Source organism: Electrophorus electricus, chromosome 7 (assembly GCF_013358815.1).
Source record: "Electrophorus electricus isolate fEleEle1 chromosome 7, fEleEle1.pri, whole genome shotgun sequence".
Lineage (NCBI taxonomy): Eukaryota > Metazoa > Chordata > Actinopteri > Gymnotiformes > Gymnotidae > Electrophorus > Electrophorus electricus.
This window is the reverse complement of record NC_049541.1, coordinates 24,231,574-24,365,469: the sequence shown is the minus strand read 5'-3', so window position 1 is coordinate 24,365,469 and position 133,896 is coordinate 24,231,574. Positions and strand designations below refer to the sequence as shown.

Here is a 133,896-nt window from a genome sequence, read left to right as displayed (position 1 = left end):
AATGTTGTCATATGCTTAATGTTGTGTTGCATTATGGGGAAATAACTCTCTAGGATGATATAACTTATGAAGCTCGATATTCGTGTGCGCAAATTAATATTTTATAGGCTATGTGTTTTGCGTAAAATATCGTAATTTACATTCCTTTTGCATAAAAGAAAAGTAATTTCTCCAAGAGTCTGAACAAACTGGAGCTTGCTGGTATATATAACATGCTTTTCCGTTTTTGTTTTTAAATGAATTTACGAATAGTTGTCATGAACGCGTCTTTCGAGGTGGCCATCGGCCAACGCCATTATAAGGCTGGAGACGCCCCCGCCTTACCCCTGAAGTACTCCATTCTTCTAATTGTCTCCTGAAAAGGCGAGTGTCCACTCCGTGGATGCGAACGTGTGGCCGGGCATCGTAAAACGTATGATTGATGAGCTCCCTCTTTCTTCGCGCTCCGTGTTGCTTAAATGACAGTTCCTTTCACTGACATCACTCTTCCACAAATGTTTGTGCTGTATTGTGTGGCCCGCGTGCACGACCGTGGCAGGATGTCTTGATAATGAAGTGCTCGGTGGAAGGGCCTCCGGCGCACGCGAATGGGTGAGCCCTTGAATGGAAGACGTAGGCTACCTGTTTTAAGAGGAGCCCCAAGGTGATGAGGTCAACGTGTCTGCCTGACCTTTAGTATGTGTTAGAACCGTGTTCGTTTTGCGCATTGTTCGTCAGCGACGACGCGAAAAGCGCACCGGACAAGGGGCAACTCCACTTCGTTTGCTAATAAGACTGAAAGAGCACAAGTCTTTCATTTAACGTTACACTGCTTGCTTGTTTGGAACGAGTGTATGTATAATCAGTTGTTATTAAGGTTCTAATATTTCTATGATGAATCATTAGCTAATTAATTATTTAAATAAATAATGTACATCCAAAATAGTAGTAATGTTTGTGATTTAGTTCTAAGCGATTTATTGCCGACCCTTACGGCCCTTTAAAACTATTGTCTGCAACCTATTGAATTTAATGAGTCTTATGTCAAGAGGCAATCAAATAACGTATATAACAAATAACAATTGCATTATGTATGAAGTCAACCGGAGACAAAATCTGTTCCAAGACGTAAAATCATAGACATCAAATTGTCAGACAAACACTAAGGTAACAAGACACAGATGAATGCACGTAGTTTTAATCTGTATCGCCTACTATTTGGGATTTTAAGAAAGACTTTGATGGAATGATTTCATTTGATTTTTTTCTTATTTAATGTTTAATCCAGTCTGTCAAGAGTATTATTTAAAACGCTTCGGCTCACTGGCCCGGTGGGCGTGTACAGGGGGCGGGGCTAGAGGACGCTTATCCTTAGGTGTGCTGCCTCTTCCACGGGCGTTGGTGTTGCTTATCGCTGATTGGTTGGCGCGGTCGGTTAATGGCACGCGACTATGGATGTAGTTATAAGAGTCTTCGCGTGCCGGCTTTCATACTGAACTAACTTGAGTATTACGAGGAAAGATCGAGGAGTGGGTAGTAATTTTTTTTTTTTTTAAGGCACCACGCCATCTCAGCGGTAGAAATGGAGACCGTGTTGGATTCATTCACAGGGCTGGATTCCTTCTCATCCTCTTATTTCGACGACGATGATTTTTTCACTGACCAGTCCTCCAGAGACCGCTTGGACGCAGACGACCTATTGGATGAGGACGTTGACTTTCTTACGAGTCAAATCCAAGAATACTACAAGGACAGTCGGATAGCGCACGACGGAGACTACTGTGATGTTGGCAACTTCTCCTTTTCTTCCTCGTCGTCGACGTTCTCGTACGGATGCGCGGACAGCACGTCGGAGCTGTCCCCCCGCAGAGACGACGGCCCGCTACTAAAGAGGCGTAGGCGCATGAGAAACGAAACGGAGATGCAACAGTTGCGGCAAGCTGCCAATGTCAGGGAGCGCCGGAGAATGCAGTCCATTAACGATGCTTTCGAGGGGCTGAGATCTCACATCCCCACGCTGCCGTACGAAAAGAGACTATCTAAAGTTGACACTTTACGTCTTGCTATTGGCTATATTAATTTCCTTGCGGAGCTTGTGCAGTCTGACATGCCAATTCGGAACCCAAATAACGACGCTCTGAACCAACCCAAAAAAGTAATAATTTGTCACAGAGGAACAAGTAAGTTTGTTCGCCTACATAATTAGGCTCCAATTAATACAACTCATGCGCAATAATAAGATTCTTGTTTATTATTGTTGTTGATAATCTCTGACTTTATGCTTTGTCAGGATCACCGTCTCCAAGTGATCCAGACTACGGTCTACCACCGCTTGCTGGTCACTCTCTCTCATGGACCGATGAGAAACAGCTTAAACAGCAGAATATCATCCGGACAGCGAAGGTGTGGACACCAGAAGACCCCCGAAAGTTGCACTTGAAATCATCCCTCAACAACATTGAAAATGAACCACCCTTTAACTTTATTTCGTAAGGCACTGTCCTTATTACTGTATACACGTCGTATATAAATTAATTGTGTGGGAATTTCCACGTTGTCCGTGTTCCGTTATGTTACTATGTAAATATTTATTATTATTTCAGCTGTGGAGTCTGAAATGAACATAGAGCCACTGGCAATCATGTGTAGCAACACGTATTTAATTGTTTTAATTACTTGATAATATATTTTTCTAATTTAATTTTGATTTTATGTCAAACAAAACAAACATATTTTTTTATAAAAATGAAACATACTGTGCATCAAATTGTTTATATTTATACTGTTTCAATAAATTCGCATATTGATTAATACGTCTGGGATCTATGCTCACATTCTTCCCTTTGAAAGGGCAATTATTTATGCATTATTTATTTATGCATAAATATATATGCATATATATATATATATATATATATATGCATTTTTTTTACAATGGTCACTGCCACTAGTGCTAACAGTGTAAAAATGGTTAATGGTTATCATCGCTCCTTTATTTTGAGAAAATACCGCACAATCCTGTTTACGTGAATGAAATAATACAGCACGGTAGAAATAATGATAAATGCACTAGTCCGTTATGTTTATTGTGTGAGGTATAAGCCAGTTCTTATACGTGCTCTCTTGGTTGAGGTCCCCTTCAGATAAATCCCCCGAATTTTATATTCACTCATTAAAATGCAACCGCTGAAACATGTCACAGTTCGTCATTATTGAAAGCTGAAGGGTCCCGCTGGTAACCGCGTCAGTTTGGATGTAGAGAAATCAGCCGAGTTGGGCTGTGCTTTAAAAAAAAAAAAATCAAGTGGGTGTAAATTGTTAAAAGAGCCATGACGTTTCCTTGCGCCTAGGGCTGTTGGCCCCGGGTACTATGCAGGTGCTTCGAAGCATAATTTTCCCGTGGTATCCGCGTCTGTCCATTAGGGTTTGTCGTCTCAACGTCAGCTCGCACCGTTATTAAGAGGTAGCCCAAACACATGACCATGTCCACATGTGCGACATAAACCCGTGAAGAGAGGTTGGAGGATATCACCGCAGTAGGAACGGGATTAAAAGGTATTTATGCAATTTCGATATGCATTGATCTCCAGTAGTTTATTTTCTTATTTCACTTACTCTGTCTGAATGATGAAATGAATGAGACTATGATAAAATGAATATTTTAATTACTGTAAAATCGCATGTTATGGCATAATTTCAAGCATGACCCGATTGTTTCAAGTACAACAACAACAACAATTATTATTATTATTATTATTATTATTATTATTATTATTAGCCGACTGCATAACTGTAGGCTGATTATTTTTTATTATAATCAGTCTTCTAAACCAACTTAACGCAGTTTTAAGAACTAATATTATGATCGACATCATCCAAACTTTCGATGTATTAGCGCCTCATTAACCGCACAGATTTCTGCGATCAACGCACGCTACTAAAACCATGTAATCTCATTATCCTCATTAGAAAGTCAAATGCTACCGAGTCGGACTAAACTGGGATAAAAGACCCCAAACAGCTTGAAGTGACTTCGCTTGTTTGCCCATGGGAACATTTCAATTTGATTATGGGGTCGCACTGACAGCAAAACAATAAGAATACGCAAGAATAAAAATACTTATTGTATGTAGAAAATCTCTCTCTGTTAGTCTAGAATGAAGAAGTTCGAGTTCGTTTCAGGACTATCCACGCCTCCTAACCGGATGATTCAGCACTCTATATTCTCTCTGCTCTCGAGCAGTAGGCCTGCTTCATGTCGTAGGAGAAGGTTTCCCTTGTGTCTGTAGCACTCTAGATTTGTAGGTTCATCTCCAGCTGCTCCCAACCAGCTCCATTCCTTATCACCCGTGTGACTTTCTCACACACGCACACTCTGCTTTCCCCTCCGTGCATTACTTCCCCTTTTCCTCTCTCTCTCTCACACAAACACACACACAGACACACACACACTCACACACACACACACACACACACACACACACACCTCACCCCTACAAATACCTTCCCTCTGAAGCTAATAAACTAGAGCTTCTCTGACTTGTCTGGACGCAACTGACTCTGGTCTCTTGATTAAGGGCCACTCTCTGAGCTCGTAGAGAGAACAGACTGGACAGAAAGCCGGACTGCTGCACTTAAAGTGAATAACAAACTAAAGAACCTTACAGTTCTAGGGTCTCATCTGGGATCGTCAGATACAGGTGAGTAAAATTCTATTTTGCTATATATTGTTCTAGACCTCCCGACTGGCACTCCATTAGTTTTCGTTGGTTTTCGTAATTGTTCAGGTAGTTTCGTGGTGGAAGTAATTTGTCCATTTAAGCACCGCAGGGTTGGACATCTTTCTTTCGAATTGTTTTCGAAGGGAAGAATTCGTTTTGTGCACCGTAGGGTGTGAGATCTTCTGGCGGAAATATTTAGTTTTACCTACGAGCTACGAATGGAAAGTGCCAGACATTCGCAAGTTGCGTTCTCGCACGATCCCGCTTGAATTCTTTGTTCTGTCAAACTGGGGGAAGAACTGTAAAACCTAATACCAACACACACACCTGCGGTTGGTCATGGCGTGTGTCCTGGATGGACAAGGAGATCCCGAGTGGAATTATGAGCATATGCAATCTGCATTGGCAATTTGGACTCACATGGAAATATGATGGGGTAAGTTCACAAAACCAAAGAAAATAAATGAACAGAAAAAAATCCACACCGTATAAAACAGACACATCTAAGTCGGACGCAAAAAAATAATGACAATAAACTCTTTATCAGCGCCTTATTAGATAGCATGATCCCTGAACATGCACCTATTGTTAAATTTCATTTCAACACACTATGTGACGGCTCGTTGAAAGACGATCTTACTCGTATTCGTGACTTGAAGGTATTCGACCCCTTCCCTGGAAGAAAAGGGTAGAACAGCCGCGCCCGCAATGGCCAGTCCCATTAGAAAAAAAACAAACTCTAAGGGGCACTCATGTGATGGGAGCGAATGTCATTACGGCATGAGAAATGGAAATTGGATGAAAGAGTGTAGCATGCGTATACGGCACGAACAAGAAAGACAGTGTTCCGCTGGACCCATCACACATGCTGAATAAACCCGTAGTGTGGTCCAAACCTGTACATGGCTGCCTACAGAACATACCCAATTTTTCTTCAATGCTCTCGGAAAGCATAAGCCATGCTAGAGCTATGTGTAGACAAAGTTAATTATACATTTATTTGGTTGACGTTGCGGCCACCTTTTCTTCCCTTATGCCGAGTTCACAATACACTTTTTTTTAGCTCCGATTTTCCGCTCGCACGACAGGTTCTGGAAGACGTCGAGTAAAACTCCAGGTCAAAGCCATATCGTCTCGGCTCTTACTATGTATCCGTTGTTCAAAGACACGATCGCTCGCAGAGTTCCGAAAAATATCCAAGGTGATTAATCTGGACATGTACTATACCGGACTATACCTATTTCTCCATCAATTAATCGAGTAATCGGATAAGAAATACTTTGGTCCTCTCTCTCTCTCTCTCTCTCTCTCTCTCTCTCTATCTATCTATCTATCTATCTATCTATCTATCTATCTATCTATCTATCTATAATTTCTCACTCATTTTCTTGACAAAACGTTGTTGAGAGACCAAATACAGTAGTCAGATAATGAAGCATCTTGTAGTGTGTGATCCCCTGTAGCTGATAAGTCACGTAGTTTGCAAGCGACAATGACTTCAGGATTTCCAATTACAAGGTAGCAAATTGTGTAGTTGAACAGTACGCTGATGTGCCACCTGTGAAAGTTGTGTAGTGTTCTGTGGCATTAGTGGAACACAGTATGAGGGCTCTGTTTCTGGAGCATCAGGTAGTTCTGTGGGAGGTAGTGGGATGCCTCTTTTGTGCCCTAAAACTTTCACTCTGCCTGTCACTTGCATCAGCATTTTCAACATTTCATCATTAATTTGTGATCAATCCTAACTCACCATTTATTCTTAGGTTGTGACATCATGTTTATATTAGGCATGACTATTGTCTATTTTCAAGGCAGAAAAATTACTGTGGCAAATGCAAATTTTTCACTGGCCATTGAATCATTGAATCATAACTTCTCTTCTGATCTCTTTGTGGGCGGAGCGCAAGAATCAAATGGGTCTGGTCTCATCTGAAACACACAGGGTCTAGCTGTGGTCTTCCACCCCCATGTCATGTAGGCTATATCTGCTCTCACTTGAGAAGGAGGCTGGTGCCAACATCATTGATTCTGTATTGTCACAAGGGGCTTTGACACAAGGGGTTTGTCTCCCTATAAAACCTCAATCAATCCGGTTCACAAACCAGGCAGAGGGGTGGCCATTCCCACAAGATCTGAGGAAATTCATTGTCTTAGTTGTTCTTCTCTCTCCTGCTCTGCCAGATTATGCTAGGGTTCGCTGGCTCTGATGTCACACCTAGCCTTGTGTGGTTTGTCCTCGGTGGACAAGCTCCCATACTGCTGAACTAAGATGACATGCCTAAGTTTCATCCTCACAGAAGGCACACGCATGGCGACTTATTGCAGAGCTTTGGGTTTCTGAGTGCTCTTAGTATGATAAGACCCCAGACTCTCTATGCCAAAATGACGGACCACCAAGATGATACCATCTTTCTCTGCCCTGAATTCGTCTCTCTGCTCTGCATCTACATTAGGCTTACCCAATTATGGCCTACCTTTTCACCTATACACCTGTGAGCATGACGGGGCCTTGGCAGGGGTGTTGGTAGAGGAGCACGGTGGAGGATAAAGACCTGTGGCATACTTACCAACAACCTTAGATTATGTGGCACGAGGCCTTGCTGCGTGCTTGTGCGCTGTGGCTGCTGAAGCTGTTTTGGTGCAGGTTGATGAGAAAACGGTGCTTTCGCATTAGTCGACCCTGCATACCAGTTGTCAGGTCACCACGGTGTTAAATACTTCAGGCAGACAGCACGTGGCAGCTCAGAGGCATAGCAGCTATGACGTTTTGACATGCTCTAGTGTTCTGACCATCTCTCCCAAATTCATCACCAACACTGGAGGAACTCGACATGACGTCCCTTGCACAATCATGCTGTAGGCATGATTTAGCATCCACTTACTTGGGGAATAAGTCACATGTCTCTGTTGATGGCTTGTGCGCCAAATCGAGTGATGGCTTATATCTATGTGGCTATGCTGTGTGTGCAATGCCAAATGTAATTCAAGTCAAATCAAGTTTATTTGTCATTTGCATAAACATACAGGACATTTATGCTTTTAATTGCTTGTGGTTAGGCATGGGTAATCACTTTACAGCAACAGGTTAGCATTAATATACATCACTAATAACAGTAGATAACAAAAACAAACACACAAAATGTACAAACAGCAATAAACAGCGTATACTAAGAATACACAACATATAGGAGCAAGAGAGTCCTAAAGGAGGAACTTTCTGCTATTCAAATATATTAGACCAGGATAATCTAAGAGAAAACTGTATACTGTACTTTGATAGTGACTAGGTGAAAATGTTTATGAAATGGTGCAATATTGAATACTAATAAAGTGCCACAGTGAACTGGTATTGGGGTCCATTCCCAGCCTTATTCCACAACTCAGACAGCCGAGCTGGTTGCTCTGATTCAGGAATGTACTCTGTTCCACGACAAGCCTGACACTATTTACACAGTTAGTCGATATACTTTATGCATTGCCCATGACTTGATGAATCTAGATGAATCTAGTCACAAAGAAGGTTTCAGGTAAGCCAATATCACATTCCACTCTTATTGTAGACTTATTCCAGTCATTTAGCAGTTGCTGAGATAAAGGAACATGATACCCCAACTGTGAGTGATGAAGCAGCAAGTAACTGTCTAGCAAATTCTGCAGTGACTTATGCTGTCAAACAGGGCTCAGTCTCAGTCTGAGAATAGCTGCACATACTCACTGCGTTCACATGAGCTTATGAGACTTTCACTGACCACTGATCATCTGTGTCAGCCGATTATAAGGCATCCTGAGACTTAGGAAATTATAACAAGGGCACAGGCGAGTTGATCAGATGCCCACAAGGCTGGCTTGCCCTGCCTAAATCCTTGTCTTGTGTACCATTTTTATGTGGTGTCTCATGTTGCACGAGGGAGGAGTGGGGTTATACAAAACACTGAAAAGCATTTTTGCCATTATGGATGTACTAAAAGATCTGATCCTATATTTGTGTTTAATTTGTCCAAAAAAAATCAGAAATAAAAAACACCAACCAAACCCTGCCTTCACATCAAAGGTAACTCAGCAGTTATGCACATACCTGAGTATTGAATGGAAGTTCCACATACCTTATCACCCTCAGTCCTCAAGTATTGTAGAGCATGCTAATCTCATATTTGCCAGCAGACCAGCAAAGGCAGCCCAAGAAACAGGACAGAAAATAGGTCAACTTGTTGCCGACTGTCCTTTGCGAAACGTTCATTACTCCCAGTACAACTGCAAAAGTGTCCCCATTTGATATTCTGATGACACAGTGTGGGAAACTGGCCAACTGGGTCCAATGCTAGCTGGCGATTTAGACACAGTCATCTCTGATTATACTGTAGCGCTCATTGGAAAACTCACCGGTGCTCAAGTTGAAGCTGCTTCTTGTCTCCCTTTACCAACAGGTCAACCAACTCACCAGTTTAAACCTGGAGACAAGGTGTTAATCAATCATTCCTGGACCCCCTATCACCATTGTTGCAATAACACAAACAGCTATGCTAACTGATGCTCAGCCTTATCGGATCTATGCTACGAGATTAAAGGGGTCCTGACTTTAGGAAGTGTTGTTCGGATGGGTTTTGTTTTTGTTTTCTTCTCTCGCTCCCTCTCCACCACTCTATTCTGACTTTAGGTTAACCAGACGCTGCCCAAGATCCAGTGGTTCAGACCATCACCACTAACCGCAATGAAATCTCTAATGGCCGGGACCATCAACTCCATGACGATCTCAGAATATCTACGGCAATCCCAGTGTAAACATGTCTTTTCTGTTCATTTAAGACCTATTTATAGTAATAAACATGTGTCCTTGTTTGTTTTATCTATCCACTAGTCTGGAGAGAAAACTTTGTTGCACCTAAAGTGGGAAGGTCAGGAATTTTTCCCACAAGACTCGGGTTTTTGCCTGGCCCTGGAGTAATTTTATTCTCTATAGTTATTCTGTTAGAATAAAAGAGAGCAATGTAAGAATACATTTCTTATAGTTATTATAAAATCCCTCTGTTAGTCTAGAATGAAGAAGCTTGTGTTCGTTTCAGGTATGGACTGCCCATGTCCCCTTAATCTGATGATTCAACATGCAGCGAATGGTCTCTCTGCAGAACTAACTGCTCTCTCAGATCTCGAGTTGTAGCACTACTTCATGTCATAGAAGAAGATTTCCCTTGTATCTGTAGAACTAACGATAACCAGTGGCAGTTAGCTAATCTCCAACTGCTCACAACCAGCTCCATTACTCACACACACTCTGCTTTCCCCTCATGCATTGCCTCCCTTTTCCTCACACACACACACACACCTCACCTCCACAAACACCTTCCCTCTGCTGCTAATAAACTAGAGCTTCTCTGACTAAAACTGACTCTGGTCTCTTAATTTGCTACTCTCCGAGCTTGTAGAGAGAACAGGCTGGACATCAAACTGGACGGCAAACTAAAGAACCTTACAAATCTAGAACCTTAAAGAATCTTTTCATGCCACAAGATCTTTTAAGAGTCCTTTCATGCAGAAGAACAAGGCATCCCCTGCGCAGTGGATACCACCGGTCCCTATCTTGTTAAGGCCTGAACTTGGCAAAGCTTTTAAGACCAGCATAATTGACTGTTAGCGTTTTTACACATTGTTATATGTGTCCTAGAGAAATCAGGCATTGAAAGACACAGAGGAGAGTTGCCATAATGCTTGAACCATCTGTTTCACATGGCATTAATGCTTTATAAGGGCAATGGATTTATGTTTAGATAGTTCTGTACATCTCATGCTTTTCTGCATCCTCAATGAAATGATTGTGAATATGTAAAATGCAGAAAACAAAACAAGTTATGCGTCAGGTGCCGTTCATCATAATGTAAAGTGATTTGTAGATGGCAATAATAATAATAATAATAATAATAATAATAATAATAATAACAACAACAACACCCTCATTATGACCGTCATTATTTTCTTCTTTGTCTATCCATGTTAAACACTAATTCGGATTGTGATAGCAGTTGCGTGTCAGGACATTCCAGCATAAATCCTATACTCCAGCCTCCTGGGGCATCTCCTTGGCGCACTGAGAACAGAGATTAATGAGATTCTCATAAAATTTAAATCTGATGATATTCGGATTATTGCGCCCTAAAATATGGAGGGTGACAGCGCAAATCCCGAGCCTGCGGCGCTTTCATTTGTGTGTCGCAACAGTAACATCGAGGTACCGGCTGCCGGCACGAATAAACACCAGCGGAGTCTATTGCAACGATCAAATCCCTCTTTTACCAAGACCTTTAAGCCGGCAAAATCCCTTCTTCACACCGTCTCCAGTTGAGCAGGGAGCCTAATACTCTGTGATTACTCAAATTATATTATTTGACAGGAATTATTGACACGACTGGATATGAAGGAAACTGACCAACAGGTGTTTCATTTCGGTTCAAACAAGGACGCTGGAGAAAGGGGGATCCTCATCGCCAAAGTACAGTTCGCTCGGGCGCCCCTCGTTTTACACGGTGCGGAGACCTCAAACAATTGCACGGATATCTTTATTGCTAGAGCTATGTCCGAGGCGTAACGTATCTGTCCTTGTCTAGCTTCTCTCCGATGCACCTGGTATTTCAAACTTCTTTTTTGTGCGTCTGGGCCCTGGATAGCAGCTGCTTAAAACAAGCAAAGAGAGGCCCTTACAACGTCTCCAAGACGTGTTGGCATGGTTTTCTTGCCTTTAATGTACCATTAACCATTGTCTTTACACAATATGGGAACTGTAAAGCAAGACGTGTGGACATGTGCCATAATAAAGCACATTTTCAATGATGCACCCGGATGGAGGACTGCGAGGCGAGTCAGCAAACAGTTTTGTTTCAGTCCGCATGCAATTAGACGCGAGTCCACTGTTGTGTCCTGATCAGGCAATTAAATTTATGTCCGCCGATTTTTCACGTTGGGGAGAAAAGGAGGAAAGAGCTGGCTTCTGAGCCCACGGATTTTCCTTCCATCACCTGGCGTTCAGACCACAGTTCAATTTACAGAGAAGAGCAGTGCCTAGCGTTTCGAAAAGTGACTCTGTTAACATAAGGCCCTCACTATCCCGCGCCATTGTTTTGCCCTGTTAATAACTCATTACCGGGATTTAACCAATCCTCCATTGCATATGTTTGGTGTCTCCATATTTTGATCCGTACGATTAAGCAGATGTTACGATTGAAAACTGAAAAGTCTCAGGCTACTCTAGTCTGAAAGGAAGAGAGGGGTCGACGCGCGGGTGTAACAAAGAGCCTTGGGAGATCCTCAGAAAAAAACATTTACGACCAATAAACAGACTTCAACCTGCTCTATTTCAGCCATTGTGCGGTTTTTGAATAATTAAGGTTAATAAGAATAGGTTTGTATACTTTGAATGCCAGGGCCACAGGTGCGGGGTGACAGGATGAATGATGTGCCTGATTTTTGCCAAGCTCGAGAGCCCTTCTCTTGGACCTTCAAGCTGATAGAAAATATTGTTACTTCTTTAATTCACAGCATTACTTTCACTCGAAACAAAGCCGGGTGATGAAAAGCTTATGTTGTAATGAAACACGCTACGTGGTGACTACTATGTCCTCGAAAAGAAAGAGCGAGTCAATACCCAAGCGCGCTTTGGTTTGTGCGCAAGTAGTCTACTCCATCTAAATCAAATAAAAGGAACCTTTCCAACTTTTAAAAGACCTCGTTTTACCTTTATAAAGCCTCTACGGCTGTTTCCATTAAGCATATGGGGCGAAGGCAGAAGCTTTTGTACAGAACAAGCCCTCGAGACAGCAACCGGTGTCTATTGCGAATCATTTAACTTCTTAGCCAAACGGGATCCAGGATACAAGCGCACAAAGGCGCGCACGCATTCGAAAAAAATAAAAATAAAAGGAAAAAAAAAGTCAGTTGAACATATGCGCGACAGAAACTTCCAAAAACATTATCACACTTTTGTAACATCGCTGTTACTTTCACAAAACGCCGTTTACCTTTCAGTCAGAATAAAAATCACAAGGCAAACGGGGGTGTTTTGCGCACGGGAATGGTCGGGTAGCGAGGGCATCACGTAGAGCTGATAGTGCTTGCACGTTGATACGGGCATTAATCCTTGATTTTCTCCCAGAAGTGACACTCAGTTTAAGAAATATCATTTTTCTTTGTAATAATTTATAAAGATGTTATTTTTACGCGGGCACAACGTGCGGTGCGTGTTTTCAACATTAACTGTTGGTGTGGACTCTCTTAACCGTGTCTCACACTGTGTAGCCTATTGATGTGAACGGCGCCCTATTGTTTTTTTTTTTGTGGGCAAACACTTATTAAAGCTGAACAAAGCTTTTTTTTTCGTGTGCGACTAGGAAAATCATGAACAGCCGATCTGGTAATCTAGACACATCATCGTAGATCTTGAAATTAACCTGTTTTGGCGATCCTGGGTCATATGAAAACAAACGCGCTCTTCGTCTCTATGACTGTCATAAGACTTTATTTCTCACAGTGGAACATTCCATACCTGTTACCGTTATATAACTTTAGTTCCCATTCTGAGCGTTTTCACCAGTATTCTGTCAGTATGGAACTATACTACAAGCACTGTTTAGTAACGCGCCGTGTTGGAACTACGAGTTTAATGAAATCCTGGTAAGTAAATCGCACCTGACTTCCAAAACGCGCGTCCCCGTCTGCTAGTATGCCAGAAACACAAATGGACTTGTGTGCAGTCTGGCTTGACGACTATAACAGCTAAAACATTAACAAAACACTATTTAAGACGACCCCATTGTGCACGTTTCCAATGCGATATAATAACCGAACGACTGGGCCAAACGACACATTAGAGACAGCTGGCTTTACTTGGCCATGGACCTCTCTACCACCCTTGGAGGACCATACACAGCGACGCTGACCTTACCGCGGGGGAATCGCAAACGGGTCTTTGACTGAATTAGTAATAAAGACGTCGTACTATGATCTTTGTTCGCCAGAGAATGGGGTCGAATATTGTGCTTAATATGAGAGGCATTGTGTCCAGCTTTTGCGTGCCTCGTATGAATTATTACTTCTCTTTTATAGCACGCTCCCGTATTTCAAGTCTGGGATGCAGTTACCGTATGCGGTTTTGTGTCCGTGTTAAGTTATCCAGACCCTGCCTGCCACTTGATTCTAACGCTTATTAATGATTTTATTTTGTGCTGTCATTTTGCCATCAGGAGAATGCACGCAAGGGACACTCCACAGCCGAATCCCTAGTGGGAATCGAACACAGAGTTGATTAAAGTTCACCAGCGAACAAATGCCCTCAGGCCCTAATCTTATCCGGAACCAACGGAAGACTTTGTACAATAAATAAACATAAACATAAACACAACAGACAAAAGCTAACAAATGTACTTTGTACAAAATAAATAGACTCATGCAAAGAAAATGTGCTATCAAAAACGTATTTTGAATAAAAATGAAATATTTGATGTATGCAGAAATTAAACATCAGTTTGCGCATCATATTTCGAGTTTCCTTTATTATTGTCACTAAATAATAAAACGTAGGCTAATCCATTTCGCATGTTTCGAAAAGTCTTCAAGAATAAAGGGAAAACTACAATTTCATCACTAATTAGAAAATGTTCGAAACATTTCATGTGAGCATCATAGCTTTCACGTAAACCGATTCCCTCGTATTCAGGGCACTTTTTTACCTTGTGCACAGAAAGAAAAAAAAAGCCGAACAAAAATGTGATAAATTACAAATATGCAAATTTCTTTCAGCGCTGTTGTAAGTGTGTCTAGCTGGAAGTGAATAAGGTCTTGCAGTCAGTCTGTGCGCACTCAGGGAGCCGAGACCCCGGGGCGCCGATCAAAGCGCCCTTTCTCTCCCATCCCCGGTGTTCCCCTACAAACGATTTCGATACAATATGTTTCCGTGATGCACGTCATGTGCTTGGGACACAGAACTCGTTGCATCTTAGCTCAATGTGTCGACCGTCTTTTGTTCAGTAGAATAGAGTTTCAGAAGGTTTTTTTTTCTTTTCGCAGTTGCCAGGATTCTACAGTTTAAAAGCATGCGTCATTTTTCACCAAGTCTCGTTTTAATATTCACAAAAGAAGAATCTATGAAACAGACCGTTCACTTGTTCATTGACATGAACTTCACTGCTGTCCAACTGATCTCTTTTCCTATTCCAAGCGTTTCCCAGCGGGGATGTATTTGCAAAACAAATGCAGCTGTAAGTCCAGCCGTAGAGAGAAAATACTTCATTTCAATTAAAGTTTAAAAAATCAGCTTTTATGTCATTAATAACAAAATAAAGCTTTTGTTACACATAACCTCTTGACAGTAGTTGAATATAAGATGGCGTTACATTTACCAAAACCTCTAACACGAAACAGGCAATATGGTTAAAAAATAATGTAACGTTTGAAGAACAACAGTACATACACAACAGTATTTAAATTAAAAAACATTTCCAATTAAGTTCATTATGTATTTTCCTTTTTTTATATAATTTAAATACTGTTGTTATATATGCTATTGGTGTTTAAAAGTTACATTATTTTTAAACCGAAGTTCATTATATATTTTCTGTACCCACGGTAACCTAGTGAGTGCCTAAAGAATATTCATTATACGACCACTGTGAATGAATTCATAGCCAAGGCAAGAGAACAGCGCAGCGCGACTTGACCGTAAGTTTGGCGTGATTGGCTCTAATGGCCTAGAGCCAGGGCTGGGAAAGCTTCCAGGCTTGACTCCCATTAACCCTCCATGGCGAAACTCTGCTGGAATCCAACACACCAGCTACCGCCATTTATCCCCTAACTAATGAAACTAATTAATTTCTGGAGTTTAACAAAAAAATTCCCGTTTTTCGCGTTGTTTTACAAACGGTGGAGGAAACGCGCGGTGTCGTTAAAGAGGTAGTGAGTGTGTTCAGAGGCGTCCCCCCTCCTGAGACCGTCCAAGGTACCAGTATAAATCAGACACCTGACCGCAGTTCTCACGGGCAAAAGGCTCACAAGAGACGCAAACCCACAGTGGCAGTCTTTAACAGGGCAGAATTGAATAGTGATGTAATGACTTTGACGCTGGGGCACTTAATAGAAGATTACAAGGAATTAAAGCATAATCACATAATGCCAGAGAGTAAGGGCCATGGCTCAGGGATCGGAGCTCGCCATAACCCAATAACCAACCACTCGAAATGACACTCTGTTAAAGGAGAAATTGGTAATTGATTCTAAGCTTGTCTCTAAAAGATCAGGGAGGTGTGATGGAAGCAGGGTTTGGAGTACAGCACTGCAGGGGTTTGCTAGCACACACAAGCTGGAGCGCACGCACACGTGCGCGCACACGCATGCAAACTGGAGTGTCGCACATCTAAATTACCATTGTTCAAACTTACATCCAGTGTTGAACTAGCTATATAGAACATAGCTATATAGTTATCCCAGGCTCAAATATACAGTCATAATTTTATATTTATATTTAGATTTATATATATATATATCTATATATATATCTATATATATATATATATATATATATATATATATATATATATATATATATATATATATAAACACACACACACACACACACATATATAAAATATACTATTGGATTATGGGCCTTAATTTATAAAGTAATCTGAACAACCCTAATAAAGAGGGAGTTAATTAATCTGAACTAAACACATAGGAGTCAACAACTCCTGTTTGTTGGTGCCCCTGTGATGGTGATAACTAATGTAATGCCTCCATTCCATTGCACATATTATCCTACAAGCCACAGCAGAGCCGAGGAAAATACAAGAGAGGAAGACAGGAAGCCGGAGCGGATCGGCGTATATTGTTCCAGCCATTCAGACCCTGTCCAAGGCGTGGTATTCCGCTGGGCTTTGTGCCATGCGGAGCATGCTGAAAGCTACGGTGCATTCTTGGATGGCTCCACACGCTGGCTGCAGAACGCAACACGGTTCCTCCCCGTCTTGGGTGCTTGCAACAGGCATTCGGGCTTCGGGGGCGTGGCGGATTATGGCCATTCAGGGCCGGAGTCAATTAAAGCCAGTTAAAAGTCCCCACAGGCTTTGTTTACGCATTATGGGAACTCTGTGAAGTGGGAGGAGAGGGTAAAAAAAAATCTGATGAATACCTTTGGAAGGATTGTTTAAGGATTCTGTGTCTGCACGGGTTTCAAGCACGCCCGGGTGCAAACACTGCAGCAGTATGCTGGAAACCAGGGAGACTCTAAGACAAAATGAACCTTGCTTTAAACAATGATAAAGTGCTGGTGGTTGTAAAAAAGTCATGCACGTTTAAAGCATGCCTAAATTTGGAAGCAAATTCAGATATGTAATGTGGCAGATACATAATTGTATTGGTCATCTGAAGGGATAAAGAGATATTTAGTATATCTTAGATGGACTATTATTCACATGTTCTGCAAGTTATTTTCAATCTGACAGTAATTTTAAATATACATTTAGTTTCATTCTTAAAACATCAATGACCTATGACCAATGCCTGTGCAATGGGGACTTTATTTCTGATGTGAAAATGAAGTGAGAAAATGAAGTGAGACAAGAGTTTTATACTTGAAGTGCTGTGTAAACCGCTGTCTGCTGGTCTGAAGGGGGAGGGAGAGAGAGAATCCTAGCCAATTCATCATCATCTTCATCTTCACTCAACCCCTGGGATTCTGGAATTAAAATTGAAATTAACAATAAGAAACTTTAGTTTTGAAACGGAGTGCACTCCATAGGAATCTATAGTATTTACATTTACAATAAGTCATAGCCCATAAAATGGCTTAAACTAGGAAATAAAATGTCACATTAATGTTGGAAAGATGGGACCTATAAATTGCGATGCAGGAAGAGCGCTTTTTAACCATCCCAAGTCATTTTTTTGTACCAATCAAATGAATGTGAGCACTGCCCATGGGAGGGGCAACATGACATTTCCCCGGCGGAGAGTAAACAGGTCACAGACCCTCCATGCACACCAAGGCGGTGGGAGGGAGAGCCTAACCACACCGTGTAACCGAATCAAAACCAGTGGTTGCCCCTTTTCAGCCTGGTGGAATAGCCATAACAATGCCATTCACAGCAGAGCAGCAAAGACATGCTCCTTTCAGGCCGAGCGAGGGAAAGGCTTTCATCTACTGGAAGGGCCTTCCAGCCTTTGAAGGACAGAAAGAGAGGTCTTTATGATAATCAGAAAGTTGCTGCTCGTCTCTGCACCTTTCCCACTGTTTCTGGGGTTCGGTGCGGGTCCGGAAGGAGTCCGGAGGGAGTCCGGCCGGAGTGCCTGGGTGGACGATGGAGTCGGTGAGGAGGAGAGCAGAGGGAACGGTAGGCTCGGCACTGCCCCGGTGCTGACCTAGGCCTTTCAGGGTGCTTGAACACATCAGAATTGCCTTTGTTGAGGTTGATTAATTGAGTCTGATAAGTTACCATGAATGAAGTTTGTTATAGAGTTTAATGTGGTGGGCCTGGGTTTGTAAATGCCCCTTTCACATTGCTCTGTGGCCAAGCATATGGACCAGACGTATTCATGCAAAAAAAGGAACAAAATTTATGGCTGGGTGTCCTAGCAGTTTTTTCCCTGTCTTTTGATCATTTGCAGAATGACTTTTTTAGCTTTCACCACTAGTCTAACAAAAGCAAAATCTCTAGTTAAAGTGTCAGTTAAATAGCAGTAAACAATATACTTCAAATGCTTTACTGGCTTTGACACATTTTCTGCAATATGGTTAAAATGGTTTAATGCTTCACAAACACTGGAATGTTTTTGTGAATAAAACATTTATTGCATGATGCTTCACTGCATGATTTATCATGCTGTTATAAAGAGATCATATTGTTCAATAAAAGCAAACAAGAAAACCAGCTATTTCCAGTGTACGGCTCCCAAAACTGTCAATAGTGGCACCACTGATGTGAGATGCCGCATGTTCAACGAAAACAGCGAGAGATGCAGACAAGGTCTGTTGGGTGTGGGCGAGGGCTACGGAGCAGAAACTGCTCCAGCCACCTCAGATTAGTGTGGGCTACTCAATAAACACATCCATTCCGTGACAGCAGCGATTTCCGAGCCTGCCCGAGTGTCAGGACCTGCACTGGCTGGTCTCTTATACCCAGCATCTCAATGACTGGATGTCAGCAGTGATGCATAGCATACCTCTCCCATGGCTGAGTTCAGGGCCAGGCGGGGTGGTGCATGGGTCCGTGTCCAGGACCCCCTGGCTGATGACCAGAGGCTATTCAAACCCCATCCCTCAACCTTGTCCTCAGGCATGCTGCCTGTCAGTCGCCTACTCTGTCCGCTCATGTTAGAGGCCCAACAACGGAGCCAACTCTGATCAGTTTAGTGTTATGATTAGGAGTCCTTGCAACTAGTGTGCCACAAGACAACAGGTGCTTGTAAATAGCAGCACTGCTACAAAGACCTCACCCATGTGAATACAACTGTTTCATGTATTTGTTAGCAAATCTGTGTTCTTCTGGGAACATTTCCTAATTTGGAGTTCAGTACATAAAAAAATAGACTAGGTTATAGAGATTATTAGCTAACAAAATAGGTCAAGAGATACTTTGCACGACATATTTATATGGTGTTTTAAACTGATTGAACATTAAGCGTGGCTACATCAGCAGGGTATTTTTTGTCTGATTAAAAAACACAAGACAATTCCTGTAATCTCTACACACTTACAGCAGACAAACAGCCTAGACAGCAAACCCTAAAGATAACCAGAGGAGCCAAGAGCACAGCTCCAGGAGAGAACACTCGTCTGGTGTCTCTGATTATTGGCTGGTTCAACTCCATGGCCAGGACAGCGGTGTAATCTGGCAGACTAATTTGTTAGCTTCAGTGCATCATCTATTCCTGTCTGAGAGCTTCTGTATTGACAGAGGGAATTAAGCCATGCAGTTATCTCGCCCAGCGCTGCCTGCCAAGCTCATTAGCCCAGATCCCAATTATCAAAAAGTCAATAACGGGCAAAGGAGAGATTAAAAGGAGGCACTGCAGGCCGGCCCTCTGTTATATCAGGACCCTAATCTTAAGAACATATAATGTTAATGCCTATGTTAATATACTAAGCCTTATGAGAAATCTGCTCAGCGTGACTGTGCCATGTGGATTTATGATGCTAAATGTCAACTTTGCTAACTTCAAGTACACCTTTTACCAGAACGTAACAACCAAAAAAGCTATGAGTTTAAATGAGTGAAAGCTAACAGAGGTTTAGTAAGCATTATGCAAATGAGATTATGCCCAATACTTCTCACTAGTTGTTAATGTTTGTTCACCACCCACTGTGGCAGGATTAATACTTGAAAGATGGATAAAAAGACCAAAGTGAAATTGCTAATCCTCCTCTGGGCGGTTGTGAGTGGTGGAGCCTGTACTAGCTTGTGAAAATGCGATGGTCAGTACCTCGTCCTCTCAGCTGACGTATGTGCCCAGCCTCGTCTGTATAGCTTACTGGCTGCGGAGCCCCTGTACCTATAGAGGGCTGTAGCAAGAGAACAGCATCACCTTCAGCGATATAGTTAAAGTCCCAGTACAGCTCCAGTACATGCTGGCTCTGATCAGTGGTATCTGAGCAGCATCTTACCAGAGGAGACCTAGTGGGAAAGCAACCCCTTTTACAATGAGTTCCTTCTGGACTCGGGCCCTGGCAAAAGACAGGAACATCCATCTACAAAAGAGACAAATCTGAGACCTTTCTGAAGACACACACACACAAGCGCGCGCACGCACACACACACACACACGCATGCGCATTTACCGGTTCTGCATTTGTGTATCCAGTGCCATGGGGCAACACTAGTGCGTAGAGGGAATGAGGTGATGCAGGACGCATTCTCTGCAGCCGGCACTCAATGCAGTGTGGAGAGCAGGGCACCACAAAAACAAGCCAAGCACAAACCTATGCATATTCATCAGCCAGCAAATGAGGCCCAGCTCGAGAGGGCTAATAACCTTGCACCTGTTAAAGTCTGATCTGGGTTAACCTCGGGTGTGTGTGTGTGTGTGTGTGTGTGTGTGTGTCTGAGTGGGCATGTGTGTGTGTGGGTGTGAGTAAACGTGTTTGCATGTGACTAGCTACAGGTGCAGACTTCATTTGCAGTGACATGACGGTAACCCTGGCCTCTTGGTGTGTGAGGCTCATACTGAACGGAGGAGTTTTAGGCTCTGTGCTATTTATAGATTTTATGTTCTGAAGAAAGTTTTAACAAAAGAAAAAGAAACAAACCTGAGCTGTTCAACATTCATTTGCAAAAGTGTCAGTTCCAAAGTGACATGTGGGCACACGCCCAAGGCCCAGGCCTTATCTGATCCAGGCCCAGCTCAGAGGCCCAGACGGACTCACGGCGTAGGTGACTGGCGCCTGGTGCAGTGGTGTCGCCTGTCGCTGCAGGCTCTGGCGCAGGAACATCTCGTCCTTGATGGCGTGGAAGCTGAGACACATGGAGTTATTATATAAACAAACAAATAAATTTAAAAAAGTACTTTTAAAAATGCATTCAATAAAGACAAGGGATTCATTTTAATTTTCAGATGAATGGCATGTATCAGAATGAACACTTTCGACCAAATAAATAAATAGTTGAATGAATGAATGAATGAATGAATGAATGAATGAAAGCACCTCCCCTTGAGAATCTCAAACTTCTTCTCCCATGCTCGGTTTCTCCTATCCATCTGCTTCTGCAGATTGGTACAGAAAGAGGGGCAAGGCGTCCATGTCACTTCTCTGCGCCAGCGGAGCGATGAAACACACACCCAGGGTGGACCGCATGGATCGTGGCGACTGTGCGAACCTGTCAATTTGCTGCTTCTGCATCACTTCTGCTTTCCTCAGTCTCTGCAGTTCTTGTGTCAGCTCCTCATGTGTAAATTGCTTCAAAAAAGGCAACCCAATAAATGCTGATTATCAAGAATCAAACATCTGTCAATTACAGATTGGTATATTGATTTAAATTATACTGATCAATAAAAATCAATTTATATTGATTTATACTGATCAATTTATATTTCGTTTACTGCCAGATTCGTTGAACAGATATGACTGTATGCTGAAGAGAAATGTTGCCCCAAAAATGTTTACACTGCTTTTAAACAGTTAAACCTAGAGGCCTGCTCATGGTCTCATTTGCATACCAGTAAGCAGCCCTCCAAATATGCTTAATGATGTCAGCTTTAGGTGTTCTCTGAGGCTGTGTACCTGCACTGGGACGGCTGCAGGCCAGGCCCTGAGCTCAGTGTCCCGGGCCAGTGCCTGTGGGTCTCTCTGCTTGACCAGTCTGTCCTCCTCCCACTTTTGCTCCGCAGCTAGTCTCTGCGCCACAATAAACACGCATGAGAGACGTTGACTGGACCCGTGTCCAGAGAGCGCGGGGCGTCCGGGACAACCGGCAAGATCGGAGGAGGTGCAAGCCGCAACGGTGCCTGTGTTCCAGCGGTTGCCGAACACGATTTCAATGAAGGGCAGCATTCTCTGTGTCGTTATGCCACTGGACACAGCACAAAGCCCGCGCGTCCACTTTGCGCGGCATGTCCAATTGGGGCGAGTCTGAGCTTTGAGCCGTGTCAGGTCGCCCTGATTGAGTGCGTGTGCCCGGACGGGTGTGAAGGTCAGGTCATCCTGGGTCAGCTCGGACATCCCCGTGCGCCGCCCAAGAAAAGGCGGCAAGGGTAAGCGGGAGGGAGAGTGAGACCTGAATGTGTTGTTAGTCTAACCCAACACAGAAAGGGTGTCAGCCAGGGCCTTTTTTGGTGGTGGTGGTGGGGGGGGTGAGTTTTGTTTTGTTTCTTGCAAACTGAAAAAGGGCAAAAAAAAAAAAAAAAAAACTGAAAGGGAGAGTGTTTAAAGGCCCATTGTGTGCTGAAGGGAGTAGGCGTTGATGTTTGCTTGTGGTAATAAAACAGTGGGCAGTGTGAGGCAGTCTGATGGACCGGGCTTTGAACGCGGACACTAATGACCACGTGGAGACTTCAGCCTTTTTCCTCCCAAACCAACCCATGCAGAGTGGAAACACTCATCGCCTTTATTGACCAGCAGCTGTCTGTTTACTCGATTGATCACAAGTATCAGTATTGTGCAGTTAATTTCCTCGCCAGGTACCGAATTATGGGTTGATTAAATTAAAGAATGACAGTGTCGTGTTTTACATAGATTCCACATTGGGTTCATGCTTACATAGATTTCACATTAGGATTGCAGTAGTCTAGGATTGTGATAATCTAGGACTAGGATTGGAAACTAAGAGGAAAGAAGTAAGATGAGACTAGTGTTTCCAGTCATGGCCCTGGAGATCCTCTGAGCTCTGACCCCGTGAACTTTACTCCAGGCTGGGCCTGGGTGGGCCCAAACCTGGAGACCAAACCTGGGCACCGCGACATGAAGAAAGGAACGGTGCAAAACAGATAATAGTGCCGCACGCCCCTCTGTAATGGCCACTACAGTGCGGAAGCTGCTTTATGAAGTGGACTTAAACAGAGGCTATTGTCCAGTCCCCTATTCAGCAGGGCCCCTCACCCACTCCAGCCTGTCGGTGTGTTGGGTCAGCTGCCTGCCGCATTCCATCCTCTCCCAGTGCTACGGAGAGGGTTGGAGTAGCTGCCTTCACCGCTGGCTCTGTGCGCTGACCATACAGACAGAGCCATCCTCCTACTAACCACCCCCATCCTGCCTGTCCTTTAGATGCCCAGCACTGTGACAAGGCATGAATGGCAGAGGGAGAGAGAGAGAGAAGGGGGACACCATGAATGCTTAATGACTGAGCTGTTCTGATAGTGCAGACGGAACAAACCTCATAGATAACGCCATATTTTGTCAGGGGCTTAATTTGATAAGAAAAGGAAAAGGCAACAGAGATAGCCTTCTGTCTGAGATATCTTAGTAGAAATAATGGTAAATTTGTGGGATGAATCATTTACACTGCGGACATACAGGAGGGTTGCACTATTGTGTCTCAGATCATAGGTGGATCAGAGGTGTGTGTGGGGGGGATGGGGGTGTGTGTTTCTTATGCAGTTGTTGATGGATGAGGTCCTGCGTAGCTGCAGGTTGTATTTTAACTGGCCTCGTAGCTCTGATCAATATGTCGAGGCTTCGGAGTGTGGACATTACCCCCCCCCGGGTGTCGCACCCCTAGCCTGAGAGGTCGAGCCCTGCAAGCAGAGATCGTGCAAGGCCGTGACGCTCACCTCCTCCTGGTGGGAGTTCTTGATGGACTCAAACTCTTTCTTCAGGTCCTGCCTCACTTTGGCCATCTGTAGAGGAGACAAGACCAAAATGATGCCGCGGAAGAATAAGGTGACGCCATGACGTGCGTGGTGCGCAAATTCAGAAGGACTAGTGCGTATAACTGTCTGCTGCACAGACTGAAGCGGGTATTTGGATATGTGTGACTGTCTGTGTGTGGAGCATTGCGACCCCCAGGGACCCAGTGGGTGGACAGGATAAGGGAGCAGGGGCCCGTGGGTGTGACCATATGTCAGAGTGCTGTGACAGGCTTTACTCACGTCGGTGTTCTGTGACAGGCTGTGCTGTGCTGCCAATATACAGCCTTAACTAAACTGACCTAAAATAACTACCGATTCTATAACTGCCTTCAGACAAATATAGCAAGCTCTATATCTTCTCTGGCAAACAAAACTTTGTGTCTGACTCACTGAATATCTATAGCCTAGAGCAGTGCTTCCTAACCAGCATTTCATGTTGTGGTTGTGATATGGCAAGAGCGCGCACACACACATCTGATCTAATTTAAAAGGCAAAGAAGGTGTTTTTTAACCAGGCTACTATAGCAGCATGTCGTGGTGAGTGCAGTGGAGAAAGATGCATTACGGGCAGAAGGAGAAGACGCTTGCACTGTGTCAGTTGGCTTTACCTATATAGAAACGTTTCTACATTATTAGCAAATATTATACTGTTTAGTTTGCTTTTTGCTTTTAAACAAATCCCTTGCTTTATATATTTGATATATAACTTCCTCTCTTCCAGCCAGTATCAGGGTGCTCTATTCTTGTGACTTAGTTCCATCCAGATCCAGTTGTTAGAACAATATTGACCCCCCCACCCACCAATACATGGACTGTACGCATGCACGCACGCACACACACACACACACACACACACACACACACACACACACACACACACACGCACACACGCACACACGTGCGCGGACACACACACATACACACATACACACATTTGTCTAAAGCAGAAGTGCTTTTAAGACAGACAGCACAGTGGTCAGCCGGTGGTGCTTCAGAGCAGTAGCTTTATGCAGTGGAAGGGCAGTTCATTCTGAGGCCTTTTCACAGAGGCCAAGCGAACACCCAGCTGAGCCCCGAACAACTCACTGGCCCTAGCTGCAAACCCCCCCATACACACATGCACACGCACACGCACACACACACACACACACACCAGCCCTCTGGCCACCGCAACACATTTACTGCTTCATTGATCAAAGTCACTAAAAATAATGTGGAAAAGAAAACTTCATGTTTCGTTCGACATTTTTATGCATAATCTCGGCAGTAGACCTTAACATTGAGTTTGTCAGGCCTGGCACAAAAGGGCCATTCAACAAAACGTGGGCCAGGCTGAATAGGTGACGCTCTGAACTTCTGCAGGAAATATGGGTAATCCTTTTCACTGGTGACTCAACTGACATTGGGGATGTCTTTATTAGTGAGTTTTTTTTTTTTCTTTCTTCCACATAGGAGATTTTTTGGATACCACCTGCTCCCCCATCATTAACCTCTGTTCTCATCTACACAGGGTGTGGAACAGAAAAGAGATGAACACTGCTGATCTCCATCTAATATGGCATTCTGGTGGCCTCTGTTTCACATCAAATGAACAGAAATGCACTTATAATGGTTATTGTAGAACCTTCACAAAAAAGAAACCCTTCTAGCCATTTATTTGCAGAGAATTTTTTCTTCTCTTAAGGTACTATATTTCACAATTTCCTTTTCCTAATCCCATATGTCGGTATAAACCCTGTATTAACCTTGTAATAAAAGAATATGGGGCCAACAATGGGAAAGAGACAGCATGATGCTATCTGAAAGAAATGATCGTTGTAGTGTGAAGTGTTTTACAGTGGAGCCCCCCCCAAGCATCCAACTCCATCCAAGGGGCCAATGTTTTTCCACATGCAGAAGACCTTGATGAACTGGATCAGGTATGGCAGGCCCATATGGCCTACAGCATACTTAATGTGGCTTATGATTTTGTCATTACTGTTTTTATAGGATTTTCTAGTGTGTCGATTAGACATGAGATTTTACAACTTCCGCGAGGGGTCACGACAGCGGCGCATGGCAGTGCGCTCCGAGCACAGGCCTCCAGGCTGTGGTTAATACAAGGAGAGAGGGCCCTCGCCACTTGTCTCCTAGCAACCCCGCCAGGTCAGGGGGAGGCTCTTAACCTCCTGGCTTCTGTGTGGCCACATTCAAAGGCCCCATACAGAACTTTGCGCTCATTCACCCGGCACTGTGTGTTCATATTTTAATTTCAGTCATTGTGGCACAACAAAATTCAAGTCAGCCACACATGGAGCCTTGCAGTCACCCACCATTTCTACATAATGTTTTGCTTGCTAACCAGCCCTTAAGTTACTTTCCAGCGAGTACAACTGCTCGCTTTTGTTTTATTTCAGCAAAGAATGCGTTTGTGTCCTGGTAATGGCGTGTAAATTGAAATGCGGCTACGTGTGTCGGCGGGTGTGTGTGACAAAAACGAAAGGGTGAGGGGGCTGACGTTTACCCTGTTGAACTGAGCGGAGTGTTCTGAGCACGGTGCCCCTCCGGCCTGCCCTGGCTACAGCATGGCACAATGCCTCAGCAATCTAACCGCTGGCACACAGCCACACTTAACACCACACACGACCATGATCACACACGCTCTCAATCTTTACAGCCACAGTAAAAGATAAGCTTCGCTGTAAATAACGCACTCGAGTGCTGTTCCAATCCCAGGGCCAGTCGGGACGCGCCGACGGCTCGGCCCCCTCATCCCTCCCCCCCGCCGCCCAGTGCTTGCTGGGCTGCGCTCGATAAGACGCGTGGCAATAAAATGATTTAGTGTGGTCTCTCCCATCCAGCAGTTGCTTGACAGTAGCAGAGGTTGGGTTTCGCACACTGTTGGCATGCCCCCAGGACTAGCACAATCAAAAGCGCTGCAATCTGAAAGAAGGACATTAACCTGACATATGCTGCCGTATTTGTCCATGAGAACACACGGCAAACATTTCAGGTAAGGGGGCGGGTGACCTGGGGGAAATACAGATTAGGGGGGTGTGTAAGGGATGCTAGCTGGCAACCTGCTGTGGTGGTCCTAAAGACCAAATCATTTACATCTTAACAGACGTAACATTTTCTACTTTCTGTTCATTTTCTATTAATTGTTTTCTTTTCTTTCTTCAGGTCGCTCTGCTTACCTTCTTTCTCCCACTTTCATTCTCAAGCTCCACTTGTACTTTCAGTTGCTCATTTTCACTCTACAGCTGAAAAGGATTCAAAGCGATGTTAAATGAAAAGAATAACAAATACATGCAAAGGCAGCAGCTACATGCGCGTGGCTGACATCTGTAATGCATAATACCTTTTCCAGGGTTTTCCTGGCATCTTCCGCCTTTGACTGCAGCTGCAAAATATCTGAGGCTGGCACGGGGCCATGGGACAGAAACAGAGAGGTTTCAGTTTAGTTGGGGCAGAGGAAGACCGTTCCACTCGGCTCTGAGACAGCGTGGGGGAACGGGGACTCGAGAGGCGTGCTTGGGAATGCTGTGACACATCATGCCCATGCCTTTTGTTTCCAGTGGCCGCTGAGAGCAGGTCTGAATGACCCAGATTGCCTGGGGCTCCTGACATGGCTCCTGACCCGGGGCCCCCGGTCTTCAACATGTCCACTTGCGTGCGCTGACCAAACGCTGACTGCCGGGTTCAAGGGCCAAGTGTGCATTTGTGGCACGTCTGTTTGTGCTTTTTTCTTTCCATTTCCACACGTTGAAAACTGCGCTGTGTTTAAGGTTAGTCACAGCCAATGCAAAACCTTTTAACAGAAGACTCTCTGGCTTTTCAATGGGACTACAGAAAAAAGAGCGGATGTTTCATTAAAGCTAACAAAATGGCATGCTGCAGAGAAGAGAAGGGGTTTAAAAATAGTTCATTTTCAATCGCCTTATGCGCATGACGGCTGCTTTAAAACATTTGGATGCGATCAAAATCCCCTGGGGAAAATATTCACATGGTTACCAAAGTTACATAAGCAATGAGTGAACATCAAACATTAAAAAGAGATAAAGCCCAGGACCCTTGACGATACACCTGCCTTGTGTTTACCTGCTTCTCACAGCAACACACACTGCAGGATTATAGCCATGCTTTAACAAGTATCCTCAAACATTGCACAGACCACCTCTCAGTATAAGGCAAGATAAGGATAAGGTCCAATTTATATTTTTTCCTTCTTTCTTTTTTTCAAAAAATATACTTCCTCTTGAGCTGTCCTCTGCTTGATTATTTAAAAGAAAATTAGGAGAAACTGTTTATATGAAGTCTTTTAATACATAAGAATAGAAGATACCCCATTGTATGCCAAGTACACCGTTGTCTGCGAAAGTAGAAAGTGTGAAACATGAGAGCTTTCCATGTGGCACTGAAGATTACCCAGATGCTTTAAGCTCTAGTCCCTGGCAGCCAGAGCTCGACGGATTTGCTCCATTTCGTCGTGCAAGGCGCCGACGTCATCTTTGAGCCTCGCGTTCTCCGTCTTCAGCCAGGCCTTCTCTGGATCGTCTACGGCCCCAGAACCGATCTGGAAAATGACACCAAAGGTCTTTTTTTTTTCACGTCGGCTTTACTGTGCCGAACAAAAGACACGCCGCTCAAGCTGCGTGGCAAATATGAGCAGTCCTCATGGACAAAGCCATCGGATAACTTTCTGCCTCCTGCCACTTCCCCCTGAATAACAAAAAGAGAGACACAAGAGAAGAATAAGGGCCAAGAGGAGGGCACTTTCTTTCTTTCTCTCTCTCTCTCTCTCTCTCTCTCTCTCTCTCTCTCTCTCACACTCTTTTCTTCTGTGCCCAGAAAGAAAGAAAGCAGCACATTAAATACAAAGACTATAATTCATGGGGACATTTTTTATTGACAGGAATAATGCATATCATACTGTTCGGGTGCCTCTGTCATTCAGGTCAATTTACTCGGGAAGTTCAGGCAGGCAGTTGAAGTCTCTGCACCCGCGAGTCTGGCCTCCGAACCCTAGCAAGCGCCGCCCACAAGCCTTGCCAGGCTTGCCAGGGGGAATGCAGAGGGTGGTGCGGGCTAGCCCCAGGGGGTTCGCCGGGAGCACCGTTTCCGGAGGGCGGGGGCTTGTTGCCTTTGTGCGTTCCCTGGGCAGAGGAGCCGCCGGTGTCACCAGGATCACATCACCCGTCAGAGGGCTGAAGTGCGCGGCCCGAGAGCCGCATGGAGTCCATCAGGTTGCTGTGATGTCGGCACAGTGGGTCCTCCGCCGTGGCCTGACGCTGCCATTCAGGCCGTGCGCATTAACGCGCCTTTTGCATGCCTGTCACACTTAGGACCGCACAGCCGCTCAAAGGCTTTCAAAGCTTCAAGGGACTTTTTTTTGCCTCTTTTTCTCTCTCTCAGTCTGTCTCGGTCCATTCATAAAGAAAGCAGACTGTAGACTGTGAAAGGGCCCTGATGCTGTAACATTTTACTGTCATAGTAGTGAGTCCAAGCAGGGCCGCACACTTCCGCGCAAATGTTTTTTTCTCTGTTGCTGTGCCGCTGACAAACACAGATGTGCTCAGATTTGTGACAGTAGCATCTATGCCGCAGCCCTGCCTGCATATGGCCAGCAGTTGTTTATTCCAGATGATCCCCACAGTAAGGGGCCATGTGTGTGGGAAGCTTAAGCCGTGACTCTTCGTCTGTGACGGTTGGATGATGTTCAGGTCACGGATGACAGGTTATGTCTATCTCGCCTGGACCGCTAACAAACTGGGGGCATCAGAGCCTGTAGTGACGCTACTGTCGGACACGTGACTACGTACTGGGTGAGCGGCGCCTCAGTCTCCTCACCCCGACCATCACCTGCTAACACCTTGCTTTTCCTCTTACTTACACTGTTGCTGAGCCCGAGTAAATTAACACGGAGGCCCACATGATGACTTCCAACTCCAGCTCAACATCTGACCAGAAATACAGACCAAACACGGTGTCACAACGCAGAAGCATGCCCCCACCACCACCACCATTTCTCCATCCTTTACCTCTGGCTCCACCATCTGCTATCAGACAGAACTACAGATGATCAGCCATGAGGCTTGGCTGCGGCCACGGGAACGCTCATTAGCACCGAGAACAAAGCTGCTTCTCTGCAGAGCTGCACTTAGCTCTTACACACTGAGTGGCAGCAGGCTTTGTATGGCTGCTCAAACCTGCCATCTGCCTACACAAGAAGTCTCTGGTTGGAAAGTGCTCAAATGCTATGAGAGAGACGGTGAGAGAGAGAGCGAGAGAGAGCACAAGAGAGGCAGAGAGAGAGAGAGAGAGCGAGGGCAAGAGCGAGAGAACGAGAGAGGGGTCACACAGACATGTGAGAGGGACCACTTTGACACCTTATGACTCATTCATGTTGCTTTGCAACACCACTCTCAAAGAAAGCTGATGAGAGATTTGTCTCTTCATGTAGAACACAACAACCTGTTTATTAGACACTAGCCATAATGCTCTTCCTTTCCCAATGGCATCTCAGTTAGTGGCCATTAAAATGTTTTTAAAAAGCTCCTAGGTCAATACTAACACAAATTAATTTATATTTAGGAGGACATATTCATACTGAAAGCATTTATGAAGCAAAGAACTATTAGCCTAGTCAGAAAATGTAAAGGCACAATGATGAAACAAAAAGTATAAAACCTAAATACAGATAAATATTCAAATCTGAAAAACTAAGCAAGACCACTGGTAGAGAAGATCTCTTACTGTGACACATTATTGTAAAAATAATTATGTAGAAAATATCATCTTACTTTTACACCATGTTGTCCACCCTTAATGCTATGTGACAGATAATGTAATGTAGCATGGTTTTCTATGAGGTGACTATCTGCAGATTCCCAGTACCTCCAGCAAAGCTTTCTCCTCATACTCTCGGAGCTGCTCGCTCATATTTAATCTTGAAGTCCTACTCCTGCAGCTCGGTTTAAGAGGGTCCCGCACTCGTCCTGTATCACTTCGGCACAACCTCCAACGCCTGGCCTCTCTTCGTTTGATACTGCATTTGAAAACAGCACACTGAAACTAGCTCGGCCAAAGCGCGTTTGGCCAGAGTGCATTATAATGTTATTAATGCTTCAATGTGAATCAAAGCATTTTCTATACCTATAGCTGGCTTTGGACTACTGCATCAAAGCTGTTGCATCAGCAAACTGCTCTTGATAGCTATTACGCAGGGACATTGATTTTCTAAATGGAAGGACAAACATCAGGTAACATCTCATAAAAAATGCAGATGTACATTTAGAGCTTTATGGAGCCGAAAGCAAGAAAACATGGAAGCTCATCCCTTTTTAATTACTCCATAATTGTTTTATTACATGGAGAGAGCAGCGGTGTGCACAGCAAACCTCTTTGTGGTGGTTCTCAAAGGCTTTGACTTTGTAATTAATTCTTGTGTACAAGGCCTCCGCCTCTTCCTGCAGCCTGGATTCATACTGAGCCTCAATAAACTTCACTTTCATTGCAAGCTCTTTCTTCAGAGAGTCCATCTCCTTATGGGAAAAAAAGAATGGTAACATGAAAAAAACAAACAACAACAAGAAAACCTGCTTTTCTCAAAAAACTGATAAAATGCAGGGTAAAGAAAGGTTAATATAAAGAGGGGAACATAATGATATTACAGGGCACACGAGCAGAAATGTGGAAAGTTGAATTTACCACCAAATTCCTGTACAGAGAGAAAACAAGCACTGTCAACACGCATGTTAGTGGTGCCTAAATATAAATAGAAGTATAAACATGTGGCATTATGTGTGTGTGAGAGGGCCCTTATTCAGCTGCAAGGCTGCCAATCAATTTGTTTAGCTCTGCGGGCAGGGGGAGTGGTGAACCCGGCCGGTTCAGCCGCTGTTTTTGGGCACAAAGCCACCATATGCCCTCTCAGCAGGAGGTCCGAGCAGCCCACCGACCAGCCACTCAGAAATACAGACAGAGGAATCCTCATCCAGAATGAGAGGCCAGTAGCATGAATGAATTTGCAGGGCAAAACCAGGGAACTTGCTGACAATCATTACTGCATAGTCCACAAAGTGAGGTGAGCTTGCATCCAAATGGAGTCACTGCTTTGCAGTCGTGCCTGGACTTACCATGACTTCCGGTGCAAATGTAAATCTTTAATATATTAAGTGAATTAAAAGCTTTAAAGTTCCACAAAAACAATAAAAAACAGAAATGGGAAGTAATACCATGATATGGGCAACACACTGCACTCCTGCCCTAAACGTGGGTCCCCTAATTCAGTGCTGTAGTCTTTTTCAGGACATTCATTTTCTGATTAGTCTGGTGTTGTAGGAATCACTTCAAATCTAACTGGGTCAGCCAAAATGTTCTGATACCAGAGATATAGCTATGGGCTTCCTCAGTTCCACAACCAAAGAAAAACAAAGCACAAACAAACAAACAAGCAAGCAAGTGTAGGTCTCTAATATACAACACTGCACTAAAGTGCACTGGAATTCTTCACATTTTCCTACTGCCCTGCTTTTTCAGGTAATGTATTAAATCTGTTGATTTTATCTGTCAACCAGGGAATGAGTTGTGTTTTTCCTATTCCTGACTAAAAACAAATTCCCCTCTAAGAATAGTAAAAAGTTTTTTAAAATAGAGAGAAAAGAGATGGGTTCAAAAGAACATGGGTCCAAATATCCAGGCATATTCAGACTAACAGGCTAGCAAATAAGTTTATAGTTTGAACTTGAACATCAACTTTACAAGTTCTGCACTTTCTTCAGAGAGACGTTTAATCGACGGCAGTTCAGACACAGGCATCCTGACCAAAGAGCCCTGACCTCAGCTGATTCGCCAGAGAATACCTAAAAGAGGGGAACAGGGTTATGTGTTCGAGTCAGGGAATTAACACTTAAACTAGCTAATGCACACACTAAGTGACAACCATCCACAGGTGCAGGCTGCACAATGTCTGCTCTGTTAAATTAAAGCCAAGTAGTTTATTCACACTGCAAATAAAATACAAATAACACAATATTTAGCAATGTTGTGGAAATGTCTACTAAAATCTGCTTAATTTACTACCTGAACTGCAGCTTGGCCAAACAAGTAGTCATTAACCAATGTTTTGAGCAGGAATCCTGACAATCACAAATCCTCAATCTACCAAGTGTTTTGTAACATACTAACTATACATGTCATCGCTGCTTCAGTTCAGCCCGCGTTACTAAGCAAACCTAACCGTTAAACTGCACCCGTCTAGCTAGACAGCTAACTCTAGCGAGCTTAATTAAAAGGTTCTTCACATTTGTGCCAACATCTGTCATACCATGACTGAATTTCCTCAAGCTCTTTTGAAAATGTTCTTCCGCCTCTTCATCTACAAATATACCGTTTCGTTTCTGTATAAGATCCATAACTCGGTGGTAGAAGCAAAAGCAGCTAAATGCAGGGCCACGAGTTAAACCGACGAACCAAAGATTTCCGTCTACAGTAGATTTCTATAGCAACCAGTTGGCGGGCCTCCGCAGCAAGGGAAGGTAATACAATGCTTAGCTTAGCTGATGAAAATAAAAAGTAGAGGAGATAGTCAAAAACAAATCTTTAATGATGTATTATCATATAAAATTAGGATTAAAGTGTAATTTGTCTCTAAAATGCTAGCATTATAGTTTGTGCTGTGCGAGCCATCTTCTATTACCTAATCTCCAGCCCCAGCCAAACATTTACCTCAGCCAGCTCAACGGTCATCTGCATTGTGTTGAACAAGCTAACCGCTATCTAGTTAGTTAATTGTGAAGTCTGATTTTATGTGGTAGTGCATTTCGAAATGTTCGAAGGTGATGACCTTTCTCCAAGTTTATAAATGTGTGAAATTAAATACTGAAACACTCGCGAACGCTAACCTGGCTACGTTATTCATCGTGAATTGGAGTGAAACTCATTAAAACTTCTGACAAGTTAGGTGGTTAGCTAGGTTTGTTAGCTAGCTAGGCCCTAGACTGATACTGAAATCACAGGGATGTTCATAGCTAATAATTATCTCCATAATCCTACTCTTTTGATGCGTAGATATTTTATAGACATTTGTAGCTTGTTCATTCTCTTCAAACATACTCAATCTATATCTTTCGTTAAGCCGTTAAGAAAAAAATTATATTAGCCAATAAATGTGGTCAAATGATTTTATAACAACTGAGTAATCTGTAACTAGTTAGCGTGTTTTAACCTATATTTCTGGTGCGCTCACTGTTTTCTTTAGACGAGGTAAAGTCCATTAAATGTATTAGTACAAACAGACATTCTAAATAGCAATCACTGTTGAGTCTGTTTAAACGACAAAATCCCTAAATCCGTAATATATCCTACTCCCCATAACGGACTCTCGCTCTGTCCCCTCCCCCATGTCACCCCGTAGCTTGTACTGTATGAGTCTGCCCTGGAGGCACACCAATATGGCCCTTCAATACGTGAAAACTATTAAGTCTGAGGATAATATTATTCGAACTGTTTCACTATATGCACATTTCGCTATGATCTTTTTTTTTTCTTTGTGAGTTTTGGTCTCCCGGATGTTATGGAGTTTGCATGCATCATCGATCAGTACTGAGGCATTTAAACAACCTTTATCATTTATTATCAATTAAATGCATTTATCTGTACAGTATGTACTCTTAATAATTTGCTTTGACATTAGAATATTTGATAAAATTGAACTCAGACGTTTTATATTTTTAAGATGCCTTGTTAGTTAGGTGCATATGACAGTGAATGGAAACAATGGACCATCTGCAGCCAAAAACAATATAATTTTCAATCTACAAGTTCAGAAGCAGCAGCTGAAAATGTCAGTATGTTGTATTTTGGCTTACATTATATCTGAAATTTTTCTAAAATTTAAAACTATTGTATTTAGCCTAATACATTTTGTATTAATATAGTTTTATGAATATAGTTATAATATTGTTCTTTTTATTTTGAAGCTGTAATTTAGGTAATACACTAGGCACAATTATAATAATTAATGATTAATGAGTATACTCTTATTGAATGACAGTTTTTTATTCCAATTATTAGATTTTACACCTCATTTTTTATTTACAACTTTAAATTCTAGACAAGTCTATGGTGGGCTGCACTGTCCTACAGAAGACTTATTAGCCAGCTAAAACTTGGTTTAAAAAAAAAATAGCATGTCTGTTTTTGAGGTCAAGTCAACCAACAAATTCCCTAAGACACAGGCCACCAGCTGATGATGAAAAATAGCCATGTCTTGTGTCATCCAAAGCAGAATTGGTTGGGGCCTTGGGGCCTCACTGCCAGCCTAGGGCAGAGACAATAAGATAACTGTTCACACTAAGCATAAAAGTGCCAATATTTTATCTTTAATTGAGAAATAAGATGCATATATGTTAATATATGTTATATTTTAAGACAATAGAGCCTATTTGTGAATGTGAATATTTTAAGTATTCTTATTATTATCCTTGACCAAAAAAAAAAGTAGCAGAATTTTTGGCGAAGGAGATTTATAACTGTTAAAGGCCCTCATATACACCAGTCAAGGTTCTGTTTGCTGATGTATTTTAATATTGTAGAGTTAATGACGCAGACGCATCAAGGATCAGGATTTCTTTAGGCAAACTGCTGCCCTCTTGTGGTCATATTTTGAAGCGTGTACTTCAAAAAATGGATAAGGGGAAGTAGTTGTATAATTCAGTCCCTTGAACACGAATACACGAAGTATTTTATGTTTACGTGATTACGTGATTACTCTTTCTACTAGAATTTTACTGATTTAAAATGAAGAATTTCATGAAACTCTTTCCAGCCATTCTTTTAAAACTTTTCATATTTGATTTTTTTTTCAGTATGGTCAGAGTAGCACTCACGTTAATCCCTGTATTTAACAAAGTGTGGAAATTAGGTCAACAAGCTGCCACACTGTTTTGTAAGCCATCAGAAATTGGCAAACAGCCAAACTGCCCAGTCAGACACAGGCACCAGTGGTTGGAGGCTAGGACTTTTTAATTATGAAATTTTGTTAGTTTTGGACCTATATGTCTTATTTATTTATTTGCTTAGATATGTATTTCAGTAGTTAGTAATTACTCAGTTACAGTCAATGTTTAAACAAAGCTATCAACAACAAACCAAACAGGAAACAAATTTTATTTATTATTACAGTTTGTGGAATATTACCTGGGGTATAAAACAGCCAAGCAGTCCAACGTAATGAACTGGGTCAGATCAGGAGCAGCCCACTAAAATAAAAGCGAACAGAATTAACCATGACCCATTCAACCAGAACAGGCATCCCTCAAGGGGAAATTGCATCTGCAATTAATGCCGTGGATCAGACAGGAGCCAGATTGAACACAGTAACCAAAACAAGATGCGTACGTCCACCCCCCTGCTTGATACCCATAATAGGAGGGGTGAAAGAGTTCGATGCTTTGGCCAACTGGTCAGAGATACACTCAAGATTCCAACTACAAATAAAAATAATTAGTTGTATCTGGAAGTGGTAAATGGCATATGGCAATTGCATTGGATGTTTTGTTAATTTTTTTATTAATAGTGTGAAATGCAATATAGATTATTAAATTACAATTAAATTAGCTTGCAGCAAACAGTTTTTGTCACTTATTAGTGGCACTCTTATCAGTCGTCAAATGTGAAATCGCTAATGCAGTTTACATAAATGTGGAGACTGCTGCACTGGTTATTTTTACTGTGCTCTCAAGAGGGCGCAAGTGGACCAGATGTGTAAGGTTTGAAGTGGATTACCTGAGCTATATGCAGAAGTCTGTTTTTAGAAATAACATAAACGTTGACGAGCTTTCAGACACGATAAACACCTGATTCGTAATTCATGTCATATCATTCATAATCTTCACACAAAAATCCAACTTCATTAATGTTTTGAATCATTAAAGTTATTGACAGGTTAAAGTTATTCACAGCATTTACCATCACAAGCATCTTATAAAGTTGAACCAGACTTCTCTAGTTTTTGTATGTGTTCACTATAACCTTGTAATTTCTTACACCTATTATTGTATCTTGATCATGGCATACCATGAACCTGCTCAAAATAGCTGCTTTAGCCTCTTTGAACTGTAAAGAACACTACAGCTCCACACCTATTACTCATAACTGTTGGCTCTTATGAGAACAGCATCAGTAATCTATTTCATGTTATGTTTTAATTTGTTATATGAAACATCTAATCCACAAACCACACAAAGACATGCCTTTCCAGTAAAGGATTTTCCCAGTTTAATTAATAGTCAGAAAACATGCAATTGTAGGTCTTGATTTGGCAATTACATGGCAACATTAAAAATAACTTTAAAAAAGAAAACACTTAATAATGTTAAAAGGATAATTTAATTGAACCAAAATTTTAAAGTACTATTCACCAAACTATAGGATGAGCCCATATTAGGGCTGAAAACTCAGCATCAATGTAGATTTAGGCGGGAGATCACAACAGATTTCTCAGTTGCAAAATTTTTATCTTTGTGGTCCATCTCACCCTGGTGGATTTGAGTTTCTGTTGTCCTGTCCCATCATAAACACACCTTGCTTCTGTAACATTTGTGTTGTTTTAATTTGAAGATGGTCAATCTTGTGGGATGTAAACCAAATGTTCATACTAGCTAATAAGCTTTCAGAGTCTTCTGCCTGAAGTGTTTTCTTTGCAAGTGTCTGGCAGAGCTGCATGAGTCACAATCTCTGGTGGTCTTTTGTCATTCTAGCACATAATTTTAATGAGCACTGCTGCTAGTCTTCTTCTGTTCTTAGCCGATCCCAGTGTTACACAGGGATCGACCTAACACTGGGATCCATAATGACCAGTCAACCGTTTGTGTCTGTTGTTCTTTCTGTTTTGCATATGATATTCAGTATTTGTAATCTTGTGCTGTGTTAATGTCTTTTCAGATCTGTTTGAGTGTGTTGTAAATAATATTATTAACTTGACCAACAGCACTGTTAACAATGTAATTTCCCAAAGATGACAAACCATTTTTTATGATACAGTAAACTAATAATGAAATCATTTTTACTTAACTTCATCATAATAAAGTAAATAAATAAAAAAGATCATGTCAGTCACTCACCCCTGACATGTTGTACCTTCTGTACAGGTCATTGGGAGAGGAAGAACAAAAACTTTGGCTTTGATGTAAGACAAGAAGAAGTGGACATCAGTGGAGACCATGAGAGCAGGTTTGGGCTAGTGGGAATAGTCGGGTCAACATTACACAACAATGTATTGAAAAAGTCCTCATTCCTGCTTTCTTCAACATGCTTTTAGCACTATACGTCCTACAAATTATTATGTTTCCTCCAACATTTGAAATGAATAATAGTTAGTTTAGGCTGTGTTTGTATATGAGATTGGCAGCCTATTGCACTGGGGTTAGTTAAGTGTTCATATTTCTGGCTGGTCCTACCTTGATCCTGCTGCTGTCTGTCCTTAGTGAGGTAGCTATATTGTATGAACACTTATTTTTGTGTTCTTGTGGTGTTTTGGTGTGGTTACTCATAACAATTGCATATGTTATGCATTAGGAGAGTTGTTCTTGGGACTACTGATGCTGAACGATGTCATTTGTCATTTGTTCCTCTTCCAGATAGATCCATACTTTAGTAGACCAAGTGTAATTGTAACAGAATGCCGTATTGTTATTCCAAAAACAAGGTGAGTAATCTAGCTAATGTCAATGTTGTCAACGTCTTTCAAATGCTTACTTTCAAACATGTTTATGCAGTCTGTGTGCTGCAGGCCTTCCTGATACAGTGAGGTGGTAGCCTTTTAGTCTTAAAGTCTAACCATGTAGTGTAGCACAGAGATGCATTCTAGGCTTACCTGTAACCCATCCGGTATGCAGGGGAGTCAGGGTGGCCCATTTCCAACCATGACACATGGATATTGCCTTTCTGGCTTCAGCGGATATAATGAAGGCTGTATTTTATCGGCTCCATACGTAAGTAGGTGACAGTTTTTATTACTTCTGCTAATGGAGAAGAAGTGTCAGGAGGGCTACGCGAGACACTTAATGCCTCTTCCTCCTCTGTGTCCTCCCTACGCCATGGTCAGTTATCAGACCGAGACAGGAGACAACGGCTGACCCCCGACCATTCAAGCCCTCGTGGCCAAGTGGAGGATAAAATCAATAACCCATAAGCAGCACAGGATTCCACACCTACTCATCTTCTCTCAGACACACACCCCCACACATGCTACACCTCCAAGTGCAAAGATCGGTCAGGTTTGTGTGTGTACAAGCACGTGTCCTTCAGCTTCGAATGAAGGCAAGCTAAATTAGCAGGAGAAAAATCTCATTCCTGATAACTCAACTCAGACAGGCTGCAATGGAGCACTGCCTGGTCCTCCTTTGAGGGTGAAAAACAAAAGACCTCTTAGTTGAAATAGCCTGTGCGCCTCACATTCAGAGCCGGAAATAAACCCAGGCTTCTAGAGCCGTGGGCAGCGTTGCTTACCTAGTCAGAACCCCGTTCCCTAACCCATAAGTAACCTCAGATTTAGCCACCAGAACAATAATACGAGCTGGACTTCTAAAACTCTCTAGACCTATGAGATTGTGACAACTTCGCTGTCTTTTGGCCTGGTGACTGAAGCATTGTGCAGTATTCTATTGATGGCTACAAAACAGCTGTGTCATGTCATGCCCTCTCAGGAAAAAAAAACAGCACTTTGGTCTTGCGTAATAATCTTGTTGGACATCTGCTTTTCCCCCATCTCTGCATTATGTACATCTTTGTCTTGTGTATATAGGATGACGGTGTTTCCATCTTTGCCCAAATGGAGATTTATGAGGCAAACCGAAGCTGAACTGGGACCTGACCTGTTATTTGCTCTATAGCCTGTCAGCAATGCACTGACCCTAAAACACATTGTGGAACTGGACCACCATATGATGGCTGAGACTTAATGGCTGCTCTGTCCTGTCAAAAAAGCCAATTGCCATTTTTAGACTTAACATTAAATTCCGAAAGATGTGTCATCTGACGCATCACACTGTCATGGGTTTCTGAAAGCCTCTCATGTCAATATCGGGATGCACTGCAGTGAGTCCACGAGTCTGTCCATTTCGCTTCAAAGTTCAGGCCTGTACCCTTCCCAAGCTAAGGGATGAAATAAGAGCCCATTAACGCCCTTTTGGCTCTGTTCTTCAGAGGATCGCGACAGCATGAACCGCCTTCACCATGTGGCAGTGTGATATTTTTGGATCACCATGCCTGATCCAAAAACATGCCTCAGTGGAGCATGGAGATGGTCAGTGCCTTATTGTTGTAACAATGAGACATCGGAATTTGTCTGCAAGTCAGTATTGGACTGTTTCGGTAGCTATTGCACAGAAGCAGTAGAAGCAGGCTGTTGCCTATATGCTTAGTGTGAGTGTGATCATTAGGAAATGCCCAGTGTTTCCCTGGGAAAATGCTTGCTTTTAAATGCATGATCCTGTGTTCTTTATATATGTAACCGAGGTACTACTGAAAAAATGCAGACATCACACCATTATAGTACATATGTAAAACAAATACTTAATAATTATATGAATGAATAAAGGCTAGTTTTTTTTCAGTTAGTTATAACTATGTTTTTACATCGGTTGCTAACTGTTCGTCTGTCTCCAGTGCTTCACACAACAGCATAACTGTACTTGTGCATGTGACTCAGTCTCATTTAGCAGGTTTGTTGTGGGAAGTGAGCCTTCCGGTGTGTGAGAGAAGTACCAGAATGTTGCTGCAGCAACAGAAAAAGTGTATGCCATTAGTAGTAATCACATTAGTTTACTCAGCCATAAAGTATGTAGATAAGCTCAGGCTGCAGTATAGTGGTTACTGAAAGGATGGGATTAGAGAAAAGCTAACGCAGCATGGCCCTAAGAGAGAGGAGGTGCATTGTCACCCCCCACCTAACAAAATGCCTGCTGTGTTTACCTACCTCCTCAGTTTTTTTCTTTGGGGAAATATTTAAGTAAGCTCATTTTGTTAGTGCTTTATAAGAGCATCTGCTAAATATAGTATAGACAATGTATAGACTATTAGTGCCATTATCCAACTGAATTCTTCATGTGGGATGGGGGCGTTGGATTAGATGATTGGTTGGATTGATTTTTAAAACATTTTCTCCATGACTGCAAACATTTTGGTTTGGGCCCTCTCACAACCCTGAGTTAGTTTAATTGGTTTAGAAGATCAATTAATTAATAAATATTCTCAAACACTTTTTGAGACATGAGTCATCAGAGCAAAAGGCCCACCAACATTTTTAGAATGTTTTTTAGAATATCTACCAGGCTGGTGGTCTATGAAGAGAAAGGATTACACCAACATACATGGCCATCAGCTGCAGCTACTCAAACAATTAACACCCTCAGTCTGACACATTTGTGTTGGTCCTCAAACCCAGTTTATGTAATATCATTAGTCCAGTAATTTGGAGAACAGTCTTACTGTGTTTGGTCTTATAGCAGGACTTTTGCCACCCTGCTGCTTTTCAACACAAAACATTTATCCTGTCCATCACAGAGTTCAAGTAAATATTTACTGTGTAAATCAAACCCTGTAAATATTTTTCCCTAAAAGTAAACATTTCCACTCACATGTCACAGAAGAGATTGATTTTGTTCTGTATTATTAAAGTATGAGCTCTCCTGGGATGTGTATTATGACCAGTGGTCTCATCTTTCTTTTCTGTCGACTGATGTGGTTAGGTTTGCAGCCATTCTGCAGGGCTGTGTGAGAGACTAATGACTAAAACAGGGCTTATGGGTACAATATTTTCCTCGCTGTCACAGTTATTGTTTTGCGTGATAGGTTTTATGCTCAGCAGTAATGGTAGCAGCAGTACAGAGGAAGACTGAAGGCTGTTTTAGTCGATTTCTTGACGTTTAGTGACACTAAATGCTGAAGCCAGTCATTACTGAGTGGTGGAGATTCACCCAGACAGGTTCCCTTAGTGACACTCTTTAATCTCATTGTCCCAGTCACAGGTGTTCGACGGCTAAAGACAGTTGGTTCAGTCCACACTAATAGGGGACAAAGTTAATGATTGATCTACCCTACTTTTGGGAAGAATATTTTATGTTACTTCCAGTTCAGCAAGAGAAGGTCCAGAACTAGAACTGGAGCTGTCATTGCATCACCTCAGGTGATGAGTTAGATGCTCATGTATATTATATGATACTCGTGGCTGTCTCTGAAGTGGGCAGCTGTGTTGAGGGATATGGGAGTGTAGAACAGAAGTGGCAGCACGGAGAGACTCGAGAAGAGCAGCTGTATTTGTGGTGGTTTATGGCTAGGTGGGATTTATGGAGTAAGCACTGGGCAGTAACGAGAGCTCTATGTTGTTTTATTAAACAGGTCCAGTGAACACTGACAATGTTAGGCTACATATGCATGGTTCAAAATGTAGTTTATAATTTTAAATTGCAAAATATCCAATAAGAAAATGGGTTAGGACCCCACTTTTATCTAAAGAGCTGTGGGAGCTATACCATGGCATTAAAGAGAGGTACTAGTGAAGAAGGATAAAGGAAAATGGGCAATGAAAAGACTAAGGAGCCTTTGGCTATTTTAATAATACCAATCACACAAAAACACAACAGCAAGGTATTTAAACTGTTCGTAAATATACACTAGAGTTGTGCTGTTCTATTGTCCTCAGATCACTGTAGCAGAGACAAACTAAACAATGCTAAACAAAAAATGAAGCAAAACAAGCATGCTACCCTAATCTGAGGCCAATATACCCATTAGAAAAAGAAAAGAAAAGAAAAACCCTGATCTTCCCTAGCAAGTAACCAAAAATTCTATGGGATATAGGGAGAGGCCCCTCGTCCTCTCCCTACATTTTGTAAACAGAAGAATTTATGCAAGTGTATACTTTTCGTCCACAATGTACTAATTTTCAAAGAGACATTATGTCTGAAAGTATTACACAGAATTTCTATATAGCTGATGTGAATTTTATAAGGTATGCTAATACAAACACATGCATATAATGTCTGTCTAAGCATATATAGGAGAATATACACAGTGTTTCACTGCCATGCAGTTCGTTGCAAGCTGTGGCTGTTCACTATTTTTAGCACCTTTGTCACTTGTGCACACAAGTACAGGGAATTGCACAATAGATTGTGCACTAAAATGGAGAGATGCACAACAATATAAATAAATGAATAGATAAATTGCTAATGAATTACTGGATCACACACAGGCTTTTCTTGTGTTTCTTTGCTCCTGCTTCTGCCTTCTCTCCTTTTGTGTCTTGTACTCTGTCAGATGTAAACACTTCTGTCAATCTTCTGTCTTCATGCGGACCTTATGGTGTCAGCATGATTTCAAATCCCCACCCCCCACCCCAAAAGCCAATACACTAGTCTACAATACAATATAGTATTTTCTTCTGATTAGTCTTTTCTTCTGAGTAAGGTGGCATAATCATTGTCTTCATGTGCATTCTCTTTGGCATTAATATTTCCCAGATAATGTTTTTTCCCAGAGGAGCAGAGTCTTCGTGCCTCTGTGTGTAAACCTGACGCATGGATCAGCTTGCTGCACTAGCTGTCGCCCAGCGGTACAGCACTTTGCACTTTGTCACTCACCGCGCTTCTGTGGACGATGCACCTTGTGTGAGCGCCTCACTATTTGCGATGCTCAACTCCGAAGCACTGTACTCTCTCCTCGGGATGACGTACTACGGCTTGGGGTGCAAGCTTAACCGCAGGCAGCCTATCACAGTACAGCACATGGGAGTAAATCTCCCACTTTCTCTCACCTAACTCGCTCTCTCTCTTGCTCTTGCTTGCACCTCGCTTTCTCTGACTGTGCACGAGGCTCAGCACCGCATCACCTCCGGAGCCCGATCGCAGCAGTTGACTTTGGCATCTTGCGGTGGTAAATTTGTGGGCAGCCTCAACCCGGAGATTAGCGCCGTGTTTTAGTTGCAGCGCGTCGCTGAAGCGAGTGGGTCAGGGCTCTGATCCCCAACTCTCTCCGGATCGTTAGGAGCATTGTTTCTGCCCAGCGTGGCAGGTGATTGGGGAGAGACAGAAAGGTAGGGTATGGGAGCCAATAGTACAGAGTAATGGAGAGCAAACTCAGCACTGTGTGTGTGTGTGTGTGTGTTTGTGTGTTTGTGACCTCTCTCTGTGTGGCAGAGGGAAATTGCAGCATTTCTGCTGAACAGAGTTGCATGTAGTTCTGTGCAGGGAATTGGGAGGTTACCTTGCAGCTCAAAACCTGAGTGTCCGGCTCTGTTTGTCCCTCCTTGTGAAAGGTGTGGGAGTGAGGAATACTGCTTTCTGCTGCAGCTTCACTTCTGTGACTTGCTGGGCAGATACATACAAGCCTGCGTAGCTGGCAAACCTCGCATGGTGCATGGTGGCCACCCTCAAACCCCAAGTGTGATGCAATTCCTTCTGGGAAGGCAGCAGCTCTTGCTTTAGGCTGCTCGCTGAGGCAGAAGGGCCGAGCGGTTTTTGCGGTTGTAGGCATCCCTAGAAAGAAGAGACCCAAACAAGTGCACACTTTCTGGAAGACTCGGAACGATGTCCAAGCCGTCGCGGCTGGTCAGGCCCTCGAAGCAGAAGGAGTCCCCTGGTGACCGCTCCCGGATGCTCATCGTTGGGGAGAGGCTCATGAGGGCCGGCAGCGAAGGCAACCTGGTGAGACCCAGGCCACACCAAGAGCACAGGCCACCACCCTCAAATGCCCAGGAGCATGCCTTGAACATGCTCACCATCCAAGGTAGGTGGGCACCCTTCTGCAGTCTAAATACAGTTTACCACTGAAAATTGTAATAAACTTTTAAGTGGTCCATCCTCCCTCATGTCGTTCATAAATGAAGGACTATGTGAATTGGTCTTCTCTGCATTTTTTGTAGTTATACAAATGTCTTGGGTCTTTATTCAGTGGAGGTCATTCTGCTGTTTGGCTGGATAATTGCGACTAACAGCTACTACTAACAGCGCTTTTCGGCTGCGTTCAAAATCTCTGGCCTGGTACAAAAGTGTTTTCCCTCACAAAGTCCTGCATTCTCTCAGCATTACCGCGGACTTAGATGATGCCATCCAGGGCACGTTGGCCAGGCTATTGTGTGGCAATCCTGACACTGGCACATGTACATGCTCCCACACTGTTCCACTGATGCCAGATCTGTATGGAGCGGATCAGTGGGGCTGTGTCTCTTTTTGCTGATCAGATGCATTCTCTTCCCCTGCATTTGTATCCACCCACCATGCCCTGATCCTCAGAGGCGATCAGACCTGATAAACACAGAGTGCAGAGAAATACTTATTAGCTGCCGCATCCCCAATCACTCCCAGTGGGTGAGTAAAGGTGTTTGTTTCATTGTCTGATCTGATTTTATGGGTACTTTAGCTATCTAAGTAGAAGCAACACAAGGGGGCAGTGTATTGCAGGTGACAAGTCATCTTGATTAGTCTGTGAACTGTGACTTTGGGGACTTCTTCATTTATGTTTATATTTATTCTGTATGTTCCAAACTTCTGCAAGCTGCTCAGGATATCAGCATCTGCCAAATTCTATAAATGTAAAATATGACCATATTTATAGATTTAACAAATATTCCCATCTAATGTGACTCACTTAGAAAGATGCCAGTACACATGACCCATTTGTTTCACTATCCATACTCAGCATAAAAAGGCTCTGGGAAGTGATGTGTGGAAGGGAGTTATTGAGAGTATGATGGATGGCAGCTGATATTGAGGCTCACTTAAATCTTTGACAGTCGGTTTATTTAAACAAGCTTGAAAAGTGTGTCCCTGCTCGAATGATGTCAGTTTAGAAGCCGCAAGGTCCTCTCCTCTCTCCTGAATCCATGTGTGAGCTACCATATTACTCACATAACACAAACTGTAAAACTAAGCGGTAACTCAAAATATTTTAAATGTTTAAATGTTAAAGACAGTTAAGCTGGCAAACACTGAAAGCATTATAAAAAAGGAAAACAAAATCAAATGTGAATACTAGATAGCAATAACTTGTACAGATGCCCTTTTCTAAGATAATGTAGGTCCATTTTCTTTGTGGTTAAGTAGCTCTCACGAAGGTAATTTTTCCTGGGTGACTTCACACTCTGTTAGCCGGGTGCCAGACATGAAGTGGACTCGGCCCGAAGCACTGACTTAAAGCGGCAGTCGTGGGCCACCCCTCATGTGGCATTTCTGTAGAGGCAGAGCTTCAACCCAGACACGTCACCAAGTCCCGCCACGCTGTGCGCTGATAAGTGACATTTCCACCAACAAAGGATCCAAGGCTTTTTGAGCTGTCCTCAGCCTGCGACTCTCTGAGTGGCGCCCTGAGAGGGAGCTTTCAGAAAGTCCTGCGTGGTCTGCTTGAGCCTTCAGCTGCCTTGATGAGCTACACCCAAGGCTGCCTATTTATAAAACCCGACTCCTATGTCTTTTTTGAAAGCAGACATTACCTTTGCATTTTTTTATCTCCAAACCAGCACTCTGCTGATGCTATTAATGCATATACAACATGCAACAAAGTCCAGACTGCATAAAATACACACACAAGCAGACACATATGCAGGATAGTTCCTGTTGCAGTATATTAGTCATCTTTTTCCAATTCAGTGAACATGAAAGAAGTTTATATGAAAAATTAACTCTTTCTTTTGAAAGAGAGGTAGGAATAAGTAACCACAAGCACAGGACAGTTTTGGTGTTATTGTTATTGTAAATGTAGTTCATGTGATTTTACTTTTCTCACTGCGCACTGATAGGCTATACCTTCTGCCACTTCTTAACAGGTCATATCAGGAAGGTAATGAACCTTATAATCATCCCATGGCATTAGCCTTGTAGTAGTAACCTGCTTCTTACTGCTCCTATACACTGTGCCTTCCACCTTTTTGCTCTTCTTGTCCTCCTGTCAGCTGGATGTTGTGTTTCACTGTGTGTGCAAGACAGAGCAGGCCCACTCCCTCTACAGGACTGAATGGCCGTGGGCAGCTGTGTGGGATGTGGGCCGTGTGGGGGTCCCTGCAAAGGCAGTTGCATCAGAGTCATGCGCCACTACACTTTGCTGCACTGGTGCTGCTGATAAAATCAAATGAATCATCCGTCAAACTGCGGCCCTTGGCCACATGCTATTTTGGGGAGAGGAATGAGAAATATGTTTCAAACGCAGGTGATGTTAATCGTAACGAGGTAGGGGCTGGATGGAGGCGGCGATCGGTCTGCTGTGCTGGAGATAATTTACCTCTTTATCCGTTCAGCACCCCGACTGGTCCACTCTGTCCCTCACTGCCTGCATGCAGAGAAAATGACCTCTGTTAAGCCCTCTGGGGAAGTCTGCTATGGAGCAAGAAGGGAAAAAACAGCCAAAGCATAAGATTTCAAGGTCAGAATATGCGTAATGCATTTTTAAAAACCTTTTATTTGTAGTCTATAAGTAATTGGAGAGTGACATTAAACAATGACTCTGTGGTTAAAGTAAAGAATGTCAGTTTTCATTTGATATTATTTGTCTGTATGTTGGTTGAACCAAGAACGAATAAGAGACCTTTTATTTGGTCCCTAATTTCAGGGGACTTGGACGTCACTGTGGCTGCGCAGATGTTTTTTGGGTGGCTATGTGTCCTTGCATAATGACTTTATGCACAAGATACCAAATAAAATGTCTAGTTTGTTTGAGATTGTTTTATGCATTTGGAATTCACTTACCTAAGACAGCACTGAAGATGAAAAGCTCCAGAAATAATCAGAAACTGATAATTGCTGCATTAAAGGCCTGGAAAAACACCTCCAGTGTCTAGTTATATTAATAGCCACAGACTTCAGGAAACCAACAGTTGCCTAAACCTGACAGTTTTATTGAATATTATGTCATTTAATGCTAAATGATACAACTACTTGGTTCCTTGAAATGGGAGGACTATCTATAAAAAGTGCTAAGATAGTATAAGATAATTGTGCCTATGTGGTTCACCATGATAGCAATACGTATCCTCTAATAAAAAATAATCATATGCACGTTATTCCTTGTTTTATTTAAATATGCTGGAACACAGAGGCAAAACAACATAAATTGTCACTGTCCAATTATTTAAGTCTGCACTGTTAATAAAGGTCCAGACTTCTTCTGGCCTCTAAATCTCAAATTTTTTATACATTGGGTCATTTTTTCTTTCGTGGCTTGTGTAAATTTTCCCCCACAGTAACCCGCAAGGCAGTGTCCCAGTCTCACAATTAAGATCCAAAAGCAATGATTTAGTCTGTCAGCTGCGTGATTTCATGCAGGACGCGTATGCCTGCTCTGTTCCAGTCCCTTCAACCCGCTGCCCCCTAAGCCACCCAGGCTCTCACATTTGCTTGCCTTCCTGTTCCCCACGTTCCATGCCACACGTGTGCTCAGAGCATCAACAGCAGCAGACACATCTTCCTTCCAACAGCTGCCAAAGTTCACACTCCCTCCTCTCTGTAAAGATGTAAAGCATCTTCCATCCCAGTTCCGAGCCTGGGTTGCCGCGAGCAACCCTGACAAACGCAGGGCCATGTCTTCAAGTCAGGAATAGTTCAGTAGTGAACATAGCAAACCTGTACAGACAGCAGATCTCCAGATCGTGTCCTTGTCTGATACAGTTCCCTCAGCCTGGTTGTTGCGAGCAGTGACCAGAGCCTTGTCTAAGAGAATCACCAGAGCCCTGCTCCCTATAGTTTTAATAATATGGTGACATGGGTCAGTAGAGAAAGCAAAAAGCTGGACCAGTGGAAAATTTCACATCTTAGAGGAACATTATTGACCTATGATCAGCTCACTGTGTACAAATAATTATATACATTAGGACTTGAAAGGAACAAACTGATCCCAGGTAAGCACTCATAAGACTTCCCTGTATATCACAAAGAAGCTTTGTTCTCTGGAACCACTAAAGCTACTACTGATCTGATATTCAGATAATCGTTCTAGCCATGTGTTCATGCTCATTTTGAGAGGTGTTTTTCAATGCATTCCTCAGGATTCACCACTCAGTCCACATTATTGCTCTTTCCTAGCTATCAACACTCTTGAAACAAAAACACTGAAAATGTACTGGGAGCAAGATTAGCACAAACATGTGGACCACCTGGTGGGTCCTGAGCACTGATTTAAAAAAAAACTGCTTTAGAGGACTGCATCACCCAGAAAATGCTAAAAGTGATAATAATACCACTTCTCTTATATGAGCTAAGTCATGATAATTGATCCCTGCTAGCTTTTGTTTGTCATTAGCCAATAAAGTACTGGCTTAACTCCATTGCCATTAAAACAAGGACCCTAATCCTCAGGAATGGGTTCACACAGCAAAACCTTTTTGCCCTGGCATCTTGACCTTAGCAGTTAGAGTGTGTAACAAGCAGGTGGAGATTAGGCAGAGCGATCACCATCTTCTCTTTGCTGTGCCCATGGAGCTCCACGCAGGCAATTCAGGAGGAATGCAGTATTGCATGTAGGTGGTATCTCTAGAGGTCAGAACTTGGAACAATATAATTCTTGAGCTAATGGCTAATGTGCTAATGGTTGTTAGATTCATTGTATATTTCAGGTTTAGTATTAATATTTAATTATTAATATTTCTTTTGTTTATTCAAACTGGCATAAAGACCATAAAGATCAGTACCAAAGAAGAACCTACTATGGAAAAAACATAAATAAATTAGTGTGATGTTAAAAATGCAGCATGTCATCATCTTTAGCTAGAATAATATTACATTCTATGCTTTTGGTGCACTGACAGCAAATTTGGTTTGGATGACTCCAGTGTATAAAGCAGTATCTCCAGTTCCAGATGGTGTCATCTTCAGGAATGTCTCATGCATGCACTTCAAGTGTTGCTACTGGCAGAGGAGATGTGGTGTGGTGATCTAATCATTGCCAGAGACAGACAGAGACAGCTTTCTTATCTGTTCTCATTACACAGAAATATTGCACCATTACTGAGTAGACATAAGGAGAGATGGAGGGAGGGAAGGAGGGAGGACTGGAGTGAGGATGTTCCAGGAGCATGTGCATATGTGTGCAGCTGTGGGTCGAAGTCGCAGCCCAATACCAAGCTTACATACCTAGCCCTGCTGGGGTGACTGTGCGGTTCGCATGTCTAGCACACAGGCCTATAGCTGGCTAATTAGAACCTCTGCTATGAAGCGAGACAACCACAGTCTACTATCTGCGCCACAGTCCAAGGCCGATAGGCAGCCACAGTGACCACACTGCTGGCGTGATTTTACCGTTGGATAGTGAAGAAGGCAATAAGTCAGATTTGAAATGCTGTAAACACATATAGAACGTTTAAATTCAGACCTTCAGTCTCCTTACAATGCCATGTAGTATATGAAAAAATGACTGAGCAGTCCTTTTTTTGTTGTTTTCCATTTTTGTTTTTCTACATCAAAGTAGCATTTGTGATTTGTCATCAACTGTCTTAAGTGCTGTCCTGCTGAAATCCTGCTGCAGAGCATGAGTGGTTTGAGCTGGGGAAACTACAGCCCTCCAGGGTGTGCAAAGGGCAGCAGTCTGTATAATGTGTGCTCATCATTACTGCATAAACTAAAGCATTTGCAGCTTTGTGTCATATTCATTGCATCAGCTTGATAGACCAGAAAACAGTGCTATGTCATGTATTTTGAGTTTTAAATTGAAAGTACTCACATACTCTAAATGTTACACTTTGGCGCTGTTTCTGTTTTCTTATGTCTGTGTAATTTGCCTACATCTGTCTCCAGCTGAGCAGCAGTGTGATAGAGGCCTGGAGATTCGAATCACAAAGCCATCTACAAAGCAAACAAAAGCTGAGAACACAAGTGCATTAAGCGAGAGCACAACTGCATTAAGGCCGACCACACAAATACATTAAAAAACACATTTCAGAAAACAAAGCACTGAAAAAACACTACATTTGTAAAAACTGCTCACAGCAGTGAGTACTCACAGCACAGAAACACTAAGTAATTATTAACATTAGCATTTTCAAAAATGCTGCATTTGAGGTCACTCACAAAGGGGGTAGCTCAAGTTTGTTTCCATGTTTTTTTGAATGTTAATTTGTGCAATGTATTTGTGATCTTGCTTAATGGACTTGCCTTTTGGACCGATTTACTGTTCTGATTTACTCGTTGGGAAAGCATACTACCGTGATGTTTCTGTCTTTCAAATCCTAAAGAAACCTCAAGGAAAATCATAAATTTCATTGGTCAGAATTCCTGTGTTTTTTCTAATAACAGAGGGTACATTACAGAGCCCTTCAAACTATCCCCAGAAGGGGCAGGTAAGCATGTACACAGCTGCATGTCTCTGCAGAAGACATACCAATGAGCAGTTCTGAATTGCTCCTCTCTCCAACAGAAATGCGTCCTATAGTAACCAAGAATATGTAAAGTAGCCTACGTGAATAGATTGATGTTTTTGTTTTGTCTTATTTATGCAATATTTTCATATTTTTTCCACCCACTTTTTTTTACCCCTTCTCTGAGGGGTTAGATGGGTCTGACCATACACCTATAAAAAATCAAATGTTTCTCAGATTTTGTCTAAATCAAAACTCCAACATGCTCATAAACCTATTGTCATGAAGGACACCCCTTATGACTCTTGTCTTTCAGACATGTCACAATGCATTTAAACATTGTTCCTCAAACTGTGCACTCAACACTGAGAGCTTGAAAAGCAAAAAAACACATAAGACATAACTATTTCTATATTTATGTGAATCTATCATAAATATTCATGAATGTTCTCCTTGCAAGGACAGCTCCAAGTTTAATGATCATTTCCCATCCCCAGTTAGGAGAAGCAGGCAAAGAAAAAATTGTCACTTTATTTTGACTTATAGTAGGTAAATATGACATAAACTACACATTTGGCGATGGTGTTGCTTGCCTGCAAGCTCAGCACATCATTCACTTGCCACTTTCCATTCTGGGCCAGATGTATTCCGTCCCAGTTGTGGCTCCTACAGTACAATCCTTGTTTGTGTTTTCTTGTGCTTTCCTCACACACCTGTTTTAACTCACAAAGAGCTTGGCCATTAGCAGATTAGGCATACTGGAGAATAGGGGAAAATGGCAAAAACATCCAGGTTTTAGGGCCCCTGGATCCGTAGGCTTGTCCAACCAAACCATATGGCTCTTCTCAAACCATAGAACACAATAAAACACTAATAAAACCACTGTGAAAGGTAGGAGTACTTACCTACTGTAATGAGTTTTTTGCATTCCGCTTTCACGTTTTACATAGTTAACCATCGCAGCATAACAGACCCGAGACCCTTGCTCCAGGGCGCGAGTGAACCAGATCCATCAGCTCAACTTTGTCAGGCCATTCTGCACAGTTTACCTCACAGCTGTGTGCCCCTGCACTGTATTCAGCCCCTCCCATGTCCACTGCCACCTCAGAGACCTTAAATGTGAAATGTGGATTTAAAAAAGTGGTTTGGGGAAGTAAACGTTTGCACCTGTGGTAAAATCACTAGTGGTAAATTACTACAGGGTACTTTGGAAACTAGGTTTATATGACTTGTGAATGGTTGATATTAAACAGTGGCAGTTTTACTGTCTGCATGCTACGGCTACTGCAGGTGACTGAAAGACAATACTTCATAGGCAGGGCTGTGCACGAAGTACAGTAGCTCTTTTCAGTCTTATAAATGCAGAGCTAGTGATTGGTGATGTAGCTAGTTACGTTGAGTTTCACAGAGACCAGATGTGGACTACTTCTTTGACCTGTGTTTATTTCATTCTTGCTTCTAAATTTCTTAAATCTCTTCTCATCAGGAGTTTACAGTCGTAGAGGTAAAGAAAAGACATAAATTGTACAACTGGTCTGTAAAAAGATTTTGACTTAGGGATTACAGATCTTGTCATTGTGTATAAACTGGCTTTTCAGAAGCTGGCTTCCTGTGTTTCATCACATTTACAAATATATTTTGAAAAAAAAAGTAAACAGTAACCATGCTGTGATTACAGCATAGCCTGAGGTGATTTTTTTCTTATACTTTATGCATTACTCCGCTAATGTCTTTGTTTGATATTGGCAAGATGATAATAAAGAACTTGTATGTGTTACTTGTGAGAGAGAGGGAGAGGCGAGAGAAAATTTAAAGAGTCGCAAAAATAAGTGAGCTGCAAGGCAGCAGTAAGAAAATACAAACAAAGAGAAGTACAGTGAAGTAAAACACTTGCATAGGATCCAGATACCAAAGGCGGTTCAGTGCAGACTGGCAGGCGGTAGGAACCTGTGGGCTTATATAAGAGAAAACAAAGGGAAAGAAATGAGGAACAGGTGTTCTCATTCAAAATGGTCGGTGATTGGGACCGTGGCCAGGCGGTGTGTGTGTGTGAGTGAATGAGTGGGTGTGTCCCTTCTGCTTGACGACTGGCCTACCATGACATTACTGAAGGTGATGCAAAGGAATTCACTAAAAATAACACTTCTTTCGGGGATTTTTTCATACAAATGTCAGCTTTGCCAATGGGATGTTCATTGCAACTTTCACTATCGCACAACCCCTCAGTCTCTTCTAATGCCTTCCATGGTTGGGACGCAGGGTGGGACCTGCTCCCAGCTAAATTCAAGTTATACACATTTTACATAGTATTTTGAAAACATTTTGTTTCGTTACGGTCTTCAGTTAAGCTGTATGTTAGAGAGAGTTATATTTCTTGTGTAGCAGTAGCATGCAGGCATCAGTTTTTTCTTGTGTATTATGGTGTATTATGCATTTAAGAGTGTGCCTGCAGAGGTGGAAAAATCTGAGGTGACACGCGATTCCCGCTGCACCTTTAAACGAGTTAGACGTTTCATGAGGTGCATGAGGATGGGGTTCGTGTCTCCTGGCGGTGGCTCATAAATCAACATCAGAACCTCTGGAACACCAGGGTACCACCATGATATAAACAGGGTACCACATTAATGCTGTGTTCATTTTGCATTCCAATTTGCATTCCCCATGCTTTTAAATATGTATATATTGGTGTCAAGAGTTCTAAACTGCTAACAAAATAAAACAACAACAATAATAATAGTTATGTCGCTCATGTGGATGGATGTGGAAATCTGCTGTTTTTTTAAGCAGAGAAGGAAGAGGGAGGTGTAGGAAAGAGCCATTAATCCTTCCACAGAGCACACAGCAGTTCCCCCCAAACAATGGGCAGGTGCTAGAAAACATTACCTAAGTAAATAAATAATGGAGGATAAATTTAGTGAATGTGTGGCATACCATGGTGTTTCATATTTCACCATCCTGTTTTGTCAAAATAAGTAAAATAAATTCAAAATCCATATTTAAGGATACATATCCATTCCAGTGAGCTGAAAAGAGCAAGAAGGCATAAACATCACCACTCCAAGCTCTTTGTGTCATCTGCGTGTTGAGGCTAGGGTGTTGGGTGTCCCAGATCACAAGCAGTGTCTGTTGATGAAAATCTGACCCCCACTGCTTAAAAGTTGAGTGAGGTCAACTTTGGAGAGAAGGTCACTCATCCTTTGCAGTCTCCTGTGGCTTGAGCAGGAAGTCACCTACATAGCAACGTATTTCCCAAACAAACACACACACACATACAAACACACACACACAGACAGTCAGTGATCTTACTCACCTTTTCCCTTCCTAGCTTTTACAGTGTTGAGGTCATGCTTCTGAAAAGAGAACACCATTAGCCATACAATAGAGCTTCCTCTAAATGAAAGGCTCTCACACCAACAGACCTTCACGCTAACATATAAACATTTGCTCTGCTAGGGAGTGGTTTGTATAATGGGCACTAATAGTAGTGTGAGTTCTGGATAGACGACAGGTTCTATCTCAAACAGCTCTTTAGTAGGATTAGTAGGACTGGGTAAAAGGATAGGACGATCCTGCAAGTAAAAAAGGAAAGTGCAAAACGGTGAGTCTTTTTCTTTGGAAGAATAAATTGGTGCAAATTGGATCTGAGTAGGAGGGAAAAACAGCTGCAAAGTGAATGGTTTTCATTTTAGCCCCATGTATTTTGCACAGATTAGTTATGTTTTGTTGCACTGAAGCTGGGGAATCTGTTCTTGTAAAGGATTTTAGCGATTTGGCAGTTACAATGACTAATTATTAGATTTATTTAGACTTTGTGCTTGTTTGATCTGCTTTTACAAGGTTCTCTGCTTTCATAGCAAAGTGAATGTCATTTTTACACTGAAAAATCTTTGTATTGCAGCCTTTTCTTTTAGCATGACCACATTTTGCATTAGAAGTAAGCAGAGCACGGTAGGACACATGAGATATGTGTTACAGATTAAATTATTTTGAGGAGCACTGTTAGGATGTAAGCTTGAACTTTGCTTAAGACCATAGACATGACCTCACGTAATCAGAAATAAGATACATTTTAAAAGAAAACAGTAACTTTAGAGAGATTTAATGCAACTTTATGAAGTTGGTTTGCATCACACAAAGAGCTCTTCATAGAATAGGATTGAAAAATAATGGATAATGATCTTGTTCTTTGATTAACTTAGAATGTTTTTAGAATAAAAATACACCCCACTGTAAGTATCTAATGTTTAAATATCTTTTTTCCGAAGTGGGCAACTAAAGCCATAGTTGAGCGCTCCGGTTTTGGATTACAGGATTTTCTGTGCAGTTACCACATTATTTGCCAATAAATTCCGGAAATGCCTGAGCTCACTGCATTTGGGAAAGTGGCATATTTCAGCAGACTTGGGGGCCCATATGACTGAATAACTAAACCACACCTCAAACCTTTGTATACATTTGGTTTGTCATTCAAACAACAGTAGAATAAAATGTGCCACTTTATTTGCAGTTTATAGACACCATCTTCTGTTTCTGTATATGTTCACTGTCTCATTTGAGCTATGTACAAACCACCAAGCAGACTGGTCCAGTATTAGCAATAAAACACAGGCATCGCCATTAAGGTCATGTGCTGCATCCTGTAAAAGGAAATAACTCTCGGAAAGATCTAGCTTTGTGGATTTTCAGAGCACTCCCGAGGATGTAGTTTCCCAGAACAATGTTTGTTTTCCAGCTTGTATGACTTTTGTTGACGAGATCTGGAGTTCGAGCCTTGCATTCCCGCCCTTCTGTGCTTACTTGCGTGGATCCGGTATCTGTAAAATAATGTTTATGTTCCAGGACAGCTCAGCAGACCTTTACATGCTTTTCCCAATGCACACGAAGGCTCTGATTGGACATGACGGGACTACAGTTGTAGCAGTATGGCTCGCCAACTTGGAGTCTAGCTCTGTTGCCTAAATACCCTGCCACAGCTGGAACACAAAAATACAGCATTCACCTCCATAGCATATAAGACAGACAGCCTGCTTTCGAGAAATAACTGATGCTGTGCATTATGATCGGGACACCATGACAGTGATTTTGACAGTGGTTAAAAGTTATGCATAGTTATACATACCCAATATGCATGTTTTATTCATCGGTTCTGCACGATATTGTTATTTATAACTAAACTTTTGCACAGGTGGCGATCCAGAATCAGTTTGCAATGGGCATACAATCTGTATGCTAACTCATAATTTTTTAAGCAAGTATCTGCATATATACTGCAATGAGGTAGTCTCATTCTACAGTAAGAGTATAGTGTTAAAATACTTTTTCCATCCCTTGATCTAAGCCTCTCTTTTGTTGTCTGCATTAAGAATTCCGGTATTGTAGATGGGCCTGCTAGACGGGCTGTAAAATATTGCTGCCTGATGGGTCTTGATTGTCCTGCTGGGGGTCTGCTAAATTGGTGCTGGCAAGGGGCTGTCCAAACCTCCCATGAGCCTGGGTGTTATTAGTACTGAACATGGGTGCGGGAAGGCTGGGAATCGTACACTGAAAAGTCATCCTTTTTGTTAATTACCTTTCATGAAGATAATTCATCAGCAACTGTTGTGGAGGAGTCTACATTCCAATTAATCCTGATATTTTTCTATGCATAGAAATCGGTCATTTATAATAATTACATTTCATGACTGCTTGGATATACTTAGAGCATGTGTATATGAGTTGGCATCAACTGATACTGGATTGTGGAGTGTATTATGATTTGGAATTTTGTATTTGCGGGTGAGCAGAGTTTTTGACATGGCACAATCACTGAAATACTTGAAACATACCACAACCATACTTAAATCTGGCCAAGTCAGAATTCACTGCATTTTATTCATTCAGGTAACACAAAATTTAGCAAGTCATGTTCTAACAATTCCTTGAAAATATTAAGGCAATATTGCTGCATGTGAGAAAAACATTGGTCATACTTGGTTTTGTTTTCAACAGTAAAGTCAGAAAAAGGAAGCCTGGAAATTCTTGAAAATGAGTCCAGACTCATTCCTCACTCATTACCTAACATTACTTTCAATGCAGTTACTGATCGATTCACAGTAGTTACTGAATAATCAATAATAATCAATTAATTAATTAAAAATACTGGTACTTAAGCTGAATACATACATACACACATACGCACGCACACAAACATACAGGCCCATAATACTTAATTTCATTAAACTGTCACTACAGTCAATTAATGACTCTTAGTGAATCTAGTATATTTCAAGAACAAACTCCATCAAGAAACTCAAATGAGTTCCAAAAGTTAGAATGATATTTTTAATTCACTTCAAACAAAGTGAGTATAGACTATAGTTTTTCACCAGTGATGTGTACAAGAAATGAACCTGTGTGTGTGTGCGTGTGTGTGTGTGTGTGCGTGTGTGTGTGTGTGTGTGTGTGTGTGTGAGATTGTGTGTGTGTGTGTGATTGTGTGTGTGTGAGGATGCCTTATTTTTATCACTTGATTTTGAACATCCAATAATTGAATGTTATGGAAAAATATTTACATTTTTCATGATTTTATCTTTATTTTACAAGAGGACTATGTAAATGAATTTCCCTATTTCCAGCTTCCCCCCATCAGTTCACTGCAGTGTTGAGCAAATGGTGGCATAGGTTTCAGGGGTGCTTTTTTTTTTTGTTCTTGTTGGTTTTCTGACCAATTATTTGTTGTTAGGAACATTGAATCTTTTTTTTTTGTCCTGCACTGTAGATGTGATGTGATGTGATGTGATGTGATGTGATGTGAGTGATCTGTAACATGGTCTGTGTCAGTACAAATGTCACCAAATGTCTTCCAAGACCTTTTTCTGCCCAAGTACTTTCAAACACCTAGAGTAATAAAAATCATTAAGCACAACAAAACATCAAGGCTGCACTTTGACCTAAGACATTAGTTTGGGTTATTTTCCTACAGGAGTGTATTGTACATATAGGTCACACAAGTGGGAGACTATAGTGAAGCTAGGCTAAATCTAGGAGGCTGTGGCCAGAAGGGATCTATGCTTGTAGAGGTTTCCTCTTGGCTGCTGTTAACTGTTGTCTCCTGGCCTGCTCTGAGTTGCCAGGCTAAGGGAACATCCTGGAGCCCTCCACACACTCAAGTGAGTATATAGTGTAACCTATTGATTATTGTCTATTCATCTTTCACTATTGTTTTTTGACCTCCTCATTCAGGTCACATGAAAACATTACATATATATACCATTTAAGCAGTGCAGGTATTGGACTATTGTTTTGTTAACATAAACAAATCATCATTAAGTAGTTTTCTATGTTTTAGGTTCATGGGCATTGCATTTCCAATAACTGTGCTGTAGTGACCAATGAACTATCTGTAACTTTCATAACTTTTCACAGTCTCAGTGAAGCAGATGAGCTTTAGAGCCTGAGGGTTTCACACTCCCCTCCTCAACTCACACGTCCCTGTGACAAATTTTCCATGTGGGTTTTTAATTTTTTTTTTTACATCTTTTTAATTTATTTTTCATTGAACGGTTTTGTTTTCTTGACGCCTCAACTCGTGTTTGAATCCTACCTCGTCCTCTGAGAATAACCAGTCTTGCAATGACTGCCAGGAGAAGGCAGTGCTGAGGGGACTTATTAAAGGGACTTGGTACTGGATGGACTTGCCTGATGACACCGAGCAGGCTCACGAGGCTAAACGGTGCTTGGCTCATCGTCTGGCAGATTTGTTTGACAAGCTCATCAGGAGGGACACCAGCAGCTGGGGAGATCGCTGGTTGGCATACCTTGCAGCACACCTGTCTGCGTTAATGGAAAGGTCTGCTCAAGGCAGGATCTACTTCTCCAGGAGAAGAGGGGACAGCCTGGAGTGGAGACTGTCCCCAGCCTGAACTGCCCACCTCCTGTGGGCTGTCCGGTGGGCCCAAGGTGGAGGTTCCCAGCGCATCCAGCCAGCAAAACGATTAATGCCAGAAGAAGAACAAGCCCGAGCCTGCTCCCAGGCCAGAACCTCCTGCCATTCCTGTCCTGGTGGCACAGCTCTCCCTGTGCCCAAAAGAGGGAGGCCCCCCTGGAATTTCTTGGCAGGGAGCTATGGGCTCCTGGGTCAGGACTTCCTGGGTCCACTCCAATTCCCTCTAGACCACCACCCTTGTTGGCCCAGGGAGGTGCCCAGGAGTTGTTCCAACTGTGTGCGCTGAGGTTGGTGTACCTGATGAGCCAGAGGACGACCACTGTGCACGCTGCTCACCAGAGGGTGCTCCTCCTTCACATGCAGGCCCAGCTGTGTCCTGTATGCCCTGCTCACCAGCAGGCACTTCTTCTGTGGATGCAGGCCAGCTGCGTCCTGCACACTCTGCGCACCAGAGGGCACTGTCCTCTCTATGGCGCTCTATAATGGCTCCTCCTCCAGCTCACAGAAAGGCCCTGCCTTCTCCACTGCACCCAGTTCCCAGGACTCCCCTGCACTCAGCTCTTAGAAAGACGCTGCGCCCAGCTCCCAGGACATCACCTCCATCACCGGACCCTGCATTAGGGAGCCCAACTGCTGCCAGCCTGTCTCCCAGTCCCCCTGACAGGTCCCCAGTCTGGTCCATGGCCTGTCCCATAGCAGAGCCCCAAGTCCTGGTTCCAGCCCTATCCCTATCCACCGTCCCATCCCAGATGGGGGCCACTATTTCTGGCCTCTTCTCCCCCACTCCATAGGGACACTCCTATTCTGGCTCCTCCCTCACCTATCACTGTCTGTGCCCAGATCCTGCCAAATGGTGCCGGTCTGGGATTCTGCTTCCATTACTGTTCGGGAGTCACACGTTCAGAAGGGGTACTGTCACTCTCTAGTGCCATCTTTGACTTGTTCAGTTCAATAATGTTCAGTGCGTTTTTTATAGGGTCCTTTTTCCCTCCAATGGCCATTTTTATTGGAGCATGAGATGCAGGTTATAAAGATCTGATCTTTTGGCACACATAATTTAGCCATGAACACTTTCCTTATTAAGCAATTTCAGTGTGGTTCCAGTTAACTGCATGCTTATAAAAGTTTAAATATAGAGGCCAATTTGTACTGTTTCATCGATAGATGTCTTTGGCTAATAAAGCCCTTCTGTGGCTTTTATGGCCACTTTCAACAATGTGCCATGGCTAACAAAGAAAGGCAAGGTCATGAATAAACCCCACTAAGCAAGCACATTCCTGTCTGTGCTCAAAGCTGGTGTGGGCCAACAGAAATACTACCATTACAAACCCTCCCAGCATATTAATAAACACTGCCAATGCAGGCAGGGGCTATGTATACTGAAAGCTGTGGCTCTGCATTTTCAGACCATTTTCTAATTAAGTCCAAAATGAAGAGGGCCGATTTGGAACAGCAGATTTGGCTACATGTAGAGTTTTGTACTGCTCAACTTTTTCAGGGACAAGTAAGAGTATCTTGGATTTGTTTGAACACTAGAGGGTGCTGATATGTAAGAGGACCAGAGAAAACATGAGTAGTTAGTAAAACAGCTACATTTTAACAACAGATATATCAAATATATATGTCATATAGCAAGTATAACCAACCAGTTTATTTTTTGCTAGGTAATCTTTTACAAAGTGGAATTATTTTCCCACTATGCAAATTATATTAGAATGAATTAAAATTGTTTTAATTGAGACCATGGCCATATAGTTTCACTGTATAGTTTTTCTCCTTCTCTCTCTCTCTCTCTCTCTCTCTCTCTCTCTCTCTCTCTCTTACCCTTTCTCTTTCCCCCTTCTCTTTCTTTCAGTTTCTCATTAGAAAGCATGGCTACACCCCCTCATTTCCTGGAGTATGATCAAGTATTAATGTTCAAATGTAGCAGCTTGGCAAGTGTCATGGTGGATATGAGATGATTACAGCTATTTGTAGCAGCCCCGTGTTGGCAGGGAGTGGTCAGGGTTGTGGGTGGGGGGTGAGTGGGGGGTAGATAGGGAAGATGGAGAAAGCTGGCTTTTGTGTTTTGTGAGGGGAGCACACCAGACTATGGTGCCTCACTCTGCTATGTACCCCCTCTGGTGCCTCTGGCAGGGCAGTTCATCCCCATTATATGAGAGGATTACCTTTGCTGTGCCTCAGCTCTGGAGATACAGCAGTGAACTCCGTTCATCTGCGACTAATGATCCTGCCTAAGACAGACACTGAGACAATCAAGCTCTCATCTGCCTCTCTACTGATGCACAAGCGGTGAGATTAGAGCCCCATCTGAAGGGCATGTGACCATTTGCCATCCAGTCAATAAGCAATATTCAGACTGGTTGCATACAGGTGCTTGAAATCATTCTTCGCCTCTCAGCTTGGTGAAAACTGAAATGTGTGCATTCTGCATTGATCACACACACTGCACTCTGAGCTACAAACAGCCAAACTTATAATTATTACTATTTCTACTACTACTAATTAAACTGTATCTTACTACATGTAAGCCTAGCTCTGTTAATATAAATCATGGGGTGCAGTGACACAGGCAACTTGTGTTTCAAGGAAATAATCTGCATTTGTCAGTGACATCCAAGGGTCCATTAATGATATCCGTGTGGAGCTCAGAGGATATCCTTCCCATTCCTTGACCTCATGCTCATGGAAAATAAGTTGTGGGGACAATGCCTGGGTTTTCTCTACAGGGCTTGCCAGAACATGATTTTTCCAGAGAAGGAAAGCGATAAGGACCAAAGGCAAGCTTTTTTTTCCCAGCAGCAAATAAACAGGCATCACCAATGTACATGCATACAGTACACATACATTTTAATTCCAGGCTGTAAAGAGTCACCTTTTTACCATCGGGCAATATTGGGGAAGGGGTTTCTGCTGTGCGCCTGTGAAAGGCAAAGAGCTGTATCGTAGTAATTGTATCTGCACCTTCATAATCTCATGCATTTCTGGTGAAATCATTTAGCATCAACAAATGGTAAATGCATCGCTGAGAACATGAGTCAGACATCTCTACTTGCTTGCTCTAACATTCACTAAAGCCAAAATTCTTCCCCTGCTTAATCAGCATAAAGAATGGAAACCTATTACCATCTATACAGAACGCAGAATGCAAAAGAGGCATGGTTAGCCTTTAAATCAAAAGCAAATAAATAGACTTGGTTAGCCTTTAAATCAATTTGAAGTTTTACATCAACCTGCACAGCAGAGATATATTGCCATCAAAAGATCGTTCTCTTAGCACACCTGGTTCGCAAGTCTGACAGGAGGAAAGCTAGCACTTTATCACTCAGTCTGCTTTAGTACAAAGATAGTTAATTATACTGTCATCACATTTCACATTGTCTGCCTCTGTTCCTTCAGAGGCTCAAAATAGTTTAGGTTATTATCATCTGTGCCATTTTCTCTCTGTGTGTTTGTTTATAATGATTTCTGTTGGACTGACAATAGAAGCTGGCACATTAGAGGCCACAGTCACACATGCATTCATAATCAGTGGACAAACAGATAGTCCATTATCAGTTATCTATGACCAAGACAACCATTGGCATCTTTTACACAAGTCTGTAAAACCACAGAGGCATTCCTCCATCAGGTTAGCAGTGAGAGTGGGCTGATGGTATGGCAAGGTTCCTTATTAAGCAATACAATATAAATGTATTGGATGAATTATGCATTCTCCCAGTGAATATTTTAAATGAATGTGAGAAAAATGAAACACCAGAATAGAGCACATTTTGAAGAACTGGGAACTTTTTTTTCTATCTATTCCTCCGGCCTGATCACGTTCTCACTGTTATTTTCGCCCTTTCTCAGACTGTGTATTTCTCACACTGTCCTGATTTACATATCTGGAGAGGAACTGTCTTGCTCTATCTAAAACACATGTCCTGTCATTACTCCAATTATGACTGCTATGTCTGTCAGACTTCAAATCAGAGAGTATCAGAGGACTCCTGCAGGATCCAAGCAGGCACTGACCTCAGACAGAGATCATCAGAGCTTATGCTGTGGATTGAGATGAAGGCCATAAAATGTAATCCTTTACACAAGCCATCCAGAAGTCCTTACCACCCCACGACTGTCTGTCTCACATGGGATCTGTCATACCACGTTGGGTCTGCGCACTCAAGTCTTTTGTGAAAAACAGGCTTAGGGAGACTTTCGGATCTCATGACACCCACGGGAAAAAAAAAAAAAAAAACATGATTGCAGACCAAGCTCCCTTCTTTTCTAGCCCACATCCCACCCTTGACACCAAGTTAAAAGAATATGTTGAAAATATTTTAGGGAGTATAATGCTAACTGATTCCAATTAACCTTTCAATGTTAGCAATGCTAAAAAAAAAACTATATTAAAGTATTCCTAAAAGAGGAGAAAAGTGCCAATGGTTTTATCAGATGGTGAACTAAACACTCCTATAGTTCTATCTGCTGATGAGGAACAAGCAGACAGTGATATTTTCCTTCTAAACTGCCCCTTATGAGAAACCATATAAGGTGATTGTCACTGGCCTCTCATTCAGGTCTAAGGGCAGATCAAGTATTGATGAGATTAGTGCTGTTGTCCTTTAGCTTTCATGTACTTGACTGTCTCAAAGGAGTGACTACATGCCACGGCTAGTCTGGCTTATTGCTTGCTGTCTCTGAAAGGAATTTAATAGCAAACCTTTTGAAGTCTTATACTGTTATTTTAAAGACATTTGCAAAATGTTATCTGTTTGTCAGAATGTCCTTTTGGAGTAATGAAACAATATCACACCTTGCCTAACAATTGCATGCATCTGGCTCACTTCTTAAAGTGGGTTAAATCATGTCTAGACATTAAGAAGCAAACCGTATGTTCACACTACACCTTCCCCATTTCCAATCCCCTGGTTACTGATTGCTTTCACCTGTCCCTTGTTTGCCTTTTTGTTTCTCTTCTATGTAAGCCCACAGGAATTCTCGCCCAATGTTGCACATTGTTTCCCCGCTGCCTATGTTCATGACACCCAAAGTGTTACTGCTGCTCTGCTGCGTCCCAGCACCTTGAGTGTTATTGCCAGTGCAATTTACTTTTCATTTTCATTTAGCTAGCTTGCCACTGTGCTTTTGTTTGTTTACATTGGAGAATATAGACACTCCAAACTAGCACTTGGGTCTCACTCCCTGCCTGCACCTCTCACACAGCCCCTGTAGAAAAAGAGAGTAGAATTTCACACCTGGAAACAGTTTTTGTTGTTTTAGTATTATTATTTTAATGGCAAAGTTAATATGGGAGGCTTTGTTTATGGACCATTACCTACAACAGAGAGTATTTGAGAGTATTAATGAGGGTATTTATGCATTACTGGTCAAGCCAGAAAAAACATCTATTGATTTTACTGCTCCTGTCAATGCACAGTTAAAAGCTGGTTCTCGAAACTTTAATACAAAGTTTATTTCAGCCTTTTTGTGTTTGAATGCTGTGGAGCATATTGCATCAGCGGGGAATCTAAAAGCAGTGGGAATTGTTCTGGAATGGCTCATTAGCCACATCAAAACAAATATGTATGTTCCTTCTGCCTCTACCCCTGCGACCTCTGATTTTCACATGTGACGCACGCAGCTTTGTGATAATTACATCCGATTCGCTTCAGTCTTTATTTCGGACCTCGGTATGCAACATGCCATGTGCTAATAAGGAACCATCACACGGGGCTCTCACAGATTGGCTCCTTCAGTGCACAAGTAGTTTATGAGACACAAATGCCTCCTGGTCATGGGCTCCTTAATTGCTCTGTTGGCCAGCAGCCAGCTGACCTTTCAGATGGTCATTACTGTTACTATGTTGCTTATCATACTAATTAATTGCAGGTCTTGGACCCTGAGCAGCCACCTGGTGCATGTCTGTATCCTAACTCTTTTCCTGTATGGCTTTGTTTGTTTGTTTTGTATATTATTGGGATCAAAGATACAGTGAAAAGTGGCCAGTGGCTGTGTTCTCCTGAGGATGTTGAACACCTCGAGAAGAAGCCGAGCAACACAACCGAGAGCATCCGATCAGATCCTTGGTCACTGTGCACGCTGCCCTGGAGACACGCAATAGGAGGGGAGCATAACAGCCAGGACAGGCTCGTCATGCAGCCGCATAACGCGGAGCGCAGGAGGGAGGCCTTTCTGGAGCACCTGAAGCAGAAGTACCCCCATCACGCATCCACCATCATGAGCCTTGCGGACAGGATCAAAGAACAAGTAAGCATCAAATGCTTTGGTCTTAAATCCTACTGAAACTGACTGAACTGTAAGAGTTAACAATAGTGGGCTTAGTGCGTAGTTCTGCATTATTCACGTGTGTCTTGCAGTGTACCGTGCAAAGTAGTGTATTAACAGTTGTACAGGTCTGTCTGTTTAAAATCTCTAAATGTCCGACTGTGATGCGTTTGTGATATAATATTGTACACTGTGATACAGTATTAACAGGCTCTTACTGGTGCAGTAGTGCGAATGACATTTTTATATCTGTTCGTTTCCACTTGACATTTCGAGTGACTCGTTTGTGTATGAATCACCCTGACTGGTATAGTTATGTTCTCGGAATATAGTGTTTCATTGTGCAAAAAAACAAAACTTCCAGTGTCTTTTTGTTTGCTTGTGTGTTTGCTTTTTGTTTTGTTTATGTGTCGTTTGTGTGTGTAACAAGCATAGTTACAGTGTAGTTACAATTAAGACCTAAAATTAGCTGGAAATAATGGTTTTCGTAATTGCGAAAACGTAGCATAAATTATTGTTACGTTAGCGCAAGAGCACTGAGAACAGCGTAATGACGTACTCTCTCCAGATGACGGCGCGATGTTACAATAAAACTAACCTAATATATCTTTTAAAATAATGGAGTTATACTTAGTCAAGCCTTGTTGCAGTTATTTCAATAAAAGCGACTAACAAACACACATTTTTAAACAAAACTTGACGTCTTTCACCTGACAACGCACCTTCAGTCCTCCGTGACTTCTACAACTTGCAACTAGAATCGGTGCAGAAACATTCACACGGACTTAGCGAGTTCGACCTCAAGATTTTTACTAGACGAACAGGTTTTACAGGTAAGTTCTGACGTTCGAGTAGGTGGGGGTTCGAGTAGGTTGACTTAAAAAAAACATCTCGGTGTCACGAGAGATCAGTTTACACGGGTAGCATCAACTAAGTTTCAGATGCTGCAGGATCTATGGAGAGTCGGACGTGGTTCCTGACTTCGTCCGCCGTTTCCTATGGGTCGGGCTGGAATGCTTTTGGCCATCCAGTCTGAAGAAGCGCGGGGATCGCTGCGCGCCGCTCTCGATTTACAGTACAGTGGTGATTAGCTGTAACATTTTTCAGTGTAAGTATCAGCGTTGCTTCTTTTGGCTTGTTTTGGGTTTTCTGCAGTGATTTTTTTTAAGACGAGCCTGATGTTTTGTCTCAGTATTGCACGGGGGAAATTTGCATGAATGCTGCTTGAACTTTGATATAGAATGAATGCATACGTTTATGGTGAATACATATAAGACTCATCTGTTAGCGTGATCGTTTTTCTAATTAATATATTGTTGTACTATGCCCGTTGTATATGAATCCGTGTTATCCTTAAATAGAAGTTATCTGACATTATTATCCGTCTCTAAAGTGTTGGTGACATGCCTAGCAATAAGCTATACTGGTCTAGTTATAAGCAGTATTTGTTTATTTATTTATATAGTATTTATGTATTTATTTATAATATTTATAATCTGGATGAAGACTCATAAACATTCTGTCAAGCCTCCCTAATATTCGGGTTTAGCTCCAGACCAAGTTGCTGCTCTTTATTGCTGTATTATCATTCATTCAAGTTTGTGAGAAAAGGCTGTAAGAAAGTCTCATTAAGCTTTTAGCATTTCTGTAACCTCCAATTTTGTGAAGACGGTGAGGTTTGTTACTCAAAACATTAATGGGACGTAATAGCAAGAATAATAACTACGTTCGTACCGCCCACCCTTGCACCCTCCCTCAGACCTTGTGGTGCCAGTGCTGTTTCTCATGTGTGCTCGCTCTGGGAGCGTGGAGTGTCACCCACCCCTGTGTCCCTGGGACCGAGCAATCTCAGAGTTCACTTGTCCTACATCAGTGTAGCCCTTCATTTTTCTCCCAGCCTTCCAATATTCTCCAGAGCCAAGGAGACTGCTCCTGGGGACGCGTGATTTATTCGAGTCTGCCCAAGCTTTCAATGCTCCTGGCACTAGACTAGCCGAGATGAAGCATAGTCTCCGACCATTCCTTCACCCATGATTAGAGAGTGCAGCGAACCATGTGGGCTGCTCTCCGCAGAACACCCCCTCACACACACACACTTTAAAGCGCTAGTCTGACCAAAAAAATGCCACATATTGTCTAGTGATGAAAGCCAGTAGCCACCCAACTGCCATAATCACATTTACTTAATGCTAAGTGATGAAAATTATCTTTCACGATTTTTAACAGTGTTAGCATTTTTGGTCAGACAATGTTTTTAATTTGTGAAGATCGTTTTACATAAATCTTCTTGCCCTCTCATACTGTAGATAACTTATGATGACAGTATCAGAGTTAACAATGAAGTTGCTAAGATTTGAATGTATATGGAACATGTTACCAAATTGGTTCCAATCTTCCCAGTCCTGAGGAAATGCTTCCAGCATTTTTATGCACACCTGGTGCCGATTGTTGTTTTGAAATTCAAAAAATGCTAGTTTCTCAGTTTGCTTGTTAGCCTCGCACGTGCCCCTTGTACAGAGAAAATGGCTTCAGGTTACAGGGTATACTTGCTAATGCCTTGGTTTATTAAGGGGAAGGAATTATGCATGTGCTGAACAGAATCATCTGTCATGCTGTATAAATCTTGGAACAGGCTGTTGTGAAGTTTGGCCGGGCGAATACAATCAAGTCTATTATTTCATTCTGCAATGTGTCATAGCGCATGAGCTGCTGAAGTAACCCACACTGAACCAGCACCTGTGCAGAGATACAATCTCCGCACAATTAGCACCTTCCACCTATAGGGGTTTACCTGTGGAGGGCTTGGAGTAAAGAGCTGCAAGTCAGTGCTGCTTGGGTCACCACAGGCAGGCCCCTACTGTCACCTCTGCCCACAGCTGACAAAACACTTAATGAAAATGGTGTTTAGATTTGACAAGTTTTCTTTGTGTGCGTGCACACGTGTGAGCATTTATCTGTGTGTGTGTGTGTGTGTGGGTGGGTGGGTGGCATTTAATTTGACAAGTGCATGTTTTATTGCCATACTGGGCCAAGTTATAACACCTCCCAAGTACCATTCAGCATTCTCCAAGGTAACACACCTGGACGCTTCTGGGGGCTTCAGATTAAATAGTGCCATAAAACTAATCCGCAGTCACCTAGTACCCCTCCCCACAGCCTCTGATAAACACACCCACCTCGCTCCATGCCATCCCCTCCCTCTGGATATCACTGACAGGGCTATCCTGCTCTGCCAAATAACTTGCAGTACACGGGTGTACAAGCCTAGTTAATTAGCTACTGCAAGTCCAGGGTTGTACTTTGAAATGGTAATGGCTGGACATGCCTCTTCGTTCAGTGGGAGGAAAAATATTTAGCAGGTGGCAGATTACCTCTGGCTGGTTGTCAGTCAGCAGGCTCTTCCAGTGCATTCAAATCTTAAAAGATTTTAAGCAGAGTGAGCAGTTCAAGGCCATTTTCAGACAAAGTTGTTTTTTATGCTACATTTGAGATGAACTCCTGTCAATTCCCAAAAGGGGAAATGTTTTGAAAGCCTGTACTTGGAATATAACCAATGTACTCCACGTCCCAACGTGAAGATGATTATTTATTTATTTATTTATTTATTTATTTATTTTTAGTTCTATGAACTGCACAGACATTCGTCTCGAGCTGTTGAATGTGGCACTTCATGATCGAGAATGTAGATTCTCGTGTTCCCTCCACAGGCCAGAACTAACACCCCCCACCTCTGTCCTGGGGCTGCCCCTTGGCTTCTGTCAAAGCCCTGGCTGTGGTTTCCAGTTCACTGCCTCGCACATTCTCATTACATTCGTAACAGTAAACACATTCGGTCTCAGAGCCTTTAAGGCTCTCTCCCCTTTCTGTTCTGTTTCACTTAGACAGGCGGTGGTTCCACTGCAGAAGAGAGCAGCAGAAGAGAGCAGCACATGAAGCCTCTGGTGGTTGTAAAGCCACACTGCTTGTGGGCATGCAGCCCCACCCATAGTACGTTAGAGGGAAGCTGCAGGCAGGTTGAGAGAACTTGGAGGAGAACAGGAGAGTGTTTTTCAGCTGTGCTGAACAACAAAATGTGTTTTGACTGGGTTTTACTTTGTGTGGGTATGGGAAAGTGGAATGTGATTTAATTTGTAGCATTGTGGTGGATGAACACAAGTAGGGAGAAAGTTTGTGCGTTTGTGCTTGCATGTACATGTGACTTTAAGCAGCTACTATTTCCTCATCGCATTTCGCTGAAGGTTTGGACTATCTGAGCACACTCAAGATGGGTTCCTGCTCATTGTGTAAGGCAGAGAGGAGTGGGGTTATTTGGGGTTAGTTGAGGTCACGAGCTAGGCAAACATGTGCTTTACTCAGCATGCCTTCACCCCCAAGAACAGCCATGGGTTTAGCAAACCAGGCATGGATGTTGCTGCGTTTGAGTGCTTCCCATATCTGATATCCCACTCCTCCTCAATAGATGAGGGCCTATTACAGGGCTTTTTAAGACACAACTCTTCGGATTAAAGATGCCAACCTTCATGTTCTTGCACAGTATGTCTAATACAATGAAGATTAAGGGTTTCAGCCACATAATGTTAATTGCATAAAGAAATAATAAGCTGACGTTGCTTGCAAAAGCTTGACAGTGGCTTCCCTTATGCTGCTTATGATGATGTCGGTGATGTTAAGAACTTCGACTAAGTCTTTGTTGTCACTCCAGGAACTGTTTTAACTTGTTGAAGTTGTTTAATGATATAATGCAACAAACTCAGACCAAGAGGTGTGTAATTGAAAGCTGAACACAAACTGGCAGCATGACCATAGCAAATAAGCACTGAGAATTAGGAGGGAAGGACCTTTCAGATTGAGCTGTGTGTGTGTGTATCACATTCTGATGAGACATACTCTAATTTTGTGTGTGTGGGCTTGTCCCTGCCATTGCTTTCCTCTATTGTAGGAACGATGACCCCCGACCTCTAGGTGGAGCAGCATTTTCCTGCCTCTTCCAGCCTTCACGCATGATGCTCTGTTGCTCACACATCTGATTTACATTGCTTCCCATGTTCCATTTTCCACACACCTATTATGAGGAGCAGATCAGCAAATGCATACGTTTGCTTATGTATACAAGCAAAATGCAGAATGAGAATAACTCAGGGCCTGCTCCAAAGTACATTAACTTGTGATGCTTTTGTATGTGTTTGTGTGTGTATGTGTGTGTCACTTCTCTGTCACTAAACATAAATCACTTGATTTTTTGTTGTTGTTTGCAAAATGCATTATCTATAATTGACTTGAAAATGTGTTGACAGTCACTGTATATTTTGACTATAATCAAAAACGTGGGGTCTCCTGCACAGAGTTGTAGTGGCTTTCTTTCAGCAGACAACTTTTAGAGTCCAGCAGGAAAACCTCTGCTGTGTTTTATGAGATTGGTGTTTATGATGGTGTTCACTCAGGCCCTGATACAGTGTGGACTGGCTAATTCAAGTGATGGTAATTTGGATGACAGATTGGCATGACATGGTCCCAGTAGACATTTGGACCATCATGAAATCTGCTTTTGCACCTAGGCAGAAATAGAAAAGGAGGGAAAACACCTTAGATTTCATCTACATGGACAGAATTTTGTCTTTTTAACATATAATAACAAACCTTTTCACAAAACTTCATGTGTTATAGACTACATTTCAGTCTTCACAGGGCACCACATTTTATCAATGGAAAGTCTTTTGTGTAATGTGACTGTGTGTGTGTGTGTGTGTGTGTGTGGAGATGTTATGTTCTCTACCCTTTCTCTTATAGTTTATAGTTTTATAAATCTCAGAGTGGCTATTTTGGGAAAACATTGAGTTGCCTGTAATGTATCTCACAGCCTTCTCATCAGTCCTTTGCTTACTGGACTTAAAATGGTTGTTTTGCGTTTAACCCATCCAAAATCCTGTCCTCTACTCTTAGTAAGCAGTCTTATCCAGGCCTGTTCTCACAAAAATGCAAACCACAAAACCTGTGCTCAGGCTGTTTGTGTTCGTGGTCATGTGTTCCAGATCAGTGGAAACCCCCAGCACTTTGGGGGGAAGCAGGGTGACCAGCAGTCACTAGCCTCGCTGGAGTCTTTGCAGGCCATGTCGGAAGAAGTTCCCAGCACCTTTACTCGAGGCAGCCGCACCCGGGCAAGCCTCCCTGTGGTCAAGTCCAGCAACCAGACCAAGGACAGGTCCTTAGGTATATACAAAATGTTTCAACAGAACAGTATTTTGGATGAACAATCTGGTTTCTTCCCTTCATCAGAAACTTTTTAAGACCAGAAGAGACCCGAGGTAGTGTGTAATATATCCCAACAAATAAGCTCATGTTTCAGAGCAAGACAATTATTTGGAGCCTTCCATGTTAAATGATCTGTGTTATTTTAGCAATCTTCAAGCTGCTGCCCAGTATACAAATGCCACATATGTTACTCATTTTAGGTAGAGGCATGGCATTGCTGCAATTGTACTTTAAAAAAATCTGAGATTTGAGATTTATCAGCATGCGAGCTGTGAGTTGCTCCATCAGTGTGTTTCTGCTGAAGTTCCTCTAACGGCCTGGCAGCATTACAGCAGTTGTTTTCATACATGCGCGCACACACACACACACACACACACACACACATAAACACACAAACGTACATACACACACTCACATCCCACACTGTCCACTTAGTTTATATTGCAGCAAGTAAAATCTTGGTTTAAGCCAATAAATACAGATGGTAAACCCCAAGCTTAGCCCTTGCTAAATCTCAGACTAAAAAAAAGGAACACAAATATTACTCGCTCTCAATTTAATTTTTTGCTTGCTCTGGTCTCCTTATCCACAACGTTGTGCATTCCATAAGCCTCTGTCTCTGAGCCTCAGCTTGTAGCTCTTACTGTGGAGCTGTATGTCAAAAGCATTTTTCTCTCAATATTTTATCTGTTTGGTAGTTTATGAACTTTTCTTTTGAAATACAACATGAAGTAGATCTGAAACATGCTTCAGGTCGCACCATAAAATTTGAAGCCACTCTAAGCAGTTTTTCACACACAAAAATGCTATATAGTCGTTCAGTACATGTGACTCAACCTTTGCTTTGAGGTTCCATTCCTTTTTATGTGTTGACAGGGGTTTATCCTTCTTCAGTGTTTCTCATTCAGCTCATGAGGGGCTTGGCAACTGGTCACTGCATTGGCAAAGAACTGTCGAACGCTGCACTCATCCAGGGCTAGAGTATGACTCTCTGTCATACAAATAAGAACATGCCAGGAGGATAATAACGAAGTCCTGTCTCTCCAGGCGTCCTGTACCTGCAGTATGGAGAAGAGACCAGGCAGGCCCTCATGCCCAATGAGGTGACGAGTGCAGACACGGTGAGAGCGCTGTTTGTCAGCGCCTTCCCCCAGCAGCTGACCCTGAAGATGCTAGAGTCACCAAACGTGGCCATCTACATCAAGGACCATGTACGCAACGTCTACTATGAGCTCACCGACATCCGGTGGGTGTGCCGCCCCACTCGTTTCGTTTTGCGTCAGTTAGAGGTAGAGATTAGCCTTGGTTTCCAGACAGCATGGTCTGATAATGTTAGCCCATCTTACTAGTCTCATGGAGCCAAACACTGTCTCGTAATGAGAGTACATGTCTGCAGACAGTGTTTAAAAAATTAGTTAATGGATTTCCTATAGTCACTGCAGTTTTAACATCCACAGTATAATCAATAACGCAAGCAAACCTTGCTTAATAGTTAGGTATTTTTAATAGTGTCTTCAGAATGTTTCAGGTGTTTAATCGAGTTTCACTGGAGGTGTGTTTGTTACACAAAATCAATTAAAACCACTTCAAATACTTTGTTTCAATCCCTCATGCTGCTTTATGAGTCACTGGATTGGGTTAGAAATTTTAAACTCCGTTCCTTCCCACCCTAATAAGCCTTATTTCCCCACTCGCATTTAAGACCAATTACAGTTGTGACCAGGGTGAGTTCACACCTGGCTGTGTGAGACCACCTTGCAACTGGGAAGGAAGAGCACATGCAATGCAAATAAACACAAATAAATACTTTTACTTTATACAAGTCAATTATATGACCACAAAAATTTCACAAGGCAGAACTTGCTGGTGCTAATCAAGCCTAATTTCACATGGTGCTACACTCCCAATCAGACAACTTTCTCTCAGTACAAAAATGGAAGTGTCTTAGCATTCGCATATGCTGACTTTTCTCCATTATTGTAGACAGAGTTTGTAGCAGTTGGTTAGTATGGAACAGTAAACACCAGGGTACTAATTTGTCACAGTTTCACCAAATAAAGTAGCTAGCTGCAGCCCATTACTTTCATTATTAATTAGTACCAGTAGCATGTCGTGTTAATGCCAAAATGTTGATGTAAGAGTGGTGGTGTTGGGAGGTGCCTGTTCTGTGACTGTAGAGGGCTGGGTCCCCACCCACCGCTCCTGCACCTCTCATACACAAGTCAACAGGAAAGGGAGGGTGACCCATCACGGCAACATGCGTGCGTGCGAGTGTGTACACGTGTGTGTGTGTGTGTGTGTGTGTGTGTGTGTGTGTGTTATTGTGCACATGAGCTGGGCTTGGCTTGTTATCAGCTTAGAGAGCCGTGGGGAACAGACCTGTGTCAACACGTTCCTGACCCATCTGTCAAAACAAATCACTTTTAATTTTTTATTTATTTTTGTTCAACAGCCATTTTAACATTAATGTCAGTTTTACACCCCAAGCTTCATTTACAGATTCACAGCAAGATCCCTATGCTATAAAAAGGTTTATAAGTAGTAAGTTCCTCAATTGTTTAAATAACTTTACTATTAATAGTTAGATCATTTGATCCTGTCAATAAGCCACTGTATACGAGTTGCCCCACTCTGTGTTGACCTAATGCACATGCTGACCCAAGGCCTCTGTCATGTTTACAGAAACATCACGGCACACTCCTGTCTGAAGGTCTACCACAAGGACCCCGCCCAGGCCTTCAATCACAGCCCCCTAAACAGCAACGGAGACGCCAGGGTGAGTTGGGATGCTCCCTCTTTTGCCTTTGGTGTTTATAGCCCATTACTGCAGGTTGAACCTGAGAGTCTCACTGTAGAAGCCTGCACAGGTGTGTTTTAGTCCAAACACCAGCATGGACTGAGCATGCTGGTAATGTTCTGCGTGCGTGCGTGCGTGTGCGCGTGCATGTGTGGTTTGTGGACCTTCCTTTGTTTTTGTCAGCATGAGTGTGCATATATAGCTACTCTTGTTGGTTGGGTTTACAACTCAGATAATAATACTGTTCATCCTTATTTAAATATGACAAGATATTTTTTATATATATATATATATATATATATATATATATATATATATATATATATATATATATATATATACAGAGAGAGAGAGAGAGAGAGAGAGAGTGCAAGAACTTGTTTGTAATGTAGGTTCAACTCCTAATGCAGGCTGAAATCAGTAGTTCAGACATCAGCATTGTTTTGACTCCATTAAATTCCTATTAGCAACTGGAGTGAAGCAGTAGCCATAATTGTAACCAGACTGACTGTGCTTTGTGTTCTAATGAAACCCATGTGTGAAGCCTTCTCAGCAAACCCATGTGTAAAGCCTCCTCATGTTCCATTAATGCATGCTGGCCGTGGATTCACCATGGAGTCACTCCACTTCCGAAATTGCAGGTGCCATTTACAAAAGATGCCAGTGCATATCTTTTGAAGCCATGTCGTCATCACAAATTGGAGTTAATAACAGTGAGTGGCTGTCTGTCCCATTGGATATATAAGCACCTGGGAGAGCAGCAGGTATCTGTTTTGGATGTGATGTGTGTCCAGGGCGCGGTGATGTTTGTTCTCTCTCAGCTGCGTGGCTGGCCCAGAGAGCCAGGGGGGATCCAGCCTCAGGCTGGAGCCTTGCATGGGGCTTGCATATGTCTGTGAAGGGCAGGGCAGGAACTGGGCCTGCCAACTGGAGCAGACCGTGTGCTGGGAGCATGTAACATGCTTATACTTGGTCACCTCAACTGATAAAGAGAGCACAGACTCAGGACTGCTACATTCTGATGCTCCCAATCCCACCATTAAAGGTGTGCGCTGCCCAAGAAAGCCAACCTTCATACTCGTGCCTCTGTTTAACATTATCTTCTTATTTAACGCTACCTGGCTCTCATCATCTCATTTAACACATTGTTTACACAATAATGCAAACATTATTAAACACCCTAGGATAATGGTGAGAAATGGATCAACTAGATTTCAGAACTTTTGCCATTGCTGTTGACTGGGGTGCGAGTCCCAAGTTCTGCTGTGGTGGACAGTGCTATACTTGGCAGTTCTAGAGCTATAGAACCTTAATTTCCCGATTCGGGGGAAAATAGCAAGAAATATTTGAAATGGTGTAGTCCAGATGAGCAGGTTGCTCTGCAATATGGCTGGGCTTGAATGAGGTTTTGACTTGCGCATGGTCTCCAGAGACTGGAGCTGGTGTGGTTTGATGTTATCAGTGAGGGCCAGGCCGCAGTCCTCTTGCAAAGCTCTGGATAACAGCACTGGCAACAGACATGAGATGATGCTGAGGTGCTTTGATCTTCAAATTGCTTTCTCCAGGAACTCTTGTCTCCTCCACGTGTTTCCAATTCTGCTGCTCACAAACAGCAACCTGTATTTTCTACTGTATTTTCTGTGGTTTGTTTTTTTAAACTGTTCAAAGGCGCCGCCGGAGAGTGTAAATGCCTGAGCCGCGTTACGGAAGCTTAGAGAGCAGCGTGACATGTTGTCACCACCCGTAGTGGCCTTGCGCCGTTCCTGTAGCAAGGTGTCATAAGCTATTTACATGCTTGAAGTAAGAGTGAAATCAGTGCCCTGATAGGGACATGAAAACAAGCGTATTTGTCAATCACTATGTGAAGCGTGTGCCAACAAGCTTGCTAATGTAATGCACCTGTTTGCTTGGCTACAGAACCACCCACTGCGTATTGCATTTGTGTTTTGTGGTCTTTTCACACTTTATCTGTGGGTTAAAGAGTTTAATGGGCCATTACAACAGTCAGATTATTGGCAGTAATGTTCACAGGAGCTTTAGTCCTCGTCCAGAATGCTGGGGAGTTAATCGCTTCACTACTGTTCATGCACACGGTGTATAAACCCACGTCTAAATGCCGCGGTCTCGCCTTTAAATGAGGCTTTATACGCCCTTAGGAAGGGGACATCTATTTTGCACTGGAGTTTAAACAAGTGTGTAACTACACCTGTTGAAACACGCCTCCCCTACCAAGAGGGATGGGTAATTATGCTAAAGGAGTCTTGTCTACCCAAACTCACCTCCCACCCCCCTCCCAATCTTCAGAAAGCAGATTAAAGGTATACTCCATCCAGAAACGTGAACAATATATAAGCACCAGCGTTAGCTTGCTTCCATGATTTAATTTGCATAATGCTAACTTCCCTGTGCTAGTTATAGGACTTTAAAGCAATTAAACTGTTTTAATTATTTGAATCCATTTGTTTTCCTTTCATTTATTAATTCCTAACAGGAGAATAAACATTAGCGTTGCAAAGATCAAGCATCCAATAAACTAATTTTGCTGGCTTTATCAAGGAAATACTCCCAAAATAGTGAAACCTCTTCACAAGAATTCTGTTAAGACAGAAAAAAAAGGATGGCGCTGTTCTCATTTTCTCATCAAGAAAAACAAAACGAAATGAACACTCCCTATTGAAATAAATAACTAGCTCTGAATGCAGGAAACAGAAGCTTCTGTCTCTGTTGGTGTTATTAAGGCTCTAAATAATGACAGTGTAAGAGTGGAACAAAGGGCTGAAAGTGGCGCAGCTGGCACCGGCGGCAGCCCTGCCCGGACCTGCCTGCACGGAGTGATGTGCGCTCCAGCACGCAGGAGCAGGGCAGAGCATCGGAGAGCGCCCGCAGGTGAATCGGCTCTCAATCTGTCACCACCTTTGCCATTAGCAAAACAGAAGGAAGACCCCTCGGTCAAAACCTGACACTCTAGACTCCCTAATGTTGACAGCCATATCAAAGCTGTTACAAGAAGCATGAAAAAATATTGTAGCAGTTACCTGTAAGCAGTGACATATTACTGACATGGCTAAGCTGCTACATTTTATGACTCAAATCATGAATATTTATAGTATTAATAATGCTGCAACAAAAGAGGCTTTCAAACTATGGTGGCTATGCTACAAGGCTGCATATGCAGATTTCCCAATGCAAAATCAACACCTTCTGCTTTCATCCAAGTCCAGCTGGACAGACTGTAGAGTTCATTCATAGCTGTGAATTAGGCTGTGAGGAGTGGCCCCGGAACTGTCCTGGACTCTGCCTAGACCTCTCAGACACTGCCTACTTAAATCATTACCTTGCCCCAAAATGCTCATTTTAGGCTAAAAAGAAAAACTATATCCTTTTTAAAGTTAAATCACAAAACTGAAATAATGCTGTTACAGGGCTGACACTAATTTCTAAACACCTAAATGTCTCTAAAAGAACCAATGTTAAATATCTAAATTGCTTTTAAAAAATAGGCAAGTATCAAAATTTTGTTGATTTTTGAGAAACATAATTAAAGGTTCACTGTCTTTTTACAGCTCTCCCGTTATAGCGGTAGACAGCAGGCTGGCGGACAGAGTATGCTCCACACACTGCCTCCACCCCACAGTCCCATCCACACTGTCCAGGGCTCCATGTCTCCCCCGAGTGGACGCTCTATGCCTCCATCACCCTCTCGGTTCCCATACGGCATGGCAATGCCTGCCAGTGCCACCTTGCCCCGCGACCGCCTGTCTAGTGTGCCCATCACCCGCTCTGCTCCGCCATGCTCCAGCGCCATCCTGGAACGACGTGACGTGAAGCCCGATGAAGATGTGAGCGGCAGGGGCGCACCACTGTACGCTGACCCCTACACACTGCCTGAGGCTCGGCTGAGTGTGGCATCCTCTCATGGCACCCAAATCGGCGACATGCTCGACGGGCAGGTGTTCCTCCAGCGCCGCTCACAGGCCAAGTCCGTTGGTTCGTACGCTGAGGTCGCTGACCCCCAACACTCCCTCTACAGGCAGAGGTCCCGCAAATACTCCGAGAGCCCGCACATGCCACTTGGCTCCAAAAGCCCGCCCTCTTCACCTCAGAGGGTTGGCGAGGTCCGAATGATTGACATCCACCCAGGGCAGAATGCCCACATGCTACTACAGGGAGCAGAGAGGACAGTGCATGCACGAAGATCCTTCCGGAAGGACAGCAATGGAACCATGGAGGCAGTGGCGAGGGTGAGGGGGACCGTAGCCTCCCCTGTGTTTGTTGATCTTCCCCATGGTCATGGAGACAGGCCGTTTCAAGGGCCAATATCAACAGAAGGTCCTCAGAGGTGGGGCTGAAGTACATTTATATATTTACGCATTTGTTTGTTTGGTTGGTTGGTTGGTTGTTTCAAAACAGCAGTGTAAGGAACAGAGCTACTGTGTGTGCATTATTTTGCCTCTTCTTTTGGGCTTTCTCAGTGATTTAAAAGTGCTTAACCACATCCAGAGTCATTATCCAAATATGGCTTGGATAAAGCCGTTATGAACCATCACACACCTCTCACTGAGGCCCTAGCTCTAGTGGGGTGCAGGGATATTTACAATCATGTGGCAGATGGCTTCGTGCTAAAGCGTACCATCATCTTGCCTCTTCCTCCAGAGTGACGGAGGTAAGGCCGGTGTCATGGCAGCTCCGCAGAGCTGAGCTCAGCACTGCGATCCACTGCTGTTTTTGGCAGCCACATCATACTTAGTCATAAAGCCATACCTTCAAGAACAGTATACCACCCTACTATTGTAAGGTCATCTTAAATGACTATTATTGCTTTCGTCCCTCAAGCAAACTTGCCTATTTTTAGTGGCAGAAATTATGTAGCCCTAATCTCCGTGTACTGCCAAAATGAATCCTTTTGTCTCTTGTCTTTAGTGAGCGTATGAAGGCTATGGAGCAGCAGATAGCTAGTCTGACTGGTCTTCTTCAGCATGCACTTTTAAAAGGGACAAATACCAGTGGCATCAAAGAGAATGCCAGGTAAGCTTTAGCAGGGGGCCAATGTAGTATGCACTGTAAAACACAGATTAGAGTAGATCATCCAGATACCCAACTGTTTAGGTCTCAGAAAGAAAAGCCATGAGAGTTATTGCCAGCACTGAGCAAATAATACAGAGCTTATAAAATTGTTGGCAGTTGAGTAACACTGAATTATACAGCATGAATCGTGGATTTGTTCATTTTCCTAATACAAGCTTAAACATGTGAACTAAACTTCAGCCAATAACAAGCTGCGTGAACCTGTGTCAGGTGTGTATCTAACCAATGCTAAAATAACTCTGATTTCAGTGAAAAATCCTCTGAACCCCTGGCTCATGGCACAACCAGCGGTGGTTAGTATATCTTCCATTCAGACACCCAAGTAGGGAGTAATTAAGAAGAGCATTAATTAACTAACAATATAATTAATTAGAAGGCACTCAGAATGTTCCCTCAAGTATTTCTAATCAGCTTTAGATTTCAGAGTCATTCATTTGATGTGGTCATCAAATGTAAAGTGTCCCAACAAACAGGTTGTGCTTTTTCAGGTCTTACTGACTTAGGTCACAGTTCACGTAGTACTAGGCCAGATGGACAGCTCTGAGGCACTCTTTGACCGTTTGCTTGCTCTGCAGGAGTGTCCCCTATTGCTGGATCTAAGAGCCCCGTACTCCAGGCCTTGCCTCCTCAGGCCAGGGGCCTGGCCCTCGGCCCTCTCCTGGACACCTTCCAGAGGAACGTCTCCAGCCTTCGCATGCACCTGCATCAACTCAGACAGACACAGGCAAGCCACTCGCTGTTCAGACCTTCTCCCCGCCAGCTTAACACATCCGATTGGGAATCAGATGGTGGCTTTCATTTTACAACAAATATACCCACCAGACACTTTATTTGGAAAACCACTTCATAATAAACACCTGAAAGTGTACAGTTGTAGACTGTAGACCTTCTACTGCCACACTTTAGCCCTTGATCAGCAGTCAGTTTCTGACCACAGGATTACTGGTGGCTGGATATTTTTGGCTGGGGGCCTACTCTCAACCCAGCTATAACAGCAAAACATGGAGAAACCTGTTTGAGCATGGTAACAAATGGGCTGCATTCTGAAACTTTACACACGAACCTATAAGATAGGTGTACTTGGTACAAGGTAGTGAGTAACAATTAAGTGGGTGGGGAGTGTGAGAGCTGGTGCAAGGTCAACACTGTAGAACAAGCATTAGAATACTCAAGAGAAGAAAAAGGACAAAATAAACAGGCAGGTCAGAATGGGTGTGCTTGTTCTAGCTAATCAAGGTCTTCCAGAATATGTGCAACAGCCAAGAGCATTACATTGTAATAGAAAGTTAACTCTGACGGAAGGCATCCAGAAAGCGAGTTCTGAAAACCCTGGATTATCCCCTTTTTCCCCCTTTGTGTACAGTAAGAAACACGTGCTGTGTATCAGACATATTTGATCTGCTGTCCTCAGGTGCAAAACCAGGAGGTTGTGAGGGTGATGCTGCAGCAGGCCGAAGAGGAGCTGACGGACAGGGTGTGTGAGCAGCTCCGGCTTCTGGATGACCCCATGCAGAAGCAGAGGAAGCAGGTGGAGCAGGAAAGGCACAGATACGTGTCCATGGAGGAGAACCTGCTGCTCCAGCTGGGGTAAAGCAGCCCACAGCAGAGCGACCGCTAGCTCAGGGCTTCCCCAGCCAGTCCTGCAGGGCTCCTAGAGTGGGCATGGCTTGATACTATCAACATTCTGGAAACCTGTGCTGACTGGGTGTCCCTCAGGGCTGGATTGGGGATGTTCAGATGAGCTGACTACCACTGACGCCTTGGGTACCAAAAGATGTTTAGTTTCTGTATGCTATGGACACACAGAGCTGTTGAGATTAGGTTACCTTGCTGGAGACAGCTGTATAAGAATGCCTCTGATGTGGAAAAGAAAATTATTGACTGCAAAAAAAGGGGCCAAACTTAATCTCAAATCAAAGCTCCATCTCTGGTGTGCAGGCATTATAATGACAGCCCTGTGCCTGCAGTGGAGCAATGTACTGTATACAATCCTAGGTCATATAAAAAAAAAAAAAAATCAAGTTAGCTGGCTGTCCCTAATCCTCGACTTCATTTGGATTGGAAAGAACTACTGAATCAGGTTTTTCTGTTCTCCATGAATTACCCATCAAATAATCTCTTTATGACTTACTTCAATAATGTAGTAGTTTTAAATAACAATTTTGTAAAAACAAATGAATGTTTAGTCATTAATAAAATACCAAGTTGCTAGTAGGTATGAAGAACTCCTGTTCCAGTATTCACAACACACAGGGCCGATTGTGCAACTAAGCTATGTGTGTTTGAAAATCAAATAAGAAGGATTTGTTGTTCTGCCTGGGAGTGCCCTGTGGACATCCCTCAGGCCTCTAGATCCCAAGCTAAATCAGGTGCAACAAGTATCGTTTTCTCTCTCACAAGAACACACACACACGCACACTACTGAGACATGAACTCAGTGTATGCACAGGCAAGCAGCTTCTTGCAGTGCTTGCTTGTGTGCAAGCTCTTAGCCTGCATTCATATGCAGGTCGGGCCCATTAGCCAGAGCTCTGGCCTTTACCCGTCTACCGTTACAGCAGGAAATGAGCAGCCTGTGCGGAGCCGTGTGGAGGTCATGTTTCTGGGAAGGCATTTCAGTGAGGGTTGGCTTCTCTTCCAGTCGTTCGCCCTCCTAAGTTCACCCCACACCCTGAGTGTCTCTCTCTCTCTCTCTCTCTCTCTCTCTCTCTCTCTCTCTCTCTCTCTCTCTCTCTCTCTCTCTGGAGACCATCAACAAACATTCACTGAGCGTGTCAAACAGGTTTCAGCTCAGAGCATTTCAATATCCGCAGCTTGGCCAGTCTCTACGCACTAAGTCTCGGCTTACTGAAAAGCCTGTGCAGAAGGTGATATTTCGGCAGCGCAGGCTAAGTTGAACTTTTCACATATGCTCAGCATAGTCTGCAGTCCATCCCCAGCCTGAGAGCTACACTGCCTCAAAAAGTATTGCAATGGTGGGTGAAGTCACTCCATGATGCATGCAGCTTTTTACTGAGGTTATTTTCCCCGTCCTTGTGCGATGAAGGCCTCTTACCCTGTGGGTGTGAGTGGATTTGTGTCTGACTGCCTTGGTAAGCAAAGCCATGAGGAAGAAGTCGGCCCCCAAAATCTTGGGTTTGCAGTCGGTCTCTGTTCTTAGTGGTCTGTTTGGCAAAATGTGCCAGGTCAGAAAATGAATTCACACAGAGGTCGATCAGAAGCTAGAATTAAGCCCTGCCCACTCTATTGTGATGTCACAGGGAGTTGGAGAATCATGTGGAGAGACTGAAGAAGGACTCAGCTCAGCAACCAATCACCTTGCGGGATGTGGAGGAGGGGGCAGTCAATCTGCGGACAGTGGGAGAGTGCCTTGCTGCACTGAAGGGTGAGCTACATCTTTTGTAGAGAGCATGATTAATCTAAACCTTAAATCAGAGTGGTCATCTGAAGTCTGTACTTCAGGAATTACTTCAAAAAAGTTGGGGATTAAAGTTAGTTGGTTAGTTAGGTGTTTAATTAATCATTGTAGCTTGCATCTAATGATAATGATAACTTTTGTACACAAGTACCAGATGCAAAACAAAGTAAATGCAAATTCATATTTTCCTGTCTGGACTTCCCTCACAATAGAAATTGTAGATTTGAAGATAGGAGAGCTTAAACAAGCCTGTGCAGTCAGCTTGAATGTGGCCATGTGTGTGTGTGCACTGCTCAGGGGAGTTCCCAGCCCTGCAGCTGAAGATGCGCTCCGTGTTGCGGGTGGAGGTGGAGGCTGTGCGCTTCCTCAAGGAGGAGCCTCACAAGATGGACAGCATGCTGAAGAGGGTCAAAGGCCTGACTGAGACCCTGAGTGACCTCCAGAGGTAGAGCACTGTGAATGTACACTACCACAAACACTGCACGCAATTACTGAAAAAGAGCCACCCGTGTTTCATGGTACATCTCATTGCCAGTGCTATTGGAGGTACTCCAGGCACTTACCAATCTCCAGGTACCTACATGATTCAAAAAGATTTAAAAGTACATAATAGCTCTGAGGTGTTTACATTTGCTGAAGCTGTGAGTATTATGTTAAAACTGTTCTTTCAGAAGTTATAAGTAAAGTGACTATGTGCAGCTCACAGCAGGACCCTGTGTGATGTGCAGTTGTGCTACAGAAAGCCATGCCCTCGTTGACCCGGTTGCCCCCGTGAGCCTTACGACAACCAAGGAGTCGGACTCCCCAGACACCAGCCGGAGTTCACCCGGCCCCCAACCCCTCTCACCCGCCCGCTCCGAGCTCACGCCCTCCTCACCTGTGGTCGTGCATCAGGCCTGCAGTTCCCCCGTCAACCTGCAGCCTTGCCAACACTCTGTCAGCCTGAGCCACCAGCCGAGCCCCCCACTCACACCCGTGTCGGGCAGGGACTCACCCACCGTGGCCAAGGTGAGCCCCAGGAGCAGGGAGGACAGCACCGCTCTACAAAAGAAAGAGGCCTCTGCAGGCCAGGAGAGGCCAATGGACTGCAGCTCTGTCACGTCATGCCCACCACAGCATGAGGAGACTGGCACAGGCAAAGATAAAGTAAGTCACAGTGAGATACGGCCTCTACCATCTACCCCTACCATGACAGTCTACCATCAGGTCCTAGGTTCTCAGGCAACAAGATTGCTAACTTTAGTTATTTACATTTAGATTTTACCTTCTTCTATAAACCTTTTCTGCTTCCCTCTGTTCAACCGTCTGACTGAGCAACTCCTTGCATAGAGCAACAGCTTGAACATGTTATCTGTGGGGCTGCAGTTGCAGGTGGCAGAGAAGGAGCAGGCAGAGCAGATGGAGGAGGCTGTAGGGACAGAGATGGAGAGGAAGCTACGCCAGGCCCAGGACAGTCTGATGGAGTCCATACCTAACCTGGAGGTGACCCAGGAGGAGAGCAGTTCTCCAAGCCCAGCCACCTGCCTTCCTGACAAGGCGGACTCCTCTTGTCCTCCGCCTCCACTCCCAGGTACATCCACCCATGGGACACACCTACTGCTAAACTAATGTTGCTTGAGTTTTTCTTTCTGTTCAGATTATCTTTTGGGTTTTTTTCTTTTTGGTTTGTTTTAGTTTTGCATGGTGGTTTTGTTCGTCTTACGCATTTACTACAACCTATGAAAAAGTCAGTATTAAAGGAATTTTTCAGCATTTTTCAAACTTATGTGAGACTTGAATCCTAAGAGAAGCTGATCTTTTTTGCCCATAAGTTTCCATTATGAATAGAGGAAAATACATCAACATTCAAAATTATTATCAGCCATGTACTACAGATACAGTCAGTACAGATGAAGTTGAAAAATTCTGGAATATTCCTTTAAGGGAAAATAATTCACCATTTTACAATGAGGCCTGGATTACAGGAAACATTTTTAGTTATCGCAAGAATCAATTTGACCATTAGAGATATAGAGTTGACCATAAAGTTCGTTTTCAATTTCTAAGTTGTCATACCTTTGCTAAGACTCTCAACAGTCTGGCACATCCCCTGAGTACTGGCCACTTCCAGACCGTGTATTCATGTCTTATATTCCATAACAGCTTCCTGACAGCTTTTACATGCACTCATACACACGCCTTATTTGTTTCTGTTTGTGACTTCAAACAGAGGCCGCCACACTAGCAGAACCAGCAGACAAACCAGTCAAGATTAGTGTAGAGGGAGGACAAAAACCAGCTATAGAGAAGCCTCTGCGAGTGAAGCCCAGCCCAGAGACAGCCAGCAAGTCCCCGCCTCCACCCCCACCACGCAGGTTCCACCCTCCTGCCACCGGGCTCACAACCGGACGTTCCGGGGAGGTCATCTACACCACTCACAAGGAATCTATCTTCGTTCAGGTACACACTGCGTGCTTGTGAGTGTGTCTGTGCGCGCGCATGTGTGTGTGGGTTTGCATGTGTTTGAGTTTGTGCAGACCTAGTTGAGCAGCATTCCCAGACACCTTTCTCTTGTTGTTATTCAACATTTCTCTTCTGGAATAACATATTATCAATACAATGAACAAGCTCAGTAATGGAACGTGTCAGTACTGAATACGCAAGGGTGTGTCTCTGCGCTCCTTTTGTTCATGAACTGTACTAATGAATTCTGTCCCCGTACATAAAAAGTGTGATGACAAATACTGTCCCATATATGGGATTCTAGCTGCCTGTTTCTGAAGGGGTTCGTAGTGGTGGGTGAGGGGCAGTTATGCTTGGCTGGTTCTTTTAGCAGCAGGACGGTGAGGAGGCAACTCCCCAAGCCAAACTGCAACGGGTTCCCCCAGAGGTCAAACCCAAACCCCACATCTCTACCCCCATTCACGCTTCTGCTGCTCATGATGAGGGGGAAGGTGACAAAGATAAGATCGTAGCGGAGCTGCAGGTGAGTAAACCCCAGCCGTCTGCTGTGCAAAGCACATGTGCATGCATGAGTGCTTTGACCCCCACACACATGCACAGACACAGACTCACCCCCACACACATGCACAGACACACACAAACACACACACACACACACACACACACGAAGACTTTCACCTGGTGAGATAAAACGTTCAGAATGTACCTAAATGGAGGGTGAAGTTTATATATATAAACAAGTTAATAAACACTCCTGCAGCAAAAACACAAGTATAGAACAACAGTTGAGTCAAAGGTGTTTTGGAACAATCACACTCATTCTACGTCAGTATCAGTCACACCCTTTCTGACACTTAAACACAAACACTGCTGGGGACATCTGCCACTCAGTTTTTGCAGTATTTTGGGTTGGTCTGCCCTCTAGAGGTGACAAAAAGCAGTTCTGACCATATCAACTTCTGACCATATCTCTGTCTCACGAGAACTGATTTTCTTTGTCATTTGTGGTGAACCATTTAGTAATTGCATAGCTCTTTTGTTGTTCTGTTTTTGTTCTTGGACATCCAAGGTTTTATTCCAGCTCAGAGGTAGCATATCTAGTTTAATGGCTAGTCTGTTGGAAGAGGATGCTTAATTAGCTGAGGCAGTTAGTGTTGGAAACAAAATTCCACTTCGGCTCATTTTTCAGTTCAGAGTAATCATCTCTCAGAATGTGGACTCCTCATCTGATAGGTTTGCAAAAATGAGATTCTGCTTCTGACCCAAACGTGTTTACGGTCTCATCCACACGCACTCCAATCCAGGTGTTTGAGAAGTCCCCTGTTAAAAATGTAGAGCCCAGATATGTTGTTGATCTGACCACCCATGAGCTCCCGGATAAAGATCTGGAGGCAACCTTCTCCCTCTCCTCATACGACCCAAAGGTAACAGGCGCGCAGTGCCGCCACCTGGCCTCTCGGTGCCATAACGCACGCGTCCCTTTAACCACTGTTACTAACGCTCAGCCTCTGTTTGACTTCAAGCATGCTTGAGTGACTGCAATGCCCCACCAAGAGCCAAGTGTGTAACCCTGCTCTCACCCTCACAGACCTGCGGCTAGGCAGGGTAACATGGGCGGAGCCTAGACGGATAAGTTACGGAGAGAAGGAGTCATGTTGATGACCGATTAGATCAAGGATGACTTCAGTCTGCTGTGTTTTAGACAGTTTTGCAAGGTTTTTAAACAGCATAAATATGGGAATATCAGTTTTGAGCTTGCTGATGATGCTGAATGTATGTAGAATTGTTGTTGCTTCAAGTCTTGCTGTCTTGTTCTGTTCATAGGTTTTTATCTGTAACACATACCTAATACATCCTCCGGGAATGCTGGATGCAATTCACTCTTTTTGCTAACATCTTTCAGCTAGGACTTATTATATTGTCTGCTGGAAAATATTTGTTAACCCCTAAATTCAAATACTTTCATGTCTTCTCTTCAGTCCATTTTTACTGCTGACCTTTTTGCATGAGACTTGCCAAAGCTTAAAATTTGGGATTTACTGTTTTATGAGATGCATGCCTTGTGACATTGGTTTTTAAACCTGTTAATTAAAGAAATACCCAGAGGAAACAACTCTAGATGGGGTAATCTATCTGTTTTAAACTCCGACATCTGCGCTGATTGAGACATTGCCCATATTCATTCTTTCCCTCAAAAACATTAGAACATAGCTCAACACAGCAATGATGGACAACAATCTCCAAAGACTGCAAAGTCTGGCTCTGGGGTAAAACATTTTTATCTATATTTACCCATTTTTGATCTATTTAGGTTGACTTGTATGTAATTAAAGCAAATCTTTCTCCTTACCAGGTGATATATTACATCACTGGCAAATCAAGGCCACCCAGTGACAACGCCCCTAGTGGACCCGGAGAGCAAAATCAATCCAGTGAAGGAATCATTTCTTCCTTGAAGGTGGCAGTTCTGAATCCTTCTGACCCTTCCCCATGGCCAAACATACTAACATCACATGACCTAACTTTAGATTCCTCCAAACAAGAGAAGGAGAACCAGAAAGAGACATCCGATACAGAGCAGATGTCTGCATGTTTTGTTGAGGCTCTGAAGGACAGCTGCAAAGCTGAGGATGACACACACGTTTTGGCTCCAAAAGAAGAGCTACCTGAGGCTGTCACAGATAGGCTAGAGGAGCAAGTGTCAAGCCATGCTTCTGAACTCCCGATTACTGTTACTGAGGAACCTGTGAAAACCTGTGTTGTGGGGGAGGATCAGACCGACTCTCAAGTGCTGCCTGGACCCCCGGCACTGTCATTGGAGAATGGGTTGCAGGAGGTGGTGTGGAGCTCATCCAGGGAGCAGGACAGGCACACAGAGCAGGACAGGCGCACGGAGCAGGACAACTTGATCCCTGACGTTCCCAGAGAGACAGATTCGCCAGACAGATTCGCCTTTGTGATCACCAAAACAAAAGTGCAGGCTCTGTCCACCGGAGAGTATCGGCAACTGGTGAGCTCCAAAGGCCAAGACGTGGAGACAGTTCAAGTTGGAGCAGACACAACTGACTCCGCCCCTGAGGACAGTGGGTCCGGCAAGAAACCTGTCATCATCGTGTTCGACGAGCCCATGGACATCCAGCAGGCCTACAAGCGCCTCTCCACCATCTTCGAGTGTGAAGAGGAGCTGGACAGGATGCTATCAAAAGAGCGCATTGACGAGGAGGTCGAGGATGCTGAGGAAGAGGATGCACGCTCGCAAATGACTAGGGAGATTATGCCTATTGCTGAGGTGGCAGGTCAACTCAGGCCTGAGAGAAACCCAGATGCCAATGGGAATGTTAATCATCTCCCAGTGCCTGGTGAACAGAATAAGAACACAGAGGACTCTACCCCACAGTTGGAGGATGGGTCCAAAGTGGAGCCCAATGACACGAAGCAAGAAGGTAAAAAGAAATTTAAGTTCCCGTTTCCCAAGAAGCAGCTGGCGGCCATTGGACAAGCCCTCCGCACCGGGACAAAAGCGGGCAAAAAGACACTGCAGGTGGTTGTTTATGAGGACGAGGAGGAGGACGATGGCACACTGAAAAAAGCGAAAGAAGCCAAGAGGTTTGAGATCACATCAACGACAGACTCAGCCGGCGCCGCCCCTTCTGCCAACACCGCCCCTGCTGCTGACACTCCTTCTGCTGATGCTATGTCACAAAATCACACCGTCAGCTCACAGTCCCCGACAAGGAGCACTAACGAGATATGCAAAAGCACATACAAAACTCTGGACAGCCTCGAGGAGACCATTAAACAGCTAGAAACCACCATCAGTAACATGGAGCCTGGGCTGTCTCCCGAAACGTCCCGCAAAGATCCGAAGAGCAAGAGGACGGCAGTGCAAACGGCAGAGGGCAAGGGCAGCCCCTCGAAGAGGCCGGCCCCCCTGGGGCCAAAGCCCCAGAAGCCCCCGCAGAGGAAGAACTCCAAAGCCCTGAGTGTGCCTCACCCCCCTACCCCTAACTCCCCCGGCTCTGCTGACCCTAAACAGGTCTCTACCTCCCGTGCTTCTCCCCTCCCACCAGTGGTTGGGGCTTGGCTCTGAGGGTTCGTCGTTCTATACACGGCCTTTAATCACTCGTGAGCGCATCATAGGTGTCTGCTGGGGAAACTGCAGCAGGGCGCTCTCTGCTTTCCATCCTGTTCGCGAGTTTCGGTTGCTGTGATTTGCAGAGTCGGGTGTCTCTCGACATGGTCGCGGTCCTTGTCTTTCCACTTCGCTTTTGCTGTGTGAATTCTGGGTGTGATGCAGTGATGGTGTTATCTATCCAAATGGCTGCCTTTGATCTGTGTGTAACGACTTGATTGTGCATGCCATGTGGGTGGGACAATGTTGGTTTCCTGAAGCATGCTCCCTGTCTGTTGCTCCAATTCTCTCTGAATCACAAATCTACATGTCGTTCTCACACTATCACAGTTCTGTCACTCACCTCCAGCTCACCTTTGACTCTTGTGAATTTTCCTTCTTTTTTTCCAGAACATCGCAAGTTCCCCTTCCTCGAGTCGAATCACCTCGCCCAAAGCTCGCCCCCAAGCCGGGAGCGTGGAAAAAGCTGGAAAACCCCCAAAGCTCCAGGACTCCCAGAGGCAGTATCGACAGGTAGTTTTACTGTAGGGCCTCTTTTGGGCCTCTTTTTTGAGGGACATCCCGTCTCATGGCCCGCAGGTGCACAACTGTCCCAGGGTTTAGGCTGTGAAGTTGGGAGTACTTTGTACTTTGGTGCTTTGGACCTGTGTGGAACTGCTGTGACAGCCTGTCATCCTCCATATCTCTGGCTACATCTCACCTAAAGCTGGCACCACCCAACTCCTACCCCATGTACCATCTAACTGGGACACCATCAAAATGAGCACACCCACATTCACGTTAAAGGGCACTGATCTTTGTAAACTAGAGGGGGTAGTTGTGGAGGCTTACAGGCCCACACACTAAAATGTGCTAGTTTGGAGGTATAATGCCAACTTTGTACTTCCGTGCTAGGCAAAAGTTTTGTTTTTTTTCCCTTTGCCATTGTTAAGTGTTGTTTTTATACATGTCTAGCCCAAATATGCAATCCTGTTTTATATTACATCTTAATTTCTCAAGTATTTCTCTGGGTGTATTACTATATAACTATTTATATAGATTATACATATTTACAGATTAAAGTAGTTGTGTTTCCAACCTCATTCCACATTGCATCTTGCCGCGTCTTTGTCTGCAGGCTAACGGGCACGCTATGGCAGCTCACGGGGTTAGTAAACATGATTTCCTTGCTTTACCTGCTTCGAAGATCTCAACCTTTCATCCTAGCCCTAGGAAAAGCAGCCCTGTGTTGAACACGTCTAAGCCTGCTAAGCGCCCTTCTTGCTCTGCCCTGTTCCTGAGCTGCAGCCATGCCTCTTCCTCCTAAATCCCTGCACGAGTCCCTGGCCCATCGTGCTGTGTCAAAGGTTGCGGCCCTTCCTTCCAAGCTCACTGCCATCCCAGCCAGTCCGGTTCTTCCTCCTGCCCCTTATCTCTGCCTTCATCTCATTTGTCTCCTTCCTCAGCGTGTCCCTCGCCGTCCTCCTCTTCCCTGTCCCTGCGTTCAAACCCCCACCCCCCACCCCCCCAGCAGCCTACCCACCGTCCCACCAGCGCGGGCCGGAAGCAACGTGGCATGAGCCTTCCATCCCCCTCTCGCTCTCCATCTCTGAGTACAGTGTGTCGGGGCTGTGGTCTCTCCATCTGTGTCACATTTATGCACACACAAATACCGCTGCCACGCAGTAGTTTGGATTGAATTGCTTAAAGCTTAATCACAAGGTGTAATTCTATACCTTGACTAAGTCTAGTGGTAGATATGGTGCTTCTGAATAGTTTTGATTTAAGGTGAGTCTAAATTTATAGTACTGGATCTATATTTCTTAGTGGTATGAAAGTTATATCATTTAAAAACATTGACTGTATACATGTGTACAAAATATATATTTTGACAATGGAAAATATATGAATATAGTATATTTTTCATGTTTTGTTTTCATTTGCCAAGTAGATATCAACCATAGAAATTACTTAAAATACATGAACTGCTTGTTTATAAAGAAGTTAACAGCGCTTAATCTGGTTAGATTTGTCTGGTTTTTGTACACTGCCAAGTACACAGTACACAGCTTTAACTGACAACGCATACACACAGGTTGCCCTGAGCAATGTTTCACTATAATACCAAAGTGATTTTGTTCATTGAAAACTATACTTAACAGAAACAATTCTATGGAGGGAGTGTGTGATGTTTGATCAACATAATGATAAGGTGTCTCCAATAGCTGTTGTGTTGAAACATTGTCTGTGATAGCTTGTCAAAATCCCTAAAACTGTTTGTGTAAGAAGAGTTACATGTTTGAAAGAAAACGTGTTTTGATTCACCTGGCCAAAGTTTACACCTATGCATGCCAATTAGATGTCTCATCATAAATAGAAATATTGTTTGCACAAGTAAATCATGTACATTTGTGTCTGTTTTTGTACAACTGTATGACATGTATAAAAGCTGTGGAGGAAAGCTTATGGAAGGTGTGTGTGGAATAAAGGGCTGTCTGCTAAGGACTTTTGATCTGGGAAGTGGCATTTTTTGCATTTATATTGCAAAACATCTTTTGAAACACTTGATGTAGGAGACGAAAAGGCTTAATTAATAAATTCCTCAGAGGAATGAGCACAAGTCCACTGTGTCTCAGAGAACCTTCCAGAACATTATATCAATCGTGAACAAACTGATGTATGAGAACAAATATTCCCTGCCAAGTCTGGTACCGCTCCAGTAAATAACTATTAAGGCAAGCGAGATTCTAAAACGGTACAACAGAGGGCAGCACCAGACTACAAGACTTGCGGTGAATACTTGAGCAGATGAAGGTATTCACCCCCAGACTGAATAGTAAAAATCCACCTTCATAGGTAAACTAGATTTAATAAAATATGATGCAGTCTGTATATCTGGGATTTTTACCCAAATGAATATTTTGCGCTTCTAATTTTCTGAACTCTGAATTTGAATGAAGTAAGAGTAACATTCCAAAGGTGTAGTATACTAATATTACATCCAAATGGCATGTAGGTACTATTGGGATCACAACATGGCAGTTTGACCTTTCTTTTATCTTCATAAATTTGACAAACTATATATTATGGGAGCAGCTCTTGGTTTAACGCATGGCTTAGGAAAAACTGGGATATTGTGACAATTTCAGTGAGTGTGTGAACAGCTGCCACATGGCCCACTGTTAGTTTAACATACAAAACCTTCCTCACACAGCTTTAAGATACTGTGACAAATTCACATATTTAACCCTGGGAAAGCATCAAAGCGCTATCCCCCCATTGCTGCCATATGCCAGAGGCTTGCTAAGAGCCCCATTACCCCTTTCAGACATTTTAACTAACAATTCAGAGCAACTTTATTGAGATATCAGAAATACACTGCAGTCGGTGTCTTCTGATAAGTGTCTTAAGCAAAAGTCTTTAAAAATGGGTTTAGGAAAGCCGTTTAACAAATATGCCTATGCCCGTTAGCAGTCCCTTCATCTTAGGAGACACAAAAGCAATTATCATCTGATTGATGTAAGAGTCATATACCTTTTAAATGTATGTGGACAGCAAAATTCCTTTGAGAGAAATGATTGGCACATCTATTAATTTGGATTTTTCATTTTCCCATGTTAGCTTTTACTTTTTTTCCTTTGACAAGCTCAATTTAGTTTTACATAATTTATTTAATTGGTCATATGTGCATACTTTATCATTGGTCTAAATGTTCTGAAGATATAAATTACATGAAGAAACTGTGTTTGAGTGCCATTTAGATACACGGCATTACAAAACAATGTTAGTCACTGTTATTTGGCTAAATAAAAAGTCAGATTCTGATTTTGAAGATTGTTTCCCAATATATGTTAATTTACTGGATACGTCCACGTACTTGTCAAAGCTGGCAGTTATCTATCACAGTTATTAAGTGTTTTTGACTGTCTCATGGTCTTTATGAAATAAGACAGAACAACTCAGCTCTGTCCATACAAAGCACTGCTATGACATTATCAGTTTTGTCTTCCTGACATTACTAATTAGCTGGCTCTTTAATGAAAGCTAATTAGCTCATATGCAAATTTAAGAATCAGTGAATCCCAAAGCATTTTTCTAATTAGCATGTAATTTGTATATTATAATACATTTACCACTAAGAACAGTCCAATGCTGCAATGCTACAGCGAGGAGGAGGGGGAAACGCGGTAATTAAAATATATACCCTTTTAGTGTTTAAGCTTAATTATGGTGTCTCCTGATGTTTTATTGCAGAAGACCATCAACAGCACAAATCTTTGAGGACATCCACAAACCAACAAGGAACTTATGCATGTTAATCAAAGATCTAGTTCATAATTTGCATTTTTAATTGCAATTAAGCTGTGTCAATTAGGTGACTGTCAAGCAACGGAAAACCCTTTCTTCCATGTTTCCAAAACATCAAAACAAAAGCAACAAATATGAATATCTCTGCCTCATAAATATGCATATCTCTGCAGTCTTAAATATAAATACCTACACTGTAAATTGTAATTATATATATATATAATTTTTTATTATGTGCAAAATGAATTTTGCTGTAGGATCCATTGGAACTTGAATGTCATTTCCAAATCCCTGACAGAAAAGGCAGTGCTATTTTTTAATTACTGCTACTGCTACTACTACTTCACAAGAATCAAACTATCCAAGAAAACAACTGGACAGACATCATGCCCCAACAAAGGAGAGCTTGCACATCTCTCAAAAGGACATTATGTATATGTTCAGAGGGCGCACTCTTAATGCCCCCGTTAAGACGATCTCTTACCCAATAGGATTTCTAGACCATGACCTTGGCTGGGCAAGTTTTAATTTCTCTGTTTTTGGAGGGCACTAACAGGGGCTCATCCCCACACCCCAGTACAGGGGCATGGGGAGCACCCCAGGCTAACTGGCTGACAGCACGCAATTGCATTCTACCGGTAAGTACCCGTAACACTTCATTAACAATTAATTGAATTCTGTCTATCAGGAATAACACTTTTAAAGAGAAGTCTCCCCCCCCCCCCACTCTACAGCAATCATCAACAGAAGCCCCATCAAGGCAAGGAGATGGAGATGATCAAAAGCCAGTCGCAAAAATGTAGCCTGCAGAAATTAGCCCTGACTGTGTGCCTAAAAGACTGTTGGACATAATCTAGCCTACATAAATATGTTTATGTAATAGTGGAGGATGTTTTCACTGCAGAAGAAACATGCAAATATTTTCACAATTCAAGAATTTTATTCCAAAAGCGAAAGACAACATCACAGTAAAAACAACCTAGAAGATATGCCATAATTTAAACAATCATTTAAAAATAACAGCCATTTGTTCACTTTATCAGTAATGTCTACAAAAAAAGTCAAATTACTGTTGAATCATCATAAAAAATGTTGCAAAGAAATACCTGTATATTGTAAATTCTTTTTTTTTTTTTCTTTCAATTACTTAAAAATCCTTTCATCACCAGCGCAGCAGAGGCAATGTCAGAGTTTAGTGTTAACTTCACCTCATCTTCAAAGGGTGTTGGCACGACTCATGTGAATTTATATGTGTGACTGTTAAGGACAGCAGCTGATGGGGAAAACATTTTTAACATTTAAATTATTTTAAATCCACAGTACAAGGAATGGTGATATAGCAGACAACAGTGGTACGTGGTGCTTCTAGCTACCGGTCAGTGTAAAGGATATGATTCATAGTCCAGTGTCTGAGTGAGCACTCCGGTGAGAATGAACTCGGCATTGTGCACATCTAAACGTGTAAAGGGCCAAAGAAAGCAGGACATGGATTAGGAAGACAGATCCAAAAACAGTCCCGAACTGAAACCAAATGCAAGTTCCAGCAAACGAACAAAAAAATGCCTTTGCTCAGTAAGGTTTATGCTGGCAACCAGCAACAGAAGGAATGTGGGGGCATGGGGTTCGCCACGTGGGCGTGCTTACCGATGCTCTTCAGGAAGTATTCACGGCAGAGATGCAGGTCGTTGTCGCATGAAATCAGGACGATCTCCGGTAGGTTCTGTTACAGAGAAGAGCCAACACGCTCAGCAACAAGCACCACATGCACATCTAATGCCCAGCTAACATATCAGCCAGTGAAACGAGATGGAAAAAAAAATGAGCTTGTTTAGGTTTTTGCAACAAATCCTAGTTTTCCGTCTACAAATTATACAGTTGATAAGTGACTGCTTTTCTGCGCACCGGTGTCAAGACACTTCAAGTATTACAAATACTTACAGTCCACACAGCCAAGCTAAAAAGCAGCAGCAATGCAGAACCACTGCTTCCTACGTCCAGCGTGGCACTGCGACTGCTTTGGGCCTCTATCACCGAGTATGAGCACGGTAGAGGAGGGTATTACCTTGTTTTGCTTGTGCTCCATGATCTTGCGGAAGGAGGGCTGTTTGGGCAGTAGCTTCCCTCCAGCGCTCTCCACGATGGCCTTCATGGTGCCAAGGCCTGGACAGATCCCCGGCGTTATGTAGAAGTACTTTCCCTGCAGAGGCGCGGAGAGGGAGACAGGCATGTCTTTTAAATATATATATACACGTCTCTGTTGGAGAGAGCTCTCCGTGACATCTAATTAAACCGCATGTCAGTGGTAGAACGCAGGGAAGGCTGAAGACGAGACCACAGCTCGGCACTCAGCCAAGACTGGGCTGAGAAGGGAGGGAAGAGAGGGGAGAGGCGGGGCGAATCTCCTCCAGGCTCCTCACCTTGAAGAGCGGCGTCGCGTGGGCTCTCTTTAGCGATTCCTCCAGGCTGAAATCGAACAGGACCTCTGCCTCTGCATCATGCAGCATGTAGTTCTGTTCATCTACACACACACAAACACACACACTTTTTTTAACAGCACTTTCTACCCCAGTTCACCAAAAGTTCACTTGTCATCTGGACATTTCCCCCCGTGTGAACTAGAGCTCCGCTCCTGTCCTCCCTCCATTCCAGAGGAGAGGCACCCAGTGCGCGCGCCCTCCCTGCCCGCTGACCGCAGCGCCGCTCACCCACAAACTTCTGGCTCTTCCAGCTCTCCTGCAGCCACTCGGGAGTGACGATGTGCTTGACCACAGATATCGCCGTGAGGAACTTGACCGTGCGAGTGACTTTGCTAGCCACAAGATGAGTGCACTTCTGGGCGCTGTCCGCCACTTCACCACCCAGCTCGTACAATTTCTGCAGCAGTGGGAAGGAGAGAGAGATCAAAAATTTAAATCCAGACAACCAACCAGGCACGCAGGCTCATGGGGACTGCTCGCTCAAGCGTCATTTCAGATGAAAAACCAATCTCCCTCAGCTCTTGAGCCACAGGAAGTCCACGGGTGTTCATCCTCTCCTCACCGTGTTCATTTCCACGCGGAAGAGCCGCGGCTGTCTAACAAACGGCCAGTTCCACCCTCTCGGGCACTCGAGAAGGGGCGGGGAGCTGAAGTGATTAGAGGCTCGACGGTGTGAGGTCACAAGACGTGCTGCACTCACCTTTGTGTGCTGCTGGGTCTGCAGGGGCTCAAAGCCCGTGAAGAACACGTACGGCGTCAACTCCGCCGGCAGCTTTTTGGTGGGCTGCGGAAGCTCCTCCGTCCTGCAGGAGGAACAGAGAACACGGTCGTGTTCTGAGCCAGCGGTGTCCCAAAGCTTTGACTCCGCTGCACGTGGTGCGTGCGGCGAGACTTCCACCTGAAGCCTCCTTCATACACCACAAAGGGGGGTGTCTAAACTGCAGTGTGCAAAGCCCTTGGTACACAGTTTTACATTTAACGTGCTTCCACGACAACTAGAACATTTGGTATATCTGTGTTCTAACAGCACTGCTTTTTCAGAAGCGATTAACTGGCTGTTTTTAGGGCATCCTTTAATTAATCAGCCCAGTGTTCGAACGCTGAAAGGACGGCTCGTGAAATCTGCAAGTGCTGGAAAAGGCGCTAGTGAGAAGCATTACTGGTTGATAAACCACTGTTCTGGGAGGAAAAACCCCCTTCAGCGCACGCAGTGAAAACTGCAGGTTTGATTTGGGCCGGCGAGATTTGTGTTACTCCAAGAACAGCGTTGTACACATCAGGGCAAGACTGCCGATCTGTTCTGAGCCATCGTGCTGTCTGCTGCCCTCAAAACACCTCCAGCCACTTGGCAGTTTTGGTCTACTTCAGTTCCCAACATGCCCCGGGGGGCTGTAGCATTCCGAGGCGCTCGCGGGGGTGGGATGGGGGTGGGGGGGTCGGGACGGGTCCACTAGGACTGGATGACGAGGACGGGGCCTGTGCATGTGCCTCAACTCACTTGGGCTTCTTGGCAGGCGGCTGGGAGGCCCCCTCAGCCTGCTTCTGCTTCTGCTGCAGCCGTAGGCTCTGCGCAGGGAGACAGCACTCAGACACACTCGCCACTCACAAACACACTACTTATTCTTGTTAGAGCATCCCATTCCAATTAAGAGGAAAGGCCTGCGCAGGACAGCAAAACCAAATCTCCTGTGCGACTCGTTATAGCGATAAGAAAGTTTGATGGAGAAAGCACAGTTCCTCACCACCAACGCCTCCGGGGAGACCTTCACTGGAGTCCGCCAGGCAACTGTCCAGGAAAACAGACACCCCCTCAGTCAAACAAATGAGGAATGACAAAAGGACAAATTGCTACAGCTCCTTCAGCAACTGCAGCACAGGGCAACAGGCACGCAAAACTCCAGAATACTATTTCATCACCAAACTGGTCTCTGGCAAAGGGTTTTAACTTTAAAAAACTGAACTATACAGAGTTTTATGCCAACCATCTGCTTCCCTATTTACTCAAGATAGCAGATTAAATAGATTAGCAAAACCAATTAGATGATATGAAATTAAGACAACTACTCTGGCAACCTGAAATTATGCAACTTGAGGAATCCTAAGAATGCTTGCGAAGGATCTTACGTAGCAGGTTCTGGACGAGGTGCGGGTTTGGTGCCAGAGGTTCGGTCAGGTTGAACTGGGAGTATCGGCTGTGCTGGACCTGCCTCAGAGCCTCAAAGTTGCCCAGCAGGATGTCACACAGCCATTGGGCGTTCACGCATGGTATCCTCCACTCCTTCGCCTTCTCAAACTTCAGCCCGCTCGGCCTGCCAGCAGCAGGAACAGACAGTGTGGGGCGCCGTTTATGACAAAAGCTACGCAAGAGTGAAACTGTGCGATGGAGAGTTAGAAATCGAGTGAATTAAACTGCACACGAGCAAGTGAAACTGTGAAACTGTGTGTGAGAGGGTGTGGCATAGGGAGGCGCTCCATGTCAATCATTGTCAGTATACACTGTTGTCAATGTGGAAATGCAAAACTTTTTAGGCTTTTTCTCAATTAGTGTTTTTTATATAATTTACTGCAGTGCTGAAGATATTTGAGAGCTAAACACCCGAGGTTTACTTTTATCAGACAATAGACAAACACACACACACACACAAATGATTCAACCTTTAATGCACTATAAAAAAAAAAGTAGTTTTGTAAACGTTGCACCCAGACTTTAGCACCCAAATCATCCACCAGTCAGGTGCTAGAGAAACACACACACACACATTATTTAACCTTTAACAAACTAAAAAAAATCTTATACTAATCAAAAAGAAAGCACTGTGTTCAACAGCTTTAACTCAAGTGTTCTTGTCCAACTGGTTTCCAACTTTACCCGTTATTCATTCATTCGTGTCTTGTAAGAATGATGACATGCCTGATTTTTATCTGAGTGTGTTTGTGGGTAATAAAGTAAACTGTTTTGGTCACCACTTTGTTCTCTTGGTTTAATCACAACGCATGTTGAAAAATGGCAGCAATATTTAAACTAGAATAAGATAGGATAAACTATAACTCCATGACTGAGGGCTGTGAAGTTTGTCTGGTCATGGAACATCTAACATCTATATCACTGTTGTTTGATTAGCAGCTGTTCGGCTTTCATGCAAAAGATTTAAAAGCTCAGGGGAGTTCTGGGATGGTCAGTGGTGGCCACTAGGTTTCTATGCAGCTATTAAAAAGTGGAATTTCTATAAAAACAGATTAGAGATTAGAAAATAGAGGATATTATTACTTGACAATGATAAGGTATACCCAGAAAAGTACAAATAAATAAAAACTGATTGTATATAGTAAGTAAATGTATTTTTAAATGCATCATCCATCTTCACATATTACCAGCAGACTTGCAGAGATAAAAAAGCTCCTACCTCAAATTCATCTTCTCGCATACAAGAGTTTCATTTGCTCGCACGCAGTTTCACTCACTCTCGTGTGCATTTCCAGTCGCTCGCACTCGCTTCCACTCTCATGTACATATTTCCACTCTCGCGTGCGCATTTCCACGCTCTCTCGCAGTTTCATTCTTGCATGTCCTTGCACAGGTTTTGTCAAACACCGCTTCATAGTACAAGGCCAACGAAGACGGTGGGCCAATATATCACATGCTTGGAGTTATAGCGATACGCAATTTATACTGCCTATCCGATTCTTCCACCTTTTATCCAAGATGTATAATCCACCAGAGTCCAGTATGTACAGGATCCTTCACTCTGCTTGTCTTTGTGTTAACATGACTTGGAATGTACACTTGTAATGCAACCAAAATGGAGTGGAAAAAGAGGTCACTTAAAAAGTACTAAACTTCTTGTGGGTTGCTTTTTTTTTTTTTGTAAAGAAAGTAATTTTCTTAAGTTAAAGAGTTTAGAAAGCTCACAAAAATGTTAGCATTCTCCCTCAGGCCACGAACAAGATTCCTCATTAAATGCTGATTTCTCATCAAACCTCACCATGGAGCAGAGAAAGGGCCAACACATCTGCTGCTCTACACGAAACTGGTCAGTTAAGGCAAGACCAAAACTAGTCACTAACGTGGGAACGTAGAAATGAAAAAGGAGGGTTGAATAAATGAAGGCTTACTCTTTGCAGATGAGAACAGTGTTGCTGCGGCAGAGGTAGCCCGTGTAGCGAGCTCCTGCCAAATAGGCCATGAGCTTCAAGTCGTCTCGATCGCTGTCCAAAAATCCCGTCACCGAAATAATCTGAGGATTAGATAAAAATACATACAAAATCCACCTGTCAGCCATACATCTGAATGATATTCCCACACAATTAATACCAATGCTCCCATACAAAACATAAAGGAGGTATTAACTGTAGTGCACAAGGGTGTTAAGAGATTACCTGATTCATAACATTTATATATTAACAAAACCAACAAAACAAACCAATAAAACACACGATGCTGTGAAGTGTTTTAATGCGGGCATTTGCAATGTTAAGATCGCATAAGGCTGTAAATGCAACCGAGCTGTTTAATAAGTCAAAAAATGTTGGCTTGCTGTAAGCATCCTGACCAATCTCCAGTGCTCACCAAAAGAGTGAACTAAAAAATTAAGGCCAACAAATTTTGGTTGAAGACACACCAACACAAGCCAATCTTCATCATGTCACATTAAGGGTGCTGTGTGTGATACAATATCTTCGTATCACGGAACTCAAGCAGCATGTAGCAGCAAACCATGCCTACAGTGTAGACAACAGCTTCTTTTACACTGTACGGCTGAGCAGTTCTGAGTACGGACAGTAACCGGTCCAGTCGCATTTCCATAGTCTCAGTGTCGGCGCAGAGCTCTTACCGACTGTGCTCGGCACGGTTTTCTCGGCATGCTTAGCTAGCCGTGCCCAGAGCTGTAGAATCTTTCAGGTGCTTAACAACCACCAGGGAATCGCTGGTTGGTTTCATCAAACACATACAGCAACCGGAGTTGTTTAGTGACAACTGCTGTCGCATAATCAGAACGAGACGCTAGCGCTACCAGAAATACATCCTGGCCCTGATTTCCAGCACAACAGTTTTGGAGAAAGAAAACAACCGCTCTTACGAGCCTCGAACAGCGTGGAACAGCCTGACATAGCCTTAGTTACTGTTTAGCCCTACAGTGGGAAAGAGGCCAGTAAGGCCGCAGGCAAACGGGGCTCTTAGCGGAGACCAGGGCAGTCCGTACATGCTGCGAGCATGGCTTGGCTCCCGGCGGGAAGCTGAACGGCAGGTGAAGGGTGCGGTGCGGAGGGACCATCTTCTTCTTCTTCAGGACGGTGTTGAGCCAGTGAGCCGTAACACAGCGCTTTCCCTCTCTCAGGGCCTGGAGGGACACACCAAACCAGAGAGCATCGGGACACGGTGGGTCAGGGGTTGAGAAGTCGTGAAATACAACCACACTGCAACCCACCAGTCCACCCCACCTCTCCCCAACACTACATTCTCTTTTTAGGCAAACCCTGGTCAGGGTTACACGGTCAACATCACCCGATCCCAACATGAAACTACACCATGTCCAGATGTCCTCAAAACATGCTACCGAGGGCATAATGACATGTCACCACAGTAATGAGAGGAGTCCCAAAAAGCAGAGGCCATGTTCACCTGCAGGTACATGCTGCTCACTTGACTCTCACAGAGCAGGTGAGTGCAACGATTCAAGGCTGAGTCCACTGACCCTCCGTACGTCTGAATGATCTGAGGAAAAAGACGGCAATCAGAAGGTGCCGCGTCCAGAAAGGGAGGCGGTATGACACTTCCCGAAGACACGGCCATGGGCAGCCCACTTCCAGTCCGGGGATGAAACTTCCCCGCCGATTCTCCGAGGAACCGTATTCGTGTCTATGTCAAGCCTGCCTTCTTACCTTTTCCAATCTGCATGGACACTTACCCTTTTCCACGTGGCCAGTAACTGCTTATCGGCCATTTGTTCTGGATAGTCGGCGATTGCGAAGACACAGCCAACCAAAAAGCCATCGTCTGGTACTGAATAGAGAACATTACAATATGAACAATCACAGACATCCCTTTGCCCTCTATGGTCCAAAATAATAGCAGGTAATGTGGAAAAAACATGTTAGAAAGCTATAATTAACACAGAAAATAATACTATAAAAAAAACTGGAGAGGGTTTGAACTGGAGAGGATTTGAAATAGCTGATAGGGAACAGCAGCAATCTCTTAATACTGCCTAACTTTAAATCAAACAAAATCATACAGTACCAGTCAAAGGTCTGGATGCACCTACTTTTAAAATGTTCATATTTACCATATTAACAGTATTAAAAAACAGTGACATTATTAAAACAATGAAAACATGATTTTACTGTGTTAAAAATTGATAGAAGATTCTTCAAAGTAGCCACCCTTTATTTTGATAATGATTTTGCATGTTCTTGGTATTCCCTTTACTGAAGTTTTACTGAAAATTGTGAATGAAAACTATTTCATGAGAGGATGTTTAAAACTTATTTAAATGTTATTTACTTGTTTTTTGGAAATTCATATAAAGGCTACCAACAATCCCTATGTAAACACATGCTTGTTTGTCTTGGAAACCAATGTAAAAACATACACCGTTAAGTGCATCCAAACTTTTGAATTGTACGGGAGCTATACCCTTCCCGCCCCCCACAACCAGAATCTTCTGTGTTGGCGGAAAAGCCGGACTTGGCTGTGGCCGGTTGAGCGGTGTTGCGGCCCACAAACCGCAGCCCAGCTGCTGTACTTACTCTCCTGGCTCGGCTCGTGGCCAAACAGCTGCTGCTGCTGCAGCTGTGGCGGCTGCACTGGGGCCTGCAGGAGCGTCTGTGGCGGGTGCTGTGGATTCGGGTGCTGCAGTGGCTGCTGGCCCTGCATCTGCTGCGGCTGCTGTTGCTGCACCTGCAGCTGCTGCATGTGCTGCTGGCCCTGCATCTGCTGCTGCAGGAAATGCTGCTGTTGCTGCAAATGTTGCTGGTGGAGCTGCTGCTGATTCTGCATTTGCAGCTGCAACCTGTGCTGCTGCAGAAGTTGCTGCTGTAATGCATGCTGCTGCAGTGGGGACCGCAGGATCTGCTGCGGCCGCAGCGGCTGCTGCAGGAATGGCGGGTGCGGCGGTGGCTGCTGCTGCTGCGGCTGCTGTGGGTACATTTGCTGGGGCATGTGCTGAGAGAGGAACTGATGCGACTGCTGGGGCATTTGGGAGAAGCCTTGCTGTTGCTGCTGCTGCTGCTGCTGATGGTGCATTTGCATGCCCTGGGGCTGCAGGTGCATCATGGGGTGCTGCTGCAGCATCTGCGGTGCGTGTTGTTGCTGCGGCGGCTGCTGCTGCGGCGGCGGTTGCGGTGGGATCGGATGGGCTTGCTGCTGCTGCTGCTGCTGGTGGAGTAACTGTGGCTGTGCTTCAGCAGAGAGCGGCTGCGGCGGCTGCTGCGGCTGCTGCTGCTGCTGCTGCTGTGGAGGCTTCACGGGGTTGAAGAGAAGCTGGCTGGGCATGCCAGCCTGGGCCGGAGCACCCGGCTGCTCCACACCTTTAGAAGGGGTAGACAGGCTGTGCAGGATCTGAGGTACAGAGAGAAATGGCACAGCACACAATCACAACATAATTCCATGCTCCGATTCCAGTTTAGTTCTCTCATTGCTCAACCTCTGTATAAGGCCTCTTGAACACGTAATTTGCAAACATGTTGGGTTTTCGTTTTTTTAATGCAGTTACTAATCCATAAGTTGGATTTAACTACAGCTACGCAAAAGCAATGAAACTACTGCATGTTTTCACAAACTCCACATTAGTCTACTGATACATGTGGCTGGCTGGCTGCTGTCCTTTTAAATAAACTTCAGCTAGTTCATAACTCTGCAGGCCATATACTTACCAGGAAGGAATAGCTTTAAAAGTGGTACATGGCTATAATATAATGGCTATAAATGAAGATTCATTATGATGTTATTACTACTACTATCATTATTATTAAAATATTTTAGCGATCTGTGGCATATCTTGAAGGAAATGTATTTTGTCATACATCAGAAATGTACTATTTCACATGTTAGCAAAGGATCGGTCAGCTTCCTCATAACTAACAAACCTTTTACATTTACTTATTATTACTTTTAATATTTGCCTTCTCTCTATAAAATGCAATTGCAACAAAATCAAAGCAGATTGCTTAACATATCTGACTGACACAAAATTGGAAAAACACAGCATATGCGCCACAAAGAATGTACTGTAATTGCTATCAGAAATGACCACTATCCATTTGAATTAGGGCTGAGGGACGTCTCTTCTGACCTCTGACCCATGTTACCTAGCTAATACCTTGTATCTAGAATAACTTTTAAATGGTAGTATAAAAATGGCAGCATGTTTGTGGGAATTATCATTACATGTTTGTCTTACGTGAGTGACGTTGGGTGGCCGGTTGACCTGCTGGGGCTCGCCGCTGTTGGTGATGTTGCGCAGTGGGCGGGCCACCGTGTTCCACCCACCCATCATCTCTGGTCGCTCCGCCCCCAGGGGTGCACCTGGGCCTCCTCCACCCAGCCGGGCATCTGGAGGGCCCCCCCCACCAGGCACGGGCGGTACGTTGGCGCAGAGGTTGATGAGGCCAGTGTCTTTGGCCGGCTGCAGGCGGAGCTTGGCGGTGCTGGGCTGGGGAACGTCGGCTGGAGTCCAGTTTAGGTTCCGCTCCTCCTTCTCGGGGGAAGAGTCGTCCGAGTCATCGAACATAAGCTCAGGTCTCCGCTCCGGCTTAGGGGAGGGCGAGCGGCGGCGTCTGGCAGGCGACGTCTCTCGGGAGGAGGCGGGGCTAGATCGCCTGCTGCGAGGAGAGCGGCGGTCGCTGTAACTGCCCTCGGAGCGTGAGCTGCGCTCGTCCTCGCTGCCCTCTTCCTCCTCCTCCTCTTCCTTGTGATAGGTAAGTCGTGGGTGGTACAGAGCCTCATCTTTCCTGTTTTTCTCTTTGACAGAGTCTAAGATCCACTCAGGGGTCACTATCTTAATACTACTGTGTCTCAATGCACATTCATACTTTGTCTGTAAAACAAACAAGCAAACAAACAACTAAAAGTTATAAATGTGACAACCCGCACCTGCGTTGCTTCTTCAATACTATTATACCACTCAAGAGATCCAAAAAAATAAAAGTTTAAAACAGAATTCAGAGAATAGCCATGGGACCATCTGGATGTGGCACAGCAATTCAGTTCATAATTAACTTCATGACAGAAAAAAAGCTGCATTTACTCTAGGTGTTCCAAGTGACACTGTCTGTGACACTGCAGCACAACCATAAACAGACCATAAAGTTCTGGCCCTGCATATAGGAAATATCAGAAGAGACGCCATAAAATGAACTCTTCCTCCAAGCCAGCCCACAGAAAAGTACCAATGCAGGACTAATACACCCCCACCGTTGAGACTGCCGCCAAACAGCCAAATCCCTGTTTATTCCTCATAGCAGCCATTAGCACAAAGGGTGCAGACGACACCAGATGACTAGCTGTTAAACCCAGCCGATGCTACCAGTAAACGCACAAACTGGTTGAAAAAATGCTTCAAGAGAGAACGGGCAGGCCAAGGCCTGTGTTTTACATTCAATGTCACCAGCGCAGGCCAAATCTAAATGCAAATGGGGAAAGCTTCACTACAGAAAGGTAAGACGGCTGATTATTTACCCCCTTCGGTTCAGGAACAACAAGATGCGTGCACTTCTTGTTGAAATTCAGCTGACAGTCGCCCCCGTAAAATGTAACGAACGCCCAGAGGGCACTGAGATCTTCAGCCAGCTGTAAAAGAAATAGAGAGGTGAGGGAAATGCAATAGAAAAAAGAGGACGGCCTCCAGGCCAATAAGCAACTAGGGAGTAATGGCTTACGTGAGGTAAACATGCTCGGACACCAAAGAACAGCTGCCCCGACTCCGGTGAAAAACCTGTAACTCTGGTTTGCTACTGGTCAAGGTTACAATAAATGATAAGGATCTGTCTATGTGAACAGCTTTATCTGTCAGTTCAGCTTTCTCTCCCATGAACAAATGTAGGAATTTAAGAAGGATACGGTAGCAAGTCTCCACATCTTACAGAAAGTATCACCCAACTGGGCTGAAAGACAAACATATATGAAACGATTCCAGATATTGCTACACATACACACAAACAAATACAAATGATAAGACGATGTGGTAAAGCATCACTTAAGATACATATGTCTGGGCTGCCAGCTTTGAGATTTGCTTGTGAAATTCAGTGACACACATTGCAGAAGGCGCCACACATCACTAATGTTTACCTTCACAACCGGCAGGTCGAACACCTCTCGGGACTCGCCCACCTCCGGATTGTCGCCATCCTCTGCGATAATGTGCGTGGCTAGTGCGTTATAAGACACCTCTTTACCCTTTCCTGCTTTCAGCAGCTGTACCACCTAAAATTGCAAGTCAGTGACAGAAAATCCATCTGTATAAGACATGCATATCAAAACACAAGGCAAATGCAACAAAAAGGGTCCTGCCTGGAACCACAAATATTCACAATCTACCCACAAGACCACGCAGCCTTATGCGAATTAGCAGATGGCGTAGACATTGTCTAATATAGGTTATTCCCCTGAAAACTTCGATCATGACCTGTGGTGGGAAGCACTTCTAGTACAGCCTCAGTGTGTCACAGCTGGACATCTTTCGGAGCAAAGCTACAGCTATTTAGCTAGCTAGCTAGCTTCCTAGCTGACAAGCTAGCTAATTAACTAGCTAGGTTAGCTTTCGATGACGATATCACATCAAATACAGAATCAGAACAAACATACACCGACGTCAGCCAACACAAATCAGCGACAAATAACATGTGTAGTCAGCTAATTTACCTGTTATGTTAGCAAGCGAGGGAGTTAACACAGCCTATCCCTAAAGGAAGTAGCTGGCTGAGCTACGTTACCTAGCTATCGACAACGGCTAACTAGAAGAGTGTAGGTTCATTTAGCTAACTTAACGACCTGAGTATCTAGACAGCTACAGCAACGTCAGTAACCATGCCCTTCATTAAAGGTCGATTTTAAACTGACAATTTAAACGGGAAACGGAGAGTCTATTATTTGTTCTTAACGGACCGTGCTATTATGCTATCTGCTAGTTAGCTGCAATCCAGCCCCCTTACTGGCCGGTTTGACGGGCTAGCTACCTAGCATCGAAAACAAGCTACATGCTAGCTAACAACGACGGCCAGTAAAACTTACCTTCTGCTCAATATCCCCAACTATGTAGAACTTCACATCCTTGAAAAGCTCGTCCGGAACTTTCAACTCTTCTTCCGACATTATTTCATAAAGATCACACAGATTTCAATGTGCATGTATTGAGAACAGCAAGCATTGCTCTGCCGGGTTAGCTTGCAACTGGAGCCGAAGGTTGGTGACTGACCAAAGCGCCAAACACGATTCGGCGGGCTTCCGCTCCACACGAAGATTTCACGGGGGTGGACAAACTACTGTGCTTACATGTGTTAATAACAACGTGCTAATATATATATATACACGTACTACACACTCATGTATTTAAATTCTATTTAAAGTGTTCAACGTAACTATCTGAAAACGAATGCATTTATTTGACAAATCATTTAAAATGCATCATTCCGTCACCCCTCCTGAAATGCAACGTCTAACATTTGTGGGCGGGGCAAGTTCCTATTTGCACGCGTTTTTATCAGATAAGGCGCCAACTTGAGATGGTTAAGTGTGGGCTTGTGATGGTGGTCCTGTATACGTTACGAGAAGTAACGACAAAATCCTTTTGAACAAATAGTGAGGTAGTAGAATTATGTATTTGTAATTATTCATTTGCATAGTGCATTTGTGAAATAACATTTTATTCAAAACCTGACGTGCTAGACTTAGGTGAAGCAACATGTGGAAGGCTGATGGCTACAACAAGTACATTTGTAGCCATCACAGTTATATAAGGCAGCGTATGAGCTTGCGCAGTTACATCAGCAGTTTACAAGTGAACACAGAAGTCAACATTTCCCGTCATTTTTATTCAATACAATGATCCTTGCTGCAAAACCAGAAATGCAGAGGGTTGGAGCTGGATCGAAGCCAACTCACCCCCCAACCGGTCGTATTTTCATTGTGTTGAACGAAAAACCGATTCCTCCCGCCATACTCGCCTGTTTTCAGGTAATTACTTCTGCAAAACTTGGCTAGCTAGCTATGAAAGTTTCGAAGTAGGTGTATGGTTAAAACGCGCATTTCCTCTCTCAGAAAATTCTCGTGGAAACTAGTTTTTGGGGGTAATCTTACTTGAAATCATGAACGTACATAACTTGGGGGTGTTATGGGAGTAATGACGCAATCTGCTGCTGACCTGTTGGCAACAGCTGACGGGGGGGGGCAACTTGTCAACTAAACAATTAACACACTAGGCGTTAACTTAACCTTGGTGTACTTGTTGGACATTATTATGTTGGCGTGGTTCCCAGAAACTGGGTCAATAAACCGCATAAAGCAGACCAAAAATGATTTTCCTGTGCAAATTTTAGTATATGCAAATTTATATTTTTAGTAAGGCGGTTATCTGTGACCTGTGGTGGATGTTGAGTGAATATGTAGATTTTAAATATGTAACAAATTTGGTTTTGCAACATTTACCTAAACTAGCCCAAATCAGCAGTATCTAGCATGAAAGTTATAAAAATATGTTCACTAGCTCTTCTGAAGAACAGCCTTTTGGTGGCTCCTAAAATCAACACAGGCTTGCTGCTTATTGGTTGGATGAGCTAAGAAGGTATTAGCTCATTTAAACCCAGAAATGTTGAGTGGGAAGAATTAGATGACCGTAGGTGAGCAATTTTCTTTTTCAAGAGGGTGTTCTGATGACTCAGAGTCCACTCCACAGTAGGGATGTCGCTAAATCTACTGTAGGCATTCTTATCCGGCCCACACATATTGGGTTTGTATTCGTACAGCATGTTGGCATGAAGTGCACTTCAGAGTTCAGTTTCAGATCGTCACTTGTAGCCTACTTCAGTTTATGAATGCAAGAGGCTTAAAGCAAAATGTCCAATAACTATAACTTTCCTGCTCCCAATAGCCCATATGTTTGTTTTTATAAACAAAATATTGAGCACTGCCAAAAAAAGTTACTTTTCTGCAGTCAAATGTTCTAAACTGAATTGTTCTGCTAGACAAATTTACAGCATCCACGTCACCTACACATGTATCAAAATTCTTAATATTTAATTGATTCCTGTTTTTTATCCGGCGTCCTTACGTATTTAACCTAAGATTTATTCATACATTTCTTCAAGCCAGCCATGTATAGCAAATGAACAGTGTTTGCTACCACTCTTTATGAAGACTGTCGTTCTTGTCATGTATGGTGTTGTAACAACCCTTGAGCAACTAAAATTTGTTCAGTTCTGTAAATTTCTCTAAAGGTGGTTTTCAAATAAAGGGTAGTGACGCCACCACGAAAATGTAACGCGTGTAACTGGGTGGGGGGTAAGTTCAATGTACCTATGAAACAATAAGGCGATTGAAAACGTCCGCCAGCGTGGTTTGACAAACTCTTGACAACTAAATTAATTAGTTAGCTAGGCAACTATTTGAAATTCGCCTTCTGGTGCTCACGAACCTGTCAACTGTGGTCTATTCAAAACTGATTATTGGAGTTGGCACACACGTTCTCCCAGCACGTCTTGAAGGAGCGCTTCGTGTCTGGCATGGGGTGATGCCTCATTCCTTCCTCCCACGTCTGTTTTCGCTCGGTAAGGTAAGGCTGGGATAATACGATATAACATTTTCCCGGGAGATGAATCGAAGCGCATTGGGGTGCATTACATGACAGCGTGGAGCGCGAAAACGTTAACATGAAGAGTTCTGCACTTTTAGGATGAGGTCCACCTGCTTTGTCGGCTAATTTTAAGTGATCATTACCCACCGTTTGAGGTATGTTCTGTTTGTTGCTGTTTCTATTTTGAGTTTTCTTTTAATTATAACCTGCTACTATGTCGCAACGAAAGCTGTCTCGAAGAATTTGAAAGATTTAATTTCCCAGAGGAGCAGACAGTTATTCTACGGTATTCTTTTAGCCTAACAGTTCTACTGTACACTAAAGTGAATTCATTATTTTCATTCAGGACTTCATTACTCTATAATCACTATCCGTTGGATCTTCCGGCTCAAGCTACCTGACTGAAGCTCAAAAAACGTTTCAACGTGTATAAGATATATTATACTTCCAAATATATGTCTGTCTGCACGTATCTACTTTTAATGAGATTGTTGCCACATGACGGTAATAAAGCGGAACTAGGTCAGTTTACTATTTGCGTTAGTCTCAGACTTAATATTATGTGTTTATTGCTAATTTGAGATTGAGAACCTCACAAAAAAAAACACCAATATGTACCTTATAAGGGTAATGCTGTTAAAGGGTATTATATAAGGCTATGTTCATGACATTTTAGCTCATGTTAACACATTATCAATTTTGATAGTGTTCAAACTATAGTGTAAAAATTGAACATTGAGCACACAGCCTTGTTTAAAGCCATCCACCATACAGCCTAACTTCTTACAGAAGACAGACTGCACAATCAGTAGCTATTCAGTTTAGGGGGGCCAGGGGTGACACTCCAGCTCTGAGTAGTCATTAAAGTAATGAGTCAATGGTGAAGACATTTGGGGGGGATGTGATGAAGGGTAGCTAGCATCAGTGTGGGTTAGGGCCACCCACACACATGCATATAATTTTTAAAAGACCGCACTAAAAGCGGTCTTATACCCACACACGTGTGTATACCCACACACATGCATATCATTTTTAAAAGGACCGCACTAAAAGCAGCCTTTTCAGACACCTAGGCAACTCGGGCTGGATTCTCAGATTTCTCCAGTGCAGAATCACTGCAGTTGTATCAGTGCAGCAAACCTTTCGGCCATGTTTATGTAACACATAAGAAAGCATTGTCTTTTTAGGTTTGTTTTACATTACCCCTCTGCAACATCGTGATATATGATAGACAAATTTCTGCATCAGAATTCTTGTTAGTTGTTCCAGGCAAGTCATCCTCAAAAGGTTATAGAGTCTGTATTCTGCAACATTTCTGAGGAGACCGGAGGTTTATCAGCTAATAGGAGCTTAATGAGTAACTGGGCTGCTATTGCTAAGTTATGCTTTTAGTTTGATGTATAGGGTTAGGGTTACGTTCTGTGTTACAGGTGATTTTTTTTTTTTTTTCTCCTTGTTATTTTCCTAGTTAAAAAGCGGTTGGAATGTTCTTTTTTCTTCCTTGAAATCACTTGGATTAAAGCCTCAGAGGGAGAATATCCACCTTGAACCAATAATCACCTTGGTCATCCTTTGTCAAGTTGTACTAGTAGGGCCCATTTTTAAAAATAGATTTTTGGTAGCTTTGCTGTAGTTTAACTGTGTAAAGCTCAGAGAAGATGGTCCTTTACTTAACTGCATTTTGGAGTTGTGGCAAGAGTTAAAGCTCAGTGTCTTCCAGAGAGAGGACCATTAGAAAGAACAGGAAAGTAACGGGGTACTTCTGGAGCTGATCCAGAGCCAGTTTGGGGGCCCTGAACTAAAATACAGATCTGAGCTGTACATTCAGGCACTTTAAACATGCATATAAAAATGCAAACACCAGGCCAATGAACAGAGACGAGGGCTTAAGAAGCCCTCTTGCTCGTTAGCGAGGAGGCTCCTGATCTTGGGAAATTCCATGTGGAGAGGAGGCTTCACACTGCCTGGAAAAGGTTAGCAGGTAGTCCTGGGTAAAACTACACAACCAGGTGAAAACCTGTAGCACTGAACTTAAATTGACCTTGGATCAGCCCTTTGATGTTCATATGCAACTTCTGTCAGTGGAGTATGTTTCAGTAACTGCAAAACATGGTTTACACCTGCTGTAAAAACAGGACAACCACAGAAGCTCACTACAAAATCAGTTGTTTTTTCTTTATAAAACTGAGTTTAAGAAGACTGATGATTTGTCAAGAGAAGAATGATTTGTGTCATTGGCATTTAGCATTACCATTCAATTGTCTGAAATTATTATGTTATGATTATCGTGTTTTTGCTAATTTTTTTCCCGAAGTTTTTTTTTTTTTTTAATTCCTGGTCATCGTATTTAATGAAATAATAAAACCTTGCATACATATTTATGTGTACTCATCTGATTACTAGGGTCAGACTTAGCATTTAGTAAAGACAACTGGTTCAGCTCAGAGATGCACATGCCGCCTGCAAGTACAGACAGTGGAAGCCACTGGAAACCAATTATTAATTCCTGCATCATGTCCTCGGTTTATCTCTTTCAGTGAGCTCTGCAAAATGAATTTCTTAAAGTACACCATGTGTGATTGTCTTATTGGACTAATCTTAGTTATGATTAATAAACTAGAGAAACTTTTGTAGCTGAGCATTGTTTTCTTTTTTCAGTATACACATAAGAAAGACATTTATTTTTCTTCCCACTTGCTGCTCTTATCCTAATCTAATATTGTGAGCTGAGAGTTCAGGGTGACTGGAATGCTTCTATGTCAGGCAGGCTGACACACCTCCTGTCTAAATCATCACACCTGATGCAGACATTTCAGCTAAAATAATGTTAACATCAAATCATGATGCTTTTTTTGCATTAAGACTGCTCTATGTTCCTTTTTAAAAAACTGGTTTGAACATCTTTCTAGGTCACTTTGAGCAAACAATATATGATGTGTAATATTGTTGCGCTTAATGCTGTTGGAGTATATCAAACTATACTATTTAATTCAGTTTAAACAGAAGTAATATTCCTGTCTTTAAAAAGGTAAGAGACCAGGTGAAGAAAAGCATATTTAATTACCCAGAGTATATAATGAATTACTTCCTGCCACTTATAAAAAGAATATGGATCTCACAAAAAATTTCTGGGAATTATAATGACAGAGCAATTTAGTTGGATTTCATACAAATGCAGCCCTAAGCAAAGCTATTAGTGCTAAATGAGTCCTAGTCATAAGCTTAAACATTCATCATTTTTCAATGGCTCATGTGATTTGGGAATGCAACATGTTGTTTGTGATCAAATTTATACCACTGTCCACAGTAATCTGCTGCTGGCTATATCTGCCATGCAAACATGTCCTCACCAATTTATTTTTTTTTGTTTTCCCTATCTGCTATGCCTGTTGCAGCTGTAAAGGATTCTGTTCTTCCAGGACCTTGGGCGGCATGTCCAACGGCAGCTTCCTGCCTTCCTCCAATCACAGTGCAGTGCACAGCGGCAGCCGCAGCGCCCCCGTCACGGTTTTCAGCGTTCTCACCTTCACCCTGCTCGCCATGCTGGTGGTGGCCACATTCGTGTGGAACGTGCTGGTGCTGGCCACCATCCTGAGGGTGCGCACCTTCCACCGCGTGCCGCACAACCTGGTGGCCTCCATGGCCATGTCGGACGTGATGGTGGCGGCCCTGGTCATGCCCCTCAGCCTGGTGCACGAGCTGAGTGGACAGCGCTGGCGGCTGGGCCGCGCCCTCTGCCTGCTTTGGGTCTCGTGCGACGTGCTGTGCTGCACAGCCAGCATCTGGAACGTGATGGCCATCGCGCTTGACCGCTATTGGTCCATCACGCGCCACCTGGAGTACACGCTCAAGACACGCAAGAGGATCTCCAACGTGATGATCGCGCTCACCTGGATGCTCTCAGCCATAATCTCGCTGGCACCCCTCTTCGGCTGGGGGGAAACGTACTCAGAGGAGAATATGGCATGCCAGGTGAGCCAGGAGCCCTCCTACACCATCTTCTCCACCTTCGGCGCCTTCTACCTGCCCCTGGGCGTGGTACTCTTCGTCTACTGGAAGATTTACAAAGCGGCCAAGTTTCGGATCGGGTCCAGAAAGAGCAACTCTATTATTCCGGTAACAGAGAATGTTGAGGTATGTTAAATGGCATCTCTTCACATTTCAGTGCAGTGCTATCCATACCAATGCATTATGTTTTGCATGAATGCTTTAGTTACATTATATATGTTCAAGTTATTTTTAATAACAAATACTTTATAGTAATGTGTTTTGAATGCACAGATCAACCAGCAAAAATGAAAGGAAATACAAAAGAGAAGGATGAAATCACACAATTTTCAGATAAGACTATTGCTTTGTCACTAATAACCATTTGAATTCCACTAAACCATTAAGCCTTTGATCAAGCACCTTCAAGGACTCAATTAAACAGATGTGAAATCTCAAATGTTTTCAAATGGTTTTCCTTCACTCCTTTTTGCACTGTCAGTAGGACATTATAAGTTAACATTCTCAGACATGTTCTCAATAACCATTAAGTAATCGTCACATTAAGATGAACATGCTTTTAGGTCACGGTTGTCCCTAAGGGCTCCATTAACTTGAATGCCGCGTGGTCACGTCCTGAGCACGTACTGGCACTTCAAATGTAACCTTGACATGCCGGACGATGTGTCTCAGACGAGATGAATGGCTCTAAAAAAAAAGCTGCTTCTTTTTTTTTTTTTTTGTTTCCTCTGAGCACAAAAGAATTCTCAGGCGGTATTGCAAGACGGCTGTTTCTGTTCACAACGGGGAAAAGTACAATTACATCACAGCGAAAGCTAAATGATGGGTTCCTTGGAACATGCAACCCTTCCTGATTTCCTTGAATAATCGCTATTATCAGTAGCTATTATTAGTAGTTTTATAGTGTGGGCTTGCGCGTGTGTGTGTCCACGCACAGGTAAAAGGAAGTATCCCGGCGGCAAGCCTCAGGTAGTGTTTGCCTTGCATCCCCCCACGGTGACGTTCCAGGCAGACAGCGAGACATGGCGGGAGCAGAAGGAGCGGCGAGCGGCGCTCATGGTGGGAATCCTCATCGGAGTGTTTGTCCTCTGCTGGATCCCCTTCTTCCTCGCCGAGCTGGCCACGCCCCTCTTCTCCTGCCAGGTCCCGCCTTTCTGGAAGAGCGTCTTTCTATGGCTCGGCTACTCCAACTCTTTCTTTAACCCGCTAATCTACACCGCCTTCAACAAGAACTACAACGACGCCTTCCGGAACCTCTTCTCTCGACAGCGCTGAGGAGCGAGATGCCTCCTGCCCTTCCCACCGGGAAGTTCAGAACTTCTCTGAAGACTGGCAGGCAACTTAGCAGGCTCAGAAGACTGAATGCAGAGGGCAGAGTTATTTATTTGCCATTACAGAGAGCTTTGCATCTAATGTGTGGTGAATCATAGAATCTATATGAATTGATTTGCCTTTTTTTGTTTTGAGGAACATCAAAACCAACATGACTAAATAACCCATAAACTAGAAGAACTGATTATTGATATCTGATGTATAAAAGCTGTAAGCGACATTCAGCATATTGACCAACAGGGTTTTGTTATTATTTTTTGAACTATTGTGGGTGCCCTCCATGGCTTTCACTGTGATCGAAATGAGCACAGAACAGAAAAATCCCAATGTTGACTTACCTACAGCTGGGCTTCTATAAGCACTCAAGGTGTTACTCTAACAACGGGGTGGTTAATCTGCATCTGCAACATGCTATTTACGCTGTTCAATACATTTCAAATTGTACATTAGTAATAATATGTTACTATTAGTCTCAAGGTTATGAAGACAGAAAACGTCAGGGGTAAGATCATTTTAAAGAAAGTTCACTCAAGCCTCGCAGTGGAAACCACTTACTGTTACCTAACTGAGATTGTGTTGTATGATCCCCACTAGATCTGATTAGTTGTTAGCTACATTAACAATTTTGTTATTAAACCCCAATCAGGAACTGCCGATATGGCATCACAGCCACTCTGGATCAGCTGTGAGGTTACTAAAGGACTTTAAATGTACATATTGTACATATTATTAGTGGACTGCCAGTATTATTCAAAAATCTTTGATGTTGCAGTACTCCAAGTTGGCCTATTATCTACAATGATTTTTTTCATGGGCGACCGCTGGAAGTGTTATATGTAGTGCTATGTAATGTTTTTTGTGTTGTGGCACTATTTGCAGATGCTGTCTGATTGTGCTGTTCTTCTTTTCATCTTCTTTTGTTTGAGGTTTAATACACCATGCCGAGATAATTGGCTGTCCCCGTCATTACCATTCACTAATCGTTAATTAATTTGGGTCAGTGTACATTTAAAGTGGCAGTTTCTGAAATGAATGTATTTTATATGTTGTTGATCTAAATGTAGTGTATAGTCCTCATACTGTCACTCATACCTCATAGTGTCACTCATACTGCATTACAGAAATGTATGTGTGTGTGTGTGTGTGTGTGTGTGTGTGTGTGTGAGAGAGAGCAAGCAAAAGATGGACTGTGTGCATGAGCCTAGAGTGTGTCTAAGACTGTGTTCATACTTGACCAGTTTTAATAAATCTGATTATCTAAAAGTAAATGTACATAGAAATAAAGGTATAATGTAATTAAGGCCATTACATATTCTCATCATTATCAGATAATGGGAAATATGACAAACCTGATATCCTTAATAAGGAAAAAGGTTTCCATTTACATTTATCTTCCACTTTCAACTTATTACATGGAGTTGATGAATCTGTTGCATAACTGGCGTGCTTCAGTCGAGACATCCTTGACCAAAAGATGGCAGACGGCAGACGCGCCTCCTGCCCCAAACCCCCACCGCGACTCACCCCACTCCTCTGAGACTTCTGCGCAGCAAGCAGTCGAAAGGCTCCAGTAGGAAATGAAGAAAACATCGCCATTAAATTATCACAGAGAGCTTAAAAGAAATGCTTGTACAAGGAACAGGAATATATAAAGGTGTGTGTGTGTGTGTGTGTGTGTGTGTGTGTGTGTGTGTGTGTGACAAACTCATTTTCAATATACATTCATCTCTTCACACAACACTTCAGTATCTGAGGCACTGAAGATCGCTTTTCAGAGGCAATGAAATTACACTTGCCGGAAAGCTTGACTGGCAGCAATGTGAGGTTGGTGGGAGGGTTACTGTTCTCTACAGGCAATGGATACAAAGAGAATCATTTCGGAGCTAATTGGATCATGAAGTGTCAGGTAAGAAATTTGCTGGTGGAATGGAGACATGAATAATGTATGTGACAGCTGCTTATACACCACACACACCGCGTTCAGAGGGACTGATAGGATGTGGCCTAGACTAAGTCAGAAGGCACAGCAGCTGAGCTCAGGGTGTTTAACCTGAGCATTTCTCTCCACAATGACAACCATAGAGAGCAGAAAACTACAGATCTCTGTGTGGTGAAATCACAAGGACTGAATTTACCCTGCAAGCCCAATTTAATCCGGCACAACCTAAATTAGCGCAACACTGCCTATTAATTCTACACCGCTATTTTTACAGTGTGAGCAATGTTATCATACATGGGTGCTCTGTACTACAACAACACAAAGGAACTGGATCTGTTTTCTCATACAGTCAGATCTGTGACTCGTGATCGATGCTAAAGTAACAATAAGGTTGAGCTTTAATCTGGAAATCTTAACGCATTCATCCCATTGAGCCCTGCTGTCAAAGGGAGGAACTGCTTGTATTGTCATGGACGGTGGGATGCTGCGTCTTTGTTATCAATTTTAGATCTTTAATATTGTTCTGGATTCGTGGGCTCCAGTGTTGTGAGTGTGACCTTAGACTTCTGATTACAGTGTCCATCAACCGTAACTAAAGAAAACCTAGAGAGAGTGAGAGACAGAAAGTGTCCAGCGTGGCTGTAACCAAAGAAACGTTATCTCTCCCCGCCTGCATAAAGGCTTGTTTGTCCAGGGGATTTTATTAAATGATGAAAATGTAGTGAGGGCTAGAAGCAGCTCAGCCGAAACATCTGACATTTATTCGTTGGCCTTTGTTGGGCAGAGGTTCAGGTGTGGAAACTGATAACACCATTGTGTCATTAAAAAGGTGAAAAAAAAAACCATCCTATCCATTCACTTCATTTGAATTCATTCTCATTGTCGGAAGCACGTTCCATAAGAGTTTGTGGTTTTTAATGAAAGTAACCTTTAAAACTTTCTGCGAATCATTTAGGGATGAGGAGAATTGACTCTCTGCAACATTAGTATAGATAACTGCCTAGCAAATGAGGAAATTATGAAGCCATGGAGGAGGAAGGCGTAGAAACACCATTTGATGAAGATACCGGTTTTACCACAGCACCACAAGCATTACCATTATGTAATACTGCATGTTACACACATATACAATTATGTATTTCGCTTAATGCCTAGTCTGGGTGTACATTAGCGTCCAAAGGGTTCACTTTTATTGTTTTTGTTACATTTGCCAAAAAGTAAAATAAAATTGATACAATTGATTCTTATTAGAACTTTATTATTTTAAGAGGAGACAAATCAGTTTTTGAGAAATCATGCAATGAAATTGAAAGAGCCAATCTGAATTTTGTTCACATAAAATTGGTTGGTTTTTTTTGTGATTAATATGTCATTCAAAAGATAATGACTCATTTATGCTTCCAAAAACAGTGTTCATGTTTGTCTTAATGGCCAACTCAATTTTGGCTCACTCACCACGGTCTTCTATGAAATTAGAAGACGTACTGAAAAAATATTTCCCAGACGTTTTCAGAGGAGCTCTCTGGAGCACTGTGACACCGTAGTATTTTTTGGAAAAACCCTTCTTGTCGGTGACTCAGGCCTTTGGACTCTACTGCATGACCACTCCAGGGGTTATGGGGACTATCTGGACCCGTGTCCACAGATGTGTCTCGGTCTTGCTGTAGGTTTCATAACTTGGGGCAGGGTTTCCAAGGACCGCCATCCTTTTCAACTGAAGCAGAAGTGGGAAGGAGAGTGACATGGACTCGGCTAACACTCAGTCCTTTCCTAGCCCAGCCTGGTAAAAAAAAAAAAAAAAAAAAAAGCCAACCTGTGTCCTGCAAGAGTTTACTGTCTGTGAATTCAGCCTGGAATTTTGCCAATACACACCATTTCTCATTTTTATTTGGGCAGCCAAAGACTGCTCGTTAACATAAGGGCAAAAACTACCGAAAATGGTATCAGTGCTGCTGTTTTGTTTATTAGAGCACATTAAAAAAGTATGAGTACACCATAAATAAAAACGTATTTGTGTGTTTGTTGGTCGATATGCTTTTGCTATTGTCTTTGCTATTCTAGGTTTGGTAAGAGACTGATTTGCCACCGTGATCAGTGGCGATGTGCATATGCATAACGTTTGCTATTACACAACGAACGCTCAAGTTTGCAGCCCATCTGTTGTGGCCAGAGCGGTCAGTTACCATGCAGCGTGGCATATGCTGTAATGCAAAGTGGCTGCAATGGGGAGGAAAATTATCCAATAGCATCTGGCAAACCAGTCACTGACCTTCGCTCTTCATAACGAAAGATCTTCAAAGGTTCCTTGGTTATTGTCTTATTGGCGATATGAATCAACACAAAAAGACAAAGAAGTTTGCCCTCATGCTAATTGTAATGTCATTAATGCATTATCGAGCGCTATTTCCCCATAGATGTCAGGCTATTAATTTTTCAATTACCTCTTAAGCATCTGCAGCAATAAGTCTGATATTAACACATAGCTTGATTAACAATTTTCTGCTTTTTAGATTTTTCAACTAAAACACTGTAATTGATTTGATCGACATTCGAAGGGCCTGCTGTTCCTTTTTACTCAACAGTCATCTGATTGAATTCTTAACTACACCATAAACTCTGAGGAGTCTTATTTCAGCAGTCGCAGTACTTGCCGAGTCTTGATCATGTACTCTCGAGAACTTAGAAGCGGGACTGGCTACAGGTGACTTCCACCGTTTCGATAACCGCATCTGTCTTGATTTGTTGTATTACGGTTTACAGCGTGTTAACTAAGCGAGCCGTGCGCCAGACGTCTGACATTTTATTGTTGTGCAAACCTGCCCTCTGCTGGACGCTTGGGTTTACTACTCCAACGGGTGAGTTAGAGCATGGGTCATGCCAATGGCACTGCCTTATAATGTATGTCATTAGCATTATGTAGCCAATGATGCATGTTTTTATTGTTTTACTAACAGGCGTGATGGTAAAAGCTACATGACAGCTTGGTGCTTAGGTCCCTCTTTAATGTGATGCAGTGTGGTGTGCTGACATAGTGTAGTCACATACAGTAGTATGTGTGCTTATGTCATTCATTTGTCTCATATGTTTAAATACCCCAGCAAATGAAAAATAAAACCATTGCCTTTTTCATATATTTTGCACAAAACTTATTGAATTTCATTTATCCTTTTTTTCAGTTCCTCTGGTTTCTACATTTAAAAAGATATCTAGCATAATATAGGCTATTGAATCAAATGAGAACATGTACTACAAAGAACAAGCCATGAAATAAGTACAACAGTCATCTACATCTAATGATAGTTACATCTAATGAAGGTTACACCTTTCTGGAGATGTTAAGAAGATTATGTTTACAGTTCTGTGCAGGTAGCCATTACATGACGAGCCAAATCAAAAATAAGCCTACAGGTTGTTTCTGCTTTATCCGGTGAGGGCACACTACAAAATGACAAAAACAGCCCACATTCATTTTCATTTGAAGTGAATCGCTCACTCTGCAGTCAGGGAGTTAAGGAGGGTTGAGAAAGACTGGACTGCAGGCAGGGCAGGTGGTGCAAGCCAACTCCGCAACGCAGCGCAGTCCCAAACATCAACATTAAAAGACCTTGACAAACTCTGAAATGCGTTCAATCGGGAGCATAATTAGATCATTTAATTGACAGCTAGATTTAGCGCGAGGATGGGACCCTGTGACCTGGGAGAATTATGCTTTGACATCCCGTTCCTTGGCTGTCTGACACAGCGTGACAGAGCGATTACTACCAATTTCTCCCGCATGGTCACATTTGCCTGCCACTTCTCAGGTGCAGCCTCTGTGCAAAAGCCTGGATTTCTGGTGAACAGTCAACACGGGGCGAATTGCTGTGAAGGAGTTTATTATTCCCTGACCAAAATGATCTTTGGGTGTCCTTTAGCAGCTGCCTTCATCGAAACAGTTCACATTCTATGAAAAAAAAAAATTGATTTAGACATTAAAGGTCCCTGATCAGCGTAAATGGATGATGATGAGAGGTCAGTAGGTAATGAAGGACAGATCAAATCAGGCTGTAACAGGCAGATTAAAATGCTATCACATGATGAATTAATTATCATCCAATTATGAGTGCTACACCTCAGAAGTCCAGCAGGAATTCTGTCATCATGATTTGGGCAGCATATGATTAATGCATTTCCGCCGAGGGCCAAGGGCCAGTGCTACTGATGGTGTCAGCCATGGTAACTCCCAGCCTTCACCGATCCTAAAGATGCTAATTCCTTGTCATCAGGGATTTTTGGATTCAATTTCCAGACATATTATGCTTATCATACAATAACGTTCTTAATGCTCAAAAATATGGAAATGGAATTAATCTTAGACCCTGGAAGGTACTGCATGGGATGACAGTGCTATAATATAGTTAAGAATGTAAGGCAGTTGCATGGCTCTCACCATGTGAGTTATTATACAAATAGTCCCCACCATAGCAAACCTGCAAACATGCTAGATCATGCCAGATCATTCTCCTTCTCCTTAATGGTTCAGAGAGAACCAAATGTCATAAAGTCACAATTATTATATGAAAGAAACTGATGTTGGTATATGCTGGTATATGCTGGTTTTTGAACTACATATTGACTGTAGCACTGTGCCTGTAATGCTTGTAATGATTTAAAAGCAATGCTTATAACATTTGTGAACCTTCCTATAGTCTACTACTCCCATTTTACAGGACAAACAACTATTATATCTAAATTTTAACTTCAGTAATAACTGCTGTAATAACTACAATGTGATAAGAACAGACATAATATTATTGTAACATACAAAATATTTGTAAATCAGAGACAGCAAATTCTGATCTAAAATGTACACAGGAAAATCAAACAATTGTCCAATCAAATCAGATCAAATCAAAATTGATTTATACAGTGCTTTTTACAACAGATGTTGTCACAAAGCAGCTTTAAGACCCCAGTGAGCAAGCCAAGGGTAAGAGTGGTAAGGAAAAACAACCTAGAACATGATGAAGAACCTTGAGAGGAACCGAGACTCGGTGGGGGGGGGGGGGCTCCTATGGCCAACAATTTTAAGAGAAAAATAAATAAATAACAGTAAAATAAAAAAAAACAAAAAAACATTTGTAGTCTGATTTTCTAGAGGTCCTAGTCTTGTCCCGATGGTGTGCACGTGTCTGAAACCCATCTGGCAAGAGAACGTCCATCAAGGGCAAAGGAGAAGTAGTTGGCTGGGGTGGAGGTGTGGTGGGCTACAGCAGGGGACATTGGGAGGTTATGAACAGCTGAGTTATGAACAGCTAGTTATGAATGCCATAAGATGTAATTCAACACTGTTTGTGTTAATTCAATGGATTAATGGAACAGGATTTTGATGTACATTCATGAAACCAATTAATGGCATAGTTCGATTGTTTTACTGGCACTAAAACAGAAATTGCAAAAAATGCAAAAAAAACCCAACTAAGTTTCCTTTACCCTCAGCAGTCTGGATAATACTGATGCTATCCACCCATCTTGAGGTGACTGACTGGTAAGGTTAAACTGCCCCGCTGTCACAGACGAACGCAGATCAATATCAGAATTATCCACCCCTCTGTGGGCTGGCTTGTGGATCGCCTGTGACAGATTAACACTCCCTCACTTAGCCCTACGTAGGAGTAGCTAAGGTTTAAATACATTAAAGCTGATATCTTTTAAAGTGTGTCTATCTGTTCACAGCCAATAAATAAATAAATAAATAAATATATATATATATATATATATATATATATATATATATATATATATATATATATATATATATATATATAAAACATCTAATGTGTGTGTGTGAGTGCATCTCTCTGTCTGCTTGTCTGTTTGACTCTCTGTCTTTCTGTCCTTCTCTTGCCTAAAAGGTTGGTGTGCATCCAGCAGTCTCTCTGCACGTTTGTCCCACTACTGTTCTGTGCACACTCAGTAACCTTCAGGTAATCTCTTCCTTTGTCTCTTGCCAGACTCATCACGGGTGCCTGTGAGAAGGAATCCAGAAAGGTGCCTGTTTCTCGCTGGGCACCAGGGACTTTGTGGCCCTCTCCCAACCAATCAGGAGAAAACACAAAGGTGGTGGTGTGCGTGTGCGTGTGTGTGTCTGTGTGTGTGGGGCAGGTGTTTGTGGGGGGGCTGTGCTCAGGTCTCTTGGCGGGACAGCCTTCTCTGGTCTGCTTTAAGAGGGCAAAGCCGGAGCTGGCACTCTCCTGCCGAGGAGGCCGACCCTTGATGCACAGCCTTTCAGCTCTGGTGTGAAATCTGTCCATGCAAGAATCCCTATCACCCTCAAGCAGCTCAGCCGGTGTCAATTCACACTGTTGACACCATGCCATGAAGCTTCAGGGCCACACCCACACACTATCATGTCAGTGACTGCAAATGCAAGCGTGCATGTGCATGCTTAAGAGACAAACCGTGTGAGGGTCCATGTGTTCCTTTGGTTTTTCATACCACACAAGAAAACATAAAACCAACACAAATACTGTATAGAACTAGTTTCAGTACTACACTGAGATAGATACACTTTTTTATTTACCATCCAGAATCAGCAGGTGAAAGATAGATTTGAGTATTCAAATTCAAAACTCTGAGATGAATTAACTTAGAACACGTTAATATGTTGTAGCCCAAAATAGACTAGGTTATAACATTAACAAAACAGTCTGGTTGCTGTTCATATGGATTGTGTGTGAAGCAACCCCACATAAAAATGTACAGTACATTTTTGTTATAATAAAATTATCTGTTCATGGTCTTTTTTGTGCTCTGCACTAGAGGAGAATACATCTCAACTGGTATTTGTTTAATTAAAAAAAATACCCTTTGCTTTTTCATATCTCAAAACCTACAAACTTGATATACCATTAATTACATAACTGCTCAGCTTCCTCAGATCCCTAAACAGTGACAGAATGGAAGAGAAAGAGAGAGAGAGAGAGAGAGAGAGAGAGAGACAGAGAGATAGAACGAGACACAGATTTACTGCCATTTTTAATAGCTTGGAAAAAAATAGATATGGGATGTGACATTTACCTCCCTTAATTACTACAATTAATCAAAAAACTACATTCTTTAATGAATGACTAAAATTACACTTAATTACTACACAATGACAATATGTATGATTTCAGTGGTTTCCACCAACAACAATTTCACTTTATTTTAATTAGGAATAAATGGTGAAATGACACATTGGAAAAGGTCTGTCCTTTTTTACCCCTTGCCAAGAAGCATAAATAATACTGACAGCTCATACTGAACTGAATAACTAATGATTTGATCTAAAGAAACAGGCTTTGTAGCATTTAAAATCAGGTTGTTTTTTTCTTTCAATACTAAAGGCATGGCAAACCTAACACTGGTGCATGTTGTTTAAGTTCTGTAAACTTGGAAGACACCACAGTGCATCTTTCATATTCTGGGTAAAACGTATCTAACCATTAAAAGTTAATCTCTGGATTTACTTAAAAAATTATGGAATAAGTTGGAATAATATGTAACTGATTCTATTCATTTATTTCAATTTTCCTTCCTTAACTGAGTTGTGTAACTTATTTATTGATCGAATAATATCTGTTTTAGATTTCAATAATGAAAACTATGTATGTGTAAACTATTTACTTTGGCCTCAAGAGTAATATATATTAGTCATTCATTTTAGATCACTAAATTTTTCATCATCAAATTACTACATTTGACTAACTATCCTGGCATGAATAATGGATAATGGAAAACTTATTTGTCTTTTATAATACAAAGTACACTTGTAATTACATAGTTTGTAATGTCATTAGTGGATGGTAGTTTAAAACAACATTTGAAAGGTTGAAGGAAAACAGAAACTTTAAAAGAAAATGTATTTTGGTGCATGCATTGCCAAAATCCTCAAACAATATGCCGATATAACAGGCCTATTCCCTTTTTCTGTCATCTCTTCAGAGCAGATTTCACAAACAGATTAAATATCATGCTCTCTTTGTTTATTTTAAAGCGGGCCTGGTATTATTCCTGACCTTTAACAAGCAGTAATAAAAACAGTGATAATGACGCCCTACGAGGATTAGCGTAATAAAAGGACACGTGTCTACTCTGCCCTAAATCCATTGATATTAACTAGAGGAATTAGGAACTATTCCATAGTCCAGTGTTGTTTTATTTCCTTTCAAATGTTGGCCCAATAGTGGGATATTAAAGGACAGTTTTATTAAGCATTAAACCTTACAATTGGTTTTATTAGGCTTGATAAATGAAGAAATATTCAACAACGCAGAAGTGACAGACACAAGCGTATAAGGTAGAGTCATTCTCTTGCTGCAACCTTTGGCATTACGCACGGACTTCATATACGAAAACAGGCCGTATAAAGACAGCCGTCTCACTGCCTAGAGGATGCGTCTAAAATCCGTCTTGTCTGTACGGCGCCCGTCTGAGATCAGACGGCTGCCTCGCGTTGCGCTGCGCTCTAGCGGCGCGACCGCCCCGGAGAGGCCGCGTTCCCGTCCCTCCTGCTGGGGGGAATGACAGTTAACCTTTCGCGCAGAGATTTCCGGGAGCCATGCCAACTTTTGGCCGCCCGAGACGGGCTCCTGAGAGGGCGAGGCGCTCATTACAAACTGTGCGATCCTTGAGCTGCATGCTAGCGCTGCTCCATTTGGCTTCCCCGTGGAGATCGCGAACCTGTTATCGTCCACCTCAGGAGTCAGTTAATTATTGCCTGGCCCAAGGTGTTGATGAGGTCTTCTTCTTCCGTGTTTGTTGTTTGGATTTACACTAGTCAGCAGGAGTCAGAACTTGCAGTCAGATCCCCAAAACCAAACTGTGTTTTGCAACTACAGGTAGCAGGTAAATGGGGTTCCAAAATTGTAAATACTCTGAAGAAGGCTTATTTTCAGAACAGTATAAGAAGTATAATAAGGAATAAATACAATAATTACTGGTCTTTGTTCAGAAATAGGTGAGTCAAAAATTGCAAAAATAATTTGATAGTCCAGTGTCTTGAGCAATGATTAAACCTAGTATTAGACAAAGGATTGTCCTTTTAAGTCCCATACCAGACTTAATCTGTTACAGGAATGCCAGCCTGTGGTTATTTCAGGAGAGTTTTAAAGCAACGATTGTTCTCTCCCAGTAATCACTACTGTAGCCAACATTTGAGTGTCACCAGTGGGTAGCACTGTCCTGTCAATAGCCGGCTAAACGAATATCCTGTCATGGCACATCCTAAAGTACTCTTGAAACGTTTGATCTCTAACTCCTGCCTCCAAGCTCCCATTGTTGAGCCGAGTCACAGGCCGAAACAGTGGGAGTTGAGGGGGAGGCGAGGAGAGTGGGGTAGAGGTGGGGGCATCTAGTGGAGGTCTGTCTCTGTGTGTCTCTCTCTTTCTCTCCCTCTCTCTCTGAAATGAAGTGGGTCAAGAGGCAAGCAAGGCTCAGCAGGGCGAGGGGCTGAGTGGCAGGGGAGCCTGGGTCACTGCTGAGTGTGAATGAGAGACAGCTAGCGACAGGAGCCTTCCTGTCCTCCTCAGCTAAAGCCCAAACTAGACTTAGTCAAAGAGTGTACAAAATTCAATTATCTTGATCTATTATATTATTATCTTATTATATAAGAATCATTTAAATTAGACATAAAGAAAATAATTGGGACAACCCACATATAGCAATATCCTGTGGCCCTAATTGAGACAAGGGAACAAGAGAAATCCATAAAGCAAAGGCTAGATGATGGTTACAATCATATATATATATATATATATATATAGTGGCGATGGATTACCACCAGAACTGAATACCCAAAATGGATAATCGAAATGGAGAGTATGGCTAGCAGAAAACTGCTTGCATGGGTTAGCTGAGTGGTGCAGTTCCACTTTTAGCTTTGAGTTCACTCTGAAATTACTTATCAGTTAATGGCTACTATTTAAGATGAATGCACAATGAGCTCAAGTACCCTAAACTGAACTTTGTATTTAGTATCTGCCTCAAAGCTGGCTGTTTTTTTTTTTTTACATGTTTCTTGTAACTGGTCCTTCTACTGCCTATGAAGGTAAGTTAATGGAGCAATAAGTTATTTTTTACCACCAAAAAGTTGCAATCAATATTTATGAAATTGATTTTTTCCTAAAACCTGCAGCTCACATGAGATGAACAATCAAATACATTTGTAGTCTTCAAATGGGTCCCCCATATGCAGCCAGCAGTGTTTAATATAGATTTAGTACAAAATCTCTGAAACATCCAGGCCACTAGGTGTCAGTATAATGGTTTAATAGCATGAAGAAGAACAATTGGAAAAATAACTTATTGCTCCTTTAAAGGTTAGACTTTTCAATGGTTCGTGAATGCTTTGTTCATGCACATTTTGCACTGAACATATAAGTCTCATTGAATTCCAGGAGTGTCAGAACAGCATCACTCAATACTTGATTTAACATCCTCATCTTGGTTGGGGCATAACTAAAGGTGTGGCAGAAACAAAAAAAACAAGGGAAACCAAAAGAGCTGAGTTTTGATAACAGCATTAGCTAGTCACCTCAATCTGGTGTGAGTCAGTGAAATCATTGAGTGCTGCTTATACTTTAGGAGTATTGAAAAATCAAATGAAATCAGTGAGTACAGCCTATGCATTCTCTCAAGTGTGAGAGAATTCAAATTAAATTAGTGAGCAGGTGTTTTTGCTGAGCGCATTTACAGGGATTGGCAGACAATCTTATCCAGAGTGACTTTTCTATTTATGATGTTTGTTCCTGAGAATGCTATGTTTGAGACTACTTCTTTTGTTTTATGAGAATCCAACCCATGGCATTAGTGCTCAGCCTAAAGGAGCTGAAATATCTAAGTCTATATAGGTGCATTGGCTGTCAAAGTGCCAAAGTCCTAGGCAATATATCACAAGCTAAACAGTGCAGTTTTCACATTGCTGTTCCTCCATTCCTTGTACTAAAGCCATAGAATTTAAAGAGACCGTATGAAATGCCCTGAGGGTATCCCAGTGCCCCCTAGTGGACCCAAGGTAGCCTGCCTCAGGTTTCATCAGATTTTCCAAAATCTGGGTATAACGCCTTTATCTCCACTGTGTTGCATCTCTTTGAATGTTTACTAAATTTACATAAATTGTTTTGCAATCCAATAACTTTCCACCACTGTACTACAAAAGATCAATACGAGGTCTGCAGAAAAGTTTACAGGTGCAAACCTGCCCAGATCTGTAAACCTTCAGGATCTGTTTGCCAGCAGAATTTTGAAGTGGGCAGAGAACATTATTGCTGGCTCGTCACAGCTTCAGCATCACGTATTCCAAGTCCTCCTTTTCATACTTCAGTCTTATGTGGTTCAAAACGGCCAAACTACAGAATGATTTCTTCACCCATGCCGATAGTCTCATGAACAAATAATACAGATAAGTTTTCTGCGCTGATGCTAGCTTGCACACTTGTTTCTGTACCTGGTACTGATTTAGCCAATGACTGTGATTTATACCACATTCTTTCGAATCCACATTTTTATATATCTTTAGATTCTTATTTTAATGTGCGTATGTGTGAAGGACTACAAATGAATGTTTGCTGCCTGTGCGGCTGTATGTATGCGTGGAAGATTTAAGAATGGCTGTGATTGCAAATTCTGATGTGTGCTGTGTTTAACCAAAGACAAATTCCTCGTATGTGTATAAATACTCAGCCATTAAAATGTTATATTGATTTTTATACTCAGCCTTAGTCCCTATTGCTTTCTTATGACACGTTTATGCAACCAGAATATTTTTATTTCCTTTTCAGTTTCTCGGTGACACAATGTTCCCTTGAAGAAATGTACTGAAAAATGTATTTTTAAAGTGTTTTTTTTTAAATTTAACCATTTAACCAAAAACCAACGACTTAGTCTTCAAATACTTGTTGGAATACTTTTACTGCTGTGAACTTTGATGTCTCGAGTAGTACATAAGCTTCTGTAGAACATGTTAGGGCAATTCCTGTTTCAGATCTTTTTGAGTTCCCAGATGCTTCCAGCAGGACTGCTTCGAATGATTGTACAGAGTACAAATAGCCTTTTACATATATAATTGTAATAACTTCCCCCAAATACTGAAATCTGTGCATTTCTGAAATATGGAAGACGATAATCAAGGCTCTTAACATCCAGAATTCCGCTAGCTCCAAGGTCCTACACAACACAATGGCCAATGGCCAGTGGTGTCACTCATGGCGCTTATATTCGTCACATCAGCGCGTAGTCTTTGTGACTGTAAATACAGCTTTGCTTTGGTGCTAAATATTCGCCTCCTAAATACCACACACATACACTTAATAATACACTCGTTTGCCTTTTGGATTTTGATTGATTTACAACTTTCCTCCACGAAAGAAATCCTAAAAGGAAAGACTTCCACAAACATCACTATGAAATACCATGAATCCTTTAAGTTCAATGGGTTTTGCAAATTAAATTAAAGGCTTAGTCCCCAAAGAAATCGAGAGCATATCATTAGGACAATTATACTTTAATAATACCACGTTAATTGAAAACCAAACCATGACCTGGTGGAGCGCACGTTCTCTAACACCATCTCTCATAAAAATGGCCTTTGGGTTGATTTACAGTAGTACTTACATTGGGACCTAATCAGTAGATTAATATTAAAAAAACGGGGCAACTTTTTTAATTAGGGCAGTCATTCCTGAGAACAACATACTTCCAAGCTGACAAGTGCTAATATGCACGGGGAGGTATTAGTGACGTTAACCTACATAAAAGAACCCCACGTAAGGCCAAAGTCTAGCCATCAGCGTCGGAGGCTTGTGGGCAACGTTTAATTAGCTTTAATGGTTACCACGTGAATTCGGAAACCGGAGCGCAGCAAAAAAACCAAAACAAACTGCTGAAGAAACTGAACAACTTTAGGGGAAGACAACTGCAACTCAAAAGTCTTCGTTTGCCTTTTGTGATCCTCGGGGTTAGAACAAATAGGTAGTCTGACCTTTTTGTCTTCATTGCGCAATTATTTGTCTAATATTTTGTCGATCGTTTTAGGTCAGACTCACCTAACTTATCAAGGTTGGTTATCTCACTGATAGCCACCCTGAGTAGAAATGTATATGATAACTGGCAAGCTGGCCGTTACAAAATACATGCAAGAAAACGAGCCTATATTTCTGTTATTATGCGAGTGAAATATTGGGTTGTGTTTGGAACATTGCCTAAATCCCCGTTTGAAAGGCTGCTTAAGAGGCTTAGAAATCTCCCTGCTCGGGAGAGAGCGGTCTAAAGCGGCGCGTTCGGCTTCGCTGAGCCTTTATTAAGTTAGGTACACCCCTGCCCTGCTCCTCGCTCGCATTTCAGCTGCGCCTTGAGCGGGTGTCAGAGTTGTAAGTGAGAAAAAAAGCCCCGTCGTGCACTGGTGAATTCTCCGCTTGTTCTTGTCATTCAAATAGGTAACAAAACTGATATGCCATATAACTAAGACGTTCTGAAGAGCTGAGAAGTCCTATCAGAGACCTAACCTTCCTGTTTTCAATTACATTTAAATAATGTAATATGCAGATTAAACATAGGCCTACTGAATTTGAATGTGTCGGGGCCATACATAGCTCATACTCTCATCGGCGTACTCTTACTTTGTGGCCAAACAAGTGATCGTTTTCTAATCCCAAGGAAATAACACCCTTTAGAATATGGAATACGTTTATCTGATTTAGCTAGAATTCCGTTAGTTAAGCGCATCGTTGTTGTTTCATCGTTTGGAAAGGATGTCTTAGCTGCATTGGTTACTTTTCAGCGAGCTCCTCCGTGTTCCATCGACATAGTTTCTGGGAAAATAATTATATGCATATCCGCATTTACCCTAGAAAACTAAATAAGAACGAACTTATGTGTGTCGTCTCAAGTGGTCGGACGTGCGTTATACCTGCAGGCCATGTAGCGTCTAGTCCCTTCCAGGAGAGCTTTTCTCGTCTCCCCGTAAGGACGTTGACAGACCCTCCGTACAGACAAATATTAAAAGATTTCTAGTTAAACTTCCTGCGATCATTAGATTGCATTTTTTAAAAGACGTGTGGGGCACATATGTCAAACTTATGTTTCATACAGGGAATTTCTTATCGGAAATTGAAGTTAGGCTAGTTAATTCTCGGGCAGATCAAACCCACATACACACTCCACTTAACACGCAAAGTTGAGGACAAAGAAATGACAAGTTAGGAATCACCATGGCACACACACTTAGACATACCTCTGTGCGGTGACCATCATAAATTTGTAGTACTATTTTTGATGGGTTATTATAAATCTTCTGGCTCAGAGTCATTTAACCTTTTAACGTGTCGACTACACTGCAGGGTGTCAGCGGTGTGCTAGACCCCCATGCGCCCATGTTTAGAACATATTTACGTCAACGCTATTAATCTCTTTAGCCAGAACAGCAAGCCCCATGTTCATGAATCACAACAATTCGAGACACATGAGAACACGAACCCATATGGCCGTGAGCCGCCGGTGCGCGCGGTTGTAGCTATCCCTAAATGCAGGGTGTCATTGTTAAACAAAAGAAAATGAGGTCGCGCGCCGCCGGTGCGTTTCCTACAGCTGGCAAATATCATGCTCAAGTCACCGAAGTCACGGTGTTTAATCACGCTAATTAGGTTGGAATGCATGCTCTGAGCGCTTTCGGTGAATAAGCAATCTAAGAACTTTATCATATTTTCCTTATTGTTTGGCCACTATCAAAAAGCCCATTGAGGACATTTTAGCAAATCGAATACACCACTCTCTAGACTGGATAAATGCTAATTAGGTGTAAATAATAATAAGAGTGATAACAGTGTCCCGCATGCAGTTACATTTGGTCAAAAATAATACTTTATTAAGTAAACCTTCCCGAGTTTTGAAAGTTCGCACGTGTACTCCACATGACAAATACAAACATAAGATATTCTGGAGACCTAATTGCGGATGAACAAATCATTGGTGTGGAACTCCTGTGACGGTACCCGTCATCGCCGTTGTTTTATAGGATTATTTTACATCTGAGCGATAAGTTTAATTTTATCCTCACATTTAATATCCAATTTAAATGCATATGGCTTAAGTGACACCGAACGTACACATTAAACATTCGAGATAAGAAGCTTCTGCAATGTCGAAAAAATATAGCAAATGCAAAAGGTTGCTTCACCTTTTAACTTCTGAAACGTTGGAGGCAGACAGCGAAACTGTTAAATCCCCCCCACATCAGCAGGCCCCCACGCCAACCCCTCAGTTCAAGGGGAAATCTTTTGATGCCAGAAGAGAGGACAGGCTAATCACTAAGTACCGGGCGGACGCCTCCAACGCCTTATAACGAGGTTAATTATTAGTAACTTGGCTATAGTTTGCTTGCGTTATAAGCATGTTGCTTGTTGTTGGCAATGAACATCAGACGCCTTCCCAAGAGAGGGGCATCGAGCTTTATTTTAATTAAATCGTGAAAATCACAGAGGCACCGAGGGCCGCAACGAGGAAAGAATTGTTGCTGTTCTGAAGACTAAAATTATCCCTTTAGCCTATCAGGAGGAAAACAAATCTATTATTTGTCGAACGTGAACGTAAAGGTGTAGGGTGGGACTGGTGTGGCTTTTTGAATTACCACACTCCCAGATCAAGGACTTTTTTGATGTCCTTTTTTTCTTGGATGTCATCAGACAGGGTTTATCCCTCAAGGTTAAAGAAAAAATCTCGACCAAAAAGGTTGTCTCTCTGTTGAATGGAATCTCACAAGAAGCATCTCGACGTTTCACAAAGGCGAGAGACAAACCAATGGGATTACCGTAATGATGGCTTGTGATGTCATTTCGCTATAGCCAATTAAAGGCCTGCAGTTCTGACATTTTGACAGCAGACTGTCTGAGAGTAGCATGTGTAAATGCAGGTAATCTGTCTTTATGAAAACTTTTGGAACTATACATGCTCACCTAGGACAAACAATTATTTTTGTAATAGTTTAGTTTAGCTAGATTCACAGGCGATGACAAGACAACAACAGTAGATAATAATAATAATAATAATAATAATAATAATAATAATAATAATAATAATAATAATAATAATAATAATATGTTGATACAATTCCTAAGTGGGAGGCCACGCAGGGGACAGTTATAAAAAAGAAAAAAAGGTAAAATAACACAAAACTTCTTAAAACGAAAATAAAAAAACAAGGAAATGGGCTTTTACTCAAAAGTTTAATAAAAACACTAACTGATGCCAAAAAACATGAAAAGCTAAAAAGTAAAAATACATAAAAAACGAAAAATCGGTTAGACTAAATATATTAAAAGGGGGATTCAAATTAGATCTTATTTTTTCCTTAGAGTGTTACTTGAATAGCCTAATTAGTGATCGGAAGCATTGCTGTACATGCCCATA

At 42.8% G+C, this 133,896-nt stretch overlaps 5 protein-coding genes and 1 long non-coding RNA gene across 10 annotated transcripts; 4 read left to right on the top strand and 2 right to left on the bottom strand.

The window, feature by feature from the left end:
- The first annotated feature begins 1,444 nt into the window (after positions 1–1,444).
- On the top strand, positions 1,445–2,686 carry ptf1a (pancreas associated transcription factor 1a). The gene is made up of 2 exons (XM_027001274.2): positions 1,445–2,159; positions 2,270–2,686. The coding sequence occupies exons 1-2, from the start codon at positions 1,562–1,564 to the stop codon at positions 2,470–2,472; spliced, it is 801 nt and encodes a 266-aa protein (XP_026857075.2). The 5' UTR covers positions 1,445–1,561; the 3' UTR covers positions 2,473–2,686.
- Positions 2,687–3,391: 705 nt separating this feature from the next.
- Positions 3,392–10,243, top strand: LOC113572019. The gene is made up of 3 exons (XR_003410055.2): positions 3,392–3,534; positions 4,557–4,679; positions 9,352–10,243. It is a non-coding gene; the product is annotated as an uncharacterized LOC113572019 (long non-coding RNA).
- Positions 10,244–16,339: 6,096 nt separating this feature from the next.
- On the bottom strand, positions 16,340–33,909 carry c7h10orf67 (chromosome 7 C10orf67 homolog). The gene is given in 19 exon segments (XM_035528562.1): positions 16,340–16,817; positions 17,303–17,406; positions 20,151–20,229; positions 20,332–21,178; positions 21,370–21,411; positions 21,515–21,621; positions 21,946–22,059; positions 23,931–23,996; positions 27,185–27,250; positions 27,349–27,407; positions 28,416–28,563; positions 30,885–31,035; positions 31,164–31,213; positions 31,215–31,226; positions 31,388–31,535; positions 32,749–32,802; positions 32,804–32,851; positions 33,316–33,360; positions 33,893–33,909. Coding segments are annotated over 16 exon segments (1,257 nt in total). The 3' UTR covers positions 16,340–16,817; positions 17,303–17,406; positions 20,151–20,229; positions 20,332–21,048.
- A 31,404-nt stretch (positions 33,910–65,313) lies between these two features.
- si:ch211-207d6.2 (sickle tail protein) lies at positions 65,314–92,133 on the top strand. Of its 4 annotated transcripts, none has more exons than XM_027001245.2 (19): positions 65,314–65,503; positions 71,551–71,728; positions 72,818–73,016; positions 74,453–74,546; positions 78,131–78,906; positions 79,488–79,592; positions 79,902–79,945; positions 80,228–80,376; positions 81,064–81,239; positions 82,913–83,037; positions 83,368–83,515; positions 83,799–84,216; positions 84,436–84,640; positions 85,280–85,509; positions 85,886–86,035; positions 86,817–86,936; positions 87,717–87,779; positions 87,866–89,548; positions 90,035–92,133. In XM_027001245.2, exons 1-19 carry the CDS (start codon positions 65,390–65,392, stop codon positions 90,170–90,172), a joined length of 5,115 nt encoding a protein of 1,704 aa, XP_026857046.2. In that variant the 5' UTR covers positions 65,314–65,389; the 3' UTR covers positions 90,173–92,133. The 4 variants fall into 4 exon arrangements, with proteins under 4 accessions (XP_026857046.2, XP_026857050.2, XP_026857047.2 ...); XM_027001249.2 differs by having other exon boundaries at positions 85,883–86,035; positions 87,866–87,970; XM_027001246.2 differs by lacking the exon at positions 86,817–86,936 and having other exon boundaries at positions 85,883–86,035.
- Positions 92,134–94,851: 2,718 nt separating this feature from the next.
- Positions 94,852–107,810, bottom strand: paxip1 (PAX interacting (with transcription-activation domain) protein 1). The gene is made up of 21 exons (XM_035528697.1): positions 107,639–107,810; positions 106,697–106,831; positions 106,466–106,509; positions 106,285–106,348; positions 106,085–106,195; positions 104,808–105,443; positions 103,156–103,966; positions 102,315–102,409; positions 102,029–102,121; positions 101,610–101,747; positions 100,522–100,643; positions 98,533–98,717; positions 98,151–98,194; positions 97,907–97,974; positions 97,109–97,211; positions 96,637–96,805; positions 96,349–96,449; positions 95,994–96,128; positions 95,576–95,651; positions 95,324–95,384; positions 94,852–95,182 (listed from the first exon to the last, which is right to left on the bottom strand). Exons 1-21 carry the CDS (start codon positions 107,717–107,719, stop codon positions 95,167–95,169), a joined length of 3,288 nt encoding a protein of 1,095 aa, XP_035384590.1. The 5' UTR covers positions 107,720–107,810; the 3' UTR covers positions 94,852–95,166.
- Positions 107,811–108,503: 693 nt separating this feature from the next.
- htr5aa (5-hydroxytryptamine (serotonin) receptor 5A, genome duplicate a) lies at positions 108,504–116,077 on the top strand. Of its 2 annotated transcripts, XM_035528605.1 has the most exons (3): positions 108,504–108,580; positions 113,591–114,333; positions 115,141–116,077. In XM_035528605.1, the coding sequence occupies exons 2-3, from the start codon at positions 113,628–113,630 to the stop codon at positions 115,476–115,478; spliced, it is 1,044 nt and encodes a 347-aa protein (XP_035384498.1). In that variant the 5' UTR covers positions 108,504–108,580; positions 113,591–113,627; the 3' UTR covers positions 115,479–116,077. The 2 variants fall into 2 exon arrangements, with proteins under 2 accessions (XP_035384498.1, XP_035384499.1); XM_035528606.1 differs by lacking the exon at positions 108,504–108,580 and having other exon boundaries at positions 113,549–114,333.
- Positions 116,078–133,896: the final 17,819 nt, after the last annotated feature.

Coding starts and splice junctions, on each gene's coding strand:
- ptf1a (XM_027001274.2), top strand. CDS start 1,562: ATGGAGACCGTGTTGGATTCATTCACAGGGCTGGATTCCTTCTCATCC. Junction 2,160..2,269: donor AATTTGTCACAGAGGAACAA/GTAAGTTTGTTC, acceptor ATGCTTTGTCAG/GATCACCGTCTCCAAGTGAT.
- si:ch211-207d6.2 (XM_027001245.2), top strand. CDS start 65,390: ATGCAGCCGCATAACGCGGAGCGCAGGAGGGAGGCCTTTCTGGAGCAC. Junction 74,547..78,130: donor ACAGCAACGGAGACGCCAGG/GTGAGTTGGGAT, acceptor GTCTTTTTACAG/CTCTCCCGTTATAGCGGTAG. Junction 86,937..87,716: donor TCTCCTCATACGACCCAAAG/GTAACAGGCGCG, acceptor CAAAAACATTAG/AACATAGCTCAACACAGCAA.
- paxip1 (XM_035528697.1), bottom strand. CDS start 107,719: ATGTCGGAAGAAGAGTTGAAAGTTCCGGACGAGCTTTTCAAGGATGTG. Junction 102,410..103,155: donor CCACGAGCCGAGCCAGGAGA/GTAAGTACAGCA, acceptor TTCTCTATTCAG/TACCAGACGATGGCTTTTTG. Junction 96,806..97,108: donor AGACCCAGCAGCACACAAAG/GTGAGTGCAGCA, acceptor CCACTGCTGCAG/AAATTGTACGAGCTGGGTGG.
- htr5aa (XM_035528605.1), top strand. CDS start 113,628: ATGTCCAACGGCAGCTTCCTGCCTTCCTCCAATCACAGTGCAGTGCAC. Junction 114,334..115,140: donor AACAGAGAATGTTGAGGTAT/GTTAAATGGCAT, acceptor GTCCACGCACAG/GTAAAAGGAAGTATCCCGGC.